The sequence below is a fragment of the Pan paniscus genome, chromosome 9 (assembly GCF_029289425.2).
Source record: "Pan paniscus chromosome 9, NHGRI_mPanPan1-v2.0_pri, whole genome shotgun sequence".
Lineage (NCBI taxonomy): Eukaryota > Metazoa > Chordata > Mammalia > Primates > Hominidae > Pan > Pan paniscus.
The window spans coordinates 29,364,466-29,508,644 of NC_073258.2; positions in this window are offsets into that span (position 1 = coordinate 29,364,466).

A 144,179-nucleotide genomic window follows, 5' to 3' on the forward strand; every position below is an offset into this window, starting at 1 on the left:
AAACACTTTGGATATATTAATTATTTTAAGGTAAATACTATTGTTATAATCATTTTACAGATGAGAAACACAAGGCTTGTCATGTCAAGGCACAAATCGAAAAGAATAACATTTGTACAGCACTTTGTAGGTCCTGGCAGGCATAAGAAACCATCTGTGGGGGCACTGGCCACCTCATGCCCTATCTAGCCATCCAACAGTTGACTATACTAGTGAATTGTTTCAAGGCACACCAAGAAGCTCTGGTATAATTTTCTCAATGTACACAGCCTATAATTTAAACCTAGGTCTACCTGACACCACAGTGTGACCTCTTGAGCTCTCTGCCCTATAACCAAAATACTAAATTCCAACACTGTGCTAATAATTATATTAAGATTATATGATCATACTGATTCAATGTAGAGTCTAAGAAGCTATACAAACTCTTTCAAGGCCCTGAAGAAAATGTAGCTATTAACCTATTGAATAAAAAGTAAAGTATCTGCCCAAGCAAGACACCCAGGACTAACCTGCTCAATGGAGAGACACAGAAAAACCTCTCAAGCAGAACACAGCTAACCTGAACTCTCTGCTCCCAGAACTTTAGCTGAGTCTCACTTCTAGGGGAAAAAAACCACACACACACAGGAACAAGCTGATTTATTTTCCTTGACCTAGAACAAAAATCACAACATCTAGGGGTTTTTTGAGGTCAGAACAAACTCAATGTTCAGCCTCCACCCTCTTCCACCACAGGAACATTATTAGAAAAAAGGATAATGGCATTGTAAAAACAGAGCAGAGAGCAGACAGGGGAGGGGACAAGGGAGGGAGTGGAATATTCTTTGCAAACACCTGCTACGTGCTAAGAACTACGCCAGACGCCATCTAGCATCACTTCATTGCTTTTCATAGCAACGGTTTGAGAAAAGTGTCATGAACTCCATTTTACATGTGAACCCAAGGTTTAGAGAGGTAAAATAATTTGCCTAAGATCAGCTAATCAATGATGAAGATAGTATTTGAGTCCAACTTGACTGGCTCCAAAGCCCATGTCTTGGGTAGTTAAAGGGATAGGCAGACCCCTAAGCTCAAAGAAAGGCTAGGCCCTACAGATGGAGATCCAGAAAGGTCCTCATGATGCTGACAGAATGCAGGTCCCAAACTCCATGTTTGTTAAGTAGGGATAAATCTAAAAATAGAAATGAATGGCATATCCCTCTTAGTACAGGTAGGTATGACAGTGGGAAATGACTCAATAGGGGTATACTAGGGTGTCACAGAAGGCTGGATTACAGAGGCAGGCGTCCTGTCTCACAGAAGCAGAGAATGCCAGCCATAAGCTAACATTTATTGAGTGATGCTATAATCTAAGTGAGTCCCCCAAAATTCATGTGTTGGAAACTGAATCTTCAATGCAATAGTGTTGAGAGGTGAGGCTTTTTGGAAGATGTTTAGGTCATGAGAGTTTCTCTCTCATTAATGGATTAATGCCACTATAAAAACATTACAGAAGTGGATCCTCTCTCTTCTGTTCTTCTGCCATGTGAGGACACAAGGTTCCTGTTCTCCAGAGGATGCAGCAACAAGGCACCATCTTAGAACCTGAGAATGAACCTACTGGTGCCTTGATCTTGGACTTCCCAACCTCCAGAACTATAAGAGATAAATTTCTGTTCTTTACAAATTATCCAGTGTCAGGTATTCTGTGATGGTAGCCCAAAATGGACTAAGACAGATACTTACAATATGCAAGATACTTTTCTTAATAAGTATTTTCTTATTTAATTCTTGCAGCAGCCCTATGAGGAAGACACAACTATTATCTCCAGTCTACAATGTGAAACTGAGAACTAAATTGCTTACCTAACTAATCTAATGTCCCTTAGAAAGTCAGGATAGAGCCAGGAACTCTGATTCCAGAACCTAAGTTCTTAACCATGAAGAGGAAAGAAACTAAATTCAAATACTAAGGTTCATACTGTGTTATTCAGTCTAATTAGAGTATTAAATTGTATTGCCATTACAATAATGAATTTCACTTTAGTAATGAATTTTATTAGCATTAATTTTTATTACCATAGTTTTGAATTTTAGTATAACACTTGGCTTAATATTAATAATATATTGCATGTATTATTTTAGTACTGGGTTTTATGGTGATGGTTATTATTGTCACAGTTCAGGATTTTATTATTGCTATGTTTAGTGTTTTAATAATTACTTTTGGTCAGGCATAGTGGTTCACGCCTGTAATCCCAGCACTTTGGGAGGCTGAGGCGGGTGGATCACGAGGTCAAGAGATCGAGACCATCCTGCCCAACATGGTGAAACCCCATCTCTACTAAAAATACAAAAATTAGCAGAGCATGGTGGTGTGTGCCTGTAGTCCCAGCTACTCAGGTGGCTGAGGCAGGAGAATCGCTTGAGCCCGGGAGGCAGAGGTTGCAGTGAGCCGAGATTGCGCCACTGTACTCCGGCCTGGTGACAGAGCAAGACCCTGTCTCAAAATAAATAAATAAATAAAATAATAATTACTTTTAAGGCCTACATAGAAGAGGGGGTGGTGGGGAATGACAATCACGGTATGAAACCAATCTCATGTTTGCATGTGTCAAATGAAGAATGGGTAAATTCTTCATTGTGGCCAATGCTGCAAATTAGATTACCCAACAAATATTAAAAAGCCCTTCTAATGTGTGTTCCTATACAATCGCTCCCGGAAAAGGAGGGAAATTACTTTTCCCACAGGCCTTTGCTGCTAGGATACTCATGTGACTTATAGTCTGTGAGATCTTCTGGGCTTCTTCTGCATAGCTATGATTAAGATCCCAGCATCACAGGTAATAACAGGTGGACATCATTGGTGGTGGCATTTCATAATGCAGTTGAGGGTTTCTCCTTCCTGTGTTGTTCTACATTGTGGTATTAAAACAGGTTCCCTGGCCCTCATTTAAACTGAATAAACTGCTGGCGCAGTGGCTCACTTCTGTAATCCCAGCACTTTGGGAGGCCAAGGAGGGCGGATCACTTGAGGCCAAGAATTTGAGACTAGTCTGGCCAACATCGTGAAACCTGTCTCTACTAAAAATACAAAAATTAGCCAGGTGATGTGGCACACACCTGTAATCCCAGGTACTCGGGAGGCTGAGGCACAAGAATTGCTTAAACCCGGGAGACAGAGGCTGCAGTGAGCCAAGATTGCATCACTGCACTCCAGCCTGTGTGACGGGGTGAGACTCCATCTCAAATAAATAATAATAATAAAATTAAAAATAAATAAATAAAATAAACTAAGTAATGTACTGTCATAAACCACTGTTCTAGAGTGGATTCTGTTATTCACCACTAAGAATCTTGGCTAATATACCCTTCTATTGACTGACAGACTTTTTAAGTGGTAAAGAATATATAGAGGCTAGCAAGTCCAAACTATCTCCTAATGTGGGAGACCTTCTTATTAATCTTGATATTCAGCCTCACTTTTATCTCTCCTAAGGAAAGAGGATTCACTTTTGTTACTTGAAGCCCCTTGTAGCTCAAGATGCTTTCATATGGCATTTTCTAAAGTATCTTCCATGGAAACATGTTTGTATACACACACTTAAGATTCTGTGGTGGCTGGGCACAGTGGCTCACTCCTGTAATCCCAGCACTTTGGGAGGCCAAGGTGGGAGGATCACTTGAGCCCAGGAGTTCGAGACCAGCCTGGGCAGCATAGGGAGACCTCAGCTCTACAAAAAATAAAAATCAGCCAGGCATGGTGGTGCGCACCTGTGATCCCAACTACTTAGGAGGCTGAGGTGGGAGGATCACGAGGCTGGGAGGTCAAGGCTGCAGAGAGCTGAGATGGCACCACTGCACTCCCTCCTGGGAAACAGAATAAGATGTGTCTCAAAAATAAAAAAAAATATAAAAAAGATTCCATGGTAATAAATTTGGGGAATAAATGCTAGGTAAATAAAGTTCTTTAGATTTTTTTTTTTCACTGCAGGATTTCTCAAGTCTTTCATCTGCTAATGTTTATAGGTAATCTTCAAGAAGTGAACTGTCCAATTCTTTCTCAAACATTAAACAAAGATTTTTCTTTTGTGGTGGATCTCCCAATATTACTATTACACTAGATACCCTCTATGGTGCTTGCCTTAAATTAACAGATTACCTAAGGATGGAATTTCAGGTTTGAGATAGATAAGTGAAAATGTTGTTTGGTAAGCAAATACCTGATGACCCTTTCAATAACATCGCAGAAAAAGCTACCAACTTCTCAATTATGGGATCAGTTCTGTTTTCTAACAGGACTTCCCTGTTTCTCTCCAACCCAGGAGAAACTCTGCGGGATTATCTGAGCTGCTGCCTCTTCTACAGATGTTCCAGGAACTTACTGCTGCATTACAATCACCCTGAAACTTGGTGGCTTAAGACAACCATGGCACAATTCCTCATGATTCTGGGTCAGGAATTCAGGGAAAGCTCAGCTGAGAAGCTCTTCTGCCCCACGTGGCATAGATTGGAGTCACTCACTGACTATATCCAGACAGCCAAATCAGGCTGGCTGATCCAGAAAGGTTATACTCACATGTGTGGCACCTCACTGCTCCTCCATGTGGCCTTTCTCTCTTCTCTCTTTAAGGCTAATTTTGGCTTTCTTTCAACACAGAGACGTCAGGGTGATCAGACACTTCCTTTTTTTTTAACTTTTTGTTGTGAACTAATTTTAGACCAACATAAGAATTATAAAAAGAGTAGAATTCCTGTATACTCATCACCCAGGTTTCCCTGATGTTAACACCTTAGACTCCTTAAAACATCATGACAGCTAAGAAATTAACATGGTACATTTACTACTAACTAAACTATAGGTTGTACTAAATTGCACCAGTTGATCTACTAATGATCTTTTTCTATCCCAAGATCCTATTCAGCATCCCACATTTGTACTTAGTTGTTATTTCTCCTTATTCTCCTCCAATTTATTGCAGTTCATCAACTTTGTCTTTCATGGTCTCGACACACAGACAAGTACTAGTCAATTACTTCATAGAATATCTCTAAGTTTGGTTATGTCCGATGTTTTTTCATAATTGGATGAAGTTCTGGTCAGACTATTCACATGATGGCTGGCTTCTAAGAGGGAAGAGAGGAAGCTGTCTTTCCTCTTAAAGCCTGTAGCCATCAAACACTTCAGCTGCCTTCTGTTGGTCAAAGCAAGGTATAGGGCCAGCCCAGATTCAAGGGGAGAAGCCATAGATTCCACTTTTGGATGCAGAAAGGAAGTAACAGATGGTGACCATCTTTGAAGACTATCTAACCATCACAATTGGATTTACAAAAATACTTGTAAAAACCTACCTAGTAAGACAACTCTGAACTCTAAGAATCTGCCATTATCACACTGATTATTTTTAACTGTCTGAAACTTCTTAAAGTAGAGTTCATAGTTCTTGCTTTGCCTACTTCACAGAGTGTGGCAGCCATGAAGGATTGGATTCCTGCTAAGATCTCCCTTAAAGAAGAAAAACGGGCCTGATGCAGTGGCTCATGCCTGTAATCCCAGCACTTTGGGAGGTGGTGAATCACTTGATCCCAGGACTTAGAGACCAGCCTGAGCAACATGGTGAAACCTCATCTCTATCAAAAATACAAAAATTAGCTGGGTGTGGTGGTGTGCACCTGTAGTCCCAGCTACTCGGGAACCTGAGGCAGGAAGATCACCTGAGCCTGGGAGGTCAAAGCTGCAGTGAGCTGTGATCACGCCACTGCACTCCACCCTGGGTGACAGAGTAAGACCCTGTCTCAAAAAAAAAAAAAAAAAAAAGAGAGAGGAAAAAAAAAAAAAAAAACTTGCCAGAGGAGGATAGTTAGCCAAGAGCTTCCAGCTGCCGCATTTTGGGGATCTGCTACAGCATTCATGCTAGGACCACACTGTCCCCAGTTTGCTTCTCCCCAGTGACTAAGTATGGCAGTAGAACAAGAACCAAACTGTTTCTGCTTGTCACAGAGTTCCTCTAGCAAGCCTTCTTCATTCAGAAGCTCCCCATCAACCTAGTAGAGACTTAGAGCTACACTGCAATCTAAGGCTTTTTCTACCCAGTTCTCCCTCTTCTTGTCCTTCCATGCGTGTGAAACCTGCATTGAACTTGAAAGCCATCCTTTTCAAGTTCCTGTTCCCTCTTCCCTTTATCTTTTTCAATTCATTTTTTGTTCTATTTTAAAGTGACATATAATAATTATATATTTATGGGGTATAATGTGATGTTTTGATACATGTATACACTGTGGAATGATCCAATCAGACTAATTAGCAAATCCATCACCTCAAATATTTATCATTTTTAGTGGTGAGAACATTTAAAATCCTCTCTAATAGCTCTTTTGAAATATACAATAAATTGCTATTAACTATAGTCACTATACTGTGCAATAGAATACCAGAACTTATTCCTCCTAACTTAAACTTTGTACCCATGACAAACTTTACTCTAGTAATGAAGTTTATTAGAATTAATTTGTATTACCACAGTTTTTAATTTTAGTATTACTATAATACTTTTCCCATCCAACCCCACCACTACCTCTGCTCCCACCCCAGCTTCTGGTAACCACCATTCTACTCTCTAGTGCTATGAGTTTAAATGAATGAGACCATATGGCATCTGTCTCTCTGTGCCTGGTTTATTTCACTTAACATATCATCCTCTCTAGGTTCATCTTTGCTGTTACAAATGACAGAATTTCCTGTTTTTTGCACGACTGAATAGTATTTCATTGTGTAAATATGCCATATTTTAAAAAAGTCTATCCCTCCCTTGATAGACACTTAGGCTGATTCCATATCTTGGCTATTGTGACTAATGCTGCAATGAACATGGGAGTATAGGCATCTTTTTGACATACTGATTTCAATTCCTTTGGGTATATACCCAGAAGTGGGATTGTTGGGTCATCTGGTAGTTCTATTTTTAGTTTTCTGATGAACTTCCACACTGTTTTCCAAAATGGCTATACCAATTTACAATACCAACAGTGTCCAAGGATTCCCTTTCCTTCAGACTCTTGCCAACACTAAATTTTTATTTTAGATTCAAGGGATACATGTGTAGGTTTATTACATGGGTATACTGCATGGTGCTGAGGTTTGTGGTACAAATGGTCCTGTGACCCAGCTAGTCAGCATAGCACCCAGTAGGTAGTTTTTCAGCCCTTCCTCCCCTTCCTTACTTCCCTCTTCTAGTAGTTCCTAGTGTTGCTTCTTTCTGTCCATGTGTATCCAATATTTAGCTCCTGCTTATAAATGAGAACATGCAGTATTTGGTTTTCTGTTCCTATATTAATTCACTTAGAATAATGGCCTCCAGCTGCATCTATCTTGCTACAAAGGATGTAATTTTGTTCTTTTTCATGGCTGTATAGTATTTTGTGGTGTATATGTACCATATTTTCTTTAATCCTCCATCCATAGTCACCTAGGTTAATTCTATGTCTTGGCTATAGTGAATAGTGCTGTGATGAACATATGAGTGTATGTGGGGTTTTATGGTAGGATAATTTATTATCCTTTGGGTATATATGCAGTAATGGAATTGCTGGGTTGAATGGTAGTTCTATTTTAAGTTCTTTAAGAAATCTCAAACTGCTTTTCACAGTGGCTGAACTAACTTACATTCCCACCAACAGCATATAAGCATTCTCTTTTCTCCACAGCCTCACCAGTATCTGTTATTTTTGACTTTTTAATGACAGCAATTCCTACTGGAGTGAGGTAGGAATTCATTGTGATTTTGATTTGTGTTTCTCCAATAACTGGTCATGTAGAACTTTTTTCATATGTTTCCTTGCCACTTGTATGTCTTCTTTTGAGAAGTGTCTGTTCATGTCCTTTGCCCCCTTTTTAATAGGGTTATTTGTTTTTTACTTCTTGAATTTTTCAGTTCCTTACAGATTCTGGATATTAGACCCTTGTCAGATGCATAGTTTGTAAAATATTTTCTCCCATTCTGTAGGATGTCTATTCTGTTGCTAGTTTCTTTTGCTGTGCAGAAGCTCTTTCATTTAGTTAGGTCCCATTTGTTAATTTTTGGTTGTGTTGCAATTTCTTTTGAGGACTTAGTGATAAATTCTTTCCTAAGGCTGATGTCCAGAATAGTCTTTGCCAGGTTTTCTTCTAGGATTTTCATAGTATGAGGTCTTCTGTTTAAATCTTTGATCCATCTTAGGTTAATTTTTATATGGTGAAATAAGCAAAGGGAAAAGGACTCCCTATTCAATAAATGGTGCTGGGATAACTGGTTAGCCATATGCAGAAGAATGAAATTGGACCCCCTACCTTTCATCATCTTTTTGAGAATAACCAATCTAAGAAGTTTGAGGTAATATCTCATTGTGGTTTTCATTTGCATTTCTCTGATGATTAGAGAGGTTGAGCATTTTATATATATTCATATATAATAATGCTTATTTATATATCTTCTCCTTTATCTTTCACAGGCATTTCCCACAATAACTCTCTTGCACTTTTCATTTTATCTTAGCATCTGCTTCCAGGAGGACCTGACATGACACACGAGGATGCTGTGAGGATCCGATGAAATCATGAATACAAACATTTTTTGAAAGCCATAGAATGAGAAACAAGTATTAGGTATTAATTACTTTTAAAATACAGGGGCAAATTGTTTTGACAACCCAATAACAGTCTTCTGAAATGTGCTGCACTGCCACCAAGTACTTGAGTTAATATTAATATTCTTTTATTATTATTATTATTATTATTATTATACTTTAAGTTTTAGGATACATGTGCACAACGTGCAGGTTTGTTACATATGTATACATGTGCCATGTTGGTGTGCTGCACCCACCAACTCGTCATTTAGCATTAGGTATATCTCCTAATGCTATCCCTCCCCCCTCCCCCCACCCCACAACAGGCCCCAGTGTGTGAAGTTCCCCTTCCTGTGTCCATGTGTTCTCATTGTTCAATTCCCACCTATGAGTGAGAACATGCAGTGTTTGGTTTTTTGTCCTTGCGATAGTTTGCTGAGAATGATGGTTTCCAGCTTCATCCATGTCCCTACAAAGGACATGAACTCGTCATTTTTTATGGCTGCATAGTATTCCATGGTGTATATGTGCCACATTTTCTTAATCCAGTCTATCGTTGTTGGACATTTGGGTTGGTTCCAAGTCTTTAACAGACACTTCTCAAAAGAAGACATTTATGCAGCCAAAAAACACTTGAAAAATGCTCATCATCACTGGCCATCAGAGAAATGCAAATCAAAATATTAATATTCTTAAATAGAGCCCTCAGTTTAAAAATAGATATATTTAGTAGCCCCCAAAGTAAGAAGGCATGTAAATTTGAACTGAAAGAGATTTTCATTAGAAAGAGAATTTAGTTTTTAAAGAGATAAGTTTCAGTTATCTGGGATATTCATTCAATGTGAAAGCCTAGCAGTTTTTCTGAGTTTAATCCTCTGCCTGAGACAGCACATGTTCCAGGAATTGGGTGGGGAGCTGGCTACCCTAGAGAAGCAATCTTTATGGCTAAAGCCCCCACTAAGAGCTCCTAAAATGATCAACATTCTGCCTCCTTTTTATAATAATTACCCACAAAGCAGGAATCCTCTAAAACCTGCCTCTTCTCTGAATCCGCTAAATTTTATCTTGCTCCTATTCTATCTATTCTCCACTCAGCAGCAAGGGTTATCATTCCTCTGATTAGTATCCTTGTTAGCTTAACAAACACTTTGTGGGTAAGTCAAAATGCCTTAAGATGTTTGAGCTGATGATAAGCTACAGACTACTCACCTCACCCCGCCCACTGCAACAACACACACTCGTGAGTGTGCATGCACACACACACACACACACACACCCCCTCTCTGCATCAGCCATATTCCATTATCCTTGAAGATGCACAGTGTTGACACATCCTAATACTGCTGAGATTGAGATTACCTGGAAATCAGTGTAGAACAAACAAGAGATTTAACTAATTGTTGTGACTTTGCATGCACAAGCATAAAAAGCACCAGCTTCAAAACTGTCAGAATGAATGTTTGCTTGGAAGAAAATCTCAGAAACAACACTGGACAATCCTTTTTACCGCTAGGAACCCAATGGGGAGGTGGTGGTGGGCAGCAAAGCAGAGGTGTTTAGCAACACTGCACAAGTGGGAATCAAAGTAGGTTCATGCCACATACTCACAAACCCAGCTTAAAAGCCCAGTCCTGATGGTTTTCAGACCTTCCATAAATTCTGTTAAGAAATGCTGCCTCTGCAATGCTCTTGCCCATATTGTGTGGAAAAGCATTATGTCAATGCCTCTGAATCAAGTCTTTCAGAAGAATCTGATTCTAAAAGTAAAGTTTCAGGAATACTGAGAGAAAATTATTTCATATATATTTTTATTTTGCCATATTTTATATTTATTTTGTTATATTTGATAGAGTGACATATAATAAAATACACATCCATTTGAGGATTAAAAATGCTCTTTCAGAAAGTATTAAAACCCTAAGTGATAAGAAAATCTTGTGCCATAGTTTAACTGGCAATGTTTTTTCTTTCTTATGGGTATATGAAATGATGGTGTATCTTAAAATCCATGATATCTTGAACTAGATTAAATACAGTGGAGCCACCTCATTCTCTTGCTTTCTCTGACCTCTGATTTTCATGTATTCTGTTCTCCCTCCTAGAACACTTTTTTCTCTCTCTGCTTGGGTAACTATTACCATCCTCTGGATTTTGGCTGAATCAACATTTCTCAGAAGTCTTCCTTAACCTCTTCACCTCCACTCCCAAACTATGTGAGTTACCCCTGCTTTCCACAGCACCCCATGCTTGAACTATCATAACAATTATCATCCTTTAACATAACTACTTGTTAATTTTCTGTCTTCCCCCACAGGCTGTAAAGTCCTTGAAAACAGAGAACTCGTCAGTCTTGCTCACATGATGCCTGGCAGAGGTGGCATGCGGTAAATATTCACCCATCAATGAATAAATTAAATGAATTACTGTCTCCATTGCACAGCATCTAAATAAACTCATTTCAGTTTTGAATGGCAAAGAAATAAGAATTTTATCTCACAGATGAGGAAGCTGAGGCACAACAAATCTAGTTTATGACAGAGCCAAAACTAACATTTCTCAAGGTTCAATATAAGATTAGCAATAAATAACTTGACATTTATTGGGCATTTGCTAGGCACTTGGCACATTCTAACTTCGGTTATATGGATAATCTCGATTCTCACAACTCTTTTAGGTTGATATCAGAATCCCCATTTTATGAAAAGGAAAACTGAGGTACAGAGTGGTAAACAAAACTTCCTAAGAGAATAATAGAGCTGGTAAGGAGTGCAGCTGAGATGCAATACAGGCAGAATCTAGAATGTGCACCCTTAACCACATCCTTACAGGTGCTGGCAAATTGAATCAGAATATTTAACAATAGTAAATACTGTTATTTACCAGCAGATCACTTCTTAAGAATGTGTTTTTTAGAAAACCAAATACCGCATGTTCTCACTTATAAGTGGGAGCTAAGCATTGAGCACATATGGACCCAAGTATGGGAACAATATACACTGGACTATTGGAGGGAGGACAGAGGAGGGAGGATGGGGTGGCTTAAAAAACTACCTATCGGGTACTATGCTTACTAGCAAGGTGACAGGATCCGTACTCCAAACCTTAGCATCACATAACATTCCCATGTAGCAAATCTGCACACGTACCCCACTGGTCTAAAATAGAAGTTGAAATTTAAAAAAAAAATGGTTTAAGAAAACCTGAAAAAAAAAAAAAAAAGAATGTGTTTTCAAGTTGATCCAAGTCAAATACCTTTATTTTAATGGATACAGATTCCAAAAAAAACAGAATTAAACCTCATACAGTTGAAAGGGCACTGTAATATGAGTTAGGAGCCTGGGGTTCTCTAGAGTCCATTTTTCAAGTAGCTATATAATCCTAGGTGAATCACTTCACGTCTCTGGGGCTCAGTTTCTTCACTAGTTAAAAAAGAGGTGGAGTAATGCATACAAACTCCTAAAATCCTCTGATAGTGCCTATTGCATTATCTCAAAGCAATTAACAGGTACACTAAGTGGGAGAAATCACCTATGCCAAATATTGAATTTGAGGATGTAACTTAAACTCCAGTGTTTGTTCTACAAAATTCAAATAATGTTTGGCAAGGTAAAGGGCTCTTGATCCTCCATCTGAAAACACAGGATTGCAAATTTCAGCCATCACCTTGTTCTCCTTTCCTTCTATTGACAGTGTTTGCTTTAGTGGCAGAAGGAAGCCCAGACTTGTGTTGACAGAGTTTGACTGTTAGGGAAAAGTACATACCTGAAAGTACATACCTGGAGGGAGAACAGTGTTTAACAAGAAACAAGGCATCAGTCTTGGCCTGACTCATTCCAAGCTGGGCTTCCCTTCGCCATTGCTTTGTTCCAACACTAGATCAGAGGCTCATGTAGAGACTTGCTGAAGTCGAACACTATCAAAAAACTCCAGCCCAGCCATGCTGAGGAGAAAAACAAAATTCTCGCCAGATGAGTGTTGGAGCCAAGGCTACTGGGAAGAGCTGGAGATCACACCAGGGCTCCAGAGAGCGCAACCGGCCCCCAGCCCTGGCCCTCAAATCGTTCCTCATTCTTCAGGGTCACAGGCTGCTGAAACTTTTCTTATTTATCCAAACCTTTTGGGAATTGCCTTTCCAATAGGCAGTGGTACACATTTTCTTTTCTTGGCTTCGTAGGAAGTGAAAGGTTATAAGTTATTCCCAAACTGTGCCTCCAAGGCTATATTCACATTTCATTTTTTCAGATATCTTTAAGTTTCGTGATTGCATTTAGAGCTAGATAAATTTGAGTAAATTGCTCAACCTCTTAAAGGTTAAGTTCACTCACCTGTAAAATGAAAATAATGCCCACACTTGAGGATTAAATGAGACATCACGTACACCTGACAGATACCATGTGCTTAATAAAAGGGAGCTCAGCTGGGTGCGATGGCGCAGGCCTGTAATCCCAGCACTTTGGGAGGCCGAGGTGGGAGGACTGCTTGAGCACAGGAGTTTGAGACCAACCTGAGCAACATAGTGAGACCCCGTCTCTACAAAAAAGTTAAAAATTAGCCAGATGTGGTGGTGTGTGCCTGTAGTCCTGGTTACTCAAGAGACTGAGGTGGGAGGATCACTTGATCCCAGGAGGTCAAGGTTGCAGCATAAGCTGTGATTGTGCCGCTGCACTGCAGCCTGGGCAACAGAGTGAGACCCTGCCTTAAAAATAAACAAATAGGGAACTCTTCTATCATTCCTTTCACGAAGGTCATCCAAGCACAATCATTCTTAGACCCACTTAAACCAACCAAATTTTGGGAGGAAGTTCTCCTACTAAAAGATTTTCTTAAAGACTGTTTTTCTGTGGCTTAGACAATTTCTTCACACAATTGGGACCTTAAAAAATATCAATATATAGAGACAGAATGCATTCCCAATTAAGTATGCATGCATTCAGCAAAAATTTTAAAGTACCAGGCTTTGAACAGGGTAATAATTGCTTTTTTTTTTTAATTTTATCATTATTATACTTTAAGTTTTAGGGTACATGTGCACAATGTGCAGGTTTGTTACACATGTATACATGTGCCATGTTGGTGTGCTGCACCCATTAACTCGTCATTTAGCATTAGGTATATCTCCTAATGCTATCCCTCCCCCATCCCCCGACCCCACAACAGGCCCCGGTGTGTGATGTTCCCCTTCCTGTGTCCATGTGTTCTCATTGTTCAATTCCCACCTATGAGTGAGAACATGCAGTGTTTGGTTTTTTGTCCTTGCGATAGTTTGCTGAGAATGATGGTTTCCAGTTTCATCCATGTCCCTACAAAGGACATGAACTCATCATTTTTTATGGCTGCATAGTATTCCATGGTGTATATGTGCCACATTTTCTTAATCCAGTCTATCATTGTTGGACATTTGGCTTGCTTCCAAGTCTTTGCTATTGTGAATAGTGCTGCAATAAACATACATGTGCATGTGTCTTTATAGCAGCATGATTTATAATCCTTTGGGTATATACCCAGTAATGGGATGGCTGGGTCAAACGGTATTTCTAGTTCTAGATCCCTGAGGAATCACCACACTGACTTCCACAATGGTTGAACTAGGTTACAGTCCCACCAACAGTGTAAAGGTGTTCCTATTTCTCCACATCCTCTCCAGCACCTGTTGTTTCCTGACTTTTTAATGATCACCATTCTAACTGGTGTGAGATGGTATCTCCTTGTGGTTTTGATTTGCATTTCTCTGATGGCCAGTGATGATGAGCACTTTTTCATGTGTTTTTTGGCTGCATAAATGTCTTCTTTTGAGAAGTGTCTGTTCATATCCTTCGCTCACTTTTCGATGGGGTTGTTTGTTTATTTCTTGTAAGTTTGTTTGAGTTCATTGTAGATTCTGGATATTAGCCCTTTGTCAGATGAGTAGGTTGCAAAAATTTTCTCCCATTCTGTAGGTTGCCTGTTCACTCTGATGGTAGTTTCTTTTGCTGTGCAGAAGCTCTTTAGTTTAATTAGATCCCATTTGTCAATTTTGGCTTTTGTTGCCATTGCTTTTGGTGTTTTAGACATGAAGTCCTTGCCCATGCCTATGTCCTGAATGGTATTGCCTAGGTTTTCTTCTAGGGTTTTTATGGTTTAGGTCTAACATGTAAGTCTTTAATCCATCTTGAATTAATTTTTGTATAAGGTATAAGGAAGGGATCCAGTTTCAGCTTTCTACATATGGCTAGCCAGTTTTCCCAGCATCATTTATTAAATAGAGAATCCTTTCCCCATTGCTTGTTTTTGTCAGGCTTGTCTTTTTTAAAGTACTTTTAGCTTATAATTTTGTTTTCACAAACATTCATTCATTTGATCCCCCACCATACTCTGTGAGGAAAATAGGAATCAATCCTTATTCATCTCTTACAGGTGGGAGTGACAGTCATAATAAGCAGTAGAATTAGTACAATAAAAGCATGGTCCTGATGTTAGACAGACCTGGGTTTGAGGACTGGGTCTAATATCAGCTGTATCTCCTTGAGCAAGTTATTTTTGCATCTCATTTGTGAAATGGGAATAATATGCCTATCTCGCAGAGTTATTATGAGTATTAAATTAAGTATTACATATAAGGTACTTATTACATATACAATCTCACACTCAGTTTAACATACAATATCAATTAGTGACCATCAGGATCATTACAGTTTTTAATTAGTGTTCAAGGTCATGTAGCTGAAATAGCAGAATCGGCACTAAAACTCCTGTTTGCTGACTTCCAATACAATCTTTTCTGCCATAGTAAAAGTTTTCAAACATTTCAAAGGATCAAAATCCCTCTTTCAGGAAAGAATATATTTACATGGCACATCAAGGCGTAACAGTAGAACTGCCCTCGTTACAGTTGGTGGAGGTGACCTAAAATGCCTGCTGCCTACCCTACTTCCCACTGCCACAGATAAATGTCTCCCCACACACCCCCACCCCCCACTCCATTGCTACCAAGGCAGCTGCTGGTGGTCAGCATTGCCTGACATTCACCAGGGACTTGACCTCAACAAGAGGAACGCTGGACAATGATACTTCCATTTGCCTTGTTAGTACCATGTGTTCCTTCTCTTGTTTGTCTTGCCTTGCTCCTTATTTCCTGTCAACCTCCCCGTCCTTTGACCGGCCACCTTTCTGTGGCTAAGGGACTCCTTTAGCTTTATCAGCTCCTAACTGCCTTCGAGGATCTGAGCCCACCCCTGCCCCCCATTGTTTTCTGCCAACCAGAACCTGTGTCTTTCTGGTTCATAGAGGTTCCCCCAACTTTTCACCCATAGCTGCCTGTCATCACAGGAATGCTCCCACGTTCTCCCCACGTCATGCAGACCTCTGCCACCCCTTCCTAGCTCCCACCCTGACCTCTCAAGAGAGGGAAAGTGACTAATGTGATTGATCAAAATTCTAGAACATTTTTCATGTCACATTTTCTTTGGGGGCAAGATCGCTATGTGTTAAAGGCACAAAGCTATCTGTCCCATTATCTTCACATGGCTGGGAGTATACATCCAGGTAGGCCAAATGTATTACATCTCCATATGCTTGCCTGAGCATGCTGCTGTTTGCCACTATATAGAATTGGGCTGGTTAGAAGGATTCAGATTCAAGTCTTTGGTGAGATTTAAAACCCGACTTAGTCTTCAAGCTTAAGACAGCACTTTCCCCAGCATTCTGCACTGAGGGTTATTGGGTACATGTGGGACTAATTAGATCTCCATTTAGGTTCTATTCCTTGACTCCATTTTCATCAAGAAATCAACTGGGAAAAGAACTGACTGGTGGAGTAGATCTAAGCCTTCCAGGTCTCTGGGCATAAATGCATTAAAACTTCATCTCAAGTCCTAACACCTCTCTGAACTTCCTCCTTGATGCCTGGTCCCCTTTCCTCTGTTCTCGGCCATTCACAGGTTCCTCACCCTATGGACATCCCCTGGTGAGACAGAACACAGAAGACAGGCTTCTGCTCCTTTGGGCCATGACCTCAGCATGCTTTTCCCCTGCTTTCTTCTATCTAAATCCTACTGTCCCTCAAGGCCCACCCCAAATCCCTCCTCTACCTGAAGTCTTCCATTTTCTCTGTCGTGATCCTCTGGTTCACATAGCACTTAATTTTTCATTCAGTTATGGCATTTATTTCATTCTGCCTCATGTTCCAAAAAGTTGTTTACAACCGGTCAGTCTTTTCCACAAGACTGGAAGCAATTCAAAAGCAGGAAGCCTGCTTTAATCATTTCTGATACCCCCACCTCTACCACGGTGCTTTGCAAACCACAGATACACAATCCTGTATGTATATGGGTCAAGTTGAATTGTTCAAAGAACCCAGTATTAGAAATTCCTGGAGGCCTAGACATCGTGTGGGCCTTCTGAAGCACAAATGGAAAACACTTTGCCCAGAGTAGGAAGGAATTCATCAGGAATTCATCTTGGGCCTGCCTGTGAGTCCACTTGTTTTCCTCGTTTTTAATTACAAACAAGCTGCCTCATGTGTTTTCTTTTTCTGCTACCAGAACATACTGTCAATGAGCTTTGTTTTGGTCCAAATATTGATGCAGCAAGTGTTCGTCAGCAAGTCTGAGCCCTGGTTCCAGCAGCGTGTTGAGGGATTCCAACACTTTGGGCCAATAGTCAGACTTCGTTATGAGTTCCTGCTCCTCTCCAAAGGCCTGGTGGGGCACGTAGGATGTAGTGGAAAGAACACAGAGTGCAGAGACTGAAGATCCAAGTTGCAGACCTCCCACTTGCTTTTTATTTGACCTCATGCAAGGTCCTTGAGGTCTCTGAACCTTGCTTTCTTCATCCATAGGTGAGTTCATATGAAAAAGCAAGTATGGAAATATTTTCTAGACCCTAGGTCTCTGGAAAGTTAAGGTGCTATCTTGTATATCAAACAACTTGGTCTGCTAAAGGAATAAATGTGTCCCTCCCAGGCAGAAAACTGCTGTGGCCCAGTTTTGGGTGAAAGTTAAGTAACCACTGCTAAAAGGCAGCTATGAAGAAAAGGTCAGCTATTGTCTCTTCTGGGAACTCATCAAAAACATAATTGCTTAATGACTGGAAAATATGCCCATTTGTAAATGGATGGCTGCTCTCTTCCCACTCTTTGCCAAGACTCTCTCATCAGCAGCTTGACTGTAAGGAGAGAAACTCCAAGCAAAAATGAGTCCTGCCTCAGGGTACCTCTGGAGAGACTTCCACATTGCTGTTGGCTCCTCTGCCAAAGATATTCTGTCAAGTTCAGTTAAGGAGCCCCAGACAGTATGGCTGTGTTACCACACAAGATTTCTGTGCTTGCCATATGCAGGCAGGTCTGCAGAGCCAGCAGCCAGCAGCTGTGTTTACAATTTCCCATCACCCTTGTTAATTAATGAATTCATTTTGGGCCTATTACTTACCCAGAGTAGGCTTCTGCAGCATGGGGTGGCTGCGGGTCATCCCTGCAGGAGAGCCATATGACATCTGGGCACTGTTTATTGTTGTTGTTGTTGTTTTTGAGACAGAGTCTTGCTCTGTCACCCAAGCTGGAGGGCAGTGGTGCATCTCGGCTCACTGCAACCTCCACCTCCCGGGTTCAAACGATTATCCTGCCTCAGCCTCCCGAATAGCTGGCATTACAGGCGTGCACCACCAGACCCGGCTAATTTTTGTACTTTTAGTAGAGACAGGGTTTCACCATGTTGACCAGGCTGGTCTCAAATTCCTGACCTCAGGTGATCCCTACACCTCAGCCTCCCAAAGTGCTGGGATTATAGATGTGAGCCACCATGCCCAGCTTAGGCACTGTTCTTGATTGGAGGCAGTGCAGGGTATGTCCCGGGGATGGGTGAAAAGGTGGTTAAGAGAACATAAAGCAATTTTTATGCACCAGGGCTAAGCATTGCCTTCCTCCATTACTAAGACCCAGTCAGCTTTAAAGAGGCTCTCAGCTTTTGTTTCCATGATTTTGAAGATAACGGTTTCCAAATTGCCAATGTGCAGCACATTTCAGATAAAATCCCAAACAAAATGTCTGTGAAGATATGAACTAAAATCATAACCACTTCCATTGAAATATTACTTATTCCCTGCATTGTAAAATTTTCCCATAAACCTGATCCCAAGGGTATAAAGAAGTGGCTACCAGATCCCATGGCAATTCCAAGGGAGAAGAGAATCCTGTCTTATTTTCTAATAAGTCCTGCTTTGTAGTAGACTTTATTTTTGGAAGGCTCTAAAATGGGAAGCAGGGGAATAGGGAACTAGGAAATGAATTCAGTCTTTTACAGTTTTACTCTCTGGAAACAAAAGTGTCTACTTGTGTGGTTGTGATGGCAAATGAGTGGTATCCTCAAACCCCACTGCTCTGTGGGACCAGAATCAAACAAAAAGAACAGAAAAGGATTACTATCAAAATATTCATGAGGTTATATAAAAAAAAGTACCATGATTAGACAGTCTTTGTTTTTCATAAGAGACTATTCCTGTCTTTTAAAACAAAGATCTAACAAAGTCTTTGTGATTATCTAATAGAAAAAAATTTTTTGCAATACCAGAGGCTTAGTGAGCAGAATTGAACCCAAAGTTTTGCATTCTAATTCTGGCTCTATCACCAACCATCTGTGTAACCTTTGACTACTCCTCTCCCCTTTGGTTTTTACATTTCTCATCTGCACAATAACACTAAAAATAATTGGGCTCCTTCCCTTTTCAGGACTCTTGATTTCAAACAGAGGATGGAGGGGAAACTGATTTATAAACATAAAGGATGGCTATGATAATGAAGATTATATTCTAGGGCAGAATTTTAAACATTCTGTTTGTTGTTTTCCTTCTTAGAAAGATTTCTATAAAGCTATTTGTTTCAAAACTTAAAAAAAAAATGTTAAATTTTATCCCATTGTATAATGTCTGGTGGATTGGGGTACGTATGTATTTAAGTTTTCCATCCAAAATGTGATTTACAAAGACAGGTAAGGAATACATCCTTTAAAAATTTTATGTATTCTATTCTATTCTATTCTATTCTATTCTATTCTATTCTATTCTATATTTTATTTTATATTTTATTTTGATGGAATCTTGCTCTGTCTCCCAGGCTGAAGTGCAGAGGCTCAGTCACTGCTTACTGCAACCTCCGCCTCCTGGGTTCAAGCGATTATCCTGCCTCAGCTTTCCGAGTAGCTGGGATTACAGGTGCCTGCCACTATGCCCAGCTAATTTTTGTGTTTTTAGTAGAGACGGGGTTTTGCCATGTTGGCCAGACTGGTATCAAACTCCTGACCTCAGGTGATCCCCCCGCCTTGGCCTCTCAAAGTGCTGGGATTATAGGCGTGAGCCACCGGGCTCAGACTAAAAATGTCATTTTAAAAAAGAGAAATAAAACAAATGTTAGCCTAATAAGAAGAATATGAATGAGCATTTTATGAAGTACAGCAAATACCAAGTGACAACAGATTGAGTGTGCCTAGGAAGTAAACTCCATATACACTGTCACCCCTAAATGAGCATAGACACCCTGGAGGGAATATATTGATATATTCCTAGGATCATCTAGACTCAACATTTATGTCAGTGAAATCAGCATTTTTCAATGGAGTCACAGAATTTACTCTACAGTATTTTCTTTATAACTGGGAAAGAAAGAAAGAAAAGAGAAAGAGAGAGAAAGAAGGAAAGAAAGAAAGAAATAGAGAAAGAAAGAAAGAAAAAGAAAGAAAGAAAGAAAGAAAAAAGAAAGAAAGAAATTAAAACCTAGTTATGAAAGTTATTATGCTGAATGAAAAAAGCCAGTCTCAAAAGGTTGCACAGTGTATGGTTCCGTTTATAATGACATTGTAAAAAAGACAAAATTACAATAGCAGAGAATGATCAGTGGTCAGCAGGGATTAAGGGTGGAAGCAGGTGTGCCTACTGAGGAATAGCACAAGAGAGTTTAGGGGCTTACTGAACTGTAGTGCATCCTAATTGTGATGGTGGTCACACAAATCCGTACATGTCTTAAAATTCATAGAACTGTACAGCAAAAAAGTCCATTTCACTATACGATAATTTAAAAATAAAATTAACAAAAGTGATAAAATGCAAAAATAATCACATTGTTGAATTACATGCAGCAGAAGTCCAGCCTTGACCTCTGATATGTCACAACTAGATTTATTAAAAAAAAAAAAAAAAGTTTTACAGTGGCTCTTTTCTAACTTTAATAGGCACATAAAATCCTTGGGGCTTTGGTTAGGATGAAGATTCTCATTCAGTGGATCTGAGATGGGGCCTGAGTATAACAACTAGGTGATGCCCTTCTGTGTCTGTAGACAACACTGAGAGATGTGTAGGCTTTGTATTATTTAATTCATTTAAAGCAATTATGGCAAATATGTGTTGTTTAGAGCAATTATGGCAAATATGTGTCATATGCCAATCACCCCCATCCCTCACCCATAGCAGAGATCACTCATTGTTCAAACATAAGTTCCTCCTGAGCCTAAATATGCCCATTAGATAGAGCACTGTAGAGGGCAGGCGCTGCTTATAGGAGTGGTCATGTGAGATGAAACGTGGAGGACTGATGTTAGTCCCATCCAACGGCATTACAGAGAAATCCACCGAGAAAACTCATGTCCTTTCTGGGGTCTTACTGTCCTATCTCCAAAACTCTGTGTGTTCTAGACAAACTAGCCACAGTCAATAACAGATATATCTTTCCTTCCAGCTAAGATAAGCAAGCTTGTCTTTCTGACCAGGCTGTCAGAAGCCTAATTGAAAAATAAAATTAACAAATGTGGTAAAACGCAAAAATAGCCTAAATGACTTGAGGGCAGGGACGTATCATCCACTTCTTTTGGTAATTCCCTTCTTACTACTTTGAGCCTCAGTTTCTGCATTTATAAAATAAGAATCATAATCTTATCTCGTAGACTTGTTGTGAGGACTAATAAGATAATCAACACGAAGCTCTTAGAATAGTACCCAGCACAGAGTAAGACTCAGTATTTGGCTACCGTTATCGTTATTCCCCCAGCAATGGCCAACATGGTGCCATGCTCATGTTCAAAAACAGGCTGGGCACGGTGGCTTACGCCTGTAATCCCAGCACTTTGGGAGGCCGAAGTGGGTGGATCACTTGACGTCAGGAGTTCAAGACCAGCCTGGCCAACATGGTGAAACCCCGTCTCTACTTTAAAAATACAAAAAACTAGCAGGCCATGGTGGCACCCTCCTGTAGTCCCAGCTACTTGGGAGGCTGAGGTGGGAGAATTACTCGAACCTGGGAGGTGGAGGTTGCAATGAGTCAAGATCATGCCATTGCACTCCAGCCTGGGCGACAGAGTGAGACTTTATCTAAAAAAATAACAATAAAAAATAAAAAATAAAAAAAAAAACACTGCTATAGAGAAGCCAAGAGAATGAAGCAAACACTGAATTTGAGCCAAAGGACAGAGGTCATAGTATCAGCCTTCTCCCTATACCTCTCTGAACTTTCGTTTCTTCTTAGGTATAATAAAAATTGGATAGTTTTTTTATTAATTTCAGCTCTGACATTTTGTGAATTGGTAAAATTCTATAACACTCCTGTGAAGCGTCCAAGCTGTTTTTGAAATCCTGAATATCCAGTTGAGAGCAAAAGAAAAAAATTATAATACTTCCAAAAATTAGTTAAGGCAAAAATTGAGTTAATTACCACTTGACTTATTGGTTTTCTGCCACTGGAGGGCGTGCAGTACTTGTTTGTAAAATGGCCTTCTAGGTTTTAGCTCTCTTGCACACAACTTCAATTTCAGTCCATTGAATTGGGATCAAAGAATCAAAGAAACCACCTCCTTCCTTTGATAGAGTTAATAGGTGAGGAGGTGCAGCCTGCAGAGACGATGTGAGTTAGAAAACTCAACAGAGAGAAGTGTGCTTAATCTGCCTGATGCCAATTCTACTACCTTTATTTCTCCATACTATTGTCCCTAAACAGCCCTTCATGCCACATCCTCTCTTAACTTTTTTAAAGAGGAACTCTTAAGAGATTGTGAGCCCATCTCTTCTCCTCACTCCTGCACATGGCTTCTCCAAGTTCTCTTTTCTTTTTCGCAAACCTCCAGCAGAAACCAGGGCCTAGGCCTCTTTAATATGGCCCTGGCATACTGAATGGGGTTAGTACATAAACAGCAAGGATCCATTTAATGGGCTCTGGCAGATTCGCTTCATTCTTGATCTGGGATGTGAATGGTGCAAAAGGTAGAAGAGAAGGTGCTTTCCAGACAGCCATTTTTTACTGAAACTTATTGTCCATTAGCCTTGAGAAATGGAAATGGGTGGTACAATGGAAGTGAGACATAGTTCCTTCATTTAAAGAACTCCCAAAATAATTAGGGTGACTAAATATAAAATTAAGGGGTGAGAAGGGAAAATTCTTGAAGGGCCTTCAGAGATCAAGTTTTAGGAACACAGACTTACTCTCTTTTGCTACATGTGATGAATTACCTGAAGTTCTATGTTGAAATCAATTGGGATGCCTCTTCCCAATTAAGAAAGAATGTGTGTTGCAATGAATCATTCATGTCTGCCAGGAGCATACAATGCAGTAGGATATGCATGCATTTACTAACCCAGACCTCTAATCCAGGACCCACTATTTTTCTCTTTTTTTCAGATTGGGAAACTAAGGCCCAGAGAAGAAAAAGGAAGTGGTCAAAGTCATTCAGCTAAAGGACAAGAGGTGAATTTTCAAAGCATTGTAACCCTGAGGCTGCTCAGTTCAGGGTACAGGGTCAACAGACAAGGAACACTCCTGTGTTTCTGTTCTCAAAGCCACGGGTGATTCTCTCACCTCAGCTAAGTAGTCCTGACACATTTTGGACCAATTTGTTTCTCTTTCTACAAATATTTTGTAATTCCTTCTCCCTTTTTAACTTTTTTCTAATAAAATTGTTGTTACGTATAAAAGAATGTGTGTAGCACACAAAGAAATAAAGTGTAAAAATAAAATAAACACAAATGATCCACCCCTTAATTTAAAAAAATAGGAACTACACATGTGTGCTTCCTTGACCCCACTCCCTACCTCCCTGCCAGGAGGTATCCACTCTCTTAAATTTTGCTTTCTTCATTCCTTTAGTTTCTCTTTCAAGCTTTAATACATGCATACATATCTTTAGACATTGCATTTTTTTGTTTCACTCATTTTTAGATGTTATACAAATGCAATCATGAAGCTTGCATTCTTTTGTAGTTTCATTTTTCACTTAAAATTATATTTCAAAGATTTCCAAAGTTGTAGCTCATTCATCTATAATAGTATTTCATTGTGTAAATATTCCATAATTTATGTATCCATTCTACTGTTGATCAATATGTGAATGGTTTCCAGGGTTTTTTAATTGTTAAGAATTTTGCTATGTTTTTTTTAATATTTCCTGGCACCCATGTGCAACAGTTTCTCTAGAGCAGTGGTTCTTCATCAGAGCAATTTTCCCTCTCCAGGGACATTTGACAATATCCAGACACATTTTTGATCATCACAACCAGAGGGACCCCTGGAGAGAAATGGGGACAAAGGGCTTCTTCTGGCTAGAAGCTAGCGGCCAAGGATGCCTTTAACCAGCCAAGAACAGCCCTGCACAACAAAGAATGATCCGGATCAAAATGTCAGCAGTGCAGAGTCTGAGAAACCCAGCTCTGGAGGATAAACATGGGTTGAAATTTCTGAGTTATAAGTGTGCCAACTTCAAATTTACAAGATAGTATCACATTGCTTGCCAAAATGTACCAATTTCTACACCAACCAGGAGTATGTAAGTCTCATCACTCCATATTTTATCCAACACTTGGTACTGTTAGCTTTTAAAAATATATATATTGGCCAATCTAGTTGGAATAAAATGGGTGGAATATAGTATCTACTACTAATGAGATGAGCATCTTTTATATGACCGTTGGCTATTTATGTTTCCTCTTCTGTGATTTGCCTGTTCATGTAATTTTCCCATTTCTCTTTTAACTATGTTTGTTTGCATTGTTTGTATAGATTTCTGGATTTTTAAAAATATTTTGTATATTAATCACAATTAATTAATTATATCACAAATATCTTCTCCCAATTTGAGGAATTTGAGGTTCATCTTTTTTTAATTGTGCCTTTTGAGAACAGAAATTAATTTTAATTTTGATTTGGTTGAATTTATCTATTTTACATCAAGTACTTTATGAGTCTCATTTAATAAATCATTTCCTACCTCTGGGTCATATGGTTATTCTTCTATATTTTCTTCTAAAATGTTTAAGGTTTTGCCTTTCACATTAATGCCATCTGGAATTGATTTGGGCTATGATGTAAGTAAGGTAGAACAGAATCTTTCAGAACTGTCCTGCACCTCCCTTTGTCTAAGTCAATTTTCTAGGCTCATTCACTAGGACAAAGTCTTTTAACCACAGGCTTTACCCAAGGACTTCAGGGGAAGAAGAATCTAATTGGCCTCCTCCCCTATTCTTTTGGAGGCCTCACTAAATGAGCAGATTGTGAGGAATGAGCACACTGACCCCAGACTATCTGAGTTCCTTAGCTCCTACCTATGCCTGTTCAGCTTAAGATCTCTCTCCAGTGTGCCAAACAGGCTCACATCAAAATGCTGGGAACTTACTGCACCCAACCCATGAGCTCTCAATTTCTTAAAGAACTTCAGAAAGAAAAGGAAAGAAGTATTTACTAATGGTAGAACTGCAGGCACAAATAGAGGCAGTGGGGGCTGATTTAAAAAGGTCCCACCCACACTCACTCCAGAAAGAATAGGAGGTAGCTACCTACTTGTAAGGAGAAAGGCCCACCTCTCCACATGTCCTGTGACTGTAGAGGAGAGTGTTACAACTGAGTCTGGTTCCACTCTACTCCCTGCTATGGCTTCAGCAGCCCAGTTCTCAAAGTTTAGTGCAGTAGCCAGAGCCAGCAATCGATGTGAGGAAGTTGCTCAGTGGTGGGCTGGGGTCAGTAGCACAGGTTCTAAGGAGTCAATTTTATGTACCCCCTCCCCACTTCGCATCACCTTGGCAGCTTGAAATCAACAACTGTGGGATCATTTGCAGTGTTTAATTGGCAAACACCACAAATCCAGCCTTCTCCCTCCTCCTAGTGCCTGCTGTTAAACATTTACCAGCACACCACTGAAAGCACTGCAATCCCACTCACTTGTAGCCCCAAGTTAGCAGATCCCCTGTGATTAGCTCTGACCCTGAGGCAACCCCAAGTGCACGTCGGTGGCTCCACCTATTCAGTTATCTGCTGCCTTGGCCAGTCCTGATGCACTTCCTCCAAAACCTAGGGCTTCATGCAACCTATGTTGAAAACTCTTAGTTTTCCCCCAGCTCAGATACTAAATTGCAACGCCTTTAGCCTGTGCCCCTGTCATTTTGTCCTTGCCTGGACCACTATTGTAATAGATTCCTAACCAATCCCCATATCCACTCTTTGTGTCCTTCAATCTATTCTCCTCATTCTCTTCAGTGTGTTCTTTTACCCTGCACCGCAACACTCTTTTACTCAAACCCTCCAAGGGCTTTCTATTTGACTTAGAACAAAATTCAAACCTTTATCATTGGCCCTCAAGCCCCTAATCTGTCTATTCCCTGAATATTTCTCCAAACATGTTGTCTACTCTTCTCCTTCGCACTAAGCTCCAGCCACATGGACTCTTTTCATTTCTCAAACTTCCAACAGTCTTTGCAGTTGCAGCTTTGTAAGCCTGATAGCTTCCCTCTCCAGATCTGTGTATGGCTGGTTCCTTCTTATCTCAGTACAAAGGTTATCTTCTCAGAAAAGCCTTTCTTGATCACCAGTAAAACTCTACCAGTTCCCAACCCCACCCCAAGGCATTCTCTATCCGGCACTGTTCGTGCTTGTGTTTGTTTTCTTCCCATTCCTTATTACTATCTGAAATTATATTATTAGTTGCTTTTTTGTTTACCCATTTATTGTCTGTGTTTACCTCTAGGATCCAAGTACCAGGAGGTCAAGGACCCTGTCTGCTTTGTTTCAACCTGTGCCTCCAGCATTCAGCACAATGCCTAGCACATGATAGATACTCAGTAAATATTGTTGAACTAATGAATGAACTTAATGTTGTTATCTTGGCATTAATGGCAGCACTAGAGCCCAACCAGACCTAGCAGGGACGTTCACAAAGGCTGCATTCTCTTAATGTTTTTATCCTTCAGTGAGAGTGTTCTCCTTGGTATTTATACTGCTATCCCCTAAAAGAGACATTAACTTCACCCTGGACTGACTTGAGGAATTCAAAGAAACTCAAATGCCCCTACACTGCAAATAAAACCATCCATGTCCTTAACTCTTTTCTTTTCCAAGTGCATTATTTTCCTGATTTGTAGGATACTGGGAAGGGTCTGGGACCTAATTAGAAAAACGTTGGTCCTCCATAAATAAAGCTACTCTCATGGGAGAATTCCAGCATGTGATCTCTTCCCCACAAAATCTCATTCTCCAGTTCCAGTGCTGCGAACTTCTCTCTGTGATCTGCGTCCTGTTCTCTGTCTCCCTAACTGTGCATGTGTGTCCTTCTAGTTCTCTGCAGTGATTGCCAGAAATATGTTAATCTCCTTTGGATATAAACTCCTGTTCTATTTTGGTCTTCAAGGTTTTTCTTTTCTTTTCTTTTCTTTTCTTTTTTTTCAATCTCAAAAGAAGCGTATAATTGGCAAACAGGTTTGATCAGTTTATTTTCTTTCTTTCTTTCATTTTTTCTTTAAGATGGAGTTTTGCTCTTTTGCCCAGGCTAGAGTGCAATGGCATGATCTCAGCTCACCACAACCTCCACCACCTGGATTCAAGCGATTCTCCTGCTTTCTACCTCAGCCTCCTGAGTAGCTGGGATTACAGGCATGTGCCAACACGCCTGGCTAATTTTGTATTTTTAGTAGAGACAGGGTTCCTCCATGTTGGTCAGGCTTGTCTTGAACTCCTGACTTCAGGTGATCCACCCGCCTCTGCCTCCCAAAGTGCCGGGATTACAGGCATGAGCCACCTCGCCGGGCCCAGATCAGTTTTTTTCAAATTCACCTGAAGGGAAATCTTGATGCTAATCAGATTAGAAGATAACAGTCTCCTTCCCTCACTCCCAAAAAGAACCCCAGTCCCTAGTCAGGACCCCAAAAGCAAGATCTAGTCTTTAAAGCCTAATATGATCTTTGGTGCCCTCAAGATCCCCCTCCTGGATCTTCTCTCAAAAGATACTGTTAATGAAGATGAAAAAGGTACCTGATAACTCTGCTGTGACCGTCAGGTGATGGGTGCACCAAAATCTCAGAAATCACCACTAAAGAACTTATCTATGTAACTGAACACCACCTGTTCCCCAAAAACCTATTGAAATTTAAAAAAAAAAAAAAAAAAAGAGGAGCTAAACATCAGGAAAAAAAAATGAAAAGAAAAAGGTGCCTGATAACTCTGCTGTGACCATAAAGGCAATATACCAATATACTCTGCCTTGTCCACACGGCTCTAGATTTTCCAAAGAGCATGTTCCCTGAATTCTCTCCCTCCTTACTTACGAAGCACTTTGATAAGAACTTTGTGTTCTGTGTGAGTTGTCCATTAGGTAATCTCAACTGGAAAAGGAGTCCTAACTTTGTCCCAAGTCCTACCCCCACCACACCAATAACCTGGCTAGGTTGAGAAGTGTTTTAAACGGCTTTTATGTTCTACAAACTAACAGTCAATCCTTACTATTTGCCCAATATATGTCCTGAGACTTTTCCACATCTTTAATTTTGTGACTACCCAAGGCATATAACTTTCCCTAGTAAGTGCATACTTAACCTTATAATGTAACCCTCGTCTTACTTGATCTCAACTGATGTAACTGACCACTCCCTCCTTTTCTTTTCTTTTCTTTTTTTCTTTTCTTACTTTTTTTTTTTTTTAAGACGGAGTCTTGCTCTGTTGCCCAGGCTGGAGTGCAGTGGTGCAATCTCAGTTCACTGCAACCTCCACCTACCAGGTTCAAGCGATTCTCCTGCCTCAGCCTCCTGAGTAGCTGGGATTACAGGCACCTGCCACCACGCCCAGCTAATTTTTTGTATTTTTAGTAGATACGGGGTTTCACCATGTTGGCCAGGCTGGTCTCGAACTCCTAAGCTCGTGATTCACCCACCTCAGCCTCCCAAAGTGCTGGGATTACAGGCCTGAGCCACCGCACCCGGCCTCATTCCCTCCTTTTCAAAGTATCCTTCCTTTGGTTTCCTCCTTGGTAGCTTTCTTTCCGTTTCATTTATTGGCTTCACCTCCTCCAGTAAATCGCTAAATATTGGAATACTCAAAGCACAGCTGTGCATCCATTTTTCTTCTCACTTGACATTTTAACCATAAGGCTCTTCCTCATTCCCAAGGCTTCAAAGACTACCCATATGCCAATGACTCTCTTCAAGATAGTTGCTTTGACTTCCTAATCGATACCTCCAACTACTTATTGCATGCCTGAGCTGGGATATCTGCTTAACATATCCATAATTTAACTTTTGATTATCTCCTTCAAGCTTTCTCCTCTGGCAGTCTTCTCCATCTCAACAAATGTCCCATTATCTATTCAGTTGCTCAAGCCAAAAACCATGAATCATCCTTGACTCTTTCTTCTTTCTTGCCTTCCCACATTCAATCCATCACTAAATCCTGTAATTCTTATTTCCAATATATCTCAAATCTATCCATCAACTTTTCTCCACCTTTATTGCCACCACCCAAGTCCAAACTGTCCTGGCCTTTCTTGTCCCCTTTCAATGCATTCACTACACAAACATTAAGTACACAAAGCAGCCAGGATGATCTTTTTAAATTTTACATCAGATCATGTCACTCTCTGGCTTCAAATTCCTTAGTGGCTTCCCTTTGCACTGTAATAAAATCCCAGATTCTTGGCAGGGCCCACAAATCACACTGTGAGCTGGTTCTGCCACCTCTGCAGCCTCATCTGCCACCCACCTTCCTTTCACTCCACTCCAGCCACCCTGTCCATTCTGTTCCTTGAAATGTACCAAATAAATACAGAGGAACCTTAATGAATTAGAATGCTGTCATTAACTGAGGAATAAGCAAGACAAGGTTCATGATTCTACTATTTTCCGTTGAAGCTCTTTCCAGAAAGTGTGAATCCAGCGTAGTGCTCTGGAAGTCAAAGTCAGCAAACATGACAGTAATGTTCTTTGTAACCTGAAAATCTGATGGGGCCTTGGCACCATTTTCACCAGTAACAACATTCAGTTGCTACTGTTCAGGGCAATAAGTGAAGATAAAGAAGGTATGGAATTGAGTCTTGACTGTTTTCACAAAATTCACTGAGATTGACTTGTTCATTATTGTTTTTTAGAAAACCTATGCTATTTACTTGTCTGTCCACTAATTGGCCTCTAGGTCCTAACAGTGGAGTATGGAGATTCTCAGTGGCTTATTCGTGCAATTTTTCCATCCCGTATGCATGTGTATTTTGTGTATGCAGTTCTGTGCCACAGGCAAGTTATTTAAATTCTCTGACCCTCAGTTTTCTCACCTGTAAAAGGAGATGGTACAATCAAGGTTGTTGCAAGTCTTTGCAAAGCATTGAGAATCACAGGCCCTCATGTTGATAGTTGTTATTAAGAAATGAGGAGGGAATATTCATAAAGAAATCTCCCTCCACATATTTAATCTCACTTTCTCCACAACCAAGATTAACTTACTTTGTTATTACCAATTGCTAAAATTTTAGACTCATAAGTACTACATAAATTTCCTTTTCCCAACCACCTTGTGGTACTCTCCAAAACAGACCTTCATGGTTGGGCAATGGTAACAAGACCCAATTAATGCCACAAAGACCATGCTGTGGCACCTTGCTAAATTCCTCTTTCTGGGTGTAAATGCTTTAAAAACAGTGTGCTGTTATCTCGAGGACTGGTCCTTGGGTTTTAGATAAGCTGGGACTTTCCATCGGTCTTCTTTCTGCTCATGGTAAACATCACCTTTCTCAGAGGTGCCCTCTCTCTGTTATATATATAACACTCCACACAGGTCAGATATTCAGACAGAAGGCTCCTGACACTGCCATGAAGAAGGATGACTCTGGGAGGGGTTTTCCATGTTACACTAGTTTTGAAGGCCAAAAGGTCAGCTCTGGGCAACCTGGGTCCTCCATCAATAATCCCATCCAGGACAGGACCATCAATTCCCTTCATCTCAGCTGAGACCTAGCATCCCACTATCAGAGCCTAAGCCAATGACCTCTTATAATCTAACGGTCTTTCCCCTTACTAGGTTAGCCTCAAATCATCAGGGGCCTATCCAAAGCCAGCAGGATTTAAAGAAATTTGGGGAGTTTCCAGCTGTACACAGAAAATAACTTCTTCACAATATGAGGGATTAAAATGTGGGGGAGGGGTAGATCTCTTCAGGAAAATTTATTGAACTTTTGGATGTTTTGTTTTGTTTTGAGACAGGGTCTTGCTCTGTCTCTCAGGCTGGAGTGCTGTGGCACCATCTCAGCTCCCTGCAACCTCCACCTCCTGGGCTCAAGCAATTCTCCTACCTCAGCCTCCCCAGTAGCTGGGATTACAGGCACGCACCACTGCACCTAGCTAATTTTTGTTTTTGTAAAGACGAGGTTTCGCCATTTTGGCCAGGCTGGTCTCGAACTCCTGATCTCAGGTGATCTGTCTGCCTCAGCCTCCCAAAGTGCTGGGGTTGATTACAGGTGTGAGCCACCATGCCTGGCCTGAACTGTTTAAAGGAGTGATGGTTGAGAGGTTCAAATGTCTAAAGCAGGAGCCCAGAAAAGAAAATCACCTGGATATTTCTTTAATTTTCATAATAAACTTATGCTACGTATCTGCGTAAATAAATGTCATAAAACAACAGTGCAAAAAATGACCCTTCCATTTCTACAAAATGAGAGATTTATGCTAGCAGATTATAGGCCACTGACCAGACACAATGTTGGCCCTATCAGAAATTCTTGAACAGAAAGATAACGTCATTCCTATTTATATTATTATTCATTTTTAAATAAGAGTCAATAAAACTTCTGGTCAACATGTAAGATATTGTAAGAACAATTAGTAAACATTATTTTTACCAAAGTAATCATGAGTATACTTGATTTTAGCTACTGGGGCTGGGGGTGGGGATGTGGAACGCACACACGTGAAACAAAACAAGTATGGTCTATATCTCTGGAAGAACTGGAAACAGATATTTAAGAAAAACTGCTTGTCATCTGCACAGCAAGATTAGTGCAACAAATACCACTTGGAATTCATTCTGTATTGGTGACAATGTGAGAGAGATGGGGTATGTTACCAGGAGATTTCTGTGCTGGAAATAGATCACCGCTTCACTGAGTCATGTGTGTGTCTCAATGCATTATGTTAAACTAATCTAAAAAACAACAACAACAACAACCAAACAACAAAAAACCATTTTTTAAAAGACGTGATAATTGTAAAGAATTTTTTTTTATCCTCCAGAGCACTCCCATATCTGTTATCTTACATCTTCTTCAGGGTCCAGGAGTAAAGATCAAAAGTGAATGAGGTTCCAGGTTTTGGATGCACTCTGGCCACATGTCATGTCAGAGGGCGGAATTTTATGGCTCTTGAGTTGCCTTCTGTATGATCTCAAATAAGGGAATACAAAGTTACAGATACCAGAACTTAATGTGATTATGAGTTTGCTATAAATTTCAATTTGTTTCTAACAGATTATGCAGAGAGGGAGGAAAAAAAAATTCTGCAGGGAGCCTGTGCTTCAGAAAACGACTTGAGAAAACATGCTCAAGCTTTCCACTTCCCTTCTTTCTTCCTTCACCTTTTCCCCTTCCTTCTTTCCTTTGAGTCACTCTTTCTTCTTTAATATCCAAATCTAACTCATCAGGCTTTCAAATGCAACATTCTTTGCAGAACTAGATGACTGTAGTATTGATTTATCTTTATACATAATAAAATGCATAATATTTAATTTCCTGAAACATTAATCAAACTATTATTTATTTAACTTTTTTAATGATGAATTTTTAACTATAAATAGAAAATGTGCCTTTTTTAAGAAAAAAAGCTAAATGAATAATTTTTCCAAAATTAATCTCTTTTTTTTTTGTTCCAGAACCAAAAAAAAAGTGGAATATGCTATTAATTTTGCATTATGAGGTGATCAGCACTTCCAACCAGCCCTCTGTTTTATTCTTAAGCTCCCCTAGTTTTCCACATGGACACTAACACAACAAGAAAATTCCTCTGTATAGAAACTGGAATATAATCCCATAAATTATCATGCTTTATGACTGGAAAATATTTGCCAATGAAGAAATTGTCTGTAGGTATTTGTCTTAAGATTTTTGGCTGTTTAATAAAAATATAACTTTATTTTAAAAAAGAGAAAATTCCTCTGTACCCCCAACTTTCAATTTTAAGAAGTAAATAATCCATGCAGACAAAAACAAACACGAATTTTCTCAACCCTATCCTCTTGCTTCCCAAAGCAAGCAAAAGCAAACAGGTGATAAAGAGGTGAAGGGCTAAGAAGAGAGAGAACTAGAAAGATTTTTCAAAAAAATCAAATCTGCTCACAACATTCCCCTTCTCACAAGCTTTCATGTCTGTCTACAGCCAACAGAATGGTCCAGCTTTTTAGAGAAGTCAAGAGCCCCACACTTACCCTTCTTTCCCCATCCTAACACCATCTTCTTATGCTTTGCTCCTGCCATGCCAGTCTGCCAGCATTTCTCCAGACACACTCTGCACTTCCACGTCTAATTCCTTTGGTATTCAGTGGGCTTCTTGCAGACAGTGGCTGGTCTTAGTGGTATTTGTGTTCTCACCAGCTTGCAGGATGCCTCACTACTTATAGTCTATGAGTGTTTCTTAAATTGAGATTCCTGAATGTATTTAAAGTCTCCAGCTTTGTCAGCTTTCTTAACATGCCATTTATTAGTAGGCTAAGAAGTCTCTGGGTAAGTCACAGGCACACACACAAAAAAACAAGTTTCTATGATCAGACGAAAGTACAGGGAAATGCACACTCATGGATGAAGCGTACATAGTATAACTTTTCTAAAGAGTAATTTAAACATATCTTTCCAGAAGTAGGAATGCCACTCTTGACCTAGCAGTTCCACTTCTGAAAATTTAATCTGAGAAAAGAATCTTGTATATGTATAAGCAAGTTTATCACAGCAATGTTTATAGTTTCAAAATATTGTAAACAATCAAATTTCTTAACAATGAGAGATGTATTAACTAAATAATGGTTCATTCATATAATAGAATAAGAGTGTGTGCTCAATAAATGTGAGAAAATGAAAGAACCATATCATAGAAGTACTTGCAGCCTTGGAACAAGGACAATGTTATACTAACAAATAAAAAATATAGTCTGCTCTCATAATCAAATTTTTTAAATAAATGTTTTCTTTATAGAAAATGTCTAAAAGAACATGTGATTATTTTTAATTATTTGAGTGACTGTAAAAGTTTAAAATGAGAAAAATAAGATACTGTGAAGTCAGGTAAACACTGTATCTTAATAGGAACGTGTCAAACTGCCCTGGGCAAGCTTCGTTCTTCTGAATAAAGTAATACAGAAAAAGTCCATTAGCTTAATGTGTTAGTTTGCAAGCCACTGAAAAATCTTAGCCATGTCAGTGGATCAACCCAGACACATACTGGAAGACACCCCACCATGGAAAGCTGAGATGCCCACATTACATAAGCAACATTGTCCTTACATCAGCTAATGCATTTTTAAAGAACTGAAATTTTTATTGCTTTTTTTTTTTTTAGAATTCCTCCTCTTACTGCACCTATCTCACCACCCACATGCTCAGCTCAATCATCTCATCAAAGAGAGAATGAAACTGTTTTTCTATGTCCTCCCCCTATTCCCATCTGAACAGAGTTTGCTTGAAACCCATTCATCAACCAGAAAAATCTCTAGTTGAGACTAGAACATCTTAAAAACACACAGAGAAAGATAAACAGAAAACTGAATTACACTTTCTTGGACATTTCAACCCCCGGTGGGCTTTCAAATTCCATTTTGGGTCATTATTGGGTAGCTTCATTGATTCACCTCATGGTTTCAAACAGAGCTCTCAGTCTGCAAGAATGAAGATGTTATCACCAAGAAAGTGAAGGGCCTGGGAGACAGCTGCTTGCTTTTACAGGGACTGATGCATCTGGAACAAGAATCAGCCTGGCTTCTGAATATAAATAGGAATTAGTTAGGTAGACACAGAACAAATAAGCACAGTGATTGAGAGACCTTTCCCACAAAGCAAGTCCCCGTAGAGGAGGGGAAAAGACCAGACACCTGAACCCTCCCTAGGGTCTCTCCCAGACTCAGAGTTAAAAGGAAAACAGGCTTTGGAGTTGACAACCCTGATTAAGAATGCTGGTTTGGCCACCTCGTAATGGTATGTGCCAGGCAAGTTACAAAATTCTAAGTCTCCGTTTTCCTGCTGGGGAAGTGGGTGCAGTAACACCTACCTCACAGAGTTGTTGGGTGTAATTTGAACTAACACAGGAATTCATGCCTTGCCAATCTTGAGGACTAAATAAATGGTGATATTCTTTGAGGAGGGGAAGAGAAGCCAGGCAGGGTACAGTGAACATTTTTAGGACGGAGATTTCCAAATATTATCTTTTAGTCCCAGAGGATCAGGCAACATCCACCAACCAGAGCAGGAGGGACCAGTTGAATTCTCTGTCTAGCTGTCTCCATCCACCTAGAGGTCAGGGTTACTCTGGTCTTTCCAAGGAAGAAAGCAAGGATCCTGTTTTTAGGATCAGCTTATCTCCCTCACTAGCCTCATGCTCTTTGGTGTCTTTTTCTACAACTTTCAGGATAGGTAATGTAGATGATTACCCATGAGGGTAAGCGTCTACATGTCATCAGAAAATTTGATTAAACACCCACCCATGGCTGTGGTTTGAGGGATTTTGAGGCACAGACCAGAAAATAAACAGGGGAAGGGATTAAAGAGAACAAGAATTACCAGATGGAACTGGCATCCTTCACGGATGGTGCATTTGAGTTATTGGAGTTTAATCATAAACCCATCATTTGGAAATGCAAAACTCACTGATGTGCAGGGCTTGACATTTTTCAGCTGATGCACTCCCTGCCAAATGAGATCTCACTTGCCTGAATGAGGCAAGCAGGGAAACCAAGGTCGTTTCCAGGGGCCTCCCTGGGTCATTTCCCATCACCTTGCATGCCAGCACACTTTCTGTCTCTCTTTTTCTGTCTCTCTCTGTCTCTCTCTCTTTCTTTCTGGTGATACACAAACACACACACACACACACACACACACACACAGCCACAGATCCCCGTAAGAATGATAAAAGCAATGGCTAAAGCAAAGTGACAAACAGCCTTCCTGAAGTAAAAGGCTCATTGGCCTGGAAGGAATCTCAGACATCATGTCCCCTATCTGTCTGATAAGATTTCATCTGAAATCTTTCCCGGCTGAGTGGAGATCAGGCCAGTCCAAAAGATCACCATAAAATCGATTCCCACATATTCATTCATTCATCCATCACAACAACAGATATGTATTAAATGGTAAAGATATTAATAATAGAAGTGTGCATTTATTAAACCCCTACAGTGCACAAAGCATAAGGGTGAGCAAAGCAGGCACTTTGCACAGAGCTAAAGACTTTCCATAGGAGGAAGATATTAAATAAATAACTACAAATAAAAGTGGATAGTTACAACCTCTAGCAAGTGCTGTGAAAGAGAGGAGGTTCAGAGAGCTCTAAGACTGGCCAGTGTGGAGACCTGCCTACATCTAGGGATAATCTTGGTTTGTTCAAGGAACTCAATGAAGGCCAGGGTACTCAGAGCAGGGGGAATAAGAATCCAGAGAGATGGGCAGGGGCTAGACAATACTGGTCTCCCTGAGCTTGGAAGGATTTTATTCTTTATCCTGAGAGCAGTAGGAAGCTTATCCATGGAATTAAATCTTAAATAAGGCAGACAGAACAGGGCTAGTTTACATCCACTTCATCAGAGCATGGGTCTCTGGAGTCCAGGGCTGCAGACTTAGACCCCCTTAAAGCTAAACAGTATCACAGAGAGAAAACATTATCTATCCATCCCCCACACCAGGAAGATGCCCTTTCTCAGAGGCTGCTTATGGGTTACCATCATTTGAATCTGACACATTTATTGAGTTACCCCCACCTCCACCCCATGTCTGACCTAGTGTTGGCAGCTGGGAAGACGCAAGTAGACACAGATAAACAACCTAAAATCCAGGACAAAATATTACAGGTGCTAATAAAGGAGGTACTGAAATTGCAGCCAAGAGGGGCAGCAAGGTTCAACCAAAAGATACAGTGCCTGGACCCTGGGCTCAAGTTATGACTGTGCCACTTATGAGCCATGTGACCTCAGGAGGACACCTCTTTGAATCTAAGTTATTTTGCGGCCCTGAGAGTAAGTTGTGTGCATTGATAAGACTAATGAAGAGTTTATCTTGAATTTTAATAGTCAATTTACTAAAGTTATAAATCTAAGAACATATTTTATCTTTGGGTTTCACATTCAACTTATGAATCTTTATTTTCCCATTTAGAAATGGAGCAAATTTTAATGTCACCTTTTTTAGTCACTTTTAAAGAGTCTTTAACCAATGCTTGATTATATTTGCAGACTTAGGTAATTACATTTCTTCAAATTGTCTAAACTACATTTAGAAATTCAATTTCACTTTCAGGGCCCCAACTGTCTGATCAATAATGTTCCCAAATACTTAATCTAATAAATTATACTTATAAATATGATTGATATGAATTTCCATTTAAAGTTGTATGTCAATAATTTCTTAGTATGCATTTTAAATTAGAATAATATAAATATTCTTTTATCTTAAATATTACAAGTATATAGAAATACCAAACGTAGTCTGGCTCTTAATACAAAAATATTTTTATGATGATTTGAATCATCATTTGTATATATAATCTAAGCTTTCCAGGAAATTAAAGATACTTATCCAGTAAGAAACACAAACGTCATCCTTGTTAATTGAAATTACCTTTCAAAGAGCTGTTATACTGGACATAAGATTTGGAGATTCAGACTTCCTTGTGACGGCTTTTACAAAAACTAAGAAAACTATCAAATCATCCAAAGAAATGTGGGGTGTTGTAATTATCAGAGATGTTGGTGGCCTTGATGTGACAATTGAACTCTATTTTTAGTGGTTATATCAATGGTTTTATAACTTCAAAGGAGGCATGGTCAAATCACGGGACTCAAGTTATACGCAACCCCTGATTCGGCCATCTATTCACAGATATCTGAAACTGCAGCCCAGCTCAATCTCTTGATTAGATTATGTATTTTCTTTGGTTCCTAAGATCTTTGTATGTCTCTTCTATCTCATGTTATAGACTTCTGAATGCAATAGAATCTAAAAATATGTGAACGTCTTTTCAGTCTAACTCTAAAGATCTTTGTGCTTAATGGAATCCTGCATTCTTTGGCTACTGAATTTTGGATATCTCACATAACTTTGTCTGACTTGTAGCCACAATTTATGAAGTCAGTTTGCTTACAACTTCTTGTCTCTGGGTTCTGTGTCTCTTAGGTGCTGAGAGTTATAGAATTAAGAATTAAGTGAGAAAATGCACATGAAAGTCACTTGTGAGCCATAAAGCACTGTACAAATATTAGCACCTAGCAGAGAGTGAAGAACTGAATAGGCATTTAAATATATGGATAGATAGATGATGAGATATAGATAGATGATAGATAGATAGATAGAGATAGATAGATAGATAATAGAGACAGAAACAGAGAGAGAGAGGATATGATGAATGCACCATGAGAACATGTAGAAATGAGTGATGATTTCCAGCCAGGTATCCAAGAAAAGCTTCACAGAAAATAGGGCATTTAGATGGACCCTGACAAATGGGTAGGATTTTAACTGACTGGCAATAATGATGGGAAGCCTGCAAAAGTCCATTTGGAAATATGTACAGAAGGCATTCAGCATAAAGCTGGCATTGAGTTTAAGAGCTGGGGCTTCTCGGGGCATACTATATTCTTCTATTCACCACATTTCTGACCCTCTTACACTTCTCACTTCCTATATTTTAATGTGGTTTTTAATTCTACATCTTTATTACCTAGGACTTCTCTTACCATATAGAAAATACTCCAAGAGGGTGCTGAGGGAGGCCCAATGCTCTCTCCTGAGTAGGCGGACAACATCATCTAAATTGTTAGTTCTGTCCATTATAAGGGGTTCCCATAACCTCAGACATAAGGACTTCTGAATGATAAATTAGACAAATTTGCAAGTGGTACTGGTCATAGGTAAGAGAAAATCATCTAAGAAGCTGTTGCAAGTGTATAATGACACTTCGGGGTACATTTGAACTTCGGTCCAGATGATTCAGGTATGCAGGCAGACTACTTCTATTCCTTGAGGTTTGTAGCAAATTACAAAATATATATATGCCAAAATAGTTTTTGAAATTATGATATGTGTTAAATTTTTGTGTTTAACAAAGGTATACTTCTAATGTTCAAAAATACATGCTATGTACTTATGCTGTTCAAAAGTTAATTTAGGATTTATGTAATACGTTAATTCACAGTATACTGTAGGCATTTTGTTCAGTAATGGCATATAGGTTTAATTATGAACATCTTCCTCTTTCAAACCTATGTGTGCATTTCTAGACAATGTTAAAAGCCCAACTTAGAAAGGTTTAGGCCTCTGTGCAGCTGAAAGCCAAATGACCTCCCTAACTTCCAAGGTCCCTCTAACTCTGATAGGCCCTAAGCAAGACTTTCACAGGTCAGCAGTCTACTAAGTGGAAACATTATTCATTCATTTTTATTGCAAGTGTTGTTCATCTGTCTAGTGAAGCTTAATTGTCATTATTTACAAAGAATAAATGACTGCTTGGGAGCTCTGTGTACCCCAGTGAGCCTTGGACTGATTAGCAGGCTTCCTTGTAGGATGATCAGTCAGGGGGATCCCCTAAGTTCCTCAACGGGGAAGTCATTTGTCTAGGGCCATCCAATTTCTTTAGAGAATAGCCTTTCAATGTGCCTGCCTTGGGGATAGAGCCTAGCTCCCAGGAGTTTCATTGCAAAGGTAGAGGGCCACCTGCTCAGAAAGCAGACTTTCTATTAAACTTCTTATTTCCAACACCACTCCTTACTCCTACTCCTACTCCTTATACCTCTGTTTTTAATTTCCTGATTTATTTTTTATTATTTTTTATTTTTTTAATTATACTTTAAGTTTTAGGGTACATGTGCACATTGTGCAGGTTAGTTACATATGTATACATGTGCCATGCTGGTGCGCTGCACCCACTAACTCGTCATCTAGCATTAGGTATATCTCCCAGTGCTATCCCTCCCCCCTCCCCCCTCCCCACCACAGTCCCCAGAGTGTGATATTCCCCTTCCTGTGTCCAGGTGATCTCATTGTTCAGTTCCCACCTATGAGTGAGAATATGCGGTGTTTGGTTTTTTGTTCTTGCGATAGTTTACTGAGAATGATGGTTTCCAATTTCATCCATGTCCCTACAAAGGACATGAACTCATCATTTTTTATGGCTGCATAGTATTCCATGGTGTATATGTGCCACATTTTCTTAATCCAGTCTATCATTGTTGGACATTTGGGTTGGTTCCAAGTCTTTGCTATTGTGAATAATGCCGCAATAAACATACGTGTGCACGTGTCTTTATAGCAGCATGATTTATAGTCATTTGGGTATATACCCAGTAATGGGATGGCTGGGTCAAATGGTATTTCTAGTTCTAGATCCCTGAGGAATCGCCACACTGACTTCCACAATGGTTGAACTAGTTTACAGTCCCACCAACAGTGTAAAAGTGTTCCTATTTCTCCACATCCTCTCCAGCACCTGTTGTTTCCTGACTTTTTAATGATTGCCATTCTAACTGGTGTGAGATGATATCTCATAGTGGTTTTGATTTGCATTTCTCTGATGGCCAGTGATGATGAGCATTTTTTCATGTGTTTTTTGGCTGCATAAATGTCTTCTTTTGAGACGTGTCTGTTCATGTCCTTCGCCCACTTTTTGATGGGGTTGTTTGTTTTTTTCTTGTAAATTTGTTTGAAATAACGCCGCTTACCTACAACTATCTGATCTTTGACAAATCTGAGAAAAACAAGCAATGGGGAAAGGATTCCCTATTTAATAAATGGTGCTGGGAAAACTGGCTAGCCATATGTAGAAAGCTGAAACTGGATCCCTTCCTTACACCTTATACAAAAATCAATTCAAGATGGATTAAAGATTTAAACGTTAGACCTAAAACCATAAGAACCCTAGAAGAAAACCTAGGCATTACCATTCAGGACATAGGCGTGGGCAAGGACTTCATGTCCAAAACACCAAAAGCAATGGCAACAAAAGCCAAAATTGACAAATGGGATCTAATTAAACTAAAGAGCTTCTGCACAGCAAAAGAGACTACCATCAGAGTGAACAGGCAACCTACAAAATGGGAGAAAATTTTCGCAACCTACTCATCTGACAAAGGGCTAATATCCAGAATCTACAATGAACTCAAACAAATTTACAAGAAAATAATTTCCTGATCTTTGCCCACATTCTAAAGGAAAGATGAGCCCTCTCTTCAGCTGAAGTGTGTAAGCTATAGTTTCCTGTCTCTTGTAGCTTCAGCCTTCCTTACACCTTCTAGAAATGTGTTCTCTCTCTGCCAGGAACATGCATTCCCAGAGATCTCATGACTGGTGCCCTCTCATCATTCAAGTCTTAGCTCAAATATCACCTCCTCAGGAAAGTCTCCTATCTATAGTAGCTCTCCATCCCCAGCCCCCTCCACCTCCACCTCCACACCCTGACTCCTGTTTTTCATAGGGCATTTGTCAATTACATCTCGCTCATTCATTTGTTGATCCTCTTCACTCCCCAAACAGAATTCATTTTCCAGGAGAATACAAATCTTGTTTGTAAAGTTATGCATTATCATCAGACTTTAGGCACCTGGCAAACAGTAGGTATTCAATAAATGCTGGTTAAATGAATAGAATCACTCATTTGTTCATTCAACAAACATTCATCAAAAGTGTATTTGGTACCAGGAATTGTGCCTATAAAGGAGAATTTCATTCATTTATGAAGTGTCTTCCTGCCTCTCTACCACTTCCTGCCTCCTCTGCCCATACTCCCCCTCAGTCCACACACACACACACACACAGAGGCTGGCCTCTGTCTTTGCTGCCATGTGGCTGGCCCAAAATAAAGAAACCCAAAAATGGGTTGACCTTGTACCCATGGCCAACTGTAATGCAGAGCAGACGGTGGCAGCCAGCCAGACAATGGAAGCTGAATGTTTCCTGGGCTCAGCCTAGTAAATATTCAACTGTAATAAAAGCCACGGTCCAGTGAGCAATTAGAGAAAGATGCCCAGGTGTCACTGGAGAGGGTAGTTCTTATTTACAAGAACACATGGAGCCTGGTGAGCAGGCAGCCCTCCTCCTTGGCCTTGACTTTATCACAGCAAACAGGCCTGACCAAGAGCTTTCCTTCAGACACTTGCAGCTGGCTGGGAAATGAGTGTGATAGTAAACACATGTTGCTTCGCTTGTGACCTGACAAATCAGATTACCTGCCTCAGACATACACAGGGGCTTTATAGTGAGGCTATCTAAAAATCAAGCTCTCTGAATGTACAACTGGTTTGTTGTTGTTTGTTGGGGTCTGAAATTACTCAGAACGCCTTGCAGTCACGTGGAACAGAATATATTTTATTTTATTGTCTCCCATTCCAACGGAGCTAACACTAGCCTTGTTTGTGTCAAGGAACCCAAACATTATCATTCAAAGGCCGTATTCACAAACGAAGCGGGATGGCCATAAAACTGATGACCTTGCTGCTTCTGGAATCTCATAAAAAGTTTCCAAGCTGCTCCTCCCCAGAGCAAATAAGGGCGTTGCAGTTGCTAGTCCCCTGGCAGGGTTCCAGCTGGGGCTATTACATTCCTCCCTCATAAATACAGACTTGTCTGCCTGACAGGGTGCTTAACTCTGGAGGTGCTGCTGTGTTTGGAGCATTTAAACCCAGAGGCAGGGGCGACGCAGAAAAAAAAAAAGGCGTCAGAGTTGTCGGGGAGCAGGTAGGGAATGGTGAAAAGAGGCAACACTGATTGAGAAGATGTCATGTGCCAGGCACTGTGCAAATGATTATTTATGCATTTTCTCATTCAAGCTTTGTAACTTATTCATAGGCCAGCCCTCAGTGGAAGTGTTAACCCATGTGCCCATGTATTGAAGGTCAAAAGACACATGCCAACTACATTTGGCATTTTTGTTGGGGTCACAGTGGATATTGTTTATTAACTGTGTGTGTTTCCCAATGGTCTTTGCGGTGGAAATGGCCCACTGATACAAATGCAAGAGCCAATGGGCCATGTGTCTGGGTAGGGCTTCCAGGAATCTATTGTTTGAAGCTCTTTGAATGATGATGATGTGAAACTTAGAAGAACCATTTTATGATCAAAAGGGTGGGCCGGGCATGGTGGCTTATGCCTGTAATCCCAGCACTTTGGGAGGCTGAGGCGGGCAGATTACCTGAGGTCAGGAGTTTGAGAGCAGCCTGGTCAACATGGTGAAACCCCGTCTTTACTAAAAATACAAAGATTAGCCAGGCATGGTGGTGTGTGCTTGTAATTCCAGCTATTTGGGAAGCTGAGACAGGAGAATCGCTTGAACCCAGGAGGCAGAGGTTGCAGTGAGCCGAGACCACGCCACTGCACTCCAACCTCGGCAACAAGAGTGAAACTCTGTCTCAAAAAACAAACAAACAAAAAAAAAGTGGGGTGAAAAATGGCAAAACACACAGAAGAGGCTGAAATATGGATAGCACCATGGATACGTTCCCTCACCCCAATCTGCCTGTGCTGGGCTCCTTGTCACCATGAAAAAATAAACCCTTCCTTGTTGTGCTGGACACTCTAAGGTGGCCCCCACGATCCCCACCTGCTGGTGGTCATGTCTGTATGTGCTACACTCCCCTTGAATATGGGTAGGGCCTGTGACTTGCTTCTAACCAGTGTGGCAAAGGGGACGGAATGTGACTCTGCTGCTTATGTCATGTTATGCAAAGCTTCTTCTTAGCAGGCTTACTCTCGAGATTCTCCCTGCTGACCTGATGAAGTAAGCAGCCTTGTCAGGAAAGCCTACATGGCAAGGAACTGCAAATGGCCTCTAGGAACTGTCAGTGGCCTTTAGAAGCTGAAGTTGGCCTCCAATCAGCAAGAAGCCAGGGCACTTAGTCCTACCGCAGCAAGGAAATACATTCTGCCAACCATCTGAATGAGCTTGGAAGTGGATTCTTCCCAAGCCAAGCCTCCATATAAGAATGCAGCCCACCTGACACATTCATAACAGCTGAGCAGAGGACCCAATTAAACCGTGCCTGGACTCTTCATCCACAGAAACTTCGAGATAATCAATGCCTGTTGCGTTAAGCCATGACGTTTGTGATAATTCGTTATGCAGCAATAAATGACTAACACACTCCTTTACACAGCTCTAGTCAGCTTTTCTTTATGTGCAGCCAAACTGATACATAGTTGGTGGATACACAGATGATCATCTAGGGAGATCTCCCAAAATGGGAGGAACGGGAACTGATGCTTAGAGAAGGTAGAAGAGCAGGGATTGTCAGCAACTGAAGAGACAGCTGCAGTCTTAGACATTTTTCTCCCAAGAGAAAAATTGAGTATTCTCATTCAGAAGGCCTTTAGCTGCTAACTATATAGATGCTCTCCAAAATACCATAAGTGATTAAGAACTAGGAAAAAGAAAGTTTGTTTGATAAACCTTTGGAGTAAGTCTTTCACTGATTAAGGTAGGAGAGTAGCAGTTTCTTTTGATATTCAAGGCTCTTTGTAAGCAATTGGCTGCCTTCCATTCAATTATCAAGATGTGCCATAATTTACCAAGTCCTTCCTCTAATCGCAGACTATTTGAGATGCCTTCCATCTCTAAGATTTTTTTTCTTTGAGACGGAGTTTCACTCTTGTTGCCTAGGCTGGAATGCAATGGCACGATCTTGGCTCACGGTAACCCCCACCTCCCAGGTTCAAGTGATTCTCCTGCCTCAGCCTCCCAAGTAGCTGGGATTACGGGCAGCAGCCACCATGCCTGGCTAGTTTTAAAAATATCTTTAGTAGAGACGGGGTTTCACCACGTTGGTCAGGCTGGTTTTGAACACCTGACCTCGAATGATCTGCCTGCCTCGGCCTCCCAAAGTGCTGGGGTTACAGGCGTGAGCCACTGCGCCTGGCCCCATCTCTAAGATTTTTAGATTTGTTGGAAATAGTTATGAAATCCAAACACAGCAATACAATACCAGCTGGCGTCTTATGAGCACTTACTCTGCAAAGTGCTGTGTCAAGCCCTTCACTTGGATTATCTCTTTCATGCTCACATCCATCTTGCAAGGTAGGAATGATTATTACCCCCACAAGACAGACGAGAATACTGAGACTCAGAAAGGTTCAGCAGCCAGCCAGTAGGGGGCGGGGTTCAAACGCAGGCAGCAGCCTCCATACCCAAGGTGTTTAAACACTAGGTTATTCATTCAGTTGTAAAAGATGGAAAATAGAGAAAAATAGTAATAAAAAGGGGAAGGGAAAATTTTCCTTTACTCCAAACACCTGAGAACAACCACAGATAACTTTCTGATATATTTCCTAACAACACAGAAATTAGACTAAATATACAAATGTGTATCCTGTGTCTATTTTTTCAGTTATTGTAATGCTTTCAAGGCTCCTTGTAAGCACTGGCCACCTTCTATTCCATTGTCAAGATGTGCCATAATTTGCCAAGACCTTCCCCTAACAACAGACAATTTGAGATGCTTTCCATCTAGGGCTATTACTAATAAAGCTGCACTAAGTATCTTTGTGCATAAAGATTTTTCCACATTTGGAGTTTCCATATGAGGGTAGAATCCCCCAAGTGGTATGATCGAATCAGAAAGGATGAGTACACACTTAAGGGTATTGACACTCCCTGCTCTGTTTGGCTCCAGTTCAACGATGCCACAAGAGGCTTTGGAGACAAGAGAAGGAAGACCTGCATCTCTCAAACAGGAATGGAACCCTCCCATGAACATTCCTGTCTTCAAAAGTGACATGAGGGACTGTTTACCTTTAGAAGGCCAGATTTTTATTGTCCTCTGGAATACAGTGCTTCTTCCAGACGCTATAAAATTCAAACCTAATATTTGGTAAACTTCCCTAGTGTTTGTGTTTCGTAAACTGTCTCCCAGCTGTAGCCTCAGCTCTCTTTATATGTTCCTAAATAAACACCAGGTCCTGCTCACTGCCTTCTGGTCAGAGCAGAACTCTGCTGTCACCCAGCCTCTTGGTTCTCATTGGTACCTACCATATTTTCCATTATTTTATAGATGCTCAAAAGGACAAAAGAAGTTTTTAACCCTACAGGCACAAAAATGTGCTTTGTTTTTTAGGGAAAATAAGTGAAACTTAAAAAAAAAAAGTTTATTGTGATGGCTAAATGACCCAGGAAAAGCAGTTCTCATTCCATCTGTTGCAGCTCTGTTTTAAATTAGGATGATGGAGCCAGCTATTTGAATGGCAAGGGACCCTAGGGCACCTAGTAATGAAAATACCTAGCATTTCCTGAATGTTTACTGTGTGCCATGCACTGGGCTAAGTATTTCACATAGATTGTTTCCTATAACCTCAGCACAACCCTATCAGCTAGATAGACTAATTTTTCCTGTTTTACAGATACTGAAACAAAGAGACGGAGAGATAAATAACATTCCAAGGTCCTACAGCTATTTAGCCCTTTCATTAGAGCCACAATACATCTTAGAGACCAGTGAGGTCTTAACTCTGCTCTAGGGCTTCTAGGACCACTGCAGACACAAGGGCTGTCCAAGAAGGGAAGGTCAAAGAGAAAGGCCCCTACCCATCTTACTTTTCTTTCTCCCTGTGGTAGACAGAATAATGGCCTCCCAAAGATGTCCAGGTTCTAACCTCTAGAATCTGTGATATGTTATCTTACATGGCAAAAGGAACTTTGCAGATATGACTAAGTTCAAGACTGGGAGACAGGGAGATTATCTAGGATTATCCAAGTGGGGCCAATCTAATTACACAGGACCTTGAAAATAAAGAACCTTTCCCAGCTGTGGTCAGGAGCTGTGACTGTGGAAGAATGATTAGAGAGATGCAATGTTGCTAATTTTGATGATGGAGGAAGGGCCATGAGCCCCAAAAGTGGCATTTCTAGAAACTGGAAAAGGCAAAAAAAAAAAAAAAAAAGGCTGCTACCACAGAACCTCCAGAAAGGAATTCAGTCCTGCCAACATCTTGATTTTAGCCCAGTGAAACCCATCTGACTTCTAACCTGTTGAACTATAAAATGATAATCATATGTTTTGTTTTGTTTTGAGACAGAGTCTCACTCTGTCTCCCAGGCTGGAATGCACTGACGCCATCTTGGCTCACTGCAACTTCTGCCTCCTGGGTTCAAGCAATTCTCATGCCTTGGCCTCCCAAGAAGCTGGGACCACAGGCATGCGCCACCATGCCCGGCTAAGGCTGGTCATGTTGGCCAGGCTGGTCTCAAAGTCCTGGCCTCGAGTGATCTGTCTGCCTTGTCCTCCCAAAGTGCTGGGATTACAGGCATGAGCTACCACGCCCGGTCCAATCGTGTGTTCTTTTAAACGACTTAATTTGTGGTAATTTGTTATGACAGAAATAGCAACTTAGTATACCCTTGTTTTAGGCAAATCATCTCCACTATGTTTTTGAGATTGCTTTTCAGTGTGATCGTTCATTTGGGAAAGAAAACAAAGGGGACTTTTCCTGTTTTTTTAAAAAAAGTTGAAAACTAATTCCTCTTTTTTCTCCCCCAGAAGAATAATGCTTACGCCTAGAGATAGAATGTGCTTTTTCTGTGGTCACACCATGACAAGGCAACAAGCCCAGTGTTTACTCAACTGCAGCCCCACTGAGTGCTCAGGAACCTCCTCCTCTGAGCCAGGGCTACAACTTTGGGCTCTGACGCATAATCTGGCACTAAATATTTGATGAAAAGCTTTGTCACTCAGCCATACAACAAATATCCCCCAGGATGGATCAGACACTGTACCATGCATTGGCAATGAAGGGATGAATGCACCTCAGTCCCACCACTGGGAAACTCAGGGACTTACATTACAGTGACTAGAATTATGATATGCAGGGCAGGTTCTGTGGTTTGTTTGACCTCTCCAAACCTCATGCTGAAATGTGATCCCCAGTGTTGGAGGTGGGGTCTAATGGGAAGTGTTTGGGTCATGGGAACAGATCCCTCTCAATGGCTTGGCCCACTCCTCATGGTAATAAATGAGATCTTGCTTTATTCATTCCCACAAGAGCTGGTTTCTAAAAAAGACCCCGGCACCTCTCACCTCTCTCTCTTGCTTCCTTTCTCACCATGTGATCTCTGCACAGCCATCTTCCCTTCCCTTTTCTCCATGATTGGAAGCTCCCTGAAGCTCTCACCAGAAGCAGATGCTGGTACCATGCTTCTTGTACAGCCTGCAGAACCATAAGCCAAATAAACCTCTTTTCTTTATAAATTACCCAGCCTTGGTTATTCTTTGATAGCAATGCAAGCAGACTAAGATGGCAAGACAGATCACAGACAAAGGCTACCTAGCTCAGTCCTACCTAGCTCATTTCCAGGAAATGACATCTAAAATAAGGTGTGAAAGATAAGTGAAAACTGACCAGGCATAGAAGAATATTGTTTTTTTGTAGAAGGAATAGCAGGGAGAGAAGAAACGGATAGCTTCCATGAGTCAAGAGAATGGATGAAACACAGGTTTTAAAGAGATGGTGGTCAGGATAGTTGAGATAAGAGAAGTAAACCAGAGTGGCTACAAAGGGCCTTGCGAGCTAAGTTTAAAATTCACTTGAGTTTACTATCCCTGAATGTCCATTACCTCATTACAAGGGGAAGCCATGGAAGGTCTACTCTAAACTGACATAGAGAGATACCAAGCATGGGGCCAGGACAGAATAGGAACACAATAAATACCTGTTGATTCTGAATTCAAGCTGGTGATTCGTATAATCAAGGTATGTGAAAAGTGCAATGGGAGCAAGGAGGAGGGACGGGCTAGCTCTACCTGCAAGGGATGGGAAGATTCACAAGCAGGCAAAGTTGGCTTGGGCCTTAAAGGGTGAGTACGACAATGGGTGTGTTAAGTGACTTGTTATTTTTCTCTGCAATCTTCTATTAGCGCATACTGACAGTCTTTGGGGTCCATCACACTCTCAAAGACCTTCATGCCTTGAAAATCCTGCAAATTCACACCTCTATTTCTAGTTTTTTATTTTGTACTAATGATGTATTATCATACTATAATGTTGGACTAGCTTTCCAAAGGCATGCGGTAGAAACAGGCCCCATCCCCAACAACCTTCTTCCTTACCAACAAAACATTAGCTTTATTCAAGACAGAAAAGTGCCAGCCCTGGGTTGGTGGGGGTTAAATCATGATTGACCTAAGTCAGTCATGACTATTTCATTAACATTTGCCAGACACTCACTTTTCCAGGCTCCCTTGCATCTAAGGGCAGTCATGGGACCCAGTTCTGGTCAATAATATTGTGGTCATTTAGGTATAAGAGTGAATCAGCTGGGAGGGCTTCTGGGATACTTTTGTTTCCTCACTGATAAAATGACATAGTCATTCCAAGAAAAGGATCTTTTGCCACTCCACACTCCCACTCCTTGTCACCTGTCTACTTTTGAATACTGTTGTGATATCTGGAGACATGGCAGCCATCTTGAAACCATGAGAAACAGGCAGAAGAATCAATGACCTACATAAATATAGAGATGAAAAAGTGCCCGTCAACTCAATAATACTGTGGAACTGCTGTTCTCACTTTAGACTACTTATCTCCAGACTTCCTATTATGTGAGATAATCAAAGTGATATGGTGTGGGCCACTATCAGTCAGGGTTTTATTACTTATAGCCAAATAGATTTTAAATTATATAGATGTTTCCAGAAAGAGGACTATCTTTCTTCTCACCAGGATTATGAAGCTCTAAGACTATTAATAAAATGGCCAACTAGCCACACGAAGATGCAAGATATTGTTTTCCCAATCCAGAAAGCAGAAAACTTTCTTCCTTTAATCTTCCCTTCCCAATGATGACTCTTCCTTGGCTGGGAGGAGATGTTTGCACTTCAGATTTCATACCTCCAAATATTACCTATTGCTTCATTGCCCTTTATATTTGGCCAGGCCTTTATTCATGGTGGCCATTCTGGAGACCCCAGCTGGTTAGGAAAATTGAACTTGTCAAAAATCAGAGTGAGATTCTCCTTGGCAACTGCAAAGGTAAGCTGTCACCAGCCCTGTCAACAGTCACAGCAGAAAGAGAGCTATTTATTCATCTAAGACCTTCATGAGTCACAGTCTAAACATTCTGCAAACCCTCCCCTGGCAAGTCATACCCTGCCCCAGTCTCTGGGGAGAATGCTTCCCACCCAGAGCCACTTCAACACAACAGACTCTTGGCTTTTGGCTGTCTAATCTTTGGGCTGCACAAGTGGTCATGTTATTAATGACTCTGAGTCATCATATAGGGTATTTCATCTGGAGTGTGTGTAAAGAGGAGGAAGATGGAGGGCTACTGTAGCCCAGACAAGAAGTGAGGCTTCCCCTTGCTATGCCTCTACCTCACTGTGTACCCTTCAAAATGCAACCAATTTCTTGCATTATAATGCTTCAAATCTCTCCACTTCTTGGTGAACTCCTTTTTTTTTTTTTTTATGAGATTGAGTTTTGCTCTTGTCGACCAGGCTGGAATGCAGTGGCGTGATCTCAGCTCACTGCAACCTCTACCTCCCAGGTTCAAGTGATTCTCCTGCCTCAGCCTCCCAAGTAGCTGGGATTAAAAGCACCCACCACCAGGCCCGGCTAATTTTTGTATTTTTAGTAGAGACAGGGTTTTGCCATGTTGGTCAGGCTGGTCTCGAACTCCTGACCTCACGTGATCCACACGCCTTGGCCTCCCAAAGTGCTGGGATTACAGGCATGAGCCACCGTGCCCAGCTGTGACCTCCCCTTTTAATGCCCTCTTGTTTGTCAGTGTCAAGCAGCATTCAAAGAACTGAACAATACCCAGATGGGTATGCACAGTGCTGAGGGTGAGAGAGATGGCAGACAAGGGCTCTGTTTTATATATATATATATTTTTTTTTAATTTTAAGCCTAGGTTTTTAATTATACTTTTTCATTTTTGTTTTAAATTTCTGCTCCATGCCAGTGTATACAGTGAATATGACCATGCCCTTTGAATGTTAAGCCTTGATGGCACCTTTCATGCAAAGCTTGACTCCGTGTATGTAGTTTAGTTGTTACTTCTTTCAGGAAGTCTCCTCTTATTTATTTAAGTGGTGCTCCGTTTATGAGTCCCTATAACACCTGCTACTTCCTTAACGAAAGAGTTTATCACACTGGTAATTTGGTCACTCCTGTGACTGCAAAGTCTGTAAGAGCAGGGTCTATCTCGTCACCTATGTCAAGAACATTCTCTGACACATAGTGGGCACCTCAACTAACATATAGTGAGTGAGTGAGTAGATGGGCCACCTTCTACAGCCTTCTACAACGGAGCAAATCCCAAAACTGGCCTTCAGGCCCCCAGACTTGGCCTAAACTTGGTAGAGAAGATGAGGACAGGACTGATCAGAGGGATGTTTCTGATATTCTATCATTCTGTGGTCACGGCAACATCAATACCTTGTGGATATGGACCAAGGCTTATAGTTTCCTGTCCAATAAAAGAGAATCTGGCTGACCACGGTGGCTCAAACCTATAATCCCAACACTTTGGGAGGCCCAGGCAGGGGATCACTTAAGCCCAGGAGTTTCAGATCAGCCCAGGTAACATAGTGAAACCTCATCTCTACTGAAAAAACTAAAAGTTAGTCAGATGTGTTGGCATGTTCCTGTAGTCCCAGATACTGAGGAGGCTGAGGCAAGAGGATCACTTGAGCCTAGGAGTTCGAGGCTATAGTGAGCTATGATCGCACTACTGCATTCAGCCTGTTCAACAGAGTGAGACCTTGTCTCAAAGAAAGAAAAAAAAAAGATGGAAAAATAGGTCTTAATATTATACGTTTGCTGCGGAGATTAAAGGAGATTGCATGCTCACAGTCTGTGACCCATAGTAAGTGTTCAATACATGCAACTGCTATTATTACGAGCTAAGAAGGGACTAAGAACCAAAATCAATGTTTCTTCCTGTTATAACATAACCCTCCCACCTGAATGTCTGCCCCCTTGTGGTGTTGCCAGGGAATGCTAGGATTTATCTGGCTATCTTTCAATGCCTAATATGACACCTAATTTGAAATCACCTGGCACTCGCACACACAATGTACCCTCTTTTCCTTAAATCCAGATTGTACCTATTTACCTGGACGTATCCAGAACTTGCACTGTGGCCTTTTCCAGATGCAATCCAGCTTTTAAGATTTTATGTGTAATCCCCATCTCTCCCGACCTTACTGGACTTTGCCTCTGGACTCTCTGGAGTATGAGTCCAAGCAGCCCTCATAGACTCTGGCATGGGTTTGTCTGCTGACTCTCCTGACTCCCCACTTCCTTGATAGGAAGTTCTCGTCATGTCTTCAAGTCCCCCTCAGCTGAGACCACAGCCAACTAGCCAGCTGGCTTCCTGGTTGAACAACCAACCCCCCTGGGTCCAGCACAGAAATGGTACCCAGGAAAAGTGTATGGAATCCAGTGTCCTTATGTTTCCTGTCCATTTCCAGTTCATCACTGGGATGGGGCTGAGACCCTATCCTCAACAAGGCTAAAACCTCCTCTGAAATGGCTACGTGCCTCACACCAAAGGACAAGAAAATTGCCCATTGGTAGACAAATGTGAGTGTGGGAGTGAACCCCAAAAACCTATCAATTACCCTGACCCGAAAAAACACTATCAATGTAAAATGCAGCCCAGAGAATAAACATATCCCAAACCAGTTTCAAAGTGTGATTGACACCAGATAAATTCATTTTGGGGGGACCATGTTAAAAAGGGGAAGGGAGAAACTCATTGACCACCATATGCCTGACATGTTCTCACATAATCCACACAACATCCTGTAACCTTGATAGCTCTGTCTTTAAGGTGAGCTGTGAAACTCAGATCAGATTAGTAATTTACCCCAAAAGTTACATATTAAGTGACCAAACATGGATTCAAGCCCATATCTGTCTCCAAGCCCAAGGTCTAAGCACTCTCATTCTCCCATAATAGCCATAAAAAGGTAAAACTCCCCTTCTAGAGATGATTACCCATAACGTCTCCCCTTGGTAGACACTCTGTCTTCTCCTTTCCTCTGCAGACTTTCTGTTGAGATCCTGCCCAGCCAACCAGCCAGCGGGCTTTATTCTTCTTAAGGCCTTTAAGAAGGCCCTCTCTACTTAGAAAGGCAGTAGCATAGAGCACAGTCATTAAATCTGGTTCCAGAGCCAGGTAGCCTAGGTTCAAATCCCAGTGCCACTACTTACCAGCTTTGTGACATTGGACAAGGTATTTAGAGTGTCTGTGCCTCAGTTTTCTCTTCTGTAAAGTAGGGGCAATAGTAGTAATCTATCTCACGGGTGGTTGTGAAGATTGACCGAGTTCATATGGGGCTGACATATATTAAGTGCTCAGTAAGTTTTAGCTACCAGTATTACAAGTTAATTTTATAAAAATTTGACAAGGCATTATAAATCTCATTGGGCAGATGAGGAAACTGAGGCAGAGAACGGTTAATATCTTGTCCATGGTCACACTGCTTATCACAGGGAAAGCCAGGATCAGTTGAAAAGAAAAGGGGGGTCTCCCAATTCCTTACCCAGGGCACTCTGTCCTCCTGCTCACTTAACCAAGAGGCAGAAAAAGCAATTTACCTGTTAATACAAGACATAATCTCCCCTCCCTGATTTTCTCCCTGTCACATGAACCACAAAGAAGTCACCACAAACATCCATTTATTTATAAACCTACATTAGCCTCTTCACTTAAAAGCCTCTTGGTAACTTGCTGCTTAAAAGCGTTTCAGATTCTGTCAGAGAAACAAGCTCACACTGACATCTTGTCTCCATATGCCTTTGAAAACCTGCTGAGAGTCCCTTAATCCCTCGCTGAGGAACGTTTCTCTGCACTGTGTTCTTCTAAGGTTTCCACCGTTGGGTGTGGGTATTTTCTGAAAGCTCTCTCTTTTGAAAAATTCCCATGCTTTGAGTCATGCCAAAATCAGAGGGAAATGAATGCTGCCAAAAGTCCCAACATTTACATAAGCTCTTAATCAGCCCTCTGGTTCATTACAGTGTGACATATCAGTTACACTGCTGTTTAGGCAAAGAAATGGGGTCTTGGAATCTGCAGAGGGCCCTGGAAAATTGTGTTCTCTGAGTGGAAGTGGAGCAGGTTCCAGCTTCTCCCTTTATAAAAGTTCAATCTTGGCTGCATTTGTGTTTACGTATTTAGTAAATATTTATTGGTTTCTTAATATGGGGACCATAATAATTGATGGAGAGACAATAATAAGTAAAAAAGATACGACCCCTGACTTTATGAAGCTTATAGTCTAGATGGACAACAGACACTAATCAAAATAAAGGATACTGTGAGAGTATCTAGTGGGGGACATAAACTTGACCCCATCTGGGGTTCAAGAAAAGCTTCTGCTAGTGAATGATGTTTCACCTGGAATCTGTAGGTCTGGGGAGCAGGAACGTCTAGGCAGTGTAGCACAAAGCGGGGTAGATGAAGTAGAGAGAGCAGAGAAAATGAAGATAGATGAAGCCAGTGAGCTAAGTACATCTTTATTTTAGAGCTATGGGAAACCACTGACAGCCTGTAGCCACCGTGTCTAAGGGCGTCACCAACCTGATTATTATAAAATATTCTCCCTGTATTATGGTTATTTCCCTGTCATCTCCTACCCTGATTGGCATAATAGCTACTATTTTGCTAGCACTATTTTATATATACACATATATTCACATTATATGTGTTTTTATACAGAGACTACACACACACACACACACACATACACACACACACATATGGTCTCACCAATCCTCACCCCAACTCTATAAAGAATATACTATCATTATGCCCATTTTACAGATGAAAAGAAGAAGGCTCAAAGACGGCAAATAATCTGCCTATGACTACACAGATGAGACAGGTTGGAAGGCAGGTCCCTCTGATTCCAAGGTCCAAGTTTTTAACAAGTCAATACTGCAAGTTCCCAGCAGTCAGCAGCTGGGTCTTTCTGATTCTGCTTGGTTTGCTAATGCCTGGCCCACAGGCATTACAGGTGTATGGAACTAACTTCCTTGCTTGTCCAAGCCTCCTGTCCCCTACTCCTCACCTAATCATAGGTGACACTTCTAAAGCCCTTACTTACTGCATGCCAGCTATGGTTCTAGTACTTCATGCATATTTGCTCATTTTCATTTTTGCCACAACCTATGAAGTAGGTACTATTATTTTCATCCTCTCCATTTTTCAGATAAGAGAACTGAGTTGCAGAAGCATTAATAGCTTCACCAAGGACACACAGTAATAAGCGGCCCAACAAAGATTCTAACCCAGGCCGACTGGATCCAGAGCTTGGACTCCTAACAACTAGAGATTATTGTTCCTTTCGCAATCCAGCCACATGAACCTCCTTTATATTTAATGCAAAATATGCATTGTTTTTCACCTCCAGCCTTCTCAAATGTCAATGTCTCTTCCTATGCATTTGCCTACTCCACCTAACCTCACTTTCCCTTGGGCTCCCTCCTATCCATCCTCCAGGATTCTTGGTCAGGGTCAGCTGCCCCTTCTGTGTGTGCTACCCCATCACCCTGTGCTTCCCCTTCCCAGCACTCAGCACATAAACTGGGTATTTCAACTACAGGTTCTCTGTCCACCTCCCACCCTTGACTTGAAGCTGCACAGGACAGGGTCCAAGCTACCCAGGCATTTCTATATCTACAATGCCTGCAGCTTGGCAGGGGCTCTATCATTACTGTGAAATGACCAGATACATTTATAAATAAGTGAATAAATTTGAATAGTTTTTTTGTACCCCAAAGTGGTTACACATAGCAGGCCTCATTCAGTGTTGCTGAATGAAGAGTCAAGCGTATAATGTTATTCCAGAATTAAATTTTTACTTGTGGTTTTCTTTTTCTCCCTCTTTGTTTTCAAAGCCCAAAGAAAGATGACAGAAGAACAAAGATGAAGGAGGAGGCCACTGGTTTACAGGAAGGGTAAAGGACAACGACTATCCAGATTTTTCTTCCAACTTTACTTTAAGAAAAAACAAAAAACAAAAAACTTGAGGTCCTCCTAAACCACAGGCATTTGAGCAGTCTGAGGGGTAGCCTCCTGGACTCCTTGTCTACCTGTCTCTCCTGAAGCTTGGAACCTGCAACAGCAGGCCCAGGGGTTCCACTGAGAGTGCTGGAGGCTCTGAAATGGAGCACGGAAGCTGGCGTGAGCTGTGATTGTTCCTGAGCCGCAAGGACAGTGGCTGTTCTGGGCACTTCAGGAAGTACTTGCTCCAAGAGGCCCTTCCAGCTATTGTTGTTAGGCCTGAGCATGCTGGGCTGGCACCAGGACAAGCTGCCCTCTCCAGGTCAAGGATTGGTCCAGGGCATTAGGGGCAGGAAGGTGAAGTGGGGAGGTAGCGGGGGAGGGAAGGATATGCAAACTAGGAAGGAGTCTTGGGCCTGGGCTTCCCTTTTCTTCAGGCTATTAATGCCAGGAGCCACCTGCCTCTAGGTTTATTTCTGTCTCCTCTGGCCATACACTGCACAGATTCATGATAAACCAGATGCTGCCAGTGATATCTTGGCTGGGTCCACAAGAACTATCAAGTGCCGTGAAAGGAACATGGGTTTTAGAGTCCAAGACTCTGGGCTTGCATGCTGGCTCTGCCCCCATGTGTGCCCTTGGGCACTTCTGAATCTCCTCTTCCTCTTCCTTTTCCTTTTCCATAAAAAAGAAATGATAACCAGCTTGAGAGGTCATGAGGATAAGATAAGCTAAGATTAATGAACTTGTCAGGTATACAATGGCAATGGGAAAATGCTAGCTTCCTCCCTTCTCCTGAGCAGCTGGACAAGGAAGGGGGTGGGCGTCAGGGGGAGCTTGGGCAGCAGATGTCACATTTCGACGTGTTCCTCCCTAGCTCAGGCTGCAAGGCCTGGGCACTGAGCCCACTCCAGCCTGAATTCTCCCGACAGCTGCTCAGCTTCTCTACTTGTCCTTGCTCATGACTCCTGATTGAACCAAGAAAAGCCTCTGCTTTGCTCCAGTGACAAAAAAATAAATAACAAGAATGATGTAACATGTGTCTCTCAAGGCCACCAGCCACAGAGAAAGTCCAGGCTTCCGGATCTGTACCCCAAATCCACACCAGGATTCCAAACCAATCCCCTGCTGTCCCGTGGATTCTGGTAGCTCCTGTGTTAACCCTCTACCTGCAGGCAGCTCTGCCTCCCCCTTGTCTTGTGACCGAGGCCACCAACACTGTCACTGAGGCACAAAATTGGCTGGAGGCAGGAAATGAGTTCCTAAGCACTAAGTCTTTGCAACCTGATCTTTAGTAATAATTTATTACTACATTATACTAGTTTAATTAGTAATAGCTAATTATTAATACTAATTAAATTACTGGTTTATTCAGCAATAAATAAATAAACACTTATTGAGCACAATATGCCAGACACTCTTCTAAACTCTTTCTGTTAACTTTTTTAATCTTCACAAACACATTTTGAAGTAGGTACTGTTCATAACCCCATTTTACAAAGAAAAAACTGAATTTTAGGGAGTTTAATTGCTGAACCAAGGCCACAGAATTGGTGAGTTGCAGGTAAAATTTGAACCCATTTCTGCAGATGTCAAGTTGTGTTTTTTTGTCTTTCCATCATGCTACTGACACCCAAACCAAATGAAACTGGCAGCCCGGATTCTTTCAGAGAGATGTTGTAAAAGAGTTCCCCCAGCAACCTCACCTGTTAAACCCCCAAATTAAGTCTGAAGAGCAAAGCAGGAGTCTGACTGCTCTTCAAATGGAGAGATGTCAGGAAGCATGATGTAGTGAAGCCTCTCTCTGCTAGGTGCTAGAAGTGTACTCCTGGACCTGTCAGCGGCCCTCTTTGGTATTCAGGATCTTCATCTGTAAAAGGAGAAGATAAAAGTAATTTGGCTTCGACAAGATTCCTTCCAACCCTGACATTCCATAATCCTATGAAACAGCTACCATTTATTATTTCCTCTGTGCCAGATACTGTGCTGAGTATTTCACATAATCGCAAAATCATCACAGCCAACAAATAGCTGTGATGGAGCTGCAACTGATGGAGCACTGCTTATTTGCCAGGCTCTGCTGTAAGTACTTCCCCCTGTATTATCTCATTTAATCCTCAGAACAACACTAAGAGGAAGGTATTATTATCCCCACCACCCTCAAGGATCTAAGGCTCAGAAGAATGATACAAAGCTACTAAAAGTCTCCCAATCATTAAGTGCTGCTCTTGGGGTTTGAACCCAGATTTTTCTGACTCCATAACCCATGCTTTTAATCACTGTACTACTTCAAGTGCCCCCTCAACGTCAGGCAAGGGCAGACACCAGGAACAGGCTGTGTTGGTTTTTGGTTGCCCCACTGACTATCCATCTGCAGTTGTTTTTCTTCCATTCTGATCATCAATCATAGTGTGACTTAAATGGGTCAGGGTAAGGAGTCCCCAGCTGCCATGCACAGCCACAGCAGCCACTGCCCACAGTCCTTTCTGTGGGCTTTCTGGGCAGCATTAGTGGAAAGTCCTATCTGTGAAGTAAACTAACAAGATTGGGGGAGGGGTCCCCTTATTTATTTAGTCATCGCTCCCCAAGGCTAAACTGGTGGCCTGGCAACAGTGAGTATTTTCTCTGAGCTCAAAAGCCAACTCCAAGTGTTCAGGGTGAACAGGTTGGGAAACTTGAGAACCACACAGACATCAGGAAAAATTCCGTGAGTGGTTGTCTGTGGTGAAATGATGATATGGCCCTGAGTTTGCTCTCCCCAGGAGAACTTGGAAGCTGCCCCCTTTTCCACCTCCCACCTCACTTGGAACTAAGTAAACCAAGAAATTCTAGGAAGCAGCCCAACCTGAAAGAGCTGGCTTCTCCAGCAAAGGAGAGGGGAGGGTGAAGAGACCCAGGGTCTGTCCGTCCCAAGGAGATGGTCAGTCACAGAAGTCACTGACCAGCACTCCAGGCCAGATCTCACTGGTCCGGCCACAGATTTTTCTAATCCTGTGGGTTGAACTGCACCCAAATGACTGCAGATGGGATCAGAGATGGAGGTCTCACCAGTCAGAGGAAAAGCATCCAAGTATCAGGAGAGATGCATAGTTCCAAGAGGAGCCATCTAAAAGCAGGCAGAGTTTGAAAGAAACTTAAAATTAAAAAAAAAAAAAAAAAAGCCTTTCTGTGAGGTCACTCCCTGTGAGGCAGGAGAATAGGGTCTGGAGGCAGGGAACATAAAGCCGATTCATGCTGACTTCCTAGAACTAAATCAAATGGAAACACTTCAGCTATGACAGGAAATACCCTCTCCATTTACACAGGGCATACACTGAGTAAATGACTTTGTAACTTCTTTGTAACTTTGCTTCTTCCTCTTCATCTACATAGGGTGTACACCAAGTAACCAATGGAAACCTCTAGTGCATATTTAAACCCCAGAAAATTCTGTAATGGGGGTCTTGAGCCCCTGTGCTTGGCCCGCTCCCACCCTGTGGAGCGTGCTTTCATTTTCAATAAATCTCTGCTTTGGTTCCTTTATTCTTTCCTTGCTTTGTTTGTGTGTTTTGTCCAATTCTTTGTCCAAGATGCCAAGAACCTGGACACCCTCCACTGGTAACAACTACAACCAAGGTCACCACATAACACTACCTGTACTTTGCTCCCCAAAAACAGTTGCTAGCATTTATTCAGAACCTTCTCTGTTCTATCAGTTTAAAAAAAAAAAAAAAACCCCTAGTAATTTCTGGAACAAAATCACAAATATACTCACTTTCACAAACAGTGTAGACATGTCAAGAATCCTATTTCTTACCCACAAGAGGACTAGTCTTGTCCCTTTACTGTGTGTTTTTGATTGCACTGGACACTAAGTTTTTTCTCAGCGAAACAGCACCTTATCAATACATCATTGGTATAGGTTTGTTGGCTTTCAATCATAGTGGTATCATTTTATTCCTGGGCCCCAAGGGAATTTGGGGCCACAAGGATCTGATTTCAAACTTCAGCTCAGCCATTTTATTTCCTCAAGATCCTAAACAAATAACCTATGCTTTCTCAGCCTTAGTTTTCCCATCTACAAAAATGGAGCTAGTCCTAGCACTACCTACCTCAAGAAATTGTTACAGGAGGAGCCAAGATGGCCGAATAGGAACAGCTCCGGTCTACAGCTCCCAGCATGAGCGACGCAGAAGACGGGTGATTTCTGCATTTCCATCTGAGGTACCAGGTTCATCTCACTAGGGAGCGCCAGACAGTGGGCGCAGGTCAGTGGGTGCGCGCACCGTGCGCGAGCCGAAGCAGGGCGAGGCATTGCCTCTCTTGGGAAGCGCAAGGGGTCAGGGAGTTCCCTTTCTGAGTCAAAGAAAGGGGTGATGGGCGGCACCTGGAAAATCGGGTCACTCCCACCCGAATACTGCGCTTTTCCGACGGGCTTAAAAAACGGCGCACCACGAGATTATGTCCGGCACCTGGCTCGGAGGGTCCTACGCCCACGGAGTCTCGCTGATTGCTAGCACAGCAGTCTGAGATCAAACTGCAAGGCGGCAGTGAGGCTGGGGGAGGGGCGCCCGCCATTGCCCAGGCTTGATTAGGTAAACAAAGCAGCCGGGAAGCTCGAACTGGGTGGAGCCCACCACAGCTCAAGGAGGCCTGCCTGCCTCTGTAGGCTCCACCTCTGGGGGCAGGGCACAGACAAACAAAAAGACAGCAGTAACCTCTGCAGACTTAAATGTCCCTGTCTGATAGCTTTAAAGAGAGCAGTGTTTCTCCCAGCACGCAGCTGGAGATCTGAGAACGGGCAGACTGCCTCCTCAAGTGGGTCCCTCACCCCTGACCCCCGAGCAGCCTAACTGGGAGGCACCCCCAGCAGGTGCACACTGACACCTCACACGGCAGGGTACTCCAACAGACCTGCAGCTGAGGGTCCTCTCTGTTAGAAGGAAAACTAGCAAACAGAAAGGACATCCACACCAAAAACCCATCAGTACATCACCATCATCAAAGACCAAAAGTGGATAAAACCACAAAGATGGGGAAAAAACAGAACAGAAAAACTGGAAACTCTAAAAAGCAGAGCGCCTCTCCTCCTCCAAAGGAACGCAGTTCCTCACCAGCAATGGAACAAAGCTGGATGGAGAATGACTTTGACGAGCTGAGAGAAGAAGGCTTCAGACGATCAAATTACTCTGAGCTACGGGAGGACATTCAAACCAAAGGCAAAGAAGTTGAAAACTTTGAAAAAAATTTAGAAGAATGTATAACTAGAATAACCAATACAGAGAAGTGCTTAAAGGAGCTGATGGAGCTGAAAACCAAAGCTCGAGAACTACGTGAAGAATGTAGAAGCCTCAGGAGCCGATGCGATCAACTGGAAGAAAGGGTATCAGCGATGGAAGATGAAATGAATGAAATGAAGCGAGAAGGGAAGTTTAGAGAAAAAAGAATAAAAAGAAATGAGCAAAGCCTCCAAGAAATATGGGACTATGTGAAAAGACAAAATCTACGTCTGATTGGTGTACCTGAAGGTGACGGGGAGAATGGAACCAAGTTGGAAAACAGTCTGCAGGATATTATCCAGGAGAACTTCCCCAATCTAGCAAGGCAGGCCAAAGTTCAGATTCAGGAAATACAGAGAACGCCACAAAGATACTCCTCGAGAAGAGCAACTCCAAGACACATAATTGTCAGATTCACCAAAGTTGAAATGAAGGAAAAAATGTTAAGGGCAGCCAGAGAGAAAGGTCGGGTTACCCTCAAAGGGAAGCCCATCAGACTAAACAGCGGATCTCTCGGCAGAAATCCTACAAGCCAGAAGAGAGTGGGGGCGAATATTCAACATTCTTAAAGAAAAGAATTTTCAACCCAGAATTTCATATCCAGCCAAACTAAGCTTCATAAGTGAAGGAGAAATAAAATACTTTACAGACAAGCAAATGCTGAGAGATTTTGTCACCACCAGGCCTGCCTTACAAGAGCTCCTGAAGGAAGCACTAAACATGGAAAGGAACAACCGGTACCAGCTGCTGCAAAATCATGCCAAAATGTAAAGACCATCGAGACTAGGAGGAAACTGCATCAACTAACGAGCAAAATAACCAGCTAACATCATAATGACAGGATCAAATTCACACATAACAATATTAACTTTAAATGTAAATGGACTAAATGCTCCAATTAAAAGACACAGACTGGCAAAGTGGATAAAGAGTCAAGAACCATCAGTGTGCTGTATTCAGGAAACCCATCTCATTTGCAGAGACACACATAGGCTGAAAATAAAAGGATGGAGGAAGATCTACCAAGCAAATGGAAAACAAAAAAAGGCAGGGGTTGCAATCCTAGTCTCTGATAAAACAGACTTTAAACCAACAAAGATCAAAAGAGACAAAGAAGGCCATTACATAATGGTAAAGGGATCAATTCAACAAGAAGAGCTAACTATCCTAAATATATATGCACCCAATACAGGAGCACCCAGATTCATAAAGCAAGTCCTGAGTGACCTACAAAGAGACTTAGACTCCCACACATTAATAACGGGAGACTTTAACACCCCACTGTCAACATTAGACAGATCAACGAGACAGAAAGTCAACAAGGATACCTAGGAATTGAACTCAGCTCTGCACCAAGCGGACCTCATAGACATCTACAGAACTCTCCACCCCAAATCAACAGAATATACATTTTTTTCAGCACCACACCACACCTATTCCAAAATTGACCACATACTTGGAAGTAAAGCTCTCCTCAGCAAATGTAAAAGAACAGAAATTATAACAAACTCTCTCTCAGACCACAGTGCAATCAAACTAGAACTCAGGATTAAGAATCTCACTCAAAACCGCTCAACTACATGGAAACTGAACAACCTGCTCCTGAATGACTACGGGGTACATAACGAAATGAAGGCAGAAATAAAGATGTTCTTTGAAACCAACAAGAACAAAGACACAACATACCAGAATCTCTGGGACGCATTCAAAGCAGTGTGTAGAGGGAAATTTATAGCACTAAGTGCCAACAAGAGAAAGCAGGAAAGATCCAAAATTGACACCCTAATATCACAATTAAAAGAACTAGAAAAGCAAGAGCAAACACATTCAAAAGCTAGCAGAAGGCAAGAAATAACTAAAATCAGAGCAGAACTGAAGGAAATAGAGACACAAAAAACCCTTCAAAAAATTAATGAATCCAGGAGCTGGTTTTTTGAAAGGATCAACAAAATTGATAGACCGCTAGCAAGACTAATAAAGAAAAAAAGAGAGAAGCATCAAATAGACGCAATAAAAAATGATAAAGGGGATATCACCACCGATCACACAGAAATACAAACTACCATCAGAGAATACTACAAACACCTCTACGCAAATAAACTAGAAAATCTAGAAGAAATGGATAAATTCCTCGACACATACACTCTCCCAAGACTAAACCAGGAAGAAGTTGAATCTCTGAATAGAACAATAACAGGAGCTGAAATTGTGGCAATAATCAATAGCTTACCAACCAAAAAGAGTCCAGGACCAGATGGATTCACAGCTGAATTCTACCAGAGGTACAAGGAGGAACTGGTACCATTCCTTCTGAAACTATTCCAATCAATAGAAAAAGAGGGAATCCTCCCTAACTCATTTTATGAGGCCAGCATCATTCTGATACCAAAGCCAGGCAGAGACACAACAAAAAAAGAGAATTTTAGACCAATATCCTTGATGAACATTGATGCAAAAATCCTCAATAAAATACTGGCAAACTGAATCCAGCAGCACATCAAAAAGCTTATCCACCATGATCAAGTGGGCTTCATCCCTAGGATGCAAGGCTGGTTCAATATACACAAATCAATAAATGTAATCCAGCATATAAACAGAGCCAAAGACAAAAACCACATGATAATCTCAATAGATGCAGAAAAAGCCTTTGACAAAATTCAACAACCCTTCATGCTAAAAACTCTCAATAAATTAGGTATTGATGGGATGTATTTCAAAATAATAAGAGCTATCTATGACAAACCCACAGCCAATATCATACTGAATGGGCAAAAACTGGAAGCATTCCCTTTGAAAACTGGCACAAGACAGGGATGCCCTCTCTCACCACTCCTATTCAACACAGTGTTGGAAGTTCTGGCCAGGGCAATTAGGCAGGAGAAGGAAATAAAGGGTATTCAATTAGGAAAAGAGGAAGTCAAATTGTCCCTGTTTGCAGACGACATGATTGTATATCTAGAAAACCCTATTGTCTCAGCCCAAAATCTCCTTAAGCTGATAAGCAACTTCAGCAAAGTCTCAGGATACAAAATCAATGTACAAAAATCACAAGCATTCTTATACACCAACAACAGACAAACAGAGAGCCAAATCATGAGTGAACTCCCATTCACAATTCTTTCAAAGAGAATAAAATACCTAGGAATCCAACTTACAGGAGATGTGAAGGACCTCTTCAAGGAGAACTACAAACCACTGCTTAAGGAAATAAAAGAGGATACAAACAAATGGAAGAACATTCCATTCTCATGGGTAGGAAGAATCAATATCGTGAAAATGGCCATACTGCCCAAGGTAATTTACAGATTTGATGCCATCCCAATCAAGCTACCAATGCCTTTCTTCACAGAATTGGAAAAAACTACTTTAAAGTTCATATGGAACCAAAAAAGAGCCCGCATTGCCAAGTCAATCCTAAGCCAAAAGAACAAAGCTGGAGGCATCACACTACCTGACTTCAAACTATACTACAAGGCTACAGTAACCAAAACAGCATGGTACTGGTACCAAAACAGATATATAGATCAATGGAACAGAACAGAGCCCTCAGAAATAACGCCGCATATCTACAACTATCTGATCTTTGGCAAACCTGAGAAAAACAAGCAATGGGGAAAGGATTCCCTATTTAATAAATGGTGCTGGGAAAACTGGCTAGCCATATGTAGAAAGCTGAAATTGGATCCCTTCCTTATACCTTATACAAAAATCAATTCAAGATGGATTAAAGACTTAAACATTAGACCTAAAACCATAAAAACCCTAGAAGAAAACCTAGGCATTACCATTCAGGACATAGGCATGGGCAAGGACTTCATGTCTAAAACACTGAAAGCAATGGCAACAAAAGCCAAAATTGACAAATGGGATCTAATTAAACTAAAGAGCTTCTGCACAGCAAAAGAAACTACCATCAGAGTGAACAGGCAACCTACAAAATGGGAGAAAATTTTCGCAACCTACTCATCTGACAAAGGGCTAATATCCAGAATCTACAATGAACTCAAACAAATTTACAAGAAAAAAGCAAACAACCCCATCAAAAAGTGGGCGAAGGACATGAACAGACACTTCTCAAAAGAAGACATTTATGCAGCCAAAAAACACATGAAAAAATGCTCATCATCACTGGCCATCAGAGAAATGCAAATCAAAACCACAATGAGATACCATCTCACACCAGTTAGAATGGTGATCATTAAAAAGTCAGGAAACAACAGGTGCTGGAGAGGATGTGGAGAAATAGGAACACTTTTACACTGTTGGTGGGACTGTCAACTAGTTCAACCATTGTGGAAGTTAGTGTGGCGATTCCTCAGGGATCTAGAACTGGAAATACCATTTGACCCAGCCATCCCATTACTGGGTATATACCCAAAGGACTATAAATCATGCTGCTATAAAGACACATGCACACGTATGTTTATTGCGGCATTATTCACAATAGCAAAGACTTGGAACCAACCCAAATGTCCAACAATGATAGATTGGATTAAGAAAATGTGGCACATATACACCATGGAATACTATGCAGCCATAAAAAATGATGAGTTCATGTCCTTTGTAGGGACATGGATGAAATTGGAAATTATCATTCTCAGTTAACTATCGCAAGAACAAAAAACCAAACACCGCATATTCTCACTCATAGGTGGGAATTGAACAATGAGATCACATGGACACAGGAAGGGGAATATCACACTCTGGGGACTGTTGTGGGGTCGGGGGAGCGGGGAGGGATAGCATTGGGAGATATACCTAATGCTAGATGAGTTAGTAGGTGCAGCGCACCAGCATGGCACATGTATACATATGTAACTAACCTGCACAATGTGCACATGTACCCTAAAACTTAAAGTATAATAAAAAAAAGAAAGAAATTGTTACAAAGCTCAAAAGAGATAATGCATACAGAAAGCATCTAGAAACATAGTAGAGGCTCTAGTATAATAAAAAAAAAAAGAAAGAAATTGTTACAAAGCTCAAAAGAGATAATGCATACAGAAAGCATCTAGAAACATAGTAGAGGCTCTATACATTTAATTATTTCCCCTCAATTCCTTAAACTGGGCACAGGAAATATTACAGTAACTAAAAAACAAAAAACCTTGCATCCCAAACCCCACTCCTCTACCTCTGTTTCCTAATCCCACCACTTATATCCCAAGTCCCCACATTCTGGTCACCTGTGCTAAGAAAATATCTGAAAGTCTTCTCCTTCCCATTGTTAATCAGGGTAGCTCTCTAGGTATATTCAAGCACAAGGCTAGGGGACCCACATTGTCAAGACCCTGTGAATGCATCCACCCACAGGTCAATGCTTTGCTCCATCTGATGTCTCATTGACTCCAGGTCCTGCAATGATGCCCCTTCCCCGAGACGCCACAGCAGTATTTACCAATGCCCCTCTTTGGATGATCATTTGTTAATCTCTCAAAGAGGATCTTATCTATTTCTGCCCAACTTCACCTCTCACCCCGGGAAAGACATTACACCACAAAGAATGATATTTTTTTAGCAAAAGTGATTAAGAGTTCAGGCTCTGAAATGAAGCGACCTCAGTCTGAATCTTGGCTTTGTCACTCACCTGCTTGACCTTGGCAGTGTTGACCTAACCACACCAAGAAGAAGCATGTCTTCCACGGGATGAGGGTACTACAGTGCATACTGACAAGGCTACCATGAGGATTCATAAAAATCATTCACTTAAAATATTTAGCACAGTACCTGAAACATAGTAAATGCACAGTATATGTATTAGTCTGTTTTTGCACTGCTGACATACAGGAGACTGGGAAGAAAAACAGGTTTAATGCACTCACAGTTCCTCATGGCTGGGAAGGCCTCACAACTATGGCGAGGGCAAAAGGCACTTCTTAAGTGGCAGTGGCAAGAGAGAAATGAAAAAGAAGCAAAAGCAGAAACTCTTTATAAAACCATCGGATCTCGTGAGACTTATTCACTACCAAAAAAACAGTATGGGGGAAACTGCCCCCATGATTCAACTATCTCCTACCAGGTCCCTCCCACAACATGTGGGAATTACAGGAGGACAATTCAAGATGAGATTTGGGTGGGGACACAGAGCCAAACCATATCAATATACAGTTGTGTTATTGTGACCTGGCCATTGAAGATGTATAGACTTATAGACTATTAGCATTTGAAAACCCTCTCTCAAAAAAAAAAAAAAAAAAGAGGGACAAGGATGGATGACGAAATTTAGAAAGAAAAAACTATTTCTAACAATTTTTTTAAAGAAAAGTGAAGCGCATGAATGGGTTGGTTCTGCTATAGATACTACACATAAATTCTCATTTAACTTTTATTGTACCCTTTGGAGGAAATACTTCCCTCAACAGAGGGGCAAACAGAGGCATGGTTAGGAACATATTACCTGAGTTTGAATGTCACTTAGTTGTGTTACCTGGGTAAGTGGCTTAATCTCACTGGGCCAATTTCTTTGTCAAGTAAAATGAGAATAATGGTACCTATAAGGTAGTAGTGAGGATTAAATAAGTTAATATATATAAAGCAGTAAGAATAGTATTATGCACATAGTAAACACTCAACACATAATGTCTACTATTATCTTTTACAGAAGCTGAAACTGAGGTTCAATGAGGTAAATTGATTCATCCAAGCTCATAGGCTTGTAAGCAGCAAAGGTAGAATTTAAATCCAAGTCACTTTGACTCCAAAGCCAATGGAATGTTTCTTCCACTACTCTTTATCACCTGGTAAGAAAATATCCAGACATTTTTCAAGGCAGAAAAGATGGGACCAGAGAATGTGGATCCTGGGAGTTAGAGAGAATGATGGGGTTCCTGGCAAATAAAAGAAATACCAGGAAAAGAGAACTGGTTTGGGAAGAAAGGTGATCGATGACATTATAGCATCAGAAACTAACTGTGCAAATCAAACAACAATGTTTTAGGTGATATTACAGCCTGTGAGTACAGTTGGCAACCACACCAATTTGAAAAACTTTTTTTGGGAGAGTTCCAGACACACTGTTTAAATTTTGATGAGGGGAGGGGCAGGGGGAGTCGTGGTGGCTGTATGTTTCTGTGGAGCTGGTTTTCCTGCGCACAGACCCTCCCTGGGGTCCAGCCCTTGGGGAGGCATCTTTCCAAAGCGCTAAAGCAAATACACTGGTGCCTCTTTGCTGGGCCCAATGCCTCCAGTTCACGGAACATGAAATCCTGGAGCATGGGAACGATGAAAACATGAGGAAAGGCAGCAAGCTGGGAGGCCACAGTGGGGTGGGGTATTTTTTCAAAGACTTCATGTGACTATCATTGGCTGTAGGATTCGCTGTGATTAATTTTCCTCTTCAGTGTTTGCTTGAGCATTGAGCCTATATTGCTTTGGTGATTAGAAAAGAAGTTGTTGAAACAAAACAATTAAAAAACGACAAGTGGTCATCTCTGATTTGTGAACTTACAGGATGATTTGTGTTGCTTTGTGTGTTTTTTTGCTTTACTATATTTTCTTAGAGTAAAGCTATAAGCTTATGCTTTGAACATGTAATGCATTCGGGTTTAAAAGAAAAAAGAACAAACGTTATTGAAACCCAAACAAGAATGATTTCACATGAATGTGGGCTGTAACTACCTAGGACTCCCTGGCTCCTGTCACAACATGTTGAAGGCAAAATTAGGTAATGTCCTCCCTCCCTCAGTGAAAAGGAAAACCTGCCAAGACATGGTGGCTGCTCTCCCTGGAGTGCCGGACACAGGTAATTTATTCCACCAGCACCACTAAATTAAGGCACCAGTGCATTTTTTTTATTGTTGTTGCAGTTTAACTGACTAGCCTGATTATTTTTTAGCAAATGAAAAAAAAACGTGTTTCCACCTGACACAAAGCTATGTTGTGTCGATTAGCTGCATTCTTCAAACCGGGAAGGAAACGTTCACATTCCCTAGAGAAACCTTTTAGGGATGTTGATTCAAATGCAAACATATATCAGCTCTTCAGGGGTATAATTTCTGCCAGGAAAGAATAGACTGGCCCAAAGTCAATGCTGTCATTTATTTTTGTGTTTATTTTCTGGAAAGAAAGAGAGTGAGAGAAACAGGCAAGGAATAAGTTATGAAAATCAAGAAAAGTAGTGTCAACAATTAAAAAGCTATGATAATACCTAGGACAAAAGGGCCTAAAAATGGCTTTTTCCACCCCCTTCATTTTCCAAATGAGAAAGCTAGGCACAGAGAAATTAGGTAATTTGCCCATTTCAAACAGATATATGATGATAGAAGCAAGAATAGAAGCCAAATTTCCCAATTCCAGGCCTGGCCCACTTTCAACTCTATACACTCTGCCTTCGGGTGCAGGGAGGTGTGTGTAACCTACCCCATTCATTACAAAGGCCTTGACGTTTAAAGGATTAAACATTTGGATGATGCCTTGGGAGTATTTCTTCAAAGATAGTTCTCTCAAAAGAGATGGATCAAAGAAGGCTGGTAACAAGAGGGGTCTGTATCAGTTAGGGTGCTTTCACATACCAGCAACAGAGAATCTGACTCAAATTGGCTTAAGTCATAATGGAAATTTTGTTGAAAATGCACCAGTATGACCACCTTCAGGGAATGTTTGTTCCCTTGGCTAAATCAAAGATGATCCAGTTTGTCTCCATCTCCTTGCCCTGCCTTGGGCAGTGGGATCTTCCTACAGATACTTTGTGGCCTTAACTCAATAACTCTTGGGACAAATTACTTCCCTTCCCTGGACCTCAATTCCCTAATCTGTAAAATACAGGGGTTGGTCACTAAAGGAGTCTAAGAGCCCTTCCACCTGTAATAGCATTTCTCAAAAGGTAGACTACAGACCACTTACATGAGAACAGTTACTTAGACTGTTTGTTAAAACATGCATTCCTACACCCTAGCCCAACCCCACGAAATCACAATCTTCTGAGAGCACAGGAATCTGGGGTTTACAAACTCACATAGAAGATCCTTGTGCTTCTTGAAGTTTCATAAACATTTATTTCCAAGGCAAGAGAGCCTAGAATGGGAGCAAATCACAGCTGGTAAGCCAAATCTTGCATGAGCATTAAGAATGGCTTTTATATTTTTAGTTGTCTAAAAAAAAAAACCTCATGCACAGAATATGGAACAGAGACCTTACATGGCTCATAACGCCTAAAATATTTACTATCTGGCTCTTTACAGAAAAAAGTTTGCCAACCTCTTGTCTAAAATAATGAGGTCACTGGATGGTGGAAAGAAAGGCAGGGGGTGGATCTGAAGAAGTTATAGGGCTGATCAGGCCAAGAATTCCTGGGAGCAGGAGTTTTCAGTGTTCCATCAGCTCCATGGAGAATCAAGCAAATAAAAAAGCATGCTCAAGTTCTGGCATTTAGCTTAGAAAAATCTTTTCCAGGGGATCGCCTGGGGTCTCTGGCTGGTCCATCCAATGTTTAATATTGACACAAAGAGCACCAGGAACACAGTAAAGGCTAAGGAAGGACCTGGTCAACCTGCACTCTCTTTGCCCTGAAAGCCACCAGTCAGCTGTCATTTATATCATAGGGAACATTTTGAGTGCAGCCTGTTGTGGCTTTTTTCTATGCCTTCCCTCCAACCATACTGATCAGCTAAGGAAGAGGATTCTCAGAGAGCCATTCTGGGTCTATGAGGTAATTTCATAGGGACTTGGCCAGAAAGAGATCCCAGTTCTTTTCAGACAATGGACAAGAATGGCTCTACATTAGGAGCAATAGTAGAAAAGACCATAGCTCGTGAGTCAGACAGACCTAAGGTGAAGTCCTGCCCTTGAACCTCCTTGTTCTATGAATTTAGACTTGCCCTGCATATGGCTATTTACACTTAAATTCATTAAAATTAAATAAAATTTAATATTCAGCTCCTCCATCACACTAGCCACACTAGTCAACTCATTATCTGCATACAGCTAGTAGCCATCATATTAGACCATATAGATACAGGACATTTCCACCACTATAAAAAGTTCTACCAGGCAGGGTGCCGTGGCTCATGCCTGTAATCCCAGCACTTGGGGAGGCTGAGGTGGGCGGATCACTTGAGCTCAGGAGTTTGAGACCAGCCTGGGCAACATGGCGAAATCCCGTCTCTACCAGAAATACAAAAATTAGCCAGGCACGGTGGTGCACCCCTGTAGTCCCAGCTACTTGGAGGGCTGTAGTGACAGGATCACTTGAGCCCAGAAGGAGAAGAAGGCAGTGAGCCGATGTCATGCCACTGCACTCCAGCCTGGGTGACAGAGCAAGACTATGTCTCAAAAAAATAAAAAAAGAAAGTTCTACCAGACAAAGGTGCTGTAGACAATCTTCCAACAGTCTGTTCCAGTCTGTCCTCTGCCTTTCTTTCCACCACCTAATTGTCTCATTACCCTAGGCTCCATTGCCTTGGAACAAATGGTTATTAAACTTCAACATAAGCCTCAATTTTCTCAATTGTAAAATGGGCATAATAATGTATCTCTCAGGATTGTTGTGAGGATTGCAGAAGCTAGAGCAGGTAAAATAATAAGCACAATTGCCGGTGCATAGAAAGTACTCAGTAAACGGCTCTTACTGTTATTGTGGACAAAATCTCAAGCTCAGTTACTGTTGATATTCTCCCAACCTCCTCTAGGCCAGTGGTTCTCAAACTCTGACATGCGTAAGAATCACCTGGGGGTTTATCAAATTCCAGATTGCTGGAATCTTCCTCCAGAGTCTCTGATTAAGTAAGTCTGGGGATAAAGCCTGACAATTGCATTTCTAACAGGTTCCCAGGTCTTGATGAGGTAGCTCTCTCAACCACCCTTGGAGAACTGCTTCTCTAGGCAGCTTTTCATAAGCCATTACTGTCTCTCTGTTGGGGGGAGTTATTTCTTTGTGAATGTTGTTCTTTCCTAACCTTACCATTGTTAACTCATCCCTCCCACACCCAACCGTCTTCAAACAGCTATTTCCTCTAATCCCCAAGAACCCCCTTTGTCTGCCAATTTTCCAGCCCTAACTCAGACTCCGATAAACCTGGCCAACAGCTTCCTTCTCACTCTCCACCCCCGAGTTTGTCGCTGGTTTTTCTCTGTGCCGCCTCTTCCACCTTGCTTGTTGTTTGTTTGCTGTAGTATAACCATTGTTTCCCTGCATTTCCCAAAGTGCAGGATGTGCTCCACTGTTGGACCTGAGGCAAATTTTTGTGGAATATCAATAATTTTGGATGATAACAGAGAAAAATGACACCGAACCACATGGTAAGGAAGTTATTATTTTCAGTTCTCTGCAAACTCTACTGATTACACCAGGAGAAAGCCTCAGTCTGGAGCTGATGTGTCTTTCTCCTCTTGCTAATAAACCTCCAGCTCAGAGCCTGAGTCAGGTAATTCCATCATCACCATCATCATCATGATCATAAAAAAATAATGTTACTTGGCTGGGTGCAGTGGTTCACACACCTGTAATCCCAGCGCTTGGGAGGCCAAGGTGGGCAGATTGCCTGAGGTCAGGAGTTTGAGACCAGACTGGCCAACATGGTGAAACCCCGTCTCTACTAAAAATACAAAAATTAGCCTGGTATGGTGGCTCACACCTGTAATCCCAGCTACTTGGGAGGCTGAGGCAGGAGAATCACTTGAACTCGGAAGGCAGAGGTTGCAGTGAGCTAAGATCATGCCACTGCACTCCAGCCTGGGTGACAGAGTAAGACTCTGTCTCAAAAAAAAAAAAAAAAAAAAGATACTTAAATTCACACAGTGCTTTCTGTGTGCTGGCAGTGTTATAAGCACTTTACATATATTTACACATATTAATTCACTTAGCCTCACAACTCTACGAAGTAGACTCATTCCCAGTTTAAAGATAAAGACCCTGAGGCACAGAAGAATTATGTGACTTGCTCGTGGTCACTTGGCTGGAAAGTCAGAGAACCAGGATTCAAACCTAGACAGCGTATACAGAGCAGGTGCCCTTTAACCACAGTGATGCTGTGCTGGGGTTTAGCAATACTGTTTTGTTTTCATGTGATTTGTTGTTACCCTCTTCTTATATTTTTGGCAAATGTCTTAGTCTGTTTGGGCTGCTATCACAAAATATCATAAACTAGGTAGCTTATAGACAACAGAAATATATTTCCCACCATTCTGGAGGCTGAGGTATCCAAGATGAAGACACTGGCAGATTCACTGTCTGGGGAGGGCTCATCTCCTGTTTCATGAATGGCACCTTCTCACTGCATCCTCATAGCGTGGAAGAGACAACCTAACACTTGAGGTGTCTTTTATGAAGGCACTCATCCTACTCATGAGGGCTCCACTCTCATGACCTAATAACCTCCCAAAGGCCTTACCTGTTGGGATTTCAACGTACAAATTTTGGGAGGACACAAGCATTCAGACCGTAGCAGCAAGCATATTTATTTCCTGCTTATCTGGTGATAAAAAGTCTCTCTCTCTCTCTCCCTCCCTCACTCTCTTTTTTTTTTTTCTTTTTCTTTTTCTTTTGAGACGGAGTTTTGCTCTTGTTGCTCAGGCTGGAGTGCAATGGCACGATCTTGGCTCACTGCAACCTCTGCCTCCCAGATTCAAGTGATTTTCCTGTCTCAGCCTCCTGAGTAGCTGGGATTACAGGCGTATGCTACCACACCCAGCTAATTTTTGTACTTTTAGTAGAGATGAGGTTTCATCACATTGGTCAGGCTGGTCTCGAACTCCTGACCTCAGGTGATCCGCCCGCCTCAGCCTCCCAAAGTGCTGGGATTACAGGCATGAGCCGCCGTGCCCGGCCCCTTCCTCTTTTTTATCTGAATTAAATAATGTATGGTTAAAAAGTGAAGCAAGTTAAGCACAAGTATTAAATGTATAATAATAGTAGAGCTGGTTCTTAGCTTTAACAACTGTGAAGATGGTATGCATCTGACTAGTGCTTGGGATAACTAGTCTAAGTAGACCATAAGTTTCTCAAGGCAGCTTTCTGTCTGTGTCAGAAGGGTCCAGCCAGGGAACAGATGGCACACTGAAAGGGTTAGCTGGAAAGGGTGTAACAAAGGCCATATTTATAGCTGTGTGGGCAGGCAGCACAAGGGAACAACAGAGGTAGAGGCTTGCCAGGGACTAGCCACAGAGTGAGAGGCTCTTACCACCCTGAAAGGGACAAAGGGAGAAAATATTATTACCAGATTGTGACGAGAGCTATAGCCTGCTGTAACAGTGGAAGAGGGGTGGCCCAACAGAAGTTTTAGCCAGAGCAGACCAGCTATACAATTAGTCAGGTGGCACCAACCTGTTTCTCCTATGACCCTCCAATCTCTTTCTTGCCAGCACTTGCCAGAGATGGACTCCAACTGGAGGCCAGAAAGCAGAAGAGCCTGGAAATGCCATCTATGAAGGTCGGCCTCTGAGCAGCCCAGAGAAAAGCAGAAATGAGACTGGGGCAGCCAAGAGTGAATAACCAGCACGGTAGCTGACGCAGTGCGGTACACAAAGGGCGCACTTCCAGTAAGACCTCAAGGCCCATGTGCTGCTTTGAATTCAACTGAACCGAATGGAGAAACTGGTTGCAAGTAAAGGGTGTTATGTGGTAAAGGCAACTGGACCCTGGACCGCTAGGGTTTCACTTCCAGCTTATCTAGACAAGTGAATCATCAGATTTCACTGCCCTCTTGGGGCTTGAATCACACATGTGCGGGAGGAGCTGCATTGCTGGTGCATGTGAAGTGTTTCAAGCTGTAATTATATCCTTCACCTCCTCAGAGTGTCTAGACTAGATTACGAAGGCTGGGGAAAAAAAAAAAATGACTGCAGCTTTCTGTGGTCCTCAAACAAGTGGGAATTCCTGGCTGGGGCCCTTTTCCCAGAGTACACAGGAGCAAATCCCCAGAAGCAGCAGCAGCAGCAGCAGCAGCAGCAGCAGCCTTGGCTTGAAGGATGAAGAGTAAAAGGGAAAAGAGGTACCACTGCCTTTCTCCATAGGAAAGAGACTCCAGTCAAGCACTAGCGGTAGAAATATGAAGCAACCCTGCTGTTCCTCTGCAGGAAAAGTTTTTAAATAACTTATTAGTAATATTAATATTAATGATAATACTGAATCTTCATAGCACATTTATTATATACTGAACACTATGGTAGCATTTTACGTACTTTGCTTCATTTAATTTCCACAATCGCCCTGAGAAGTAACATTAACCCTATTTTTAAAAACAGAAAAATGATGCTTAGAAAGGCAAACAGAATATGGTCTTAGCTGCAGTTGATTGAACATTTATTATGTGTTTGCCATAGGGCTGGGTATCCCAGCAGTTCTCAAAGTGCAGTTCGTGGACCTCTCTGAGTTCCCAGCACCCTTACAGGAGATCTACAAGGTCAAAACAATATTCACAAAAACAATAAAACAGTGTTCGCCTTTTCCACTGTATTTACATTTGCACTGCTGATGGGAAAACTGCCAGCACCATAGCACAAATCAAGGCAGTGCACCAAACTGCACTAGTAGTCATTGAATTCTTCAAGGCCACCCACTTGTGGTAGAAAAATGTGGCCATTCATATAAGCATGACTTTGATGAAGCAGAATCATTTTTAATTTTATTAAATTTTAACCCTTAAGCACGTGAACATCTTTTTAAGATTCTGCACGAGGAAACAGGAAGAACTCATAAGGCATGTCTAAGTACCATGGTTGTCTCAAAGAAAAGGCACCTGCACAGTTGTTGAGTTGCAATCTGAACTAAGCTTGGTTTTCATAGATCACCATTTCTACTTGAAAGAACAAAAGAGAAACTATGGGTGTTCAGACTCTGGTAGTTGGCAGACATGTTCTCAAAACTTAACTAAGTGAGCCTCTTACTTCAAAGAAAACAGCTTAGCCGGGCACAGTGGCTCACGCTTGTAATCCCAGCACTTTTGGAGGCCGAGGTGGGTAGATCATGAGGTCAGGAGCTCAAGACCAGCCTGGCCAACATGCTGAAACCCCGTCTCTACTAAAAATACAAAAATTAATCTGGTGTGGTGGTGCATGCCTGTAGTCCCAGCTACTCGGGAGGCAGAGGCAGGAGAATCACTTGAACCTTGGAGGCGGAGGTTGCAGTGAGCCGAGATTGTGCCATTGCAGTCCAGCCTGGGTGACAGAGCAAAACTCTGTCGAAAGAAAGAAAGAAGAAAGAGAGGAAGGAAGGGAGGGAGGGAGGGAGGAAGGAAGGAAGGAAGGAAGGGAGAGAGGAAGGAAGGAAGGAAGGAAACAGCAGACCATGTTTGTTGCCAATGGTAACATTTGAACTTCCATGTGAAAATTAGAATTTTGGAAAATATATATGTTACTGTTAACTCATCAGCTTCCCAATATATTAAGACTTTTCTGTTCAGATCTGTGCTGGCATTAAAGAATGTGATCCTTTGATAGTGTATAAGGCAACGTGTCAACATTTGGAAGATTTGTATAATTCAGTGAACCAATATTTTTTAAATGTCCACAGTATCATACTGCAAAATCATGCACAGGTAAACGTTCATTCAAAGCATAAAATGGCCAGTGGATTTTAAGGTAACATAGCATGAAAATTTCATTTGCATAGTTTCAGGTTCCATATTACAACTACCTTTTAAGAAACTGGCAGTCAAGTTTTGATGTAGTATCAAAAAAATTCTTTTTTTTTTTTTTTTTTTTTTTTGAGACAGAGTCTCACTCTGTCGCCCAGGTTGGAGTGCAGTGGTGCGATCTCGGCTCACTGCAAGCTCTGCCTCCCAGGTTCACGCCTTTCTCCTGCCTCAGCCTCCCGAGTAACTGGGACTACAGGCACCCGCCACCACGCCCAGCTAATTTTTTCTGTTTTTTAGCAGAGGCAGGGTTTCACCGTGTTAGACAGGATGGTCTGGATCTCCTGACCTCATGATCCGCTTGCCTCGGCCTCCCAAAGTGCTGGGATTACAGGCGTGAGCCACCGCGCCCGGCCCAAAAAAGGACTATTAAATCACACCTCTTTTTTCCAAATGCATATCGGCATGAAGCTAAATTTTTTCCTATACTGCAACCAAAACAATCTATGGCAAAACATTGAATGCCAAAGAGATTATGAGAATCTATCTTCTCTTAAGTCACACATTAAAGAGATTTATAAAAATGTTGCTGTTCTCACTACAGTTTTGGGGTGAAAAATATAGTTATTTGTCATTAAAAAGTTAATTATGTAACATGCAGTCAGCTCACTAGTAAATAAATGATTTTAAAATTTCTCAGTTATAATTTCTACTGCAATAAATGTTGATAGATATAACCCACATTTAAAATTTTTTTTTAATTAATCTTTGAAGTCCACAATAATCTTTAAATCTTTGGAATCCTCAGTAATTTTAAAAGGGTCCTGAAGCCAAAATCTTTGAGAAGCACTGTTTCATCAATATGTCATCAATGCAATGTGATCCCAGAGCTAAGAGCTTTTCAGGGGCTTAGAAAATATATAAGCCTCAGGTAGAAAAATAGTTGTTGGCTCCAAAACTACAAAAGAAACCAATAAAAAATTAAAATGAATAAATGTTTAATTAAATGTCTACAAAAATGCACCAACATGCCAACTTCATTAACTGTTAAAATTTAATATTCATAGAGATTTCATTACATCTAATACGATTTATAGATTCAATTTTCTCACTTCACACATTCCCCTACGTATACACAGTGATTGTTGGGAACTCATAGCCAATCATAAATTAAGTGAAAGTTACATAGAGCCAAATAATTTCTAAAGCACAAATATAAAGGCCCTTACAAAAAGAATTTAAAGCCAAAAAGTATATTTAATGTGGGATATGGGTGCCATTAGTATGTTTGATATGTTGTATGGTAAGGCCTCCAAAAGTCAGAATACGTAGGGCTCATGAAGGCCCTGTTTTAAACACAGCATCTTATTTCCTTTAAATTACACCCCTCCTGAGAAAGATTCTGGTGAAAGCAGATATCTTCACTAGGCTAAGGAGATATCTTCACCAGGCAAAACATTTCACCCTGACCTTTGGCAGGCCTGGGGAAGAGAAACACATAAGGTAAATACCATAAACCCATCAGAAGAGTACTAAAATCATGAAGGAAAGAAAGGCCAGATGCTGTTCTTTGGGACCTAACAATGGCACAGCCAACCAGGTTTCTGTCCCACAGGCAGAAGGGGTTACCACAGCCTCTCACACCCAGACTGTCATCTTGAGCAAAGCAGGACTGATAGCTTAGCAGAGCCCCAGACATCTCACTAGGGAAACAGAATGTTTGACAGAAAAGTCTGGGAGTACTTTCTAAAGGCTAGCCAGCTTAAAGCAAAAAGTCCCCCAGTGATCCTCCCCACCTCTATTCTGGGTCCCTTGCCCTTGCTGGTACCTCAGGACTAGGCGCCCTTGCTGACCAGCAATGCCCAGGATCACCAAGACCTCTCTCAACTTCATTCCCTTGCAAAGTGCTTTCTCACCTTCCCCTCATTCTCTCAGCCCCACTGACCAGAGTGAAGCAGTGTTGTCGCCATCCAACTTTGAGGTGTCAAGACTCTGAGATAATGTGGTTGCCTTTTAGAAGGGCTCCAAGAATGGGATATCCCACAGTATTGCAGTTTGCTTATTTTCTTTCTCATCTGATTTTTCTGTAGTTTCTGCTATAAATGCATTTGCTTTCCTTTAAACATTTTTTAAAAGATCAGTAAAGTAACCGGCTCATTATAGGTCTTTGATAAATAGTAATCACTATTATTTGGCAATTCATCACACAATGCCCTAACTTCTCCTGCATGGAAATCAGGAGATCTTCCCTGTTGAGAGTGAATGGATTCATTTTCATTTCCTGCAGCTGCCTAGTTTAGTAAAAAATAAAAATAAAAATAGAAAAATGGAAAAACAGAGTTAGAAAATGTGCAATGTATTTGAAATGTTTCATTTAACAAGTCAATGCTTTAATTACGCATATACATGCGAAACCAAAATACAATCGAATTGTGCAATTGACAATATAATTTCAAGATTTATGGAAAGCAAGTAATGGATTGTGAACACATTGTGTTGGCAAGGTGGCCTAGTAAGGAGACAAAACTGTAGAGCTCGCTGATGTACACCTTCTTTCAATCCTTTCCCTGAAGCTCTGTGACTCAATGGCATCATTTGGAGATTAAAAACAAGTCTAAAATTGAGATTTGTTGCCAAATTGCTTCCCTTAAACACCTCCTCCTTTTATCACCACCAATGGATTCTGATTGCACCATTAGCCTTTATTCCTTGTATTATTATTGGCATTTTTCCATGCAAATGTCTGGGCTTCCCAACCAGAGTAAAAGGGTCATACACTCTGCTATAACTTTTCATGCTTGTAACAGACATGCAACATATTAATTGAACTACTGATACTTGTTTTAAAAAAAAACTAGCTAACAAAAAATTGATCTTTCTCCATCATAAATTCATACTTTTTCTTTACCATCCCAACTCATATACACCCTCCCCATCATGCCTACTCTATGATATGGAAAAAGAACTCTCATATCAATGCTTTCTCTTTGCTTTCTTTCCAAACCCTTTTGAGTAAGGACACTGCCCTTTCCCGTTACCCTCTCCCCAGAAGGCAAACACGAATCTCCTGGCAGCTGCTCCATTTATCCCTCTTGAGGCAGACACCGCCTTTCATTGTTATTTCAGTTGATCCAGTTGTGAATAAGGCATCAGATGCACTTTCTCTGAACATTCAACCTCTGATCGCTGAATAGCAAGAGGTTTGGATGATGTCTCTGGCAAGAATCCTTTCCCATCTGCTTCTAGTTCGGGGCCGACCTTTGACAGCCCTCCATCCATGACTCTAAGTGGTGTGGAAACTGCTGTAGTCTCTGGCAAGTTGATTTGGTCCAAGGGAGCCGTTTATTTTTCCTAGCAAGACTGAGGAGGGATTTTGTGTCTCAGCATCATGTGGACTAAAGCTTATCACCAATTTCTCCAGAACAGATGTGTCTTCTTTTGACATAGGGAAGTTCTGTCATCAGATGCAAAAGGCCTTTTGAATTATGATTTTGCTCTAAGGAAACAACAGTAGTTTTTAAAGATAGAAGCAACCAACATCTCCACATCTCCCTGGAGGACATCATGAAAAGATGTGTCCCATCCTCACCATTTCCTCATCCCACTCCCTTTAGTTGAAGCCAGTACTTATTATCTAGAAAACAAAAATCACTTCCTAATTGTTCTACCTGCCTCCTTTGTTGCCCTTGCCATCCATCTTCTACTTGCTACCAGACTGATCCTTTTGAAGTCTAAGCATGACTACCACCCTTGCTCAAATACCTGTAATAGTTCTGCATTGTTTATAAGAGAAAGTACATGTTTCTTAGCAAGCATACAAGGTTCTCCATAATTCCCCACTAGCTATTCAGCCTCAAACCCTTCTCCCTTACCTTCTCATACCCTCTCTACCACTCTAACCACAGTGATGCTCTCTGGCCTCTTAGCTAAGAGTGGCAAACTCAGGTGCCTACAAGGACCAAGCCAATGATAACAAGTGTGAGAACTGGAGGAGATGAAACAGTAGGAACTAGTAGAGTCTGTGAATTGAGTTATCTCACTTTTTTAAGAGAAATTAGGCCAAACCAGGCATAAACATGGTTTATATTTGGCCCATGGTGACAGATGAAGACTCTCACTCCAGGTTTTCACTCATGCTAAAATCCAAGTGCCTAAAAAGGCCTCCTGTGTCCCTCACCACTGCTACTCCTTCACCTAGCTCATTATTTATCTCACAGAGCTCGGTTCCAATGCCATCTCCCCAAAAATCTTCCTGGTATTCATTCTGGGTTAGTTGTGCTCCTCCAGCTCTCAAAGCTATCTCTGGCCCCTTTGTGACAGCAGTAGCCACACTGTTACTTGCCTGACACCATGGCTTACCTGACTCCTTAATAGACCAGGACTTCCTTGCTGAAAGTGAATGTCTTACTCTCCCTGAGTAAGTACACAGAGTAAATGCTTATAGCAGACATATGTTTTGTCTATACAGGACCTCTTCTTCCCTATTCATGGAAATAGCAGCTGCTACTATCCTTTAAGGAACTGTCCTTTCTCTGCTCCTTGTGGTTTAGGTAAGGCTACTCAACCAGAGGACCCCATCGCTATCCTAGGGGAGGGCATATGACCCAAGATAGACCAATCAATTTTTTCTTGTACCCAGGAATGAAGAGGATTCAAAAAGAATAAAAGGCAACTGGAGCTATGTTACGTGGTGGCAGCACTCTAGAAGAGCTACAAGTGCCCTGGTTCCTAGAGTCTATTCTTCTCAACGTTTTGAACCAGTGAGTGTTTGCTGTGTAACAAATAATCGTAGTATAAAATAATATCTATTTGTTTATCTCAAAATTTTAGAGATCAGCAATTTGAACTTGGTTAGGCTGGGCATTTCTCTTGTCTTGGAGGGATTCACACATGCATCTACAACTGACTGTTGGTGAACAGGAAACTTGCTGGTCTAGGGTGGCTTCACCTGGGTCTTGCTGTTTTCCAGCATTCTAGCCTGAGCTTATTCACATGCAATTGGGCAGATTTCCAAGAAAGAGAATAGAAATACACAAGACCTGTTGAGGCCTACACTCAGACTGGGTATATCACCATTTCCACTGCATTCTATTGGCCAAAGTAAGTCATAGGATCAGCCTAGATTGAAGAGGGTGAAAACTAGGTTCTCCTTCTTGATAGGAGGAGTTGCAAAGTCATGTTCCAAAGGGTGTGGATGCAGAGAGGGCGGAAAAATATGGTCATATCTGCAAACCATCACAGCTTTGTTATTCAGTTCCCTGTTAATTTTCTACTACATCCCTTTTTAATTTCAAGTTAATCAAAGTCAGCTTCTGTTGTTTGCCATTTAAAAATCATAATGTATAACTGCTTGAGAATGAATGAATGAATGAATGAATGGATGGATGAATGTATTAATGGATGGATCAAACAATCCAAGAGTGAGTGTTGAACAGGGTAATGTAAAAGGGTGACAGACCTTATCATGGGATGAGGAAGATGTGGAATATGCTACATGTTGATTGCCTGTAAGCATCTTAGAAGTTAGGACACCACTTTTCCCCTCCTACTTTTTGACTCACTCTGTAGTCACAGCTACCAATAGCTTGAAATCCCTTTAGGAGCCACACACGAAACAATAAACCATTCACTTGGAACTGCTCTCTTACCACTACTTAAATTTAATTCCAGAGCCTGACTGGGTGTTTGTTTTAAGTGACTATCCTCCTGTGTGTATTAATGTAACCACATATTATACTCTAGATTGGCTTACATACAGGGCATACATTTGTAAGTAAAGGATATTTTGAACAAGAAAAAAGTCTAAAGGCTGAAAGGATCCTATGATATGGTCCAGTATTTCCCAATTCAAGTCCTTCCCACCCCAAACCCCCACCCCACTCCTTTCTGATAAAAGTTTCCAATTCCCTAGGGGCCAATTCTCAGAAGGATGATGGAAAGAAAAAAGCAAGTTATATAATTAAACAAGACTGAAGCATGAATGATTTATGTCTCATGGGCTTCAATTTAGAGGATAACTTATCATTTTGGAGAGATTTCTTAATTCAGAAAAATATTCTGTAAGTAGAATCTTGAGAAATATGAAGGAGACATTTTTATGCAGCTATAGGCAGTTTTGTTGTTTTCTGTGCTGGCAGTGGTGGTGGTGTAAATAATAAAAAAATAGTATCTGGGTATAGATATGACATTGCATTTTTGTGATATGTAGAATATTCGTGCTTTTGGTCCCTAGAATTTTCCAGATGCTAATCATTATGGTAATTTATAACAAAGCAATACTGATGAAAATGGAAAATTCCTCAAAGTTTTTGCAGCCTTAAACCTGACATTTGTGTTTTATGAAGCACCCTCGAAACAATGCTCCTTTGCTGCCATAAGCACTTCTCACCATGTGCAAACCACAAAACCATCACTCAAAGTGCTGAGATTCACATCTTTGTGGGTGAGACAAGGAGGAGCCATATCTGCTCTTACCATGTCTCAGGCTCAGGACACTTGCCAGGGCAGCCAGATAGGATCACCAGGGCTGAGAAAGATGGTGTGATGTTCCCCTATGTGGGAGGCCTCCCAGGGAGCCAAGTGGTGACCTCACTGGGAAAATGAAAATGGTTCAAGAGGGAACACTTGTCAATAGAGAACACTGCCTGAATTTGAGACCAGTGAAGGGATTCTGTTTCCAACACCCTTTCAAACAAACAAACAAAGCTGTTTTCTATTAATAGGATTAATATATGGGGGAAAGATCCTACAGCCTGCTTCTTGACTGACAGATCATGATTCAGGCAAAAAGGATCTCAACTCCAGTTCTATATAAAGACACAGTCAGGGAATCACCCCTTAAAAGAACCAATTATAAAGTTTTCCTTGTAAAACCAGGGCAGAGATGTGCTCCTAGGAAGGGCAGCTCTTGGGATGACCCAGCCACAAAAGTAACCTCAACTTTTGGCCTCTGATATTTTCCTCCCTTCCTAGGATTTCTTTCATGATAATTCCAATGCCACCTATGGAGATTTAATGTGCCCTTTTCTCTGCTGCTGCAATGCAGATGAAGGAACAAAGGTTACACATTTCAAAAGGACCTCTACCTAAAATGCAAAAACATGATAGGGAGATTAACCAAAAAAAGTCAAAGCAAGCTAGAAGCAGGAGCAAGTTTCTGACTTTTCCATGGTTGACCTTCTAATTCTGTTCTGCTCTGAGCCCTGTTCTAGCCTAAAGAGCTCTCTGCGTTCTTAGTCCCCCAGCTCTTGAATGTGTGTGTTTCAAAAGATTGGGAATACCAGCTCTAGTGACAGGCAGTTTGGTGGGGATTTGTTATTCTATCACCATTAACACAAACTTATCACCTTTTCAAGTGATATATATTGAAAATGAGCTTAGCCAGACACATCACAGTGGGGAACATCAGAGAGCTGTCTTTTCTCTGACTTATAGCAGGTAGACCCATGACCTTGGTTTAATTAGTAAGGGGCTCTGGCTAGCCCTTTCCTCTCTTAATGTTATCTCTTTGCCAATTTTTGTCCTATTCCCAATTATGTACTTTTGTTAGACACCTACACTTCATTTTTTTTTATCAACTCAGTATCAGAAAGTATCTGAAACTTGAAAAGCAATTATGGAATATTTTCCCAGTACAGTACTCGTCTTTATTATATAAGCTATTTTAAAGCTCTCCTGGAACATTTTTGTCCAGTAGAGACGGAAATAATTTCCTTCCCATGGAACAGATAATCTTTTTTTTTTCTTTTTTTTTTTGGAGATGAAATCTCACTCTGTTGCCCAACCTGGAGTGCAGTGGTGCAATCTTGGCTCATTGCAACCTCCACCTCCCAGGCACAAGTGATCCTCCTGCCTCAGCCTCCTGAGTAGCTGGGATTACAGATGCATGCCACCATGCCTCAATAATTTTTGTATTTAGAACCAGAGAAATTGAGACAAATTCCTGTTTGGCACAATATAGATATAGATGTTAACAATAGGAATATTAATTGATACATAGGTTAGTATACACACATATATTTCCTTGCTCACTCAGCTGAGGGGGCTAGAAAAATAACACCCCAATAGCAATGGGCACTCTTAGCACCCAGATCTTGGTTTCTAATACCAGTCTCTAATAAAAAGAGCCAGAGCTTCATAGAGAAATGGCTGATTTCAGAATTGGGGCAGGAATTACACAAGATGAGTTTGAATCATCTTGTAGTACCAGAAAACAAGGAGTGAAAAAACTAAATACAAAATGATGGACCTACAAGAACCAAGTGACGGAGCTCCCAGTGACCAAAGTTAGAACAATTTGAGCAACAGAATAATTAAAGTAGTCTTGAGTTATAAAATTAATATCAATGAGCCTATTTAGATATAAATAAATGATCAATCAATAAATAAGCAGGAGCGATAACACAAATATTACATGTGAAAGAATTCCAAATAATATATTTAGATACTCTGCCCTCAAGGAGGTGGAACATGACTCCTCAGTCCTTAAATGACATTTTTATAAAGATTACAGGATAAGAAAGATGAGAGAGGGAGGAGTGACATTACAGTGGAGAAATCTGAAGAATAATTACTTCAGCCAGGGCACATGGTCAACATCAACAGTGATAAATAATGATAATATTTACCCTTCATATGATGTAGCAAGAGTGGCACTTTACCTCTGTTGTCTTCCCACCAAACAACCATAACCCCAGTCTTATCATGAGAAAAACATAAGATGAATCTCAATTAAGGGACATTCTACTAAATACCTGTCTAGTACTCCTCAAAACTGTCAAGGTCATCAAAAATAAGGAAAGCTTAAGAAACTGTCACAGACCACAGGAGCCTAAGGAGATATGACAACTAAATGTACATTACATTTGGTAGCCTAGGTGGGATTCTGGAACAGAAAAAGTGCATTAGGTAAAAAAAAAAAATAAGAAAATATTTACAAACTATAGAGTTTAGTTAATAATAATGTATCAATATTGGTTTACTAATTGTGACAAATATGCCACAATAATGTAAGATAATGTTAGGAATAAGGAAAAATTGATGTGGGGTGTATGGAATTCTCTGTTCTATTTTTGCAGTTTTTGTAGATCAAAAACTACTAAAAAATTTATTTAAATAAATAAGTGCATTAGAAAAACAAATCTTGTCAGTGCCATGAAAACCTAAGAAAAACTCAGAAACTGTGATATTCTGGATTGGACCACAGAACAAAAAAGATACTAGTGGAAAAACTAATGAAATTCAAATAAAGCCTGTAGTTTAGTTAATAGTATTGTACCAAAACCAATTTCTTAGTTTTGACAAATGTACCACGAAAGTATACAGAAACTGTCAGCACTCTCTTTCCAACTTTTCTGTAAATCTACAATTATTTGGAAATTAAAAGTTTCAAGAAAAATTTTGTCTACATATTATATGATTCCAACTATATAACATTCTAGAAAGGGCAAAAATATGGTGACAGTAAAAAGACAGAGGCTGAGAGGGAAGAGGAATAAACAGGCCAAGCACAGAGGGTACATGTCATCATATACATATACAGAACTAATAGGATAGATATATATATAAAGGGGAGTTTATTAAGGACTATTAACTCACACAATCACAAGGTCCCACATTGGCCGTCTGCAAGCTGAGGAACGAGGAAGCCAGTCCAAGTCCCAAAGCTGAAGAACTTGGAGTCTGATGTTCGAGGGCAGGAAGCATCCAGCACGGGAGAAAAATGTAGGCTGGGAGGCTCAGCCAGTCTACTCTTTTCACGTTTTTCTGTCTGCTTTATATTCTAGCTACACTGGCAGCTGATTAGATGGTGCCCACCCAGATTAAGGATGGGTCTGCGTTTCCTAGCCCACTGACTCAAATGTTAGTCTTCTTTGGCAACACCCTCACAGACACACCCAGGGTCAATACTTTGCATACTTCAATCCAATCAAGTTGACAGTCAGTATTAACCATCACAATACATTTGTCCAAATCCATGAAATGTACAACACCAAGAATGGACCCTAAGTAAACTTTCCCTAAGTAAACTATGGTTGATTATGATGTGTCATTTTAAGTTCATTAATTGTAACAGTTGTACCACTCTGGAGAGCAATGTTGATAATGAAGGAGGTGATGCATATGTGGGAGCAAATCTCTGTACCTCCCTCTCAAGTTTGCTCTGAATCTAAAACTACCCTAAAAAATGTAATCTAGAAAAAAGTTGATTAAAAAACAATAGGTGAACCATGAAGAATAACAGATACGTGCAGACTGGAAGCAAGGAATACCACTGTCATTTGCCCATTGGAAATATAAAGTTGGCATCACTGAAATTAACATGTTTTTAAGAAGGAAATGATCACTCAGAGCTTAAGGAAGACTGCCTGAATCATAGCGATCCCCTAATGGGGATGGGGAAGTATAAGAATCCAGATAATACATCCTGTATTAGCATTTGTCTGGGCACAGTTCAAGCAAAAGCTCAAGGAATTCTGCTTTACTTAGAACTCTTATTGACAAAATACACCTCTCTTAACAATCTCAAAATGAGTTGTCTATCCCAGGCATTGGCTGTTAAAGATAGGGACACAACAGTTAATGAGATCTCCTTCAATTTTTATCCACTGACCCTTCAGAAGGACAACCTCTACAGAATAGTCACAAAAAGCAGGGATTCTGTTGGGAGTGGGAAGAGCTTCTGATCCTTGCTTGGCTAAGCTTCTTCTCCAGGGTTTTCCCTAGGTAGCCAGAAAGAGATTTCCTGGAATTATTTATGAGGATACCGGAAGGTCAGCCAGAGTACGCAGTCCTGACAGTCATTCATTCCGCCTCTCTTACTGAAGTAATAATGCCATATATTGCTTCAAAAGAGCTACTCATATACTGAACACCTGGTATGTGCCAACTACGGTGCTAGATAGGGAAGAGGGAGTGAACTCAGATAAAAACAATAACACTGATGATGATGATAAATATGCAATAGCGTGTGTTTCTAACCAAGCACTACTCTACAAGCAATGATGCATTTAATCCTTACAATAACTCAATGAAATTGAGCTTATTATTTGTATTTTACTGGTGAGGAAACTCATTCTCCCTCCAGGAAGCTAAAAATCATAGTAGCTTATTTAAGGTCAAATGTGAAGCATCAAGGTGTTTAAGAACATGGTCTTTGAAATCCAGCAGACAGAACCAAAGCTTAAATCTGTCTTATTAGCTATGTGACCTTGGACAACAAATTTCACCTCTTTCTCAAGTAGTTAATAAGTAGAGGATAAAATCAGCACAACTTTATTAAGTGCTTTGTTCATTAATATTGTCTGCCACAAGTTTGAGGAAGAAAGGGGCCTCACGCATGCCCAGAATTTGCCAAAATGTGCCAAGTGCCTTACAGATATGAATTTACTTTATCCTCAAAACACAACAAAAGATAAGATTTTATTATTTTCTCCATTTCACTGATTAGGAAGCAGATGTTCAAAGAAGTTTAATTAACTTCCTGAAGGTCATCCAGCAAGGAAGTGGTCCAGCTGCAATTTAAGTCCAGCTGTGTCAGGTCCTAGTACATTGAATCTAAATCACTCTGCTCTACTCAACATTACAGAAATGCCGTCATGGGCTCAATTCCTTCTAGGTAATATATTTTTCATTTTAGCTGAGGGTCTAACCCGAAAGTTTGTCTGTAAGTGGTATAACTTTTGGGCTGGGGGTGCCTCAATTGGACTGGGTGAAACTTTGCATCACTAATACTGGGATTCTCAGTAGCAGGCATCTTAGAAAGCAGAGAGCCTCCCCTCAGAAGCTATAATGATGCATTTTGAAGAAGAAGAGTGGAGGCAGATGGGAGAGAGAAGAAGGAAGGCACAAGAAGCCTGAAGGCATAAAAAGGAGGTTCTTTTGGATTTGGAAACAAACCTAAAATTGACCCAATTAACCGTGGCCCAGCCCCTACCAAGAAGGCAATGCCTTCTGAGTTTTAGAGCAATTTAGGGTAAGGGCAAGGATACTAAATAGACTCCAACCCCTGCACCAACATTGCTTCCTGTTGGTAGCTGCTGAGACAGTTCTAGTAATAAGAAACATGAGGCTTTGCCCGGGCTTAGCTGGAAAAGTTAAAATAAATAAATAAATGCCTCGGCCCATTATTAAGATCTGCCACAAGTTTGGGAGCCACTCGCCTGCCCAGAATTTGCTGTTCCTCCTTAGGGGATGTCACAACCTGGACATAGTCTGCAGGAGGAGTTAACTGGTTCAGGTCCAGCCAGGGAGGCTCAAAGTCCCAACAGAACTCTGCTTCCGCCAACCTCACAAACAAAGGCAAAACGGCACTGACAATGAGAAAGGCTCTCATTTGAATTTCTTTGGTTTTAATTATTTTGAAAAGAGAGGCAGGCCACCAATGCCAAGACCCTTTAGGAATAACTAAAAACCAAAGAGATTCAGGCCAGCTGGAGGGGGCAGAGCGGGAAGTTCCAGCCAATTAGCCTTCCTTTGTGACATTGCGGCCCTTCATCCCACCCTCCGGAAGCCTTCATAACACTCATGTGTCAACAGGACCTTAGGAGAGGGGAAATAGCAGTGAGCCAAACCTCAAGAGTGAGGAGAAAAAAAGTAAAATCTGGAATTGCAGCTCCAAACTGGGCCCTTGAACGTTTAGCTGCTATCATTATTTTTTACAGAGCCTTCCCTGGGCTTTTCCTGACCACCGAGGACCAGGCCTCAGGGCTCCAGAGGCCTGGTCTTCCCTCTGCAGCCTTGCTATCGCCTTGCCAAACAGGCTCGTCCCACCCTCTCAAACTCTGCAGTCTTCCACCTCCAGCCTCCCCAAATGGATCAAGCTTTCCATGGCTAGGCTATTAAAGGGAAAGCAGTCCTACTGTTTCCTTTAATGAGCAGCTTTTACTAGGTGCCAAATGCCCTTTAAGGAGCCTAGAAACCCAAAGCAGTCTCCTGGGTTCCAGAAACCCCAGCCTAACCCAAAGTCAGTGGGAGGTAGAGACACAGACCCAGACTTCAGTCAAATTAGTCTCCAGGGAATCTGCTTAATCCAAGCTGTTGGGAGACGTGTAAGATGCTGGAGTTACCATTAATGCTGATCTTAGGCTCTGCTAGATCCTTGCAGGAATAGATCCAATCTCTCCAGGGCACTGGCTCCAGAGAAGGTAGTACAGGAAATCTCTAATGTCTTCTAAGGAAGGTGGAATCTGTTAAGCAGACACGCCTGTTGCTTTGTTGGGCACCTTGATGGATTCATGTGCAAAAGGTGGGCATGAAGCAGAGTATGAAATGAGAGAACACTGAATGATCCTACTTAATAGAATAAGGAAAAGTTAGAGTTTGAATAACCATCCAGGACAGAAGGGGAAGGTGGCCAGGAGAGGAGATGGCCTGAGGCTAGGGCCAAGCAACCAATACAAAGTCCTGGGGATAGGGGCACCTGAGGTTCAACTTACAGTTCTTTGTTTTTGGGCGATATAAACTGTTCTTCTATCCCCTAACCACATCTCAACATTTCAGTAAAATCTAATAAATACACACATGGCTTTGTGTGAGTATGGCCTTGTGCAAACCCAAAAAAGGCCTGAGTTTCACTTCTAGGTCAATATGGAAAAGAGATAGTTGTATGTGTTGCTAAACTCAGGTTGCAGCGGTTAGGGACCGTGACGATACTGGGTTCAACCCCTAAGAATTGACTAAATCTTCTAGTGCTTTCTCCCTTTTATTCTAAGTGGAAAGTGAATTGAATTGATCATTTACCTTCTACCTTTTTCAATTTTGTTCCATGTTTAAGACATATTAGGGCACTATGGAAAAGTGGTAATGAATATAAACTTAGGATTTCAACAAATATGGGTCTGCGTTCCAGGTCTGCTTTAATGGCTATGTGATTCTAAGCCTCAGTTTCCTAATCTATTAAGTAGGAACCAATGACATATTCCATTTAATGATCATTCCTTATAAAGGATCAATGAGACAATCTATGTGAAATGTTTGCTGTGGTAACTGACACAAAGTAACACGCAATAAATGGTGGTTGCTCTCATCCACCTGTTAGTGATGATGCTGATAATGATGACAGGCACACTGACAAGGACAGTTCCTGATTGTAGCGCTCCTGTCATTGGGGAGAGGGAAAAAAAGGATGGCTTAAAAAAAATTTAAGATAAAAGGAAACAAATTTGGGAAATCTGTTCTACTGCTCTGTATTGGTCTACAAGTGAGCACAATATAAGCTTTACTGTGCTTGTCTTGAGATGCAAAGATTGTTTCTTATCACAATTAGCCTATGTGTGCTAACATGGGCACCACTACACACTGGCCAGGTTTGGTGGGGATATGAAAAGAAAAGAGGGCTGGGCGTGGTGGCTCACACCTGTAATCACAACACTTTGGGATACCTAGGCGGGCAGATCACTTGAGCCTAGGAGTTTGAGACCAGCCAGGGCAGCATGGTGAAACCTTGTCTCTACAAAAGATACAGAAAGTTAGCTAGGTTTGGTGGTGTACGCCTGTAGTCCCAGCTACTCGGAGGCTGAGGTGGGAGGATCACCTAAGCCCACGAAGTCTGGGCTACAGTGAGCCATGATTGCGCCACCACACTCCAGCCTGGGCAACAGAGTGAGATCCTGTTAAAAAAAAAAAAAAGAAAAAGGAAAAGAAGAAGAAAAAGGAAAAGAAAAAGGGAAAGGGAAAGGGAAAGGAAAAGGAAAGGAAAGGAAGTTGGTGAATTGGATATGTTTTATACAGAGTCAAGTGAATGATGACCTCTGTCCAAAACCTCATAAAATCAAATGTGTTAGGCTTGGTTTTTCTCCCATGCCACCAAATCTTTCCTCTATTTATTTTCAAGTGATTTTTTTTTCTTCCTGGGAGAATCTTCATGTAATCTCCCAGGAAGAAAAATAACATATATATATTCATAATACATATGAATATATATAAAAATAATATATATTCATTTACTCAATTTGAATGTAATTAATTACCAGTTTCTACCCTCAGTGTGCCTTCTTGCAGAGAAACATTGTTCCTAACAGCTCTGGCCAATCTCCTTTCTAACACAGCTGCTTTACACTTCCTCCTTCTGGTCCAGCTGCCTTAGGGGAGACTGTTCGACAGAACTTGGCAAGCACAGATTCCCAAGTTATCTTTGTCTGGGGCCCATCATTTTGTTTTCAGTCTGAAAAATAATGCCTCCTTCATGCTGTAGAAGCCAAGAGAATTTATTTCCTTCCAAAGAGGTTTCAGGAGATCCTGTATCACTGACTTAGACGAATCAAGCTTGATTACATGCATTGTCTCCTTGTCTTCCCTCAAACAACACAAAACCTTCTAAAGGAAGGTTTAATGTGAAACTGACACTTTCCAGTTTCACTTTTTCCATTCTACCTTCAGTACAAAAGCCCTACCTTGGAAAATGAGAGTGATAATTATTTGGTTAATCACAGGATTTCAGACTTTTCCAGTGGGCAATAGGGAAGGTGAAAATAGTCCTTTTCTAGAATCAATGTTTGAGGACACAAAAGCATACTAAAAGGGAAAGTCCCCTGAGGCCAAAGAAAAAATCAATTGGCTTAAAAAATAAATAAAAATATAAGTGACAAGCTCTTTTTGAGGGGGGAAAAAGCCATTTTTCATGGCATGCTTGGCATGACATTGATCAATGTTCTTTTTACTGTCCAAAGTCATTTTGAGGATATTGGCTTCTCCAAAAACAAATCTATTCCATACTCCATCATCACTAGAGTATTTCAGTAGTTTTTTTGCTAGCTATTAATCTTACCATTTGTTCTCTGCCCCTTAACTAGAGGAGAAATCTCGTTTAATACAATGAGGTAAAAAATAACTTTCAAATCAGACTTGGTTTTTGAATCACAACTCTATCATCTAAATTTTATTATGTCTTAGTTTCCCCATATATAAAATAAGAAAATGCCTACATTATAGTTTTAAGGATTAAATAAGAAACTGAATTTATAATAGTAGCTAACACTTATTGCATGCAAAGTACCTTATATATGTTAATTAATCCTCCAACAATCAATCCCATATGGTATACACTATTATCAACTTCATTTTGCAGATGAGACTACAGAGGCACAAAACAGTTAAGTAACTTGCTCAAGGTCACTCACTGAAACAGTCAGGGAGTACAATGGACTGAAAGTTTATGTTCCTCCAAAATTTATGTATCAAAATCCTAACTTCCAAGGCAATGGTATTAGGAAGTGGGGCCCTTGGGAGGTGATTAGGTCATGTGGATGAAGCCCTCATGAATGGAACTAGTGCCCTTATAAAAAAAACCAAAGCAAGACCACTTGCCCCCTCTACTGTGTGAGGACACAGTGAGAAGGTGCTCTCTAAGAAGTAGCAGGCTCTCACGAGACACAAATCTGCCAGCACCTTGATCTTGGACTTCCCAGCCTCCATACCTGTAAGAAATACATTTCTGTTTTTTTTTTTACAAGCCACCCAGTTTAAGGTATATTTATTTTAGCACTTTGAACAGACTCCATTTAAGGTATACTTGTTTTAGCACTGTGAACAGACTAAGACAGGGAGGCAGACATGTTCAAAGAGGGAACTGAGAATGTTTAATAGTGACTGACATGGTTTGGCTCCGTGTCCCCACCCAAATCTCATCTTGAACTATAATCCCCATAATCCCCATGTGTCGAGGGAGGGACCTGATGGGAGGTGATTGGATCATGGGAGCAGCTTCCCCCATGCTGTTCTCCTGATAGTGAGTGAGTTCTCATGAGATCTGATGGTTTTATAAGTGTTTGACAGTTCCTCCTTCACATGCGCTCCCTCTGCTGCCACCCGTGGAGAAGGTGCTTGCTTCCTCTTCCACCATGATTGTAAGTTTCCTGAGGCCTCCCCAGCCATGCAGAACTGTGAGTCAATTAAATCTCCTTTTCTTATAAATTACCCAGTCTCAGGTAGAATCTTTATAGCAGTATGAAGACCGACTAATATCATGGCAGATCCAGGGACTACCCAATAGAGTCATTCTCACCTCTCAGCCAGAAGGGACAAAAAGAGAGACCAGTATAGCTGAAACCATGTACACATGTGAGAGATGGTCATAGAGAAACCCAGCCACTGCCAAAACCACAGCTTGGCAAGAAAGAAGAAAGGGGATTAATATCCTGACCTCTCTTTTCTCTCTGCCTCTAATCTTCTGTCAGTACTTCTCATAGATCAAACTCAACTGGAAGTCATAGGTCAAGGGATCCCAGGTGACATTGGACATAGAGGTCAGCATCCCAGGGCACAGAATAGGGCCCAGAATGGACAAGGACTTACAAGTGAAGAAAAACTAAAACACAGCAGAGGTAGGATTCAAATCCATATTATTAACCACTCACTCCATTGCCTTTTGAGAGTAAACCAGTTAGCTTCTCTCCTCCATATCTGCAAAGCCCTTGGTGCCTCAGTTCCATGTCCATCTTGAGAGCAGACAGCACTTTCACTTAAAGGCATGACTTTCACCAGGAGGATTCACTAAACAAGGAGCACAAATGGTTTTCTTAAAAGAGTCCCCATTAGGCCAGGTGCAGTGGCTCAGGCCTGTAATCCCAGCACTTTGGGAGGCAGAGGCGGGCAGATCACCTGAGGTTGGGGAGTTCGAGACCGGCCTGACCAACATGAAGAAACCCCATCTCTACTAAAAATACAAAATTAGCTGTGAGTGGTGGCACATGCCTGTAATCCCAACTACTTGGGAGGCTGAGGCAGGAGAATTGCTTGAACCCGGGAGGCGGAGGTTGCCTGTCAGTACTTATAGATCAAACTCAACTGGAAGTTATAGGTCAAAGGATCCCAGGTGACACTGGACATAGAAGTCAACATCCCAGGGCACAGAATAGGGCCCAGAGTGGACCAGGACTTGAAAGTGGAGAAAAACTAAAACACAGCAGAGATCATTGCACTCCAGCCTGGGCAACAAGAGTGAAACTCCTTCTCAAAAAAAAACCAAAAAACAAAAAAACAAGAGTCCCCTTTGGACAAGTCTTATTGCCAAGTCGCTTCTCCTGGTTCTAGCCATGTGATGCCAGTTCTTTCCTCGCCCTTCATGTATGGCAGGCTAGTATCCTCTATCAGCTCCTTTTGCCCCACTTTCTACTACAAAGAACCCTCCTCATTTTAAACCTGCCCTGCCCAAGCCCCAGAGGTTTCCTTCTATACCTCAGTGGGTTGAAGAAACTAACTTTTCAGCAAAAAAATGTCTCTCCACAAAGAATTCTCTCATCATCTACTAAGAAAACATTTTTTCTTTATCAATGCATATGTATGCATAGGGATTTGCATAATGCTTGCACAAAAGAGGACTCATTAAATGGAAATTATTATTATTGCTATTAGCATTATTATTGTCACTTTGCCTAAGTGAGTTTTAACAGAAAGCTTACAGTGACTGTAGAGAATGACAGAAATGCAGAAGGGCCAGGTTCTAGGCAAGAGAGACAATGCTTCTGTGAAAATACTCTGAAATACTTCCCAGGAGATGCACAGCTACCTCTGACACCATAATGCATTTCTCTTCAACCTCTTTACCGAGGGTTTTGACAGCATTCTTTGGATTGCTGTTCTCTAGAATCACTCTCCTAGGCACCTTCATCAACAAGGAAATATTTTTTGACAAGTTACAGATGTTCTTCTTTTCCTGAGAAACACCCTAACACATATTGTTTTTCAAAATGTTGAGTTTCATGCCATGAAAATTGTATTCCTGGCCTTGGGTTAGCATGATATAAGAAACTTGAATAACCATGACCAATGCAGGGATAATCTTTTGTTTTTTGACTTTTAAACAGACATTTTTGACATTGCCCATAAGTCTTCTACCCTTTCAGACATTTGTCTAAACCAAAATGAATTTTCCTGTCCTAATATATAGCAAGTTCAAGCTTGTTCCCATTACTTCACCTTCCTTTGCCTCTACAATCTATCAAATATATTACACAGAAGACATCTAAGGCTACAGAGACTTGTTTGTGGGTTCTTGAATCTTTTTTCAATTAATTCATTTATTTTTACTGTATATATTTAAGGTATACATGATGTTTTGATATTCATATACATAGTGCAATGATTAGAGTCAAGCAAATTAACATATCTATCACCTTTCGTAGTTACCTTATGTTTCCTTGTGGTTTTTACTCTTCATTCATCAGTTTCCTTACTGTAAATGTTAAGTTTTGATGCTCACAAAATGGGTAATTGTGTAAGTATGAATGAGAACAGGGCTATGGAATGAAGACAACATCTGATATGGTTTGGCTGTATCCCCATCCAGATCTCATCTTGAATTTCCAAGAGTTGTGGGAGGGACTCAGTGGGAGGTAATTGAATCATGGGGGCAAAAGTTTCCCATGCTGTTCTCATGATAGGAATAAGTCTCAGGAGATCTGATGGTTTTAAAAAGAGGAGAAGTTCCCCCGCACAAGCTCTCCCTCTTTGCCTGCTGCCATCCATGTAAGACATGACTTGCTCTTCTTTGCCTTCTGCCATGATTGGGAGGCTTCCCCAGTCACGTGGAACTGTAAGTCCATATTAAACCTCTTTCTTTTGTAAATTGCCCATTCTCAGGCATCTCCTTATCAGCAGCGTGAAAATGGACCAATACAACATCATAGAGGCAAGTAATTATGAAATTAGTGGCCTGCCCTCACTATGGAAATACAGATATTTCTATTCCAGTGCAAATTTTCACTAATTTGGATGTAATCTGATGTATCAGTCCATTCTTGCATTGCTATAAAAAACTACCTGAGGCTGGGTAATCAATAAAGAAAAGAGGTTTAATTGACTCACATTTCTGCAGGCTGTACAGGAAACATGGCTGGGGAAGTCTCAGGAATCTTACAACCATGGCAGAGGGGAAAGAGGAAAGAGGTACATATTACATGGCTGGAGCAGGAGAAAGAGAGAGAAGTAGGAGGCACTACACACTTTTAAACAAACACATCTCATGAGAACTCCTCGCTGTCACAAGAAAAGCAATGGGGAAATCTGCCCCTACCTGCCACCAGACCCCTCCTCCAACACTGGGTATTACAATTTGACATGGGATTTATGCAGGGACATAAATCCAAACCATATTACCTGGGCATCTGTCCAGTCCTCACCATCTTCCCTCTGCCATCCAACTTCAACCTCCCGTCATCTCTCATGCCACCAGCTTATCTATATTGGATACCTCTTGCATGTAACTGGCCTTCACTGAGTCTCAGCTGCTTCACAGAACTCCTGCTGCTGTAACTGCTATTTGAAGTGTGGGATGCCTATGGGGATTGCTCAGTCATTCTGCTTCAGTCTGCCTCATCCCTCAGTTCAAGAGAGTTATCCCCATTGGCAGCCTGGACCAATGTGGGACAGGAGCTGAGCACATCAGAGCTGTATCCCCACCCGACCTCTTAGAGGATCTCTAGTGGCTCAGAGCCCTACAGAGTTTATCAGCATCTTCCACCTCACCAGATTGACTTTGCGTCCTTTCTTGTCTAACACTTCCCTTTCCTCCACTTCTATTCCTTCAATAACTTCCTAAAATAAATGGCTACACACAAGCTCTTGTCTCAAGCTTGGTTTTGTAGAGCAACTCAAGCTACAATAGCCTCCTAATTTTTCCCAGCTATCCCTTTTAATCTTCTAGAGTCTGTTCTACAGCAGCCAGAGTAGGTTTTCTAGAATATAAATCATACTATGCCATTCTCCTGATCAAAAACTTCTAATTGTTTCCATCACACACAGAATAAAATCCAAAGTACTTTCAATGACTCCTGAGGCTCACCATGATCTGGCTACTGGCCATTCTCTGATCCTATCTTGGTTTGCTCCATACCACTTACCATCAGGTGACATGATATTGTATGTTTGTTTATCTGTTTATGGACTATCTCCCCTACTAAAATGGAAGCTCCGTGACAGCAGAAACGTGTCTATCTTATTTACTAGTATATCTCCATTGCCTAGCTCAATGCCTATCACTAGGGAGGCATCAAAAAATATTTGTCAAATAAATGATGGGACATGTGATTTTCATTATGCACATGGTTATAATGCTATAACTAACATATCAGACAAAGGGGAAAAAACTTGCTCTCAGCTTTTTTGAGTGGCTTTGTGATATGTTTATCCAACAATGGGTGATAAATGTGATAAAAACGACTAAAAAGCTTTGTGCCAATGATAGTCTTGGGAGGATAGGGAAAAAAAGGCCATTCCTCTTCATCAAAAGCGAGATGTAATCAAGGCTGGATTTGCCCAAGGATATTTAGCTTTATATCTATAGACTTAAAGCTATGAAAACACCAGTATTATTGAAATGCCTGCAGGCAAAATTATTATTGTGAGTTGAAATGGCCCAGCCTCAAATCCCCTATTTACTCTTTGAAATAATTATTTTTAAAGTGATTTATATAAAAAGACTTCTCAGGAATGCAAGTATAACACTATAGCACAGATTATACTCCTGCCTCAATGAATGAGAGAGAAAATCTGAATCTAATCTATAAGAAAATTTTTCTTGACATACAAAGGAGAGTATTAAAAAGAGTAAATTATGGCAAAGCCTCAGAAATCATAACCCTAATCTTAAAAGGAGATAGAGGCCCAAGGAAAATATCCCCTGTTGAGATCACAGTTACTCAATTTAAGAGTATGCGACAATTCCAGTGTGCCATCAGGCATATGTTTGGCAGCCACTAGGGAGACCAGACCATCCCTTGGTACAGCCCCAGATCTGTCACTAACTAACTATATGACCCTGAATGATTCGCTTAAACTTTATGTTAAATTCCCTTGAGGGCAAGGACTGTCTTGTTCACAGTATATCCCTGGTATCCACCACAGTGCCTGGCACAAAGACAGTGCCCAATCAATAGGTGCTGAATGAGTGGGTTTGCAGAACTAGGTGAGGCATAATTTGAACTTACAAAAGGCTGTGTAAGTTTTAGCAAGAATCAGTAGGAATTGCATCTTTATTCTTTCTATGATATCCATTTGTATTTTTGCTAGCATCTAATTTGCATTCCTTGGGCTAAGTTAGCTTTTAACTTCCATGGCCAACATGACTCTCATTAGGATATTTTGATTACTAGTTCATATTAGAAAAGAATCCCATCCCATCAACAAGGATTGTTGTGTGAGTAGACAGAAACTTCTATGTATACGTTGGATGTTATGATGTGATTTTGGTCTGGAATTCTCTCTGAAACTGAAGATAATTTCATGGCTCTTCATAGAAAAGGCATTGGATGCCGAATCCAAAGACCTAAACAAGTGATTTCGGATAAGTTACTTACTTTCTCTGAGCCTCAGTATTTACATTTTTAAAGCAAAGGCATTTGAAGAGATGAATGATCTTTTCCCAGGATAAATAAGAGCTGTGACTATTCTGAACACCAATATATTTTTGGTGATACATCAACGGATGCTTCCATTTGGTCTGTCCATGTGTGCTGGAGGAAGGTAGAAAAGAGGTTATGTAGCCATTGTACATTGCAACATAAAAAAAACACCCCAAAATGTAATGCCTTAAAATAACAATGTATTGTTATATTCCACAAGTCTGTGGTTGCCTGGGATTATCTGGGTGGTTCATCTGTTTCATATGGTATAGCTGAAGTCACTCAGGTACTGCATTCAACTCTGAGTTCAGCTCAAGTAGGAATGTCCAAGTTGGTTCTTATCCTTCAGACTCTTTTCGCATGGTGTCTCATCATTTAGTGGCCTGTCCCAAGCATATTTACAGCATGAAGCCTGGAGTCCAAGAGGAAGCTTTCCGAGAGGACATGCTCCCTTGTGCAAGTGTTTATCAAGTCTCTGCTTGCATCACAATTATTAATATTCCATTGGCCAATGCAAGTAACTTGGTCAAGCCTACAATCAAAATACGAAGATGAGGACTACGCAAAGGTATGAATACCAGGAGGTGTGGTTCATTATAAGAGCAAGAAATGCAAAATGAAGACAGGACTTTGAAGATTAAGATGTTTCTCCATAACCTGGTTGTATTAGTCCATTCTCCCACTAATATAAACAAATACCTGAGACTGGCTAATCTATAAAGAAAAGAGGTTTAATTGGCCCACAGTTCCACAGGCTGTACAGGAAGCATGGCTGGGGAGGCCTTAGGAGACTTTCAATCATGGCAGAAGGCAAAGAGGGGAGCAGGGACATCTTACATGGCCAGAACAGGAGGAAGGCTGGCAGGGAAATGTTACACACTTTTAAACAACCAGGTCTCATACGAACTCCTCTATCACGAGAACAGCTCTACAGGTATGGTGCTAAACCATTGGAAACCACCCCCATGATCCAATCACCTACCACCAGGCCCTACCTCCAGCACTGGGATTACAATCTGACATGAGATTTGGGTGAGGACACAGATCCAAGGCATCACTGGTTGTCTTCTCCCAAGGAAACTATTTGCTTGATCCAAAAATTCTACTAGACACTAGAGGTCATTGCTTCTGACTGGGTAGATCAACATCTTAAAATAATTAAGCATTTTTCCCCCAAAATACACTTATGACACAAGTGGCAATTTCATCATTAAAGAAGTTATCTGACATTTTTATACATGAAATATTTTTGCCACCAATAATTAAGTTCATTGCAATAATCTAGAGAATAATGAGGAAGGGTACATGGTCTAACAGACTAGAGAAAGAATCACAGGAATAGATTTCAATTCTGCCCCTAGAAGAAAAACACAGCAACAGCATTTATTGAGGCCCTACAGTGTACTCAGACCTATACTGGGCAACTAGACTGTTACAATATAAAAGTATAATACAAATTTCAACACACATCAAAATATAACTAAAAGTAGTCTTAATTTACTGGCATTACATACTAAAAATAACAATAATAGATAGCAGTTATTATTGGGCTTACTTCTACTATTGCTACTATTTTACTTTATAAAAACCACTGCACTCTGGTACAAAAACAGACACATAGATCAGTGGAAAAGAATAGGGACCCCAGAAATAAAGTTGCACACCTACAACCATCTGATCAAAAAAGTTGACAAAAGCAAGCAATGGGGAAAGGACTCCCTATTCACTAAATCCCTGTTCACTAAATGGTGCTGGGATAACTGGCTAGCCATATGCAGAAGATTGAAACTGGACCCCTTCTTTACACTATATACAAAAATCAACTCAAGATGAATTAAAGACTTAAATATAAAACCTAAAATATAAAAACTTCTGGAAGATAATCTAGGAAATACCATTCTGGACACAGGACCTGGCAAAGATTCCATGATGAAGATGCCAATAGCAATTGCAACAAAAACAAAACTTGACAAATGGGGCCTAAACTAAAGAGCTTCTGCATAGTAAGGGAAAATATCAACAGAGTAAATCGGCAAACTACAGAATGGGAGAAAATATTTACAAACTATGCATCCAACAAAGGTCTAATATCCAGGATCTATAAGGAACTTAAATTTACAAGCAAAATAAATAAATAAATAAATAAAGTAAAATAAAATAAAAAGTGGGCAAAGGACATGAACAGACACTTTTCAAAAGAAAACATACATGTACCAACAAACATGAAAAATGGTCAACATCACTAATCATTAGAAAAATGTGAATAGAAACCACAACGAGATACCATCTCATACCAGTCAGAATGGCTGTTATTAAAAAGTCAAACAACAAGAGAAGCTGGAGAGGTTGTGGAGAAAAGGGAACATTTATACAATGCTGATGAGAATTTAAAGTAGTTCAGCCATTGTGGAAAGCAGTTTTGAGATTCCTCAAAGAACTTAAAACAGAATAACCATTCAACCCAGCAATCCCATTATTGGGTATATACCCAAAGGAATACAAATCATGTAGACACATGCACATGTTTGTTCGTTTTAGGACTATTCACAACAGCAAAGACAAGGAATCAACCTACCTGCCTAGCAACAGTAGACTGAATAAAGAAAATGTGGTACATACTCACCATGGAATACAACACAGGGAGAACATTATCCTAAGTGAACTAAATACCGCATGAAATCAAATACCGCATGTTCTCACTTATAAGTAGGAGCTAAACATCAAGTACATATGGTCACAAAGAAGGGAACAACAGACACTGGAACCTACCTGAGGGTGAAGGATGGGAGGAGGGTGAAGGTCAAAGAACTGCCTATCGGATACTATGCTTATTACTTGGGTGAGGAAATAATCTGCATACCAAATTCTCACAACATGCAATTTACTTACATAACAAACCTGCACAAGTACCCTGAACCTAAAAGTTTTTTTAATGTTAAAAGGAAAGAAAGAAAACACAACTAAAAGTACAGAAAACAGACTCACACAAACCCCCACTGTACTCTATATTTTACGTGCATTAGTGTATTAATCCTTTCTCCCATTGCTATAAAGAAATACCTGAGATAGGGCAATTTATTAAAAGGACAAGTTTTAATTGGCTCACAGTTCCACAGGTTGTACAGGAAGCATGATGCTGGCAACTGCTGGCTTCTGGGGAGGCCTCCGGAATTTACAATCATGGTGGAAGGCGAAGGGGGAGCAGGCACTTCACATGGCGGGAGCAGGAACAAGAAGAGACAGAGTGGGAGGTGCTACACACTTTTAAGCAATCAGATCTCACAAGAACTCACTCACTCTCTATCGTGGGGATTGTACCAAGGAGATGGTACTACACCATTCATGAGAAATCTGTCCCCATGATTCAATCACCTCCCACCAGGCCTCACCTTTAACACTGGGGATTACAATTTAACATGAGATTTGCTGGGGACACAGAGCCAAACCATATCAATTAGCTCATTTAATCATCACAGAAATCCTATAAGGAAGGTACTAGCACCCCATTTTACAGATGAGAACACTAAGGCTCAGTGAGATTAGGCAACTTTCCAGGGTCCCTCAAGAAATTAGAGGCAAAGGCAGATTCAAATCTGTGTACTTATTCATCCAGCCACCAGAAATTTATTGAACACTTTCTATGTCTCAGACTCTGGATCTTTATTTTATATTTTCACTCATTAAATGTTCAACAGTATCATCTCAATCACATACCCAGAGGAGTTCCAAAGAGAACAGATGACTGGATGCTGGGAAGGGGAAAGAAAAATTATAGTAAAATGTGTTTTTACCTCTAGTCAAAAGTTGAGTCTCTGGGAACCAGCATCACAAACAACCACCCTTTGCCCTATGAAAAATTGTACAGGACTGACACTCCTTCAGGGAAACTTAATAGATTGACTGCCCTAATCTGGGGCTCCTGGTGCCCTGCTATCTTTCCTCATCACATGAGTAGCCCCGGCCATGACTTTGAGTTTCTCTTGTCTCACCAACATCATCTTTCATCCTGCCTTTCAACATCACTTCTATTGACTTGGACACCTCAAGTGATAATGACTGAAGGTTGTCTTGGGAATAAAGACTGAAAGAGACTATGAAACCTTGGATCTTATATTCTTGCTTTAACAGTAAGAGTTTTGGAAATGAGAACCTTTGTCCAGAATACTGAATCCACAAGTTCTTTAAAAATTATGGTAAATTTCATGATATTCTCTAAACTTTATTACGGAGGCATAAAAGAAGAATCAGGTATCTTGCATATATTTTGAAGGAAAAAAACTCAGATTAGTTTTTTATTTACTCACATTTATAGTAAAGTGTACCAGCCCTAAGCCCCCTCAATCATTCTGATTAAATGAGATTTTCCTATGTGAGGCACAGATTTGGCCCTTTGAGTCATGTCCAGGTGAAAGGCTGGCCTCTTTATAAGGAACAACTAAGGAAAAATACAAGGCTGGAAAGAATCAAGCAGAATAGACAATGAAATATAATAGGAATTCAGAGAAGACATAGACTAGCTGGGTGGCCTGTCCCCAATAAACAGCACTGGAAGCTGGAGAGCTGCCTAGGAGTGGGAAGTGAGGACTGAGATTAATTATTGAATGAAGAAATAAGGGAAGAGTATTACATTGCATTTTCTCCACATGGGAGCTTGAAGAGAAGGATGCATTTCTAAGAAGATAGAGTAAGTGGCTGCTTACTGGTCTCATTTGAAGAAGGTGAACAGCTCTTTCTTCCTGGTCTTCCTAAGAAAATTCTCCTGCAACCTCATTACAGGGAATAAAATGTCCGCCAATAAGCCACTCGCTCCAGTTCAGGAGTTTAAAGACCACTATTCATTTAGAGTGAAAAAGGCACAGGAGAGACTAAGGCATTACCATCCATAAACATTTTAGGCCAAATTGAATTATCATATGTATTTTTTAAATAGAGAGACCTTTCCTGATCTATATTACTTTTGGAGTAGGAAGAAGTAGGAATCAGAATCGGTAAACTTTGATAAAGGTCAGGAGAATTCAAGAAAGCGTTCTGGGATTAAGGTGGGTGCTATAGTGAGGACAGCACGAAGTCAAGGTACCTGAGGACTGAAAAAAGGTAAAGGAAAAAGGGAAATTAAAAAAAAAACTGTCTTCATTTCACAATTTTTCCTAAAAAGTTTCATAGAAAAAAAAAAGTGTCATTCAAAAGAAAGGAGCCACAAACTTACAAAATGGTATGTAGGTACAATTTTAAGCTCTCTAAGTGGTTAAGATACAAGAGCATTGATTCTCCCAGTCCCTAAAAGTTTGTATGCCTTCTATTTCCTAAAAAAAAAAAAAAAATCCTGATTCCTATTTCTATGAGAAAGCAAGACTCCTTAGTAGAAAGTACTGATTTTTATAAGAGGAATAGAAGTAGTTTTCCTATAAATGTATGTTTTTCATTATAAATGTGAAAACACATATTTCAAAATAGAGAAGAAAATTTGCTCATAATTTGGCATTGTACTTTTTCCATTTACCATATATCACATAGCAGAATCATTATTCTACGTTGCTACATAGTCTTTATAACCACCATTTAAATGGCCACTTACTATTATGTATCTTAATTTGTGAGTTTCTTTTCAAACATGTTAAGTGTATGCAGCAGGCAAGAGATCCAATTGGAAATGTCATCTAGACAGCTCCACAAAGAATGTATTTCTTGGTTGAAGCATTCAACTCTTTGCTTTCTATTTAATGCAACGGTCTCTGTAATTTTTTCTGTGGTCATATTATCATTGCCTGAAGAATGGACTCCAGGGGCATTCAACATATTTGCTTGTGAATTCGATGAGGCCTTAGCTAGCATATTTATCAAATTTGTAAGCGGCCCAGGAGTTGAGAGTCATAACCACTATGGTAGATGACAGATTCTGAATCCAAAGAGAATTTGATAAGCTGAAAATACGATACAATGAATCAAACAAGATGGCATTTCACAGGGTGAGAGTTGAAAGAACTGAGGATGTTTTGACTAGAGAAAAGATGTCTTAGAATGGACAAGATAATGGTCTTCAAATATCTGAGGGATTTTCACTATGAAAAGGGAATTCTAAAGAGAACTGTAACAAAAGGTAAATATGACTATAAGATTCAAATTAAGAAATTACTTCCTAACAAATGGAGCTGTTAAACAAAAAGATGGCCACTGTCATTTGTCCATTTATTCCATAAATATTTATTGAGCACACCTGCTATGTGCCAAGTACTATGTGCTAGCAGGGAACAAGGCAATCATGCTCAGCTCCCCTCTCAGGGTGCCCACATTTTAGCCAGAGACACAACTGAAACAAAACAATCAAATACACCAATTAAAACTCACAGGCCAGGCACAGTGGCTCACATCTATAATCCCAGCACTATGGGAGGCCGAGGCAGATGGATCCCTTGAGGTCAGGAGTTCAACATCAGCCTGGCCAACATGATGAAACCCCGTCTCTACTAAAAATACAAAACAATTAGCCAGGCGTTGTGTCACACATCTGTACTCCCAGCTACTCGGGAGGCTGAGGCAGGAGAATCGCTTGAACCCAGGAGGTGGAGGTTGCAGTGAGCCAAGATAGCGCCACTGCACTCCAGCCTGGGCAACAGAGCGACACTCTGTCTCAAAAAAAAAAAATTCACAAATTGTGTGTTATAAACAAGAAAAGGGCTTGCAATAGAGATTAGTGAGAGGGATCGCTGCAAACAAATAGTCAAGAAAAACTTTTCCATGTAGGTGACACTTCTGCAGAAATCTAAAAAATAGGAAGGAGCCAGTCATATAAACAGCAACAAAATATTCCAGGCTATAGCTCGGAGGCAAAAAAAAAAAAAAAGGAGCTTATGTGTTTGAAATACTGAAAGAAGGCTAATGATGCTGGAGCATAGTGTGAGAAGAGGAGAATGGAGAGAGAGAGGGAAGGTTGGGGAAATAAGCAGAAAACAGCACCCTATGGGCATAGTAAGGAGTTTGGATCCTAATCGAAGGCTACAAGAAGCTGAAGCTGTTGAAGACGTTTAAGCAGTCAAGTTTAAGACTTGATTGATTTTTGTTTTAAAAATGATCACTGGCTTTGCTACGGATAATGGATTCCAGAGAGGCTGTAGTGGAAACAGGGAGGCCTGTTAGGAGGCTATTGCAGTGATCCAGGTGAGAGATGGTAGCTTGGACCAAGGGGGTGGCAATGGAGATAGAGAGAAGAGAGCAGATCTGGGATAGAATCCTGGGAGAGAGTGTGGTCCAAATCCCTGGAAGAACTTGGATGACCCCTTCTCAATAGGCCATCCCTCAAAAGAACTGGGATGACCACTTCTCAATAGGCCATCCCTCAATATCCCTCAAAAGAAGGGTTTCAGATCTTTTGAAGCCCCTTCTGAGTCTACGACTCTATGGGAAACAGAGAAGAGATTCTGGAAGAGATATAGCTCCCTTGTGGGTTTGAGGCACTGTTCCCACTGATTTACATGCACAGGCCCTGTTTTTCTTGCATATTGAGCAATGAAAGACACTAGGTCAGGGCAGATTTCCCCAAAGAGTTCATTACTGGCCTGGCCCCAGGAGGACTGGAATAAAACAGGGGCATGTGGAAGGCATCAAGCTTACATGAGCAGCACTAATGGGAGCAGTCCACTGCCAGACACCATCTCCATAATGCTACAAATTACCAGAGCCTCTGGAATCCAATTCTGCAGCTGCTGCACAGATGTGTGTGGAGCACTGGGCTGGGAGCAGAGAAAGGAGAGTGGCACATAAAGAAGATCCCAATCAAGCCAGGTCTCTTGGCATATAAGGAAATAACTACTATTCCTGTCTCCACAGCGTAACCAGAAAGATCTATTCAAAATGCCAGTGTGATCATGTCCTTATTCATTCTCATCCCCAATCGTGAACCTTGCAGTGGCTTAGCATTGCTTTTAGGTTGAAGACCAAAATCCCTAACACGTTCTATAAGTAAGGTGAGCATATGTCCTGGTGTCCCCAGGGTAATTGGAGTTTATGCCTGTTTGGGTAGTTATTCATGCCCCTTTATTTTACTCTCACAAGTGTTTCAGTTTAGATGGTAAATTATGTGGTTCCCCCTCCTTTTAATGTCCCATGAGGTCTTTTCATCACAGATATCTCCATCCTCATCTCCTACTGTGCTCTGAGCAGTAGCCCCACTAGGCTTCTTTCTGTTCCTCCAACTCCCTATTATCCTCCTGTTAGAGACTTTACATCAGGTATCCTCTCTGGCTGGAAACCTTTTCCACTTCCCTCCCTTTCACCAAACCACTCCTCCTCCTCCTCCTCCTCCTCCAGCTTCTCCCTGGCCAGGGAGCTCTCCCTTAGACTGCTCCTTAGCTCCAAGGATGCTCCTCCTCTCCACAACCCTTATCACAGTGGATTTTGGTTATTTGCCTGATTCTTTGATCAATGTTCAACTATCTCTCCCATTTGAATGTGGGCAGGAACCATCTATTCTTCACCTTTGAAAGCTGAACAGTAGGCAGATTTGGACAGAATGAATGAATAAACAAATCAATGATGAATAACTGGTTACCCACTGTCTTCTCCTGCCAAAAAAAAAGAAAAAATATATATGTATTAATACATTTAGAAAATGGTAGGAGATAACCTACTGGTGCCCTTTATAATATAGTTATATATGTGTGTGTATATATACATATATATATAGGTTTTTGAAATATTGACTTTCATACTGTTTTCCTCTTAAAGCTGGACTCTTTTCCCAAAGATACAACAATAATTCAGTGTACTTTTTTTTTAATAGATTGACCTATTCTCAACACTTTATATAAATGAAATCATACAGGCTGGGTGTGGTGGCTCACGCCTGTAATCCCAAAACTTTGGGAGGCTGAGACGGGTGGATCACGAGATCAGGAGTTCAAGACCAGCCTGGCCAAGATGGTGAAACCCCGTCTCTACTAAAAAAAAAAAAAAGAAAAAGAAAAAGGAAATACAAAACTTAGCTGGGCGTGGTGGCAGGTGCCTGTAATCCCAGCTACTCGGGATGCTGAGACGGAGAATTGCTTGAATCGGGGCGGTGGAGGTTTCAGTGAGCCGAGATTGCGCTACTGCTCTCCAGCCTGGCGACAGAGTGAGACTCTGTCTCAAAAAAAAAAAAAGGAATCATACAACATGCAGTCTTTTGTGATTTTTTTTTCACTTAGCATAATGTTTTTTCTTTCTTTTTTTTTGGTATACTTTAAGTTCTGGGATACATATGCAGAATGTGCAGGTTTGTTACATAGGTATACATGTGCCGTGGTGGCTTCCTGCACACATCAACCCATCATTTACATTAGGCATTTCTCCTAATGCTATTCCTCCCATAGCCCCCACTCCCTGAGAGGCCCCAGTGTGTGATGTTCCCCTCCCTGTGTCCATGTGTTCTCATTGTTCAACTCCCACTTATGAGTGAGAACATGCAGTGTTCGGTTTTCTGTTCCTGTGTTGGTTTGCTGAGAATGATGGTTTCCAGCTTCATCCATGTCCCTGCAAAGGATGTGAACTCATCCTTTATTATGGCTGCATAGTATTCCATGGTGTATATGTGCCACATTTTCTTTATCCAGTCTATCATTGATGGGCATTTGGGTTGGTTCCAAGTGTTTGCTATTGTGAACAGTGCTGCAATAAACATATGTATGCATGAGTCTTTATAGTAGAATGATTTATAATCCTTTGGGTATATGCCCAGTAATGGGAATGATGGTTCAAATGGTATTTCTGGTTCTAGATCCTTGAGGAATCGCCACACTGTCTTCCACAATGGTTGAACTACTTTACACTCCCACCAACAGTGTAAAAGCATTCCTATTTCTCCACATCCTCTCCACCATCTGTTGTTTCCTGACTTTTTAATGACCACCATTCTAACTGGCATGGGGTGGTATCTCATCTTGGTTTTGATTTGCATTTCTCTAATGACCAGTGACGATGAGCTTTTTTTCATATGTTTGTTGGCTACATAAATGCCTTCTTTTAAGAAGTGTTGGTTCATATCCTTAACCCATTTTTTGATGGGGTCATTTGTTTTTTTCTTGTAAATTTGTTTAAGTTCCTTGTAGATTCTGGTTATTGGCCCTTTGTCAGATGGATAGGTTGCAAAAATTTTCTCTCATTCTGTTGGTTGTCTGTTCACACTGATGATAGTTTCTTTTGCTGTGCAGAAGCTCTTTAGTTTAATTAGATCCCATTTGTCAATTTTGGCTTTTGTTGCCATTGCTTTTGGTGTTTTAGTCATGAAGTCTTTGCCCATGCCTATGTCCTAACTGGTATTGCCTAGGTTTTCTTCTAGGGTTTTTATTGTTTTAGGTCTTATGTTTAAGTCTTTAATCCATCTTGAGTTAATTTTTGTATAAGGTGTAAAGAAGGGGTCCAGTTTCAGTTTTCTGCATATGGCTAGCCAGTTTTCCCAGCACCATTTATTAAATAGGGAATCCTTTCCCCATTTCTTGTTTTTGTCAGGTTTGTCAAAGATCAGATGGTTGTAGATGTGTGGTGTTATTTCTGAGGTCTCTGTTCTGTTCCATTGGTCTATATATCTGTTTTGGTACCAGTACCATGCTGTTTTGGTTACTGTAGCCTTGTAGTATAGTCTGAAGTCAGGTAGCGTGATGCTTCCAGCTTTGTTCTTTTTGCTTAGGATTGTCTTGGCTATATGGGTTCTTTTTGGTTCTCTATGAAATTTAAAGTAGTTTTTTCTAATTCTGTAAGAAAGTCATTTGTAGCTTGATGGGGATAACATTGAATATATAAATTACTTTGGGCAGTATAGTCATTTTCATGATATAGATTCTTCCTATCCATGAGCATGGAATGTTTTTCCATTTGTTTGTGTCTTCTCTTATTTCCTTGAGCAGTGGTTTGTAGTTCTCCTCGAAGAAGCCCTTCACATCCCTTGTAAGTTGTATTCCTAGGTATTTTATTCTCTTTGTACCAATTCTGAAAGGGATTTCACTCATGATTTGGCTCTCTGTTTGCCTGTTATTGGTGTATAGGAATGCTTGTGATTTTTGCACACTGATTTTGTATCCTGAGACTTTGCTGAAGTTGCTTATCAGCTTAAGGAGATTTTGGGCTGAGATGGGATTTTCTAAATATACAATCATGTCATCTGCAAACAGAGACAATTTGACTTCCTCTCTTCCTATTTGAATACGCTTTATTTCTTTCTCTTGCCTGATTGCCCTGGCCAGAACTTCCAATACTATGTTGAATAGGAGTGGTGAGAGAAGGCATCCTTGTCTTGTGCTGGTTTTTAGAGGGAACGCTTCCAGGTTTTGCCCATTCAATATGATATCGGCTGTGGGTTTGTCATAAATAGCTCTTATTATTTTGAGATACATTCCATCAATACCTAGTTTATTGAGAGTTTTTAGCATGAAGCGGTGTTGAATTTTATTGGAGGTCTTTTCTGCATCTATTGAGATAATCATGTGGTTTTTGTCGTTGTTTCTGTTTATGTGATGGATTACATTGATTGATTTGCATATGTTGAGCCAGACTTGCATCCCGGCATGAAGCCGACTTGATCATGGTGGATAAGCTTTTAGATGTGCTGCTGGATTCGGTTTGCCAGTATTTTATTGAGAATTTTCACATCGATGTTCGTCAGGAGTATTGGCCTGAAATTTTCTTTTATCGTTGTGTCTCTGCCAGGTTTTGGTATCAGGATGATGCTGGCCTCATAAAATGAGTTAGGGAGGATTCCCTTTTTTTCTATTATTTGGAATAGTTTCAGAAGGAATAGTACCAGCTCCTCTTTGTACCTCTGGTAGAATTTGGCTGTGAATCTGTCTGGTCCTGGGCTTTTTTTGGTTGGTAAGCTATTAATTACTCATTCAATTTCAGAACTTGTAATTGGTCTATTCAGCGATTTGATTTCTTCCTGGTTTAGTCTTGGGAGTCTTTGTATAAGGTGGGAGTGTGTAAGTGTCCAGGAATTTATCCATTTCTTCTAGATTTTCTAGTTTACTTGCATAGAAGTGTTTATAGTATTCTCTGATGGTAGTTTGTATTTCTGTGGGGTCAATGGTGATATCCGTTTTTATCATTTTTTATTGTGTCTATTTGATTCTTCTCTCTTTTCTTCTTTATTAGTCTGGCTAGCAGTCTATCTATTTTGCTAAGCTTTTCAAAAAACCAGCTCCTGGATTCATTGATTTTTGAAGGGTTTTTCGTGTCTCTATCTCCTTCAGTTCTGTTCTGATCTTAGTTATTTCTTACCTTCTGCTAGCTTTTGAATTTGTTTGCTCTTGCCTTTCTAGTTCTTTTAATTGTGATGTTAGGGTGTCGATTTTAGATCTTTCTTGCTTTCTCCTGTGGGCATTTAGTGCTGTAAATGTCTCTCTAAACACTGCTTTAGCTGTGTCCCAGAGATTCTGGTATGTTGTGTCTTTGTTCTCATTGGTTTCAAATAACTAATTTATTTCTGCCTTCATTTCGTTATTTACCCAGTAGTCACTCAGGAGCAAGTTGTTTAGTTTCCATGTAGTTGTGAGGTTTTAAGTGAGTTTCTTAATCCTGAGTTCTAATTTGATTGCACTTTGGTCTGAGAGACTGTTTGTTAGGATTTCTCTTCTTTTGCATTTGCTGAGGAGTGTTTTACTTCCAGTTATGTGGTCAATTTTAGAATAAGTGTGATGTGGTGCTGAGAAGAATGTATATTCTGTTGATTTTGGGTGGAGAGTTCTGTAGATATCTATCAGGTTTACTTGGTCCAGAGCTGAGTTCAAGTCCTGAACTTCCTTGTTAATTTTCTGCCTTGTTGATCTGTCTAATATTAACAGTGGGGTGTTAAAGTCTCCCACTATTATTGTGTGGGAGTCTAAGTCTCTTTGTAAGTCTCTAAGAACTTGCTTCATCAATCTGGGTGCTTCTGTATTGGGTGCATATATATTTAGGATAATTAGCTCTTCTTGTTGCATTGATCCCTTTACCATTATGTAATGCCCTTCTTTGTCTTTTTTGATCTTTGTTGGCTTAAAGTCTGTTTTATCAGAGACTAGGATTGCAACCCCTGCTTTTTTTTGCTTTCCATTCACTTGGTGTATATTCCTCCATCCCTTTATTTGAGCCTATGTGTGTCTTTACACGTGAGATGGGTCTCCTGAATACAGCACACTGATGGGTCTTGACTCTTTATTCAGTTTGCCAGTCTGTGTCTTTTAATTGGGACATTTAGCCCATTTACATTTAAGGTTAATATTGCTATGTGTGAATTTGATCCTGTCACTATAATGCTAGCTGGTTATTTTGCTCGTTAGTTGATGCAGTTTCTTCATAGCATCAATGGTCTTTACAATTTGGTATGTTTTTGCAGTGGCTGGTACCGGTTCTTCCTTTCCATATTTAATGCTTCCTTCAGGAGCTCTTGTAAGGTAGGCCTGGTGGTGACAAAATCTCTCAGCATTTGTTTGTCCGTAAAGGATTTTATTTCTCCTTTGCTTATGAAGCTTAGTTTGTCTGGATATAAAATTCTGGGTTGAAAATTCTTTAAGAATGTTGAATATTGGCCTTCACTCTCTTCTGGCTTGCAGGGTTTCTGCAGAGAGATCTACTATTAGTCTGATGGGCTTCCCTTTGTTAGTAACCCAGCCTTTCTCTCTGGCTGCCCCTAACAGTTTTTCCTTCATTTTAACCTTGGTGAATCTGACAATTATGTGTCTTGGGGTTGCTGTTCTCGAGGAGTATCTTTGTGGTGTTCTCTGTATTTCCTGAATTTGAATGTTGGCCTATCTTGCTAAGTTGGGGTAATTCTCCTGGATAATATCCTGAAGAGTGTTTTCCAACTTGGTTTCATTCTCCCCGTCACTTTCAAGTACACCAATCAAACATAGGTTTGGTCTGTTCACATAGTCCCATATTTCTTGGAGGCTTTGTTCATTCCTTTTCATTCTTTTTTCTCTAATCTTGTCTTCATGCTTTATTTCATTAAGTTGAATTTCAATCTCTGATATCCTTTCTTCTGCTTGATTGATTCAGCTGTTGATACTTGTGTATGCTTCATGAAGTTCTAGTGCTGTGTTTTTCAGCTTCATCAGGTCATTTATGTTCTTCTCTAAACCTGTTATTCTAGTTAGCAATTCGTCTAACCTTTTTTCAAGGTTCTTAGTTTCCTTGCATTGGGTTAGAACATGCTTCTTTAGCTCAGAGGAGTTTGTTATTACCCACCTTCTGAAGCCTACTTCTGTCAATTCATCAAACTCATTCTCTGTCCAGTTTTGTTCCCTTGCTGGTGAGGAGTTGTGATCCTTTGGAGGAAAAGAGGCATTCTGGTTTTTTGAATTTTCAACCTTTTTGCACTGGTGTTTTCTCATCTTCATGGATTTATCTACCTTTGATCTTTGATGCTGGTGACCTTCAGATGGGGTTTTTATATGAACATCCTTTTTGTTGATATTGATGCTATTCCTTTCTGTTTGTTGGTTTTCCTTCTAATAGTCAGGACCCTTTGCTGCAGGTCTGCTGGAGTTTGCTGGAGGTCCACTCCAGACCCTGTTTTCCTGGGTATCACTGGCAGAGGCTGCAGAATGGCAAAGATTGCTGCCTATTCCTTCCTCTGGAAGCTTCGTCCCAGAGGGGCAACCACCAGATGCCAGCCAGAGCTCTTCTGTATGAGGTGTCTGTCAACCCCTGTTGGGAGATGTCTCCCAGTCAGGAGGCACGGGGGTCAGGGACCCACCTGAGGAGGTACACTGTCCCTTAGCAGAGCTTGAGCACTGTGCTGAGAGATCCACTGCTCTCTTCAGAGCCAGCAGTCAGGAACATTTAAGTCTGCTGAAGCTGCGCCCACAGTTGCTCCTTCCCCCAGGTGTTCTGTCCCAGCAAGATGGGACTTTTATCTATAAACCCCTGACGGGGGCTGCTGCCCTTCTTTCAGATATGCCCTGCCCAGAGAGGAGGAATCTGGAGAGCAATTTAGTGTACTTCTAAAACACCTCTTTGGAACTTGCCTGGAAAGTCTCAGTATATTCTTTTGGATTTCCTCAATAATGGCAAAATTACGACCTTCAGAAAGAGGGTTTTTGTTGTGTTTTGTTGTTGTTGTTGTTGTTTTGAGACAGGGTCTTGCTCTGTTGCCCAGGCTGGAGTGCAGTGGCATGATCTTGGCTCACTGCAACCTTCTTCCAGGCTCAAGACATCCTCCCACCTCAGCTTCCCAAGTAGCTGGGACTACAGGGGCGTGCCACCATTCCTGGCTAATTTTGTGTGTGTTTTTGTGAAGACGGGGTTTTGCCATGGAGGCTGGTCTCAAACTCCTGGGCTCAAGAGATCCACCCACCTCAGCCTTCCGAACTGTGTGGACTACAGGTGTGAGCCACTGCACATAGCCCAGAAAGTTTTCATTTCTGGAAAAACCATCTGGTATTCAATACCAAAGCTAGTGAACAAGCCTGGAGACCAAGCCAGAGATGGATGTTCAGGTCAAAAATGAGGTGAAATTTTACAGATACCAAATCTATCACATGTCTCCTAACTAGCTCTGGAGACCATTGCAAACATTCTCTGAGCCCTGGCACAAATATGGAAGAAGGTAACAAGCCTACAATATAACCATTTTGAAAGATAAGCCTTGTTCAGTCATTTGAAAACGTGTGAAAAATCAACCTCCAGAAACAAATACCTCAGAATGGCTATCCCACCTCCCAAATGTATGGTCAATTTAAGCTTGTAAAATGCTTTCCCAAAATTGATCAGGGATGTCCTTTCCAAAAAGTGTCCACTCTAACAGACTTTGCTCTTTTTATTTTGGAGAGCAAGGCTAATAAAGTTGAGGAGGTAGGAAAATGGAACCTGAGCTTACCTAGGGTCATGAGTTGTGAAGGCTTTAGAGAAATCTAACAGCTCCCAGGGCTATGCGTGGCTGGAAAAAAATAAATCCCAGCTCCCCAAGACAGCATCATAACGGGTTCCACTTAAGTGTACACATCTGTGGAGCCCACCTCTTTGTGCTCTTTCCCCCAAATCTCCCAGGGCCTGCCCTAGGATTGACAAACAAAACTCACCTCTGAAATTTCATTAGCACCACCAGACCTCACAGCTTCCAGGTGGGACAGGAGGAGAAAAGGTATTTTCTGAGCCCCACCTTAAATATGCAAGCGCCAAGTTCAAGGAGGAGCTATAGAGCCTAGAGCTCTAGATCATGTGACTTTCTCCACAGCCCTTGAAAGACATCAGGAAGAAAAAGGATAAATATACTGGGGGATCCTGGTAAGCCTGTGCCTTGAGGGCTTTCCACCTTCCCACTCTTGACCATCTGGTGTCAAATCCAGTTTCCATTTCCGAATGTCAGTCCAAAAATAAACAATGGTCTAAAAATGTTTTGCCTCCTTGCTAGCACTTGTAAATTAGCCCTCTACTTCCAACCTAGAGTGCAGACATTTCAGCTATTTGGAGCACCATCTCCTCTGTCCTAAATATGAATCAGGAGACACAAAGAACAAAGAAGCCATTAAGTGTCACAGAAATGCACTCTTCACTGTGTCACAGTGGCAACAGAAGTTCAAGGACATTGCAAACACAGGCTGGTCCAGGATGCAGGCAGCATAACCAGAAAGACAACCAAGATTGGAGGAGTCAGAAGTTAAACCAAGATGATAGAGCATGATTTTAGGACTGGCACCAATCTGGGAATTGCTCAAAACATGCTAGGTGAACAAAATGCCCCCAAATATGTAGTACCTGGACAATTGATTGAAAGGGGATCTTTTTCCTGGCCCTGGACCTCAGCAACAAATAAAATCAGGGAAGAAGCAGCTCTATACCCATTGCTTATACCACAAGAGAGTTCTTTCTATCCCAATGGTCTATTGCACTGAAAATCTCAAGTTCCTTCATTTTCACAGTCTTTGGCCAGTCACTTAAACCCATGGCATAAAGTCCTCTAGTCTATCAACTTTCAAACTTTTTGGCCATGGCTCACCTGAGAAATACATTGTATACTATGACCCACTAAACATACTCTCTCTCATTCTCTCAATATAACTGGAGAGAGAGCTCTAGGCTCTATAGCTCCTCCTTGAAATTCGTGCTTGCATATTTAAGGTGGGGCTCAGAAAATACCTTTTCTCCTCCTGTCCCACCTGGAAGCTGTGAGGCAAACATTCTGGTGGTGCTAATGAAATTTCAGAGCTGAGCTTTTTGTTTGTCAATTAAAAGTACAGATAGTACTTTTAATGCATGCAAAATATTTCCTATTCAATTCAATGTTATTCTCTAAGCAACTCATTTTTCAGTTAATCAAAGTGCAATCCTGATAAGGGAAGGCACTTGCTTAAGGTGCCTTGCACCTTGGCTAGCCTTGCATGAGGCTAGTTGTGAGCAGGATGGAGACTGAAACCCAAGGCTTCAACCTCACAGCCATTGTGCCTTCACTGGGTTCACTGACAATGCAAATTCCAGAAATGAACTTAAAGGCAAGAGTTACCAAACCGAGATTGGGAATTAGAGTCCTTATAAGGAGAGATCACAAGACAGATGATCTCTCTCTCTCCACCACATGAAGACACAGCAAGAGGGCAACCATCTGCAAACCAGGAAGAGAACCCTCATCAGAACTCAACCATGCTGGCACCTTGATCTTTGGACTTCCAGCCTCCAGAACTACAAGAAAATGAATGTTTGCTGTTTAAGTCATTCAGTGTATGGTATTTTTGTTATAGCATCCAGAACTAAGACACCAGTGTATTTATTATGTATTAGTTTTCCATTTTAAGATATTGGTTGGCTCCAACACTGACTACTCCTATCTCTGATCTCCTGTCATAGCAAGTCTACACTACACAAAGGGGCACCCAGGTTCCCTCATCACTGCAGGGAACACATGCTTCTCCAATTGGATGGTAATGATGCTGAAGACCAACGCCTCCTCAACCTTTCTGGTAGCATCACGACACTAAGCACAGGACAGGCATATGGTAGGCACTCAGTAGCTACTTGTTATAGGCTTTTTGGTCATAGTATTTATGTATATATTTGTGAAACTATTTGATTAACGATTGTCTCACCCACTGAACAGAAGGGAATTAATGACTTTTGCTTACCATTGGATCTCTGACACTTACTTCAGGAGCTGATATATGGTAGGTGCTCAATAAATATTTCTTGATTTAAAAATACATGATTGAGTGAACAGACCAAAGGACAACCAGGGATTCATATTATTTCCATAAATTCTCCGGGTTCACCTTACCTTTCCCATTTAGACTGAATAGACAAATAATTATCCAGTGAATTTTGTTTCTGCACACACAAGCATGGCCTCATCTGCCCCTTTGTCATAGGCCAGCAATTCCATCACAGAGAAAATGTTTAGAATTTCCCTGAAAATTTAACTCTTTGGAAAACAATTACCTTTTTTCCCCAAAACAAATAATTCCCAACATTAATGCCATTTTTTTTATTCTGAAGTTTTACGCAGGGAATAAAAAGAGTTGCAACAAGAAGTTAACATTAGATTTTTTGGTCCAAGATCTTGAGTTAACTAAACCCTCTCCAATAGGGTTGCCAAGTTGGTAAGCTTTAATATAGTTTGGGGAAAATTGCCTCTGAAAGTTTGTAAAAAACAAAGAACAAACAAACAACACTGGAGAGGACTATAATAAATAACAAGAATGGTTAGCTCTGTGTAGTAGGATTACAAGTTATTTTTACTTCCTTTTCTTTACTTTTTGTGTATATTACAAATTTTCTAAAATTGGTATATATTATTAAGATAATTATGGAGGGGGGAGGAGCCAAGATGGCCGAATAGGAACAGCTCCGGTCTACAGCTCCCAGCGTGAGCGACGCAGAAGACGGGTGATTTCTGCATTTCCATCTGAGGTACCGGGTTCATCTCACTAGGGAGTGCCAGACAGTGGGCGCAGACCAGTGGGTGCGCGCACCGTGCGCGAGCCGAAGCAGGGCGAGGCATTGCCTCACCTGGGAAGCGCAAGGGGTCAGGGAGTTCCCTTTCCGAGTCAAAGAAAGGGGTGACGGACGCACCTGGAAAATCGGGTCACTCCCACCCAAATATTGCGCTTTTCAGACCGGCTTAGAAAACGGCACACCACGAGACTATATCCCACACCTGGCTCGGAGGGTCCTACGCCCAGGGAATCTTGCTGATTGCTAGCACAGCAGTCTGAGATCAAACTGCAAGGCGGCAGCGAGGCTGGGGGAGGGGTGCCCGCCATTGCCCAGGCTTGCTTAGGTAAACAAAGCAGCCGGGAAGCTCGAACTGGGTGGAGCCCACCACAGCTCAAGGAGGCCTGCCTGCCTCTGTAGGCTCCACCTCTGGGGGCAGGGCACAGACAAACAAAAAGACAGCAGTAACCTCTGCAGACTTCAATGTCCCTGTCTGACAGCTTTGAAGAGAGCAGTGGTTCTCCCAGCACGCAGCTGGAGATCTGAGAAAGGGCAGACTGCCTCCTCAAGTGGGTCCCTGACCCCTGACCCCCGAGCAGCCTAACTGGGAGGCACTCCCCAGCAGGGGCACACTGACACCTCACACAGCAGGGTATTCCAACAGACCTGCAGCTGAGGGTCCTGTCTGTTAGAAGGAAAACTAACAAACAGAAAGGACATCCACACCGAAAACCCATCTGTACATCACCATCATCAAAGACCAAAAGTGGATAAAACCACAAAGATGGGGAAAAAACAGAACAGAAAAACTGGAAACTCTAAAACGCAGAGCACCTCTCCTCCTCCAAAGGAACGCAGTTCCTCACCAGCAACAGAACAAAGCTGGATGGAGAATGATTTTGATGAGCTGAGAGAAGAAGGCTTCAGACGATCAAATTACTCTGAGCTACGGGAGGATATCCAAACCAAAGGCAAAGAAGTTGAAAACTTTGAAAAAAATTTAGACGAATGTATAACTAGAATAACCAATACAGAGAAGTGCTTAAAGGAGCTGATGGAGCTGAAAACCAAGGCTCAAGAACTACGTGAAGAATGCAGAAGCCTCAGGAGCCGATGCGATCAACTGGAAGAAAGGGTATCAGCAATGGAAGATGAAATGAATGAAATGAAGCGAGAAGGGAAGTTTAGAGAAAAAAGAATAAAAAGAAATGAGCAAAGCCTCCAAGAAATATGGGACTATGTGAAAAGACCAAATCTACGTCTGATTGGTGTACCTGAAAGTGATGGGGAGAATGGAACCAAGTTGGAAAACACTCTGCAGGATATTACCCGGGAGAACTTCCCCAATCTAGCAAGGCAGGCCAACGTTCAGATTCAGGAAATACAGAGAACGCCACAAAGATACTCCTCGAGAAGAGCAACTCCAAGACACATAATTGTCAGATTCACCAAAGTTGAAATGAAGGAAAAAATGTTAAGGGCAGCCAGAGAGAAAGGTCGGGTTACCCTCAAAGGGAAGCCCATCAGACTAACAGCGGATCTCTCGGCAGAAACCCTACAAGCCAGAAGAGAGTGGGGGCCGATATTCAACATTCTTAAAGAAAATAATTTTCAACCCAGAATTTCATATCCAGCCAAACTAAGCTTCATAAGTGAAGGAGAAATAAAATACTTTACAGACAAGCAAATGCTGACCGATTTTGTCACCACCAGACCTGCCCTAAAAGAGCTCCTGAAGGAAGCGCTAAACATGGAAAGGAACAACCGGTACCAGCCGCTGCAAAATCATGACAAAATGTAAAGACCATCGAGACTAGGAAGAAACTGCATCAACTAACGAGCAAAATCACCACCTAACATCATAATGACAGGATCAAATTCACACATAACAATATTAACTTTAAATGTAAATGAACTAAATTCTCCAATTAAAAGACACAGACTGGCAAGTTGGATAAAGAGTCAAGACCCATCAGTGTGCTGTATTCAGGAAACCCATCTCATGTGCAGAGACACACATACGCTCAAAATAAAAGGATGGAGGAAGATCTACCAAGCAAATGGAAAACAAAAAAAGGCAGGGGTTGCAATCCTAGTCTCTGATAAAACAGACTTTAAACCAACAAAGATCAAAAGAGACAAAGAAGGCCATTACATAATGGTAAAGGGATCAATTCAACAAGAGGAGCTAACTATCCTAAATATATATGCACCCAATACAGGAGCACCCAGATTCATAAAGCAAGTCCTGAGTGACCTACAAAGAGACTTAGACTCCCACACATTAATAATGGGAGACTTTAACACCCCACTGTCAACATTAGACAGATCAACGAGACAGAAAGTCAACAAGGATACCCAGGAATTGAACTCAGCTCTGCACCAAGCGGACCTAATAGACATCTACAGAACTCTCCACCCCAAATCAACAGAATATACATTTTTTTCAGCACCACACCACACCTATTCCAAAATTGACCACATACTTGGAAGTAAATCTCTCCTCAGCAAATGTAAAAGAACAGAAATTATAACAAACTCTCTCTCAGACCACAGTGCAATCAAACTAGAACTCAGGATTAAGAATCTCACTCAAAGCCGCTCAACTACATGGAAACTGAACAACCTGCTCCTGAATGACTACTGGGTACATAACGAAATGAAGGCAGAAATAAAGATGTTCTTTGAAACCAACAAGAACAAAGACACAACATACCAGAATCTCTGGGAAGCATTCAAAGCAGTGTGTAGAGGGAAATTTATAGCACTAAATGCCCACAAGAGAAAGCAGGAAAGATCCAAAATTGACACCCTAACATCACAATTAAAAGAACTAGAAAAGCAAGAGCAAACACATTCAAAACCTAGCAGAAGGCAAGAAGTAACTAAAATCAGAGCAGAACTGAAGGAAATAGAGACACAAAAAACCCTTCAAAAAATTAATGAATCCAGGAGCTGGTTTTTTGAAAGGATCAACAAAATTGATAGACCGCTAGCAAGACTAATAAAGAAAAAAAGAGAGAAGAATCAAATAGACCCAATAAAAAATGATAAAGGGGATATCACCACCGATCCCACAGAAATACAAACTACCATCAGAGAATACTACAAACACCTCTACGCAAATAAACTAGAAAATCTAGAAGAAATGGATACATTCCTCGACACATACACTCTCCCAAGACTAAACCAGGAAGAAGTTGAATCTCTGAATAGACCAATAACAGGAGCTGAAATTGTGGCAGTAATCAATAGTTTACCCACCAAAAAGAGTCCAGGACCAGATGGATTCACAGCCGAATTCTACCAGAGGTACAAGGAGGAACTGGTACCATTCCTTCTGAAACTATTCCAATCAATAGAAAAAGAGGGAATCCTCCCTAACTCATTTTATGAGGCCAGCATCATTCTGATACCAAAGCCAGGCAGAGACACAACAAAAAAAGAGAATTTTAGACCAATATCCTTGATGAACATTGATGCTAAAATCCTCAATAAAATACTGGCAAACCGAATCCAGCAGCACATCAAAAAGCTTATCCACCATGATCAAGTGGGCTTCATCCCTGGGATGCAAGGCTGGTTCAATATACGCAAATCAATAAATGTAATCCAGCATATAAACAGAGCCAAAGACAAAAACCACATGATAATCTCAATAGATGCAGAAAAAGCCTTTGACAAAATTCAACAACCCTTCATGCTAAAAACTCTCAAGAAATTAGGTATTGATGGGACGTATTTCAAAATAATAAGAGCTATCTATGACAAACCCACAGCCAATATCATACTGAATGGGCAAAAACTGGAAGCATTCCCTTTGAAAACTGGCACAAGACAGGGATGCCCTCTCTCACCACTCCTATTCAACATAGTGTTGGAAGTTCTGGCCAGGGCAATCAGGCAGGAGAAGGAAATAAAGGGTATTCAATTAGGAAAAGAGGAAGTCAAATTGTCCCTGTTTGCAGACGACATGATTGTTTATCTAGAAAACCCCATCGTCTCAGCCCAAAATCTCCTTAAGCTGATAAGCAACTTCAGCAAAGTCTCAGGATACAAAATCAACGTGCAAAAATCACAAGCATTCCTATACACCAACAACAGACAAACAGAGAGCCAAATCATGAGTGAACTCACATTCACAATTGCTTCAAAGAGAATAAAATACCTAGGAATCCAACTTACAAGGGATGTGAAGGACCTCTTCAAGGAGAACTACAAACCACTGCTCAAGGAAATAAAAGAGGATACAAACAAATGGAAGAACATTCCATTCTCATGGGTAGGAAGAATCAATATCGTGAAAATGGCCATACTGCCCAAGGTAATTTATAGATTCAATGCCATCCCCATCAAGCTACCAATGACTTTCTTCACAGAATTGGAAAAAACTACTTTAAAGTTCATATGGAACCAAAAAAGAGCCCGCAATGCCAAGTCAATCCTAAGCCAAAAGAACAAAGCTGGAGGCATCACACTACCTGACTTCAAACTATACTACAAGGCTACAGTAACCAAAACAGCATGGTACTGGTACCAAAACAGAGATATAGATCAATGGAACAGAACAGAGCCCTCAGAAATAACGCCACTTACCTACAACTATCTGATCTTTGACAAACCTGAGAAAAACAAGCAATGGGGAAAGGATTCCCTATTTAATAAATGGTGCTGGGAAAACTGGCTAGCCATATGTAGAAAGCTGAAACTGGATCCCTTCCTTACACCTTATACAAAAATCAATTCAAGATGGATTAAAGATTTAAACGTTAGACCTAAAACCATAAAAACCCTAGAAGAAAACCTAGGCATTACCATTCAGGACATAGGCATGGGCAAGGACTTCATGTCCAAAACACCAAAAGCAATGGCAACAAAAGCCAAAATTGACAAATGGGATCTAATTAAACTAAAGAGCTTCTGCACAGCAAAAGAAACTACCATCAGAGTGAACAGGCAACCTACAACATGGGAGAAAATTTTCGCAACCTACTCATCTGACAAAGGGCTAATATCCAGAATCTACAATGAACTCAAACAAATTTACAAGAAAAAAACAAACAACCCCATCATAAAGTGGGCGAGGGACATGAACAGACACTTCTCAAAAGAAGACATTTATGCAGCCAAAAAACACATGAAAAAATGCTCATCATCACTGGCCATCAGAGAAATGCAAATCAAAACCACTATGAGATATCATCTCACACCAGTTAGAATGGCAATCATTAAAAAGTCAGGAAACAACAGGTGCTGGAGAGGATGTGGAGAAATAGGAACACTTTTACACTGTTGGTGGGACTGTAAACTAGTTCAACCATTGTGGAAGTCAGTGTGGCGATTCCTCAGGGATCTAGAACTAGAAATACCATTTGACCCAGCCATCCCATTACTGGGTATATACCCAAATGACTATAAATCATGCTGCTATAAAGACACATGCACACGTATGTTTATTGCGGCATTATTCACAATAGCAAAGACTTGGAACCAACCCAAATGTCCAACAATGATAGACTGGATTAAGAAAATGTGGCACATATACACCATGGAATACTATGCAGCCATAAAAAATGATGAGTTCATGTCCTTTGTAGGGACATGGATGAAACTGGAAACCATCATTCTCAGTAAGCTATCGCAAGAACAAAAAACCAAACACCGCATATTCTCACTCATAGGTGGGAATTGAACAATGAGATCACATGGACACAGGAAGGGGAATATCACACTCTGGGGACTGTGGTGGGGAGGGGGGAGGGGGGAGGGATAGCATTGGGAGATATACCTAATGCTAGATGACGAGTTAGTGGGTGCAGCGCACCAGCATGGCACATGTATACATATGTAACTAACCTGCACAATGTGCATATGTACCCTAAAACTTAAAGTACAATAATAAAAAAAACAAACAAACAAACAAAAAAAAGACAATTATGGAAAACATTTAAGTTATTTCTTCTTGCCCTCCCACCACCAAACTGCTTCTCCTCCTGCATTTCCTAGCTCAGTGAACGGCACCATGATCTTCACATTTTTCCAAGCCCAAAACCTGGGATCATGTTAGTATCCTCACTATGTTTTATCTTTCAGAGTCAATGTGATCTACACACTGAGATGATTATTGCTCCTTGCCTTAGTCAACTCAGACTGCTATGACAAAATATCATAGACTGAATGGTTTAAATAACAGACATATATTTCTCACAGTTCTAGAGGCTAGGTAAAGTCCGTGATCAAGGTGGCAGCAGATTCAGTTCCTGGTAAGAGCTCACCTCCTCGTTTGCACACAGCTACCTTCTGGTTGTGTCTTCACATGTCAGAGAGAGACAGAGAGAGAGAACACAAACATTCAGTCCATACTACTATTACCTCCCCAAACTTAGTGCCTCAAAACATTTATTTATTAACCCTCTTTGTTCTGTGGATTGACTGGGATTCGCTGGGTGGTTCTCATTTGGGGTCTCTCATGCAGTTGCAGTCATGTGTCAGCTGGACATCCAAATGGCTCATTCATACAATGACAGCTGATGGTGACTGTCAGCTGGAAGCTCAGCTGGAGCTGTCAACCGAATTGCCTCTGCATAGCTTCTTCATGTGACTTGGGCTTCTCAGGGTATAGCAGTTAGATTCCAAGACAGAGTGATCCAAGAGCAAGCATTCCAAAAGGCTCAGGTGACAGTTAAGTGACTTCCATATTTCCTGTACTTTGATAATTAGATATAGAATATTGATGAGATCTAGATTCTATCTTTTAATAAGAATATTCCCTATGGTGGTATGGTGTGCTTCCATTGGGAGGCACATAACACATGATGTTTGTCTTTTTATGATATTAACAGCCATTGATTATCAAATGCCTAGATAAAATAATTCATCAGAAGTTTAAATTTGCATTTTTCAAAGTCATTCCGACTATAGTACAAGTTATCTTAAAAATGAAGAAATGTAATAGCTCTTTAATTATGTGCAACCTCAAGAGAATGACAATCAAAATCAAGTTCTAACAATATGAATATTTATTGGGTACCTCCTGCTGGTTTGGTAATTTTAATAGTCTGTAAAAATAAGTAAGTTGAAAGGGAAAGAAAACAGGAATAAGTTGTTTTGGCATTCTCTTTCACTGATGCTGTTCCATGATTTCAGAAAGATTTTTATTTTAAAAAAACTTTTGAAATAAAACAAGAGCCCTTAAAGATTAACAATAAATTCATTTGCCCCATAATCAAGATAAATAACTGGAGTATGAAAATAAACTTTTGGTTTGCGCAAATGATTGCTTTTGCTTTTCTTTCTTCTCTGCTCTGTTTTCTGTCTTTACTCCCTCTTTGCTTGCCTCTCTCTTTTTTCCCTCAGGTAAGAAAATATCTTAAACTTTTTAAAAAAAATAAAGGCAGAAAATCAAAATGTAACAAAATTACAAACACTGTGGTTAAAACTGTTTTTATTCAGAAGTTCCCTGAGCTGAGGAGTTTGCAACCTGCTGTAGGAGCAATGCTCAGGCTTCTTACATGCAGGTCAGACTGCATTTCAGCAATAACTCAGAACCTACCTGCATCCACCAAAAGAGGAGGCAGAGCAGCCAAGAGGAGAGAACATTAGACCTCATCTGGGTTTCTAGCTTCACCACTTTCTGTATCATCTTGGTTATGGCTCCAAGTGGAGTGGTGCATCTCAAGCTTTAATGGGTGTGCCAAACACCTGTGGATGTTGTTGGACTGCAGAGTCTGATTCAAAGGGACTGGAGTGGGACCTGCATTTCTGATAAGCTCCCAGGTGATATCTATGCTGACCTGTGGACCACACCTGGAGAGGGGAGGCTATAGAATCCACAGAAGCCACTATCTCTGCCCTTAAAGAAAGTCAATCCTTTTTAAGTTTTTCCCATATGGAATAATATTTTCCCTATTAGACCATGAGCATATCAAGTGACATTGCTACTGCCTTAATGATCCCTATTAGTTGAAAATATTTCCCAGCTAGCTTTATAATAAATGGTATCACTTACTCCTCAACCACAGGGTATTTATGGTAACTCACTCCAAGTAATGTTGCATGTGAAAAAAGACACCGAGAACTGCCCTATGCAAAGAGCAGACAGTAAGAGGGTTTGGAAGCCCACCAAGAAGCAATACTCTTGTCTTTGTCCCAGAGAAGCCAAGATTTTACCACAGGGCTGAAGTCTGGGTGGCCCTTTGGGTTTCCAGTCTACATCCGAGGCAAAAAAAAAAAATGACTTTATGATAATTAGCCTCCACAACATGCTTTCAAGGGAGGCATTATTAGATTTACGTTGTAGGTGGAGAAACTATAGCCATAGGGATGTCATTGTGCCCACCCAAGGCCACCCAAAGTGTCAGGGATAAAAACAAGGTTAAGAACCAAAAATATGGGTAATCAGTCCTCAACATGAGCCATGAGACATTTTCAGTGAGGAATGTTTATAATACTAGTGAAAATGTCTATGTTAAAAGTAAAAAGTAGGAAAGCACAGAGAGCTCTAGGTAAAATATTTTGTTATTGCTTATAATTTGTTACAATTTGAACTTATTTATTTGACACAAATACTTTTCACAAAAATCATTGCTTCAATGTCTTTTATTATTATACCTGGACACATTATTTAAATTGTCTGTGCCTCAGTTAATCACCTATGAAAAACTAGGATAATGATGGGACTTTGTGAGGATGAAATGAAATAATACATGTAGGAAACTTTAGCAGAGTCTGGCATGTGGTAAGCATTACGTAAGTATTAGTTATTATACTCTGCATAGATAATGCAATGCATCTTCTCAATCATGACACAAGTTTTTCTTTGGCAGGAGCCACGGGTTTCACTCCCCTTCTGTTCTCCACAATGCTTAGTGGTGCTCAACTCAGAGTAGACTTAAAAAATGATTTCCTGTCTGAATCCCAAAGGCCAAGCTCTGTGTAACTCAATTTCCTTCCCATGTTTCATACTTTACAGATGTACCCCTCTTTCCCAGAATATTTACCATTATATACATGAAATGCTCAGTTTCTAAGAAGATTTTATTTTCTTTTTTCTTCTTCTTTTTTTTTTTTTTTTTGTGAGACAGAACCTTGTTTCCAGATTGGAGTGCAGTGGCACGATCTCAGCTGACTGCAATCTCTGCCTCCCAGGTTCAAGCCATTCTTGTGCCTCAGCCTGCTGAGTAGCTGAGATTACAGGTGTGTGCCACCCCACCCAGCTATTTTTTTTCTTATTTTTATTTTTAGAAGAGACAGGGTTCATCCATATTGGCCAGGCTGGTCTCGAACTCCTGACCTCAGGTGATCCACCTGCCTCAGCCTCCCAAAGTGTTGGGATTACAAGCATGAGCCACTGTGCCCGGCTCTAAGAAAATTTTTTTCTAAATTATCATGATTTTCTCGTAGTTTATAATCTTCAAAGTCATTACACAAACATCAACTCACTTAAATTTTATAGCAATTGGTTGAAAGAGGCAGAATTTCAATGTGTCCTTTTTATGGTTGGGGAAACTGAGACCCTCTGATGTAAAGTAATTCCATCAAGGTCATGCTGATTCATAGTAATAACAGCCATTACTGCTAACATTTTTGAAGACTTATGAAGACTTTTCACATTTTTGAAGACTCATGTGAAGAACAAATGAAATTGCTGATATTTATCATTTAACCTATCAGGAAAGGTAATTTTATATTGTTCAACCTAAACACTAAATGCGTTATGTAAGTTAATCCTCCTATGAAGCCTATAGGGTAAAAATGTCTATTTTATCAACAGGGAAAATGAAGACTTAAAAGTGAAGACATTTGCCCAAGGTCAAAGAGGGGAGCCAGGATTCAAACCCAGGCCAATATGATTCCAAAACCCAGACTGGCAACAACTCTTACCATATGGCCTCTCTAGTGTATGACTAGGAAGTGGCAGAGTTTGCACTGCTGCTTAGCTCATTGACTGTTGATACAACATTTTTAGTATTTAAAACTCGGCATGTTTATGCTCACTCCCACAAGAACCACATAAAGGAGAAAAGTTCATCCCCATATTAAAGATGAGAAAGTTGAGACTCAGAAAGTTTTAACATCTTGGTCAAAGTCACACAGTTATTAAGTGGTGGGATTGGGATTCAAACTAGGGCTGCACAACATCAAAGTTTGGGCTCTTTACCACTGTATCAGTGGTTCCCAAATCACCCAGGAATCTTTTAAAACATCCTAACTTCAGGTGGCCAATTAAATCACAACCTCTTGGGGTGGAACACGGGTATTTGTAGTTTCTAAAACCCCCCAGGTGATCCCATTGTGCAGACAAGCTTGGGAACTACTGTACTTCACTCCATTCCTCCCCACCCGGTCTACCACATTTCTCCCATATCAAACCAACAGGCTGATAACATCTGGCCTTGAGGTCTCTGCTGTCGGTTTAACCCCACAGTAGTGTTCTTAATCATGCTTTATACAGAGTGAATGCCTATTTCCCAGACACATTCTGCAGAGAGCTAACAGCAGGAACCAAAACCAGCCCCAGCAATGAGACAATCACAGTATCTCTCCATTGAGAACAATCAGCTGCAACTGAGGCTGAAATAGAAAATGTTTCATCAAGGGAGGCCCTCAGCTCTCCTAGGTATTTAGCTTTTGGCCTTAGTAAGTACCCTGAACCAAGACAGCTGAGCTGCACTGGAGTCTGGATGGAGAGCAAGGAGGGAGGCACTGGCGAGTCTGGCCAAGTGGGACAGCCCTCTGCCCTCACCATTACTCATATTCGTCATGTTGGGGTCAGGGCCGTGCTACTGAACATAAACTGGGAGGCCTGCATTCCCTCCAACTGTGTCCAGTCATGACCAGTTCAGAATACTTCATCTTTACAAACTTTGCTTATTTTAAAAAATGTTTCTTTGATTCCTGCAAGCCAAACCCATGGAAAAATAGCGGAAACCAAATGCCAGGGAAATAGAGCCAAAGCAAACACATGTGAGCTCTGAAATAACAGGAGATACTGTGGTCACGTCTGACCTTCTGAACTGTGCTATGGGTTGAAGCAAAAACAGCTCTTGCTGCTCCTTAAGAGGTGCATGGTAATAGTTTATTTGTAATGTGGAAGAGCTTGGGTTTAGAGAGATCACCATTTAAAATAGTAGGGACTTGGCCACAGAGCCAGAAATAATATCATTTTGAGGAAAGACTTTTTCTTATAAATGGCCACCCTCCACCTCCAATGATCAACATTAACCCAAGATCATCTGATTTTTATCTTTTATCTTTTATTAATAAGACCTCCAGAGCTTCTACAAATGTTTCTCTTCTAATTACACCAATATTTTGGTGCAGTCTAATATAGAAGCAGGAATGAAGTTCACTTGTTTATTTCAGCAGCCTGCAAGAGACAAATGGAGAAGGGCCCAGATGAAAATGTGCAATGATGACCCAGGGTCAAAAGGGAAAACAGAGACGACTCCTGGTTTTCACACTAACCAGTTCAGTCCCCAGCAATATGGCAGCGTCAGACCTGCTGGGGGCCTGCCAACAGTTACATTCCTGTGAAAAGCCAGTGGCTGCATTTTTGGGCACACAAAACAAGTCACCAGGAGAAATTTGCTCCATGTTAACATATACCAAGAAAAGACCACAAGCTACAGAGTTTATGCAAATGACGACTGGTTCCCATGGAAGAAATGCTTGTATTAAAATTGGCAAGTTTGCCTAAGAGTAAAATACTTATTTTCATTAACATGAAAACATGTTTTTCAGATAATATTCTCTTCCTTTAGTTACATCATTAGATGGAAAGCTAGAAGGTACATTTTTTCCTCCCTGAAGGAGAAAAGAAATACATTGTAAAAATAGCTTTATTGTAATTATTGTGGGGGAAAATAACCTATACATGAAGTAATAGCAAATACCCAGTAGTCTTTACTGTGTGTTCAGTCACAATGAAGCTTCACTCCTCTCCATGTATGCTATTATTGTCCAGATAATCTGCATGATTGCTATTATTGTCCAGAAGTTTTATTTTTATTTTAGTGGAGTCATATTTATCAATCATTTCAGCTGTTCTTTCTCTTGTTTAAGAATTTTTTAAACCCCCAAAATCAAAATAATTCCTCTGCATTTTATTCTACAAGGTTTAAATATTCAATTTTTATATTTAGGTATATAAATTATTTGGAACTTATTTTGGATTAAATAATGAGATAGCAATCTAATTTACTTTTTCCCACTGGAGAATAAATTTTCCCAATCTCACTTATTCCCACTACCTCCATCCTTTCCACATTGGTAATGCCACATTTTTTGTATGTCAAGTTTACATAACTGTATGGGTTATCTTCTGAGCTCTGTTCTTTCTATTCCTGTTATGATATCCACAATCTTAATTACTACAGCTTTGTAATATGTTTATATTTGGTAGGACAATTCCAATACCCTCCCCATTCCATTTTATCTATCTTCTTTTTTGACATTAATCTTTGCCCTTTTATATCAATTTTAGGATCACTCGATTAAGTTCTAGGAAAATCCTATTGAGATTTTTGTCATAATCTGCAAGGCAATTTGGAAGTGGAACTGATATCTTCTTGATACTAAATCATCACATTAATGAACATGATATGCTTCTCCATTTCTTTAGCTTTTCTTAAAAATTTTTGAGAAAAATTTCTAAAAATAAAATTTTACCATAAAGGTCTTGTACATTATTTCACACATATTCTCAAATGCACTAATTTTTATGCTAATGTGATGTGTTTTTACAAGATATTTTTCTAATTGTTTTATAGAAATTCAAATGAAGTTTGTATATTAATAACTTATCCAGAAATCTTGCTGAGGTTTATTAGTTCTAATAATTTATAGATGTCCTTGGGTTTTCTATTGAGATACTCATAATGCCTGTGAATAATAACAGTTTTTTTCTTCTTAAATTATTTTATACTTTCTTTTGCCCATCAACATAAGGAATCTTTGTTTTGTTACTTATTTTGGAGAGAAAGATTTTAAAATTTCATCATTAAAGATGATTGCTGTCCCACAAAAGAAATAAAATTATGTCTATATTTGCAGCAATATAGATGGAGCTGGAGGTCATAATCCTAAGTGAATTAATGCAAGAACAGAAAACCAAATACTACATGTTCTCATTTATAAGTGGGAGCTAACCATTGAGCACACATGGACATAAACATGGGAACAATAGACCGTGTGGACTACCAAAGATAGGTGGGAGGGATCAGGGAATGGGTCAAGACCTTTAGGAGGCCGAGGCAGACGGATCACCAAGTCAAGAGATCGAGACCATCCTGGCCAACATAGTGAAACCCTGTCTCTACTAAAAATGCAAAAATTAGCTGGGCATGGTGGCGCCCGCCTGTAGGCCTAGCTACTCAGGAGGCTAAGGCAGGAGAATCACTTGAACCCAGGAGTCGGAGGTTGCAGTGAGCCAAGATTGAGCCACTGCACTCCAGCCTGGCAACAGAGCGAGACTCCGTCTCAAAAAAAAAAAAAAAATACCTATTGGGTACTATGCTCATTACCTGGGTACAAGGTACAATATACCCATGTAGCAAACCTGTACATGTACCTCTGTGTCTAAAATAAAAGTTGAAGAAAAGAAAGAATATGTAAAAGTAAAAAAAAAAAAAAGGTCATTCGAGGATTTTAGTGCCTATCTTTCATTTAGAAAGACTCCTTTTATTCCTATTTTGTGAGGGGTTGGCTAAGAGAATTTTCTAATCATGAATAGGTATTGAGTTTTATCAAATGCTATTGAGATAATCATATGGCTTTTCTCATTTAATCTTTTTAATATAAATCTGTGCATTCCTATGATGAATTTTATTTTATTTTAATACACTTATTAACTTTCTTGTCGTTTGTTTAGTTGTACATATAATATACATTTATAAGTAAGGCTGATTTGCAATCTCCTTTTTTTATACTCTATTTATCTGAGTTGGGGAATATTCCTTTGTTAATTATTCTTCAGTTAAATTGACACCAACATGAGATTATCTGTTCCTTGAATGCTCAGCCAAACTCATCTGGGCCTATGTGGGGGACAAGAGTAAGCTTTTTAACAGCTGATTCCATGTCTTTAATGGTTAAGGCTGTACTCCTGCTTCAATTTCTTCTTAAGGTAGTTTTGATAAATCATATTTTCCTTGGACATTGATCATTTCCGTCTTTTCAAATTTATTGGTGTAGTATCTTCTTTTTCATCTGTATGGCATCAGCAGTTATGACCCCTTTTTCATTTCTCATATTGTTTGTAAGTGCTGACTTGTTTTTTCAAAAAGTTTGGCCAAATGCTTGTCCATTCGTTTTTTTTCACAGATTCAATTATAGTAGACACTGCTTTAGTTCCATCCAGATTCCCTAGGGCTCTTTTATTCCTCTTCCAGATTCAGGGTGGTTTCCCTTCCCAGGGCCAGTACCTAAAACTTTTTTTTCAGAAGACTGCCCTCAGGCTACTGGAGGCACTTTGGCCACTTACACAGAGACACTGAAGTGTCTAGGAATCCACATCCACTCCAGTTAGCCCTTAGCCAATAACTGACAGCTGTGGGAGTATGGAGGCCCCAAGAGAAAGAACGCTGAGTGTACTTCACACATCAGAAACCCACCGTGGGATCAGAAGGGAGCTGTTCTCCCTGGGACCTGGCCTGAAATGGTACCCTTGCCTATTTTTCCCTGGCCAGTTTTCACTGCCCCCTTACCTGCTTCTCTACGGAGCTTTTCCTTCACGGGTGAAATACACACTCATCTTCATCTCAGAGTCTGCTTCCGAAGAAACCAAGACAACAGCAGTTTTTCTTTTTTTCTTATTCTTTTTATTGTGTTCTGTTTTCTAAGACTGTGTCATTAATGCATCTCTTACCTTTCTCTTTTTTCCCTACTATTTCTGGGATATTTAATTTTCTTAGATTAGATGATTAGCTCCTTAATTCACAGTCTCTTTTTCTTAATATAATTATCTAAGGCTGGAAATTTTACTCTAAGCACTACTCTAAGCACTACAGCCCACAAGTTTTTGTTTTTTTTGTTTTGTTTGTTTTTTTGAGATGGAGTCTCTCTCCGTCGCCCAGGCTGTAGTGCAGTGATGCAATCTTGGCTCCCTGCAACCTCCACCTCCCAAGTTCAAGCTATTCTCCTGCCTCAGCCTCCCGAGTAGCTGGGACTACAGGCATGTGCCATCACGCCTGGCTAATTTTTTGTATTTTTAGTAGAGACGGAGTTTCACCATGTTGGCCAGGCTGGTCTCTAACTCCTGACCTCAAGTGATCCACCCCCGCCTCGGCCTCCTAAAGTGCTGAGATTACAGGTGTGAGCCACTGTGCCTGGCACCATTCCCCAAGTTTTAATGTGTTTCATTTTCATTATTTTTAAAGTGTAAATGTTTTCTCATTTTCATATTTATTTTCTCTTTGTGATAATCACGAGTACTGGTCACTGACCTATCCAGCTCTCCTCTTTCTGGCCAGGTCCCCATCCTCTTGAAGTCAGCTATGCCAATGAATATGTTTTGGTCAACAGAATACGAGTGAAAGTGATGTGTGTTCATTCCACCACTGCAACTGGCAATATGCCAGGTGATGGAGTCTCCATTAGCTTGAGTCCCAACATAAGAAAACGTGGAAGGGAGCTCCCAGCTGACTTACATTGGAAATGTACCATGAATGGGAAATAAACCTTCATTGTTTTAAAATATTAAGATATTTTCAGTTTGTGTATTATTGCAGCATAACTTATACAATTCCAAATGCTACTTTGACCAAATAGTCTTTAGAAGTATCTTTCCTTCTCTCTTTTTAATTTTCAAATGTATAGAGTAATTTCAAGTGTCTTTTTTTTTTTTTTTTTTTTTTTGGAGATGGAGTTTCACTCGTTGCCCAGGCTGGAGTGCAATGGTGCGATCTTGGCTCACTGCAACCTCCGCCTCCCAGGTTCAAGCAATTCTCCTGCCTCAGCCTCCCAAATAGCTGGGATTACAGGCATGTGCCACCACGCCCCCCACTAATTTTGTATTTTTAGTAGAGACGGGGTTTCTCCGTGTTGGTCAGGCTGGTCTCAAACTCCCGACCTCAGGTGATCCACCCGCCTCGGCCTCCCAAAGTGCTGGGATTACAGGCATGAGCCACTGCGCCAGGCCAGCTCAAGTGTCTCTTTCAAGTTTATATTTTATTAGAAGGCGGTCAGAGGATATGTCTTATATATTACTGAGTCTTTGGTATTTGATGAGATTTTCTTTATAGCCTAGCAAGCAATCAGTTTTTGGGTTTTGCATGTGTTGACTAGATTAAGCTAGTTAATTTGGTTATTCAGATATTCAATATCCTTATTATTTTATATTTTTTACTCCATCAATTACTAAGAGAGATGTTTTTTATAACTTACTGTCTATAGGTTTTTAAATTTCTCTTAACTTGATTGATTTCTGCTTTAAATATATTTGAGGACACCTTAAGTACGTGCAAGTGGTGAACTGCCTTAGACTAGTAAAACAACCTTTGTTTTAAAATCTATTTGTCAGAGTTGCTTCTGTAAGGTGCTCCAAAGTTGTCACTGCCTGGGACATCACTGGCCTTAGCCACCTTTCATATCAACTTCCCAGCTGGGGAAGTGTGGCATGTGATTTTAGGACTGCACACATGGTTTAAATTCAAGCCCCAAGCCCCTGTGATGTAGGCCTCTCTTCCTTGTCATCTTCTTGTATGGACGGTAGATTGTTTTCTAGCCCCCCTGTAGTAAAGACATAACCCTTCTCCATGAATGGTCTAAGTTTCAACTTTTCACCACAGGCAGGCCCACTGCCTCATCTCCCTTCACCACTTGTAGCCACAGCATCAGCTCAACTCACACCCTTTCTCCTTCAGTTTTTATGCCCTTTTGTTCTTTTTTTTTTCCCTGCCTCTGGAAATTTCACTTATCTTACTAGTACTTTCTAAAAGAAATTTTACAGTAGTAGAAAGTACACTAGTACTTTCTAAAAGAAATTTTACAGTACAGATTACCTGGTCCCAGCAGACCTAGTTGTCTTAATTATATTTTATTTTTATTTTTTATTTAATTAATTAATTAATTAATTTTTTGAGAGTCTCACTCTGTTGCCCAGGCAGCAGTGCAATGGTGCGATCTTGGCTCACTGCAACCTCCACCTCCTGGGCTCAAGTGATTCTCCTGCCTCAGCCTCCAGAGTAGCTGGGACTACAGGCACACACCATCACACCAGGCTCATTTTTGTATTTTTAGTAGAGACAGGGTTTTGCCATCTTGGCCAGGCTGGTCTCGAACTCCTGATCTCAAGTGATCCACCTGCCTCAGCCTTCCAAAGTGCTGAGATTATAGGCATGAGCCACCACACCCGGCTTTAATTATATTTTATAACTGCATGTCACTAACGCTTTTGCCTTTCTAAGCAAAGAGATCAGGGGGCTGAAAGCAAGATTAGTGACAGGACAGAGAAAACAGCATTGTGTTCCTGTTCTTTGGAAGATATTCTTTTCAGTCCACCAACTCTGACTGAGATCACTATCATACCCTCATAAAAACAAAAAACAAAAAACAAAAAACAAAAAAAAACCTCTTAGGTTTCTTTTTTTCCCTGTTCCCTTATTTTTCTTTTGGGGCAATAACCAAGGAGAGGAGTTTCAGGGAGCTTAGAAGGAAAATCATAGAAGGAAAATCATAAAAGGAAACATTGATGATAATAACAACATTAATAATAAGAGCTAACATTTACTTATTAACATTTAAATAAGCCAGGCCCTGAGCAAAGTACCTGAAACCTGAAAACCCCGTGAGGAACTGGATCTTTAGAAATGTTAAACAGTTTACTGTGGTTCTCACACCTAGAAATGGTAGAGATCCCAACTTCAGTCATCCAAAGTCAGAACCTGCACTGTCCGACACCCTCCCTTAAACATTCCAGTTTGAATGTTTTAATTCCTATTATTTACTTATTACCTTCCAATGCCCACACCCCACAATATCTATTTAGTCATTTCATCTCTTCCCTTATTACATGGCAGAGGAATATTATGCAAATATAGATTTCTGGAGCATAACTTTTGACTATGCTTGCAAGAGCCAGCTGAGATGACACCTCCTCCAGGCAGCTTTCATGGATGCCTGCAGGCTGGTTACGTGCCCTCCTCAGGGTTCCTAGAAGCACATTTAGATTTAAGTCTTTGCTAGTCTATGAGCTTCCTGAGGGTAGAGGCAGTCTCTCATTCCTCTTTGTACCTCAAGCACACAGCACAAATCTCAACACAGTGGGGACACTTCATAAACATTTGATGAATGAATAAATGGAAATTGTCTTTCATGGAGAAGGGGACCTCAAACACATTTTAAAGAATGGAGATGTTTCCTTATTCATCTTAAAAATATAAATTTATTCTACTTGTATTCTAAAAACATGCAACAATCTCTCTGGAGATTCATATTTTTCTGATTAATGAATAAGCCTATTTCAAAATTGCTGAGGCATCATAGGATAAGTGTGACTGCACATAGGGTCCTGTGACTTTCTCAGCTCAGCACTTTCTGGACCTGCAGAGGTCTGTTGCCTCGTGGCTCCAGTCTAACTACATGTATTCCATCCAGTTATAAGGAATGTTTTGTTTTGTCCTGTGCCCAAGCACTGCTCTCCCTGTTGTGACAGCATGGCCACCAGATGTTGCCTCCTCTGTGGGTGGCCACCCTGGGAAACTCTATGAATTTTTGCAAACTGATGTGTTTATCCTGAAAGCAGCATTTTGGCATCTTTTTATTCCCTCCGTCCCTCCAAAAAACTTTCATGGGGATGCCCTTTAAAAAAATGTGACAAATCTAGGCACAGATACAAATGCTTCGGTCCAAGGCTGACACTGTAGAGCCTTGGTCATTTAAAGGTGATGAACCCATCTTGCCTTCTGAGAAATAGCACAGAGATATCTCAGTCACCCAGCTCCCCTGAAGCCATGCCATGCTTCCTGCACCAAAGAGTTGATGAAGCTGTTCTTCTGAAAAAAGAAAAACCACGTACACTTGGGAACACAGTTCTTTTTAATTGGCCCCAGATGGGATTTTTTAGTATTCCCCCTCCCATTCCATAATAAATTCTTATAATTCAATAACAAATATTTGTTATTCTTGTGCATGTAGAAGCCAGAAAAAGCCTTTCTCAGCATAGAAAACTGGGAGAGATGAAAGCTGAGAGAACAGGGAAGAAGAAGGTGGTAGTTTTTTCACACTTAGATGAAGTAGGAAGGTTACATTGCAAGTGGACAAAGCAGGGCTTGTCTAAGGAATCTCACTAATCCTAGGTTTCTGTTCTTCAGGTGATCAGAGAAAAGAAGGCCACATGGACTTCAGTCAGACAGAACTTGGTTTGAACCCTGTCTCTGCAATGTAGTAGCTATGTGATGATAAGCAAATTACCTAACCTCTCTGTTAGGTTCTAACTGAGGTCCGAGGGGAGTTGGTGGGCAAGTGGCAGGTAGCTGGAAAAACACTCGAGGAAGCATAAACAGTTTTGACATGGCTTTACTCTCTCTCTGGGCATGAGTGAGCCTAGGCGCAAGCTGTATGTACAGCAACAGCAGGGTAGTTATACCTTTTACAGACAATAGTGGCTCTGAGCCAAGCAGGAACTCATGTGGGTGATCACCTAATGCGCCTCATGTGGCGTGGTTACATAATGTGCGGAGTTGTGCACCTGCACTCCAAACCCGCTGAGTCATGCTATGCCACCTCAGCCTACCCCTGACTAAAGCACAACCATTTCCCTTATGCTCTCTGAACTTCAGTTTGCTGTAAAATGAGAATAATTCTTCCTACATGGCAGGATTGTTGTGAACATTAAATGAGAAATCGGTTAAGCCCTGGACACAGTACCTGGAACATAGCAAGTAGCTGTAATTAATAATCACATGTAATAAGAGCTGTTATTATTGTTGTTTATAGAGACTAGTATGATGTAATGAGGGAAATGCATGATGTGAACTTGTACTAAGGGACACACAGACCAAAACATTTTCTCATCCATGACCTTATCATGATACCTATCCTTCCTCACTATAAAGCCATTCCATAAGGGCCATCTGGAAACACGTGTTTGACAAGATTAAGAGATTATGACACTGAGGTAGACAGATAAAGCAAGAGCTATCTTACACATTATGAAGTATTTGTTAAGGGGAGAAAAACCCATTAGCAACCAAGTTCCCATTGCATAAAGCCAGTTGCTGAAAGAATAAGACAGTGGAAACAGGTAAGTTTTGAAGAGGAAAGAGGAAATGTATGGTCTAAGGCATAGATGATACTGCAAGGGAGAATCCCTGGAGATCAGATCACCCATGGAGCATAAAACAGGAAGGGTGGAAAGGTTCCGGAAGAGGGATAGGAAAGAAGGACCAAAGTCCAACTTTGCCAGTTTTAAAATTTTGCATTAGGTAAGGACTAAAGAAAAAAATATTTTGTAAATTGACACCATTTTAAAGATTCCTATTGAATGATCTTGTTGTGTGAAAATTCATGAGTAATCACGAATTTTCATCCTGCATTTGATTTAAGGCTTAAGTCAGGATGGGTGTAAGAAGGAAATGCAGGAAATGGTAAACCCCTGTAATCAAGCAAGATAAAGTCTGTATGAGGAGTGACTATTTTACTTCACCCTGGCTCAGGCAATTTCTGGCAGTGCAGCTTTGGACCTTGCCCCAGGTTTATTCCTCAGCTCGGAAGTTAAAGGCTACTCTGCTGCATGAGGAATTGCCAAAGGCACAGAGAACCCCACGACCTGGGCCTGAACAAGTCATTATCCAACAATATGCATTAAGTGTCCACACCCCACTCAAGACAAAAGAATTGCCCTCAGTCAATAAAACTGGGCTAGTGGACAAAAGCCACAGGGAGACCACTCTAAATTCAATAATAGAAAAGCTTTCTCACACTTAGAGCTGTTCAAAGGTTAGAATATAAAGTAGTAAGATCCCCATCACCAACTCTATTTCAAGCAGAGGCTGGCTTGTAGAAATTCAAATATTAAAGAGGAAACGGGACTTGATGAGTGTAAAGTTCACTTCCAATCTTCCAGTCCTATAAAGATAGAGGCATGACCTCCAACTACAATGAACTTACAGTTTCACCAAGATAAGACAAATCGTAAAAATAACAGCAGCTCCAAAGCAACATAAAATGAGCCAAATTAATGGTCTAAAAACTCACTATAACAATTCCAAAATGCAGCTCTCCAGAGAATATTCAAGAAAAACCTGAAATTTCTCATCCCTTTGCATAAGCAATAATTGGATTACTTCCTGGTAGTAAGAGAAAGAAGAAGAAAACAGATGATTTAGAGCCAGAGGAATTGGTAGACTGAGTCTCATGCTGTCCTACTGTGTTCCTGCATAAATGTGGTATAGAATGTGATGCCCACCAATGAAAAATAACCTCAAATAGGCTGAGCATGGTGGCTCATGCCTGTAATCCCAGCACTTTGGGAGGCTAAGGCAGGCGGATTACTTAAGGTCAGGAGTTTGAGACCAGCATGGCCAACATGGCAAAACCCTGTCTCTACTAAAAATACAAAAATTAGCCGGGTGTGGTGGCATACACCTGTAATCCCAGCTACTCAGGAGGCTGAGGCATGAGAATCACTTGAACCCAGGAGGTGGAGGCTGTAGTGAGTGAGCTAGCCTGGGCAACAGACTAAGATGAAAAGAAAGAAAAAAAGAAAAGAAAAGAGAAAAGAAAAGAGGGGAGGAGGTGGGGGAGGCAGAGGGGGAAGGGAGGGGAGGCGGAGGGGGAGGGGAGAGGAGGTGGAGGGGGAGGGGAGGCGGAGGGGGAGGGGAGGCGGAGGGGGAGGGGAGGCGGAGGGGGAGGGGAGGCGGAGGGGGAGGGGAGGGGAGAGGATCCTCAAATAAACAGTTGCTTTGCAATCTCATGAGAAAAACCAGATCTGCTTGAAGTGTTAATTCAGAAGACAGAATGTGTGACCTCATGATTTTTCATATGCTTTGCAATCATTACTTATTCATTCTTCATTTCTGACAGATAGGAAGATAGCTTATAAAATGTATTCCTCATCCTACTAACATCGTGCATCAGCTTGAAACAGGAAACACAAGACATACAAATTATTTAAGGCCTTGCTACTCAGTGTGGTCCAAAGACCAGCCATACTGGATCACCTGGGAATGCCTTGGCAATGCTGAATCAGCTCTTCTACCCACTGACTTCACTCCCAGACCTATGGAATCAGAATTTGCATTTTAACGAGAACTCCAGTGATTTCCATGTACACTAAAATTTGAGAAGTCCTAAACTGGGCAACAATGATTCTGTTGTCCACCTCCTGACCTTCCCCACCTGATATGGATTGGATGCTTGTCCCCTCCAAATCACATGTTGAAATGTGGCCTCCAGTGTTGGAGGTGGGCCTAGTGGGAGGTGTTTGGGTCATGGGGGTGGATGCCTCATGAATGACTTGCTGCTGCTGTCCTCACAGTAATGAGTGAGTTTTCTCTGAGTTCACAAGAGAACTGGTTGTTTAAAAGAGCCTAGCACCTCCTCCCCCTCTCTCTTGCTTCCTCTCATGCTTCCATGTGACATGCTGGCTCTCCATCTCCTTCTTCCATGATTATAAGTTTCTTGAGGCCCTCACCAGAGCAAATGCTGGCATTATGCTTCATGTATAGCCAGCAGAACAATGAGCCAAATAAATCTCTTTTCTTTGTAAGTTACCCAGTCTTGGGTATTCCTTTATAGCAGCATAAAGGGACTTATACACCACTTGAAAGCTTTAAGAAGAAATAGCCTCTGAAAAACAAAAAAAGGAGAAAATTACTTGGACTGTAATCATGAATGGAATCATTGATCAATCCATTTGCCTTGTTCTAGAAAATTTCCTATTGCTAACATGGTGCAGGCATGCTTTAACTGGGCTAGCAGAGCCTCTGGCTTGTTCTGACCCAAGTCAGCTGATTAGTCTCAGGTAGTTATTACACTTCAGGGGAAAGGAGAGGAAAGCCTTAAACAAGCGCCTTGACAAAGAAAGGCAGCTGTTTCTCATAAACTGCAATGAGCAAGCCTAGCTGGGCTTCATTCATCCTTTATAACCTTCAGTCTCCTGCCTTTGTCAACAGAGAGAAATCCCTTCCTGCTGGGATGACTTTGGAGACACTAATAGCTGCAACGCAAGCTCGAGCTTGAATGGTAGTAAAGAAGAGCTTATTGCACCTCCACGTATGATAAATACACAAAACAAATATAAAGTATTTCCAAAAATACTTGCTGAATTCAAAAAGGCCATTCACTGTAGGAAACACCATAGATTTAATAATAGCTCTTCAGGAGGGGTAGTCAATGCTTCTTTAAATGAGACACAGACATGTCCCTGTTTTTAAAAAAAGTTAAATTAAGGAGGGGAGGGTTTGTGGGAGTATATCTTAGAATCAAGGAAACTTGGCAGATAAGTGCTTGACCATTTCATTGGCCAGTTTTGCTAACAAACATTAGCAATTAAGTTTTTACATTGCTTCCTGCAAATGTATGTGAAAAAATGAAGTTCACTGTTTTTTGAAGGCATTTGTTGTACTGCAGAATGAAAACACAATCTGAAGGGCCATAAAGAGAAATATCAAGACTCCACCTTCTCCAGATACATTTGGGTTGAAAATTAGATAAATCTAGGGGCTTTGTGCTCCTGCAAAACACTGCTTTTCACGATCTGGGGCCTGAGTCTAATCACCTAATGTCCCATACTTGATAAGGAATGCCCATCAGACCATGAGTGTATACATGTGGAGTACATGGGATAGGGTATTGGTCAGAATCAGAGAGAAAAACTGAGGCCCCAAAGGGGGACAAATATTGTCTCCAAAATACACAATGAGTCAGTGAAATTCTGATTCCCTGAAGCACAAGTTCAGTATCTTTTTTTAAAAAAAAATGGAGTCTCACCCTGTCACCTAGGCTGGAGTGCTGTGATGCGATCTCAGCTCACTGCAACCTCCACCTCCCAGGTTCAAGCAATTCTCCCACCTCAGCCTCCCAAGTAGCTGGGAATACACGTGCACACCACCATGCCCAGCTAATTTTTGGTATTTTTAGTAGAGACAAGGTTTCACCACGTTGGCCAGGCTGGCCTCAAACTCCTGACCTAAAGTAATCCATCTACGTCAGACTCCCAAATTGTTGGGATTACAGGTGTGAGCCACCACACCCAGCCTAAGTCCAGTATATTTCATTCTCTCATACCTCCTCCTTCAGACCATCCTGGGGTCCTCTGATGTAACAGTCAAGCTCTTTTCAAATGAGTAAGATTCCTCCCACTCTAGCACTAGCAGGAGGAAAACACACCAGTTAAGAACTTCAGAAGGTCCCAATAGGACATCGAAAGCCAAAGTTAGACAATGTACTTCCCCTGTCCTGCCTGGATACAAAAATCCTCTAGCAGCATTACCATGTGCCATGGAATTTACAATGGATTGTTTTTGCTAATGGAAAAGTACTTTTTTCCTATGGTCTTCTGGAAAATTGTGTTTTCTACTTTCTTTTTCTTGTTGTTAAATTAATTCTACATAAATATTAGGATTTTCAACAAGCTAAATTTATCATAGAGAAAGTTAAAAGGAAGAATCCTGTGGGTTGATGGGTGGGAAAATCTGTGTCACAAGGAACTGTGGTCATATTTGCTTTTATAGACCTTTCTCTGAATTTTCTAAAAAATCGAAGTGGATATTTATAAAGCGCAAGTTTTTTAAAGAATTACTTCTCATAGAGGCCTCAAGCTTTCAAGAGTAAGTATCACTGGCTTATTCTTCCCCTGAATGCTAAGGCTCCCTCTAGTGACCAAGAACATACACCAACTACAGGTATGAGAGTAAACGTGATCTAACATCTCTTGCTTTTAGATAACGCCTTGAAGTTTCAATAGCATTTTCACATACATCTGATCATTTAAAATAAGGCCACATGAAGTACGGTTTCCTCCATTTAAAAGGTAGGCAAACTGAGGCTGAAATGGGACCGACACTTATGCAAGGTCACATGGCTGGTAACTAGGAAACCAGAGCTAGAGATCAGGTCTGCTGACTCCTAGGCCCTATTGCTCTGTTGCACTGCCTCATATTCTATGGCAATTACATAAAGTCATGGTCATAGTCCGTTTTCTGTGGCTTATAACAGAATAACTGAAACTGGGTAATTTATAAAGAAAAATAACTTATTTCTTACAGTTATGAAGGCTAAGAAGTCCAAGGTTGAGGGGCCATATCTGGTGAGAGCCTTCTTGCTGGTGGGGACTCTCTGCAGAGTCCCAGGGTGGCACAGGGCATCACATGACAGGGAGGGCTGAGAAGGCTAGCTCCAGTCTCTATTCCTCTTCTTATAAAGCCACCAGTCCCACTCCCATGATAACCCATTAACCCACTAATTCATTAATCTACAAATGGATTAATCCATTCACAAGGGCAGAGTTTTCATGATCCAATCACCTTTTAATGACCCTACTTCTCAATATTGCCACATCAGGGATCAAAGTTCAACATGAGTTTTGGAGGGGATAAATATTCACACCATAGTGATTATCCATGAATACTGTCATAAATGCTACTATCCTTTCTACCTTCATGAAATCACTTTCAGGGAATTTATGGAAGTGATTCTTGATTTTCAAGGGATCCCATTAGAAATCAGATGAGAGTTATGAGCCCATACTTACAAATGTTTCCATACAATATCAGGAAATTTGTGGACCACATTGAAGGGCGTCCACTGATCCTCCATGACTCCAAGGACCCCAAGTTAAGAACCCATCAATAACTACTGGTTACAATCTTGAGATGTCAAGAACCCAAGGAAGATTAACTTTGTAGCTCTTACTCTTTCCCTTAATTATGGTGTTTTCCATGCTTATCCAGTTATCTTTTCAGCCCATTATTCAGAGTATTTTCAAAGAATGAATAAATCAGTGTATATTCACTAACATTTAAGAAAAAGTCTGTGGATATTGCAATCAAGGAAGGCATTCTAGCATTCCCACAGGCATGTCTAGGATTAGTAGCAAATTGAGACGTTTCTAGGAAAGTAGCAATTTGGAAGCATTTTTTTCAAATGTAGGAGCACACCACAGTCTCACTGGCTAGCTCTGTGAAGAGCCTAAACAAGCAACACAGTGAATATAGGAAGAGCTTTTTTCAGTCAACAAAACCCAGCACTGACTAAATTCTTAGCTCTTTTCATCCTGG